Raw genomic sequence first — 144,179 nt, 5'->3', positions numbered from 1 at the left:
TGTTAATTTTGTATTCAATCACGATGCAGTTTCTGTGTTTCATCCTCAATGTGAACATCCAAGGGTTACAGTAACCCTACAGTGGTGAATCGGAATCTACTACTGGACTCCCAGGTATGGCTCAAAGCACAGACTGTTTGAAGCGTTACTCCCCCTGGACAAAAGTTGCCATTGTGCCTTTTGTATTCAATCCGGATGCAGTTTGTGTCTTTCATCGTCAATGTGAGTGTCCAAGGGTAACAGTAAAACTGCAGTGGTGCATCGAAATCTACTATTGTACTCCGAGGAAACGGCGAAGTCTTTTTCAAACGATACTCCCCCTGGACACATGTGTGCGTTGTGCCTTTTGTATTCAATCCAGATCCAATTTCTGTGTTTCATCGTCAGTGTGAACGTCCAAGGGTTACAGTAAACCTGCGGTGGTGCCCCGGAATCCCCTATTGTACTCCCAGGAAAAAACACAGACTTTTTGAAGCGTTACTTCCCCTGGACATAAGTCGGCATTGTGCATTTTGTATTCAATCTCGATGCATTTTCGGTGTTTCAAACTCATTGTGAAGGCCCAAGGTTTACAGTAAACATGTCGTGGTTAATCATAATCTAATACTGGCCTACCAGGATAGTTTTTAACACAGACTGTTTGATGCGTTACTCCCCCTGGACACAAGTGTGTTTTGTGCCTTTTGTATTCAATCCTAATGTTATTTCTTTGTTTCATCGTCAATGTAAAGGTCCAAGGGTTACAGTAAAGTTGCAGAGGTGCATCAAAATCTAATACTCGACTCCCAGGAAAGGTTCAATGCACAGACTGTTTGAGTTGTCACTCCCTCTGGACAGTTGTCGACATTGTGCTTTTTTATTCAATCCTGATGCAATTTCTGTGTTTCGTCGTCAATCTGAAGGTCCAAGGGTTACAATAAGCCTGCAGTGGTGCATCGGAATCTAATACTGGACTCCCAGGAATGTTTAAAATTACACACTGTTTGAAGCGTTACTCCTCCTGGACAGAAGTCGGCATTGTGCCTTTCGTATTCAATCCCGATGTAATTTCTGTGTTACATCGTGAGTGTGAACGTCCAAGGGACACAACAAGCGTGCTATGGAGCACGGAATCTAACACTGGTCTCCCACGAAAGATCATGTCACTGACTGTATGAATCGTTACTCCACCTGGACAGAAGTCGTCATTGTGCATTTTGTATTCAGTCCCGTTGCAATTTCGGTGCTTCAAAGTCAACGTGAAGGCCCAAGGGTTACAGTAAACATTTCGTGGCTGATCATAATCTAATACTGGTCTCCCAGGAATGTTTTTAACACAGACTGTTTGAAGGGTTACCCCCCTGAACACAAGTGTGTACTGCGCTTTTGTATTCAATCCTAATGCAATTTTTGTGTTTCATCGTCATTATGAAGGTCCAAGGGCTACAGTAAAGCGGCAGAGCTGCATCAGAATGTAATACTGGACACACAGGAAAGGTTCAAAGCACAGACAGTTTGAAGCGTCAATCCCCCTGGACAGAAGTCGTCAATGTGCCTTTTGTATACAATCACGATGCAATCTCTGTCATTTATCGTCGATAAGAAAGTCCATGGTTTACAGTAAACCTGCAGTGGTGAATCGGAATCTGCTACTAGACTCCCAAGAAAGGTTCAATGCACAAACAGTTTGATGCGTTACTCCCCCTGGACACAAGTCGGCATTGTGCCTTTTGTATTCAGACCCGATGCAATTTCTGTGTTTCATCGTCAATGCCAATTTCCAAGCGTTACAGTATGCCTGCAGTGGTGCATCGGAATGTGCTACTGGACTCCCAATTAATGTTCAAATACAGACTGGTTAAGCGTTAGGTAATCCCCCCGGATGGAAGTGTTACATCGTCAGTGTGAGTGTCCAAAGGACACAGTAAGACTGCTCTGGTGCATCGGAATCTAATACTTGTCTCCCAGCAGAATTTCATATCACAGACTGTATGAAGCGTTACTCCCCCTGGACAAAAGTCGTCATTGTGCATTTTGTATTCAATCCCGATGCAATTTCTGTGTTTCATTGTCAATGTGAAGGCCCAAGGGTTACAATAAACTAGTCGTGGTGAATCACAATCTAATACTGGTCTTCCAGGATAGTTTTTAACACAGACTATTTGAAGCGTTACCCGCCCTGGACACAAGTGTGTATTGTGCATTTTGTATTCAATCATGATGCAATTTCTGTGTTTCGTCGTCAATGTGAAGGACCAAGAGTTACAGTAATGCTGCAATGGTGCATCGGAATCTATTACTGGACTACCAGGGAAGTTTCAAGCGCATACTGTTTGTAGCGTTACTCACTCTGGACGGAAGTCGGCATTGTGCCTTTTGTATTCAATCTCGATACAATTTCTGTGTTTCATCGTCAATGTTAAGGTCCAAGGGTTACAGTAAGCCTACAGTGGTGCATCGGAATCTACTACTGGGCTCCCAGAAAAGGTTCAAATCACGGACTGTTTGAAATGTGACTCCTCCTGGAATAAAGTTTTCAATGTGCCTTTTGTATTCATTCCCGATGCAATTTCTGTGTTTCATCGTCAATGTGAAGGTCCAAGGGTTCCGGTGAGCGTCCAGTGGTGCATCGGAATGTACTGCTGGACTCCCAGGAAAGGTTCAAAGCACAGACTGTTTGAAGCATTACTCACTCTGGACGGAAGTCAGCATTGTGCATTTTGTATCGAATCCTGATACAATATCTATGATTCATCGTCAATGTGAAGGGACAAGGGTTACATTAGTGCAGCAATGGTACATCGTAGTCTAATACAGGACTCCTAGGAAAGGTCCAAAGCACATACTGTTTGAAGCGTTACTCACTCTGGATGGAATTCGGGATTGTTCTTTTTGTATTCAATCTCGATGCAATTTATGTGTTTCATCATCAATGTGAAGGTCCCAGGGTAACAGTAACCATGCAGTGGTGCATCGAAATCTACTATTGTACTCCCAGGAAAAAGCACATTATGTTCGAAGCATTACTCCACCTGGACAGAAGTCGACAGAGTGATATTTTGTATTCAGTTCCGATGGAATTTCTGTGTTTCATCGTCAGTATGAACGTAGAAGGATTACAGTAAAGCTGCAGTGGCGCATCGGAAACTAATACTGGAACCCTTAGGAAAGTTTCAAAGGACACTCTGTTAGAAGCGTTACTCCCCCTGGACAGAAGTCGTCATTGTGCCTTTTGCATTCAATCCCGATATAATTTCTGTGTTACATCGTCAGTGTGAACGTCCAAGGGTTACAGTAAGTCTGCAGTGGTGCGTCACAATACACTACTGGAATCCCAATAAAGGTTCCACGCTCAGACAGTTTAAAGCCTTACTCCCCCTGGACAGAAGTCGGCATTGTGCTTTTTTTTGCACTCAATCCTGGTGATATTTCTGTGTTTCATTGTCAATGTGAAGGTCCAAGGGTTACAGTAAGCCTGCAATTGTGCATCGGAAACTGCTACTGGACTCCCAGGTAAGGTTCAAGCAGAGACTGTTTGAAGCGTTACACCCCCCACACATAAGTTGGCATTGTAATTTTTGTGTATTCAATCCCGATGCAATTTCTGTGTTTCATCGTCAATGTGAAGGTCCAAGGGTTACAGTAAGCCTGCAGTGGTGCATCGGAGTATAACTGTGTATCACAAGACTGTAGCATTCGTTGTCATTGGCAGTCCTCTCGAGAAGATCAACGAACACATTTCTTCGACAGTTCTTCTGCTCAGTTGTGAGGTTTTTCGGGACCATTTTGGCACAAACCTGTCTCACGTGCCGAACTTTGGTCAAAAATTTATGTATGGTGAAAGAATTTGAATTTAACAGGTCACCTATCATCCTTATTGTTAAAAGTCGGTCTGATCTCATAAGAGTATGCACAAGCTCGACGTTTTTGTCGGTTTTAGGAGTTGAAGACCTTCCTGAGCGAAGTTCATTTTCAATGCATTCTCAGCCTTCCAAAATGATTTGTGCCAGCGAAAATCATGAACTCTTTATAAGGAATGTTCCCCATAGGGCTGTTTCAACTTTCCAAAGCTCACACTCAAGGATTCTCCAAGTTTAACACAAAATTTCATCGTATAATGTTGCTCTAAAGTCCGCTGTTCCATTTTTGTAACAAAAAATAAAAACGCTGTTTCACTGATAGCGCTCTCAAAAATCACATGAAGGCTGTATGGAGCTGAAACCGGGACTGAGCATCTGGAAGGGTCGTCTACACCGATCTACAGAAGCAGAACAACACAGCATTGCCAGATCGCTCACCGCATTATCAGTCTCATTACTTTTCTCACACATCTCTTATGTGCCAGTATGAATCTTGTTAAAAATAAATGGATGAGCGTGTGAAAAACATACCGGTAATGTAATCTTACAATGTGTCATATAGACTACATAGATGAATTACTTATTGGAAAGTAACCATTTTAAGAAGTCTGGGAACTACATCTTTGCTTCTATCCTCAAGTCAGGTAAAGCTGGGGTTGTTTCCAGTTTATTTCCTTTTTGAAAAACATAAAGTTGGGGAAATACGTACCAGTAGATGAAATTCAGAGTTGCAAATTCGTTAAGCAAAAAAATAATTGTGCTATCTAGAAAAGCAATCAAATGAAAACGGAACAGATGGAATAACAGTAAGAAAACTATTTGTTATTTCAGAAGTAGCTGTTAATACATTTATCTCACCATGAGACAAGGTGGTAAGTGCTCTTATGGAGAAATGTTTTTGGTTGCCGACAGAACCATGACAGTATCCGTCCGCGCACCTCTTCATCCAAAGAAAATTGAAGGGCAGAAATGTGTTTGTTCAGGCCTTCAAAAATATGCAAACCACATGCGGAGAGATTTGGACTGAATGGAGGATGTGTAAGACCATCCCAGTGAAACTTCTGTAGTGTAGTCAAAACAACTTTGGTAACTTGTGGCCTGCCTATCCTCCATTCAGTCCCAATCTCTCCCCATGTGATTTCTGTATTTTTGTAGCACTGAAGAAAGACATTCATGGCTGTTGATTTGCTTCAGATGAATAAGTGCGCCGACCGGAGTGGCCGAGCGGTTCTAGGCGCTTCAGTCTGGAACCCCTATGGTCGCAGGTTCAATTCCTGCCTCGGGCATGGATGTGTGTGATGTCCTTAGGTTAGTTAGGTTTAAGTAGTTCTAAGTTCTAGGGGACTGATGACCTCAGAAGTTAAGTCCCATAGTGCTCAGAGCCGTTTGTTTGAAGAGGTGCATGCCTGGGTACAATCACAGTTCTATAGACATCGAAAAATATTTTACCAGGAAGGCGTTGACCATCTCGCCTCCCACTGGGGTAAATGTATTAATGGTTATTGCAATTACATTTGAAATATGACGATAAACAGTTTACTTACTGTTTACCATTTGTCTTGATTTCATTTGACTGCCCCTAATTTATTACAACCATTCAGAGAGGAAACCAGTCTTCTTTGGAAGCAGGAGAAATTTGCGTTCACTCACCTCAGAGTCATGACTGAGGTTTAGTATTGTGATGACCTGTTGTTCTGTGCTCCATTAATTTCGTAAAAATGTTGTAATTTGCTGTGCTCAAATAATTAGTGGTTTGGAAACTGATAGGATCTGTTGTAAATGACGTTTCCGAAGTTTCTGGATTTTTGCAAAAACTGTGACTTTCTTCCGATGGGCCTCAGAATTCCACATGGCATGCGTGATATGTAGTCACATTTCAGAAACTTCAGATTACTGAGTTTTGGGTAACTGTTCATTATCGTGTGAGAATAGTAAACTGATGGGCATAGTGTCAAGTTTCTTACTGTTTACTGACTCATAATATTTATGAATCTTTGGACAGTGGGTCACCAGTTCTACACTAGAGAGAGAATGAACAGAATAGTACAAAATATGAGCAAGTATACGCTTTCACATCAGGAACTGTGTGTTATGGCTGACTTTGTAGTAGAATGCATATTACTAAAGTAACACTACATCAGAAGCAATTTAACCAAGAACATCTTTTATTTAATTGCTTCACTCAGACCTGACAGAATGAACCCTTTTTTAACAAATGTTACAGGAAAATTTATGGTACTTTTCCTTTAAACAGCTTCTCCAGAATGAGCCACCCTATGCATCAGTTCAGGGAATATCCTGGCTATAAGGAACTCACTGATGTCCATGAGTAAATTCCAGAAAAAGAATTATCCTTTGCCACCTCATGTGTTCCAAGGAATACACCATAGGATGCTGGAAATTGAGGTCATTAGGGTGTGTGCATTGCCACTGGTCAGTTACATGATAGATAGAGAATGTGACTGCCTCATTGTGTAAGGAATGTATTAGAAGCTGAGCAAAATACAATAAGTATGGGAACACAAGGGATCCAGGGAGTCAACGTGCCAACCTCCACATAAGCCAATGTAGACAATTGGAAAAGAGCACAGGTAGTTCCTGTTTTCAAGAAGCGTCGTCAAGCAGATTGCCAAAACTATAGGCCTATATCTCTGCCATAGATCTGTTGTAGAACTTTAGAATATCTTTTTTGCTCGCGTATCATGTCATTTCTGGAAACCCAGAATCTACTCCATAGGAATGAACATTGATTCCGGAAACAGCGATCGTGTGAGACCCAACTGGCTTTATTTGTTCATGAGACTCAGAAAATATTAGATACAGGCTCCCAGGTAGATGCTATTTTCCTTGACTTCTGGGAGGCATTCGATATAGTTCCACACTGTCACCTGATAAACAAAGTAAGAGCCTACGGAATATCAGACTAGCTGTGAGGCTGGATTGAAGAGTTTTTAGCAAATAGAACACAGCATGTTGTTCTCAATGGAGAGACATCTACAGATATCAAAGTAACCTTCGTCATGCCACAGGGGAGTGCTGTGGGACTATTGCTTTTCACAATATATATAAATGACCTAGTACATAGTACCAGCAGTTCCATGTGGCTTTTTGTGGATGATGCTGTAGTATACATAGAAGTTGCAGCATTAGAAAATTGCAGCGAAATGCAGGAAGCTCTGCAGCAGATAGGCACTTGGTGCAGGGAGTGGCAACTGACCCTTAACGTAGACAAATGTAATGTATTGCGAATACATAGAAAGAAGGATCCTTTAATGTATGATTATATGAGATCAGAACAAACATTGGTAGCAGTCACTTCTGTAAAATATGTGGGAGTATGCGCGTGGAACGATTTGAAGTGGAATGACCATATAAAATTAATTGTAGGTAAGGCGGGTACCGGGTTGAGATTCATTGGGAGAGTCCTTAGAAAATGTAGTCCATCAACAAAGGAGGTGGCTTACAAAACACTCGTTCAACCTATACTTGAGTATTGCTCATCAGTGTGGGATCCGTACCAGATCGGGTTGATGGAGGAGATAGAGGAGATCCAAAGAAGACCAGCGCATTTCGTCACAGGGCTATTTGGTAACCGTAATAGCATTACGGAGATGTTTACAAACTCAAGTGGCAGACTCTGCAAGAGAGGCGCTCTGCATCACGGTGTAGCTTGCTCGCCAGGTTTTGAGAGGGTGTGTTGCTGGATGAGGTATCGAATATATTGCTTCCCCCTACGTATACCTCCCGAGGAGATCACAAATGTAAAATTAGAGAGATTTGAGCATGCACAAAGGCTTTCAGACAGTCGTTCTTCCCGCGAACCATATGCGACTGGAGCAGAAAAGGGACGTAATGACAGTGGCACATAAAGTGCCCTCCGCCACACACCGTTGGGTGGCTTGCGGAGTATAAATGTAGATGTAGATGTACTTATTTCTAAACATAGTTACCCCGGGGATGAACACATTTCTTCCAACAAGAGACCAATTTGTTGATATTATCACTGAAGAATGTTTCACTCTGTTGACAGAGCCACAACCTGTCCTCTGCTTGCACCACTTTGTTAGTATCAAAGTGAAGTCCTTGAAACTGTTCTTTTCAGTTTTGGAAACATGACTACAGTAATCAGATTTAGTGACATGTATGTTGCAGTAGTTATTTGGAGATAATGAGGCATGCACAGGATGGAGTAGCATGGACAGCTGCTTCAAACCAGTCTTTGGACTGAGGACCACAACAACAACAACATGAAAATTGGATGGAGCAAGTCAGAACTGTATGGAGAATGATCAATGACAGTGAACCCAAGATGTCAGGCTGTTGGAGATATCACAGTGCTCATGTATAGTGTGGCATTGTTCTGCTGAAGGACAGGGTGCTCCAAGTGTGGACAAAGTCGTCAAATTCTAAACACAATTACAGCATGCAGTTACCATGTACTGACATAGTTATGGTACACACCATGATGTTACATGCTACAATTCAGAGCCCACTTCTGGCAGAGGGCTTCAAATATGTAGCCATGTAGAATAAAGATGTACAATGTTAATAACATTTGTTTTATTTAAAAATCTTTAGCTGTTGTCACATAAAAAATCTGGAGGCATTAATTTCAGCATGCTCTATTACAGTCAATTGCATAACATCTGCTATCCTAAATGGCATTGCTTCAGCCTTAACAAACTCACCCAGACACTTAAATGGTCAATTTCAGCTGCATCATTTTCATTATCACTAACAGCAGTGTCTGTACCAAGTGACTATCACAACAACAATAGTCATCTATATGTTCCCATGTTGCACTCCATATATCCTTCATCCCATACACATTATCCCTGTCTTTTTTTCACATTTTTTCTTCTGACTCCCTTCTTACAGTGACTTCTTCAATTGTAACACCCAAACATTTTGTTTGTATTAACTGGACTCCTGCCTTGTATTCACCAACTGCAACAATAAAACTGCACCAGGGCACAGCATAAAAAGTCACATAGTAACAGTCTAATCAGTATCAAACATAACTGAACTAACATCATCAGCATCTTATGACACTGACCACACTTCACATGAGATAACCCACTGCAGCAAAACCCATGCAACAGCCCAGTCAACAACCACACAAAACCTAATCCCAAATATAACATCATGAAGGACATTTCTCTAATTCTCTAAACTGCCATGTAAAATGCATGTATATAAATACATGAAATTTCATTGTAGTAGCTCACAAACCACTCCCCACACACACCTTTATATGATTCTGACCTGATACTTTACTCCTAACCTCAAAATCCCATATTCTGAAATAAAAAAATATGCCCCTAACCTAAACACATCCAACCCTATGCTCCTAAAAGATGCATTATCATGAACTCCCTTAAGTCCTTATTTCCACTTTCTCCTATCATAAAATATCTGCCAAAACATTTCATCCTCTCTCTTAATCCTCCACATCCCAGACAAGCTCTAACCTCAAATTATACTAACCCTCACCACATAAATTAAACAGGTTTATGCAGATATCAGAGCAGATTAAGCTAAAGAGGACCTAGAATCCACCCCTGACACATATACAGCAAAAGCTCTATGCATCTCTAAGAACTGTGTACCACATTGTTGTCCACATTTTCTTAGTATCTTCAGCACCCATTTATCATAATATCACCAATGACATAATGATTACTCATTCCAAATGCCAGTACAAAGTTCAGCCTTTCCAAATCCGAGCACAAATGTTCTGTACCTTATACGGCCTTGTATATGCACAAACAAGCCTGAATTGCTTTGGAAATCAGTCATCACTCTGAGCAGTGAGGCAAACAGGCAAGGGCACTACACCAGTGGCTACATTGGAAATTTGGATCTGTCAGTGATATTGTCTGGATGGCAGAGGGGTTCAAGGAGACTGTGTGTAAGAAACTGAAAAATTCGGGTTTGAGTCCCAGTCTTGCACAAATTTTCAACTTTGCACATTGCTTTATATCATAGCCCTCTGGTAGCTAATGTTGTTATTCCTCTGAGTAATTATGTTAGAATGAAGTAATATATTCGAAAACTGGATGTGATATACGTCGCTGTCCAGGCTAAATTATTTTACAGTTCACACAGTTATACATATCTATATGCTTAAGTGCCATTATCGATTGTGTGTTTTGGTATGGCTTAAACGTAATCCATATGAAGCTATGTTGTTAAATTTATTTAAGATGTGGAATAGCATTCTGGATTTTATGGATATGTCATCACGTTCTTGATTTGTCACTTCTTTGTTGTTATTGGATAGACTATATTATGTGAGAGTGAGTGGAGATATAATGCCATTAAGATTTTAAAGGTAGCTCAAATAGGAGTCATGGTTGTTGAAATAAGTGTACTACTCAACTGTAAGGGGTCATCCAATTTAAAATAGTCTCCAAACCATTTTGCAAGTTGATATTAACAAATCATTGCCAAGGTGAAAGAAATTATAAGTGACAAAAGTTGTAGGACTGACTGGATATAGATCACCAGACTTTCGAGTTACCGTGAAGCACTTACTCCCTTATGTCATTATATGTTCATGTAATACAGTCATGTGATTCGAAACATCCCTTATTACAGTATTCTGCACAAGGAAATTAAACTGTATGCTACAGATAAACTAATTTTCTTAAAATATTATTCATAAATAAAGTACACCATACTATGTGTTAGCTTGTGAGTCGACAATAAATATTGTACTCAAATTTTATCTCAGTCTTCATTGTCCTTCAGGTTCTCAAGCATGGGTGGTAGGGGTTGGGTTGTCACTGGGAGCAGAAATAATGTTCCTCTTTCACCAAACAGAGCCATCCAGTATAAGTAATTTTTTAAAAATCATAGAAGAAATATGACAGTGGTGTCACAGAGATTAAGTTACACTTCTGTGATCACTGTGGCAATGATGTTAGATAACTGGAGTCGATGTTGGGGCTTCTGTGGGTCAATATGAGGCAATTGGATGAGGCTTGATGAACATCTCCATGTTAAATGTGTATGTGGAATGGGATCAAGAGGAGAATGGTGCTTGTGGGATGTAGATGGAAAGGTGAATATTAGGTTATGATTTGCAGAAATTCTAATATTCGTTCTAACACTAGTAACAGAACTTTAATAATACAGAACAAGCAGAACAATTGTATTTTTATCCAAAGTGACAATAACTTTTAATTGGAACATAAAACATGTAAGAACATTTAAGCCAAAAATTCAAGGAACAATTCCACATTATCTTACAGCAAGTAAGAAAAAAAGCGGTTTAAAAATCTTCCAAATCGCAGTCTTCAACACTTCATTAACTCACACAAATGTCCCACACCGAGTTTTAGGGAAAACTAAGGGTTTATCCAGTGAGGAACATAGGAGGGCAGCTTCCTTTCCCCTCACCCAGAAAAAAGGCCTTCACAAAATGAATTCATATCCTGCCATGCCAAACATACAAACGTATCAACTCAGTATCAGTTTGAATAAAGGCAGAAGGTGTAATGTGTACTGACTAGTAACGATTGTAACTCAAGCCATTTTTAAATTGGTTTATTGATGGGTGGGACTGACGTGGTCAATTCCACATTAGTTGGAGTTACAGAGCGGACCCAAGATCTTCTGAATTCTCGGGTGGGGAACCACTTGTTGTACATATGGTAAACGACCCACTAGTTTTCATATACCATTAAAAAGGCTTGCGTTACATATGTTACAAGGCAGTACACTTTACACTTTCTGGACTTCTTCAAACTAATATTGTATTAATATATTTGTCTATCTGGCACTGATTAGATTATTCAAAATCACAATGGCTTCTTGTAAAGGGAATGAAGGAAACATATTGTAAAGGAAGATCACATGGCAAAATTCAAGAAACACACGATAAATATCTTGAAGTTAGACAGCTGTACTACTAAATGACAAGGATAATTTTAGATGCAACTTTGTCAGAATTTATATATGTTGTGTCTGCTCTTTTGGACATGTGTGAAAGAACAGATGCCATATTTCATGCTGCAGCTTTATATTACAATTAATAAAAGGAGTACCAACATTAACTGCTAGTGGGCATTTATATAAATCAATGGAGAAAGTTGACAATTTGAGCCAGACTGAGACTTGAAGCCACTTTTCTCTGGTTCATGCGAAAAATTGCCCGGCTTACCTCAGCCATCTGGACACAATCCCTAACTGACACAGATTTCCAACTTCGTCACACACTGCTGATGTAGTGCCTGTAGTGCCCCTGCCAATTACCTTCACTACTCACAGTGATCCCTGATACCCATAGTTGTTGAGGGTTGTTTGTGCATCTGCACTGAAAGTATCATCGGTCTGTCTTATGCTAGTTGTATACAGTGAGTTTCAAAATATTCGGGGATATGACAGGAATGATCATTCGAAAAAAAAAGTCAACAAAACATGGTGTCTAAAATGCATACCTTAAGAGCTACAAGCAATTCTTGATCTTCGATACTGTGAAACAAATCTCAATTACTGCTAGCCCTTTGCTTTCCTTGCCTTGGGAAGTGGTAGTATGGACCAAAACAAGAAAAAATGCATATGTGACCTAAAATGTGCACCTTAAATGTTATGAGTTCTTGTTCATTAGAAGAGATGTGTTTCAAAGAGCAAAAATGAACAAGTGATCATAGCTCTTAAGGTATGCATTTTAGGTCACATATTTACTGGCCTTTTTTCTTTTTTTGATCCATACTATCACAGAAAGCAAAGAGATTGCACTAGAAGAGATTTGTTTCAATGTGACAAAGATCAAGAATTGCTCATAGCCCTTAAGGTATGCACTTTGAGCCCATGTTTACTTGACTTTTTTTTGTTACAAATGATCATTCCTGTCATGTCTCTGAATATTGGCCATCACTTTTTAAACACCCTGAACATGAGGTGTCTTTTCTTCTGGACACGTAAAAAATCCGATTTTGTTTGTGTACCCACACTGAAAGGATCATTGGGCTGTCTTGCCCTGGATAAAGAAATGTGGTATCTGTTCTTTTACACACGCCTGAATGAACAGACACCAGATACACAACCAAATGAGGTGGCGCAGTGGTTAGCACACTCAACTCGCATTCGGTAGGACTATGGTTCAAACCCGTGTCGGGCCATCCTGATTTAGGTTTTCCGTGATTTCCCTAAATCGCTACAGCCAAATGCCGGAATGGTTACTTTGAAAGGGCACCGCCAACTTCCTTCCCCATCCATCCCTAATCTGATGAGACCGATTACCTCGCAGTTTGGTCTCCTCCCCCCAAATCAATCAACTAACCAAATACACAACTAGGATGAGATGGCCCAATGATCTTTCCAGAGCAGATGCACAAACAAGCCTGAATTGCTATGGAAATCAGTCATCACTCTGAGCAGTGAGGTAAATAGGCAGGGGCACTACATCAGTGGCTACATTGGAAATTTGGATCTGTCAGTGACATTGTCTGGATGGCAGAGGGGTTCAAGGAGACTGTGTGTAAGAAACTGAAAAATTCAGGTTTGAGTCCCAGTCTTGCACAAATTTTCAACTTTGCACATTGCTTTATATCATAGCCCTCTGGTAGCTAATGTTATTATTCCTCTGAGTAATTATGTTAGAATGAAGTAATATAATCGAAAACTGGATGTGATATATGTCGCTGTCTGGGCTGAATTATTTTATAGTTCACACAGTTATACATATCTATATGCTTAAGTGCCATTATCGATTGTGTGTTTTGGTATGGCTTAAAGGTAATCCATATGAAGCTATGTTGTTAAATTTATTTAAGATGTGCAATAGCATTCTGGATTTTTGTGGATATGTCATCACGTTCTTGATAGTCACTTCTTTGTTGTTATTGGATAGACTATATTATGTGAGAGTGAGTGGAGATATAATGCCATTAAGATTTTAAAGCTAGCTCAAATAGGAGTCATGGTTGTTGAAATAAGTGTACTACTCAACTATAAGGGGCCATACAATTTAAAATAGTCTCCAAACCATTATGCATTGCCAAGCTGAAAGAAATTATAAGTGACAAAAGTTATAGGACTGACTGGATATAGATCACCAGACTTCCGAGTTACCGTGAAGCACTTACTCCCTTATGTCATTATATGTTCATGTAATACAGTCATGTTATTCGAAACATCCTTTATTACAGTATTCTGCACAAGGAAATTAAACTGTATGCTACAGATAAACTAATTTTCTTAAAATATTATTCATAAATAAAGTACACAATACTGTGTGTTAGCTTGTGAGTCGACAATAAATATTGTACTCAAATTTTATCTCAGTCTTCATTGTGCTTCAGGTTCTCAAGCATGGGTGGTAGGGGTTGGGTTGTCACTGGGAGCAGAAATAATGTTCCTCTTTCACCAAACAGAGCCATCCACTACAAGTAATTTATAAAAAATCAAAGAAGAAATATGACAGTGGTGTCACAGAGATTAAGTTACACTTCTGTGATCACTGTGGCAATGATGTTAGATTACTGAAGTTGATGTTAGGGTTTCTGTGGGTCAATATGAGTCAATTGGATGAGGCTTGATGAACATCTCCATGTTAAATGTGTATGTGGAATGGGATCAAGAGGAGAAAGATGCATGTGGAATGTAGATTTAAAGGTGAATATTAGGTTATGATTTGGAGAAAGTCTAATATTCGTTCTAACACTAGTAACAGAACTTTAATAATACAGAACAAGCAGAACAATTGTATTTTTATCCAAAGTGACAATAACTTTTAATTGGAACATAAAACATGTAGGAACATTTTTCGTAAAACATAACACCAATATTAAACTACATAATTATAACTAACTGCAAAATATGCTATTTGTAATTTAAATTATTTTCTAATTTATAACCTATTTCACAATGAACATGTAATTTAATATCCATTTTTGTTTCTAATATTTTATAAATTTATGGAAATACACATTATATTTTCTTGAAGTTCAATGCAGGATCATCTCTTCACCATGTTGAGTATAGGCTCTATTTATTAATTAATCAGGAGTCTTGTATCTTCAAAGAACTGTCTACATAGTTTCTTGTTTTTTGAAATCACGTTCAGTGTTTCTCTGAAAAATTGTATTAGATTTGAGAATTCTCTTAACAAAAAATTATGTACACAGCACATCTTCCTATCATCAGAGACAATAGTTGCAGTGTAAATAATAATTAACATACAAATCATTGGCAGAGAATATTTCTGGTGTATTATCTCATTTGGATTCTTTAGTTAAGGAACCTTTACCCCCTAGGTTAGTCACCAATCTTTTGCAGAGGAATAGGTCTGCAGTGCAGAGTTGATTGATAATGAGATTAGACAAGAGCACCTTCAAGTGAAGAAGGGAAATTTAACTTGTTTTTGTAATACAAAGTAGGAGTATTAAGATGAAATTTGTTACAGGAATAGAGTATCATTAGTTGGAAAATGTGTGCATTCAAAGTGGTGAACATTTCACAGTACAAGCAGATGAAATGGCCATAAAAATTTGCTAGGATAAACTCATTTATTTGATGGGTGGAATGGACACAGTCAATTCCAGGTTAATGGGAGGTAGGTTTTGCCAAAGAGCATACCCAGGACCTGAGTCCTGGGATGGAGAATCGTATGTTGTACATATAACTAATGGCAGAACAGTTTTCAGATATCATTAAAATGGCTTGGGTTAAGCTTGTTACTAGTCAGTAAACAGTACACATTCTGGGCTGCTTCAAACTGATATTGACTTGATCCATTTGTGTTTTTGCCAATGATGATTAAACTGTAAAATTATTTAAAACTATAATGGCCTCTTGTAAAGGGAATGAAAATATTGTAAATAGTGTTATATAACTTTCATTAGCTTCCATGGACTATCATAAATATGTATAGAGTATGGTAGTTTTCCTAGTAGCTTTGGTCAATTAATATAATAGATATGTTACCTGTATGTTAGATGTGTTGTATATGCATTGGGCCTCATTTGATTTTGATCACTTTGTTTACATATATGATCAATCCATTGCTAGGTTCCCCTAGAAACTGAAAGCAGTGAACATCTAGAAACTGAGTAAGGATATATAAAGGACCACATAACCTATGCAACATTTTTGTTCTCCATAGTTATCCTCCTGTCTACTTACAAACAAACAGTATTTATAGAAAAACTGAAATTGTCAATGTTTAATTCTGGTTTTATTCAAAAACTCTTGATATGTAGTGATAAACAGAGAGATGTCATTGTAAAAATTTTAAAAAATACAGATTTATCATATAATGATAGTAAATGCAATTTCTGAAAAAAATATAAACTTAAAAAAAGAAAGAGAAAAGAGAACCATATTAAACATTTTTCCAACACTTGATCAAGCTGATATCCATCAACATTCACACTTCTCAGTAATAACAGAAAACTCTTGCCTTTGATCATGGTGAAGAACATTCTATTGAGTACAATATAACTACAATAATCATATCATCCCTTTATGTTTATACATGTAAACTGTACTTGCATCAAAAGTGATTGCTTTGGTTACATAAAAGCAAAGAAGTTATCTGATCACCTAATTTTTATTACCTATAAAACACAATTTATATTTTCTGAGGATATAAAATACTCAGAGGACTAACACTGAATGATATGCAATTCTGATTATGTGCAAAAAGAGAAGTCATCAACTCCCAGTTTCTCTTCCACACATTCATTTATGTTTCTTTCCCTACCAATGCTACCAATACTGTTAGTAATCCTAACCTTTATTATGTCATTTATGTACTGTACCAAAACTACAAAACTGTAGTTTTTATAGAGTGCAATTCTAATTGTAAAGTAAGAAAATTTGGCAAAATTCAAAATAATCCTTGTAAATTTGTTTTACTTAGACACCTGTACTAGGAAATTACAAGTATAATTTTAGATGCAACTGTGTTAGAATGTAGTAATATAATCAAAACCTGGATACATCCGACACACCATAGAGTCACTAAATAAGCAATCATTAATCATAAGTTTGGTTTGAAATGAACAGTAATTCTTTAGATGTGGGATCTACTGGATGTGAAATGTCTCTGAGCTTTCTGACCTGTGAATCAGTTTGTCGAGTTTGCTCAGATACAAATTTCGAAATGGAATCTACACTGCTGTACATCATGCCACTTTGAATATGACAAAGAATACTGTCAGAGATAATGGTTTTATTAAGAATATGAAAAAGCCCTGGATCAGACCACTAAGTTATTAAAAAACAAATGAGCCTTACCCAATACCCCTTTCACATTTCATATAGCAATAATCTCTTGTGACAGTGGAGTTATAAGTCTGAATCTGTAACTGACTGGGCAGTGTGAGCATGTGTGTGTATATATATATATATATATATATATATATATATATATATATATATATATGTGTGTGTGTGTGTGTGTGTGTGTGTGTGTGTGTGTGTGTGTGTGTGTGTTTGTGTCATGTGAAGGACTCAGGTTCCATTCTGGGTATTGCTGAGGAACATTCCTTGGTGAGGGGACTAGAACAGGTCCACTCACCTTTGTGATAGCAACTGAGTAGCCTCTTGAATAATAAGTAGTAGATTCAAGGTGTGGAAAGCTGACAACGGTGAAGAGAGCAGTATTCCAACACCAAGACACTCCATACCTAAAGTTCCCATTGCCTTTTCTGTAAAAGTGCAGCACTGCTGTATGACACAATTGGTGTCTGGTTGAGTAGCCCAACATCTCTCAGAGTGCAGTAGATAGGTGTTAGAGTTAAGTTGGTGGGACTATTATTGATGTATTGGATAGTCTGTATTTCCACAATGTTTCATCTGATAATACATACTTGTTACTGAACCCAGAGTGCATCTTGATTATCACAATTATATTGGTCTCCATGGCTGTCATTCATATGCTATTTCTTTATATTTTCAGTATCTATATAAATAAGATGTTCTCCAAAATATCTCTATTACTGCAGCCATTTGTGAGATTATAGTATTAGTACTACAGGAAATATTAATCTGTGATAATCAAATAAAATTATTCTGTTTACCCATTTTATTCTTAACTGACAAACCAACATGTAGTCCATTTGAGCACAGGGCTATGTTTACAACATGGTGAGACATCCTCACTAAGATAGGGCACAAAAAAGACACATTGCTTACTTTGTGGACTGTTTTAACTATTAACAAAACCACTGTAGCTCTATTTGTCACACTTGTGTGGTATACAGTAAAAATCCATGCAGGTATTCCACTTTTGACTAGCGGTTATTTGTTGGTTTCTTGAATCTAAAACAATCATTGAAAGATATAAGGGGCAATAAAAAATTTTCCATTTGACGGCATTGCTCTAGGGTATATGCAACATAGCTAGACTCTGATGCAGATATATGGGTACCAATATGTACGCAAGGGATTAGTGTGTTTTTCTGATGTGCATGCAGTAAATGCAGAAACATGAACTGTGGTTCCATTATTACCAAATGCGTCCAAATATTACCAATGTGTTGTTATTCTTTTCTTAGCTGCCAAAGGACAAACAACAGAAGCCATCCATCAGAGGATAAAGGATGTGTATGGGGCAGCATGTCTGTGGAAAACCACTATTGTGGAATGCTGCACCAAATTGCATGATGCTGCTTCATTTAACACACATCCCTATATATAAAATGTCATAATGTAGAAGTTACTCCTACTCAAGTGTGGAACACGTGCACCTGCCCTATAGGCCTGTCCTCACCCCATGTGATTATAATACCCGTGGTCCCTTAAAAAAGGCCTAGAAGGGTTCAGTGGTTCCTGCCTGACGAGGACGCGTAGCAGGCAGTTACACACTTCTCCACTCAGCAGGACATGGTGTTTTACGAAACAGGTATCTCCAACATGGTGCACTGGTAGGATGATTGCCTCAGTCCTCATGGTGGTTTCTCCTGAATGGCATATCAATTCCACACTGCATGGCATTAGAACAGAAACTTCCTGATCACCCCTTATTTCATAATATCACAAGAAACATATAAGGTATGTATGCAGCTCTGGATATGAAATATACTACAAGTTTTCTGATTTCTGAAATTTATTGAGTTTGCATAGTCTGGACACAATGAAAACATGTGTAAAAGATATGAAAACTGTATGAGAATAATTGTAATGTATCATATGAGGTATACAAAGCACTGATAGTATTTTCTGCCTATTAAGGTCATTTTCACCGTTTTGAATGATCTGTGTAAGTGAAATGATACAGTAATAATTTTATCCTGTTTTCACAATAAACTTTTAGTTCTCGCATTTCAGCTGCTGATCAAGTCAAAACGAGGCAAGGACCTAGAACTTAAAACCGTATCATCATACATGAAGTTGTGTGGTTTCAAACTGACTTTTCGGTTACTGTTCACATTGAATACATAAATGGTATATTGAAACCATCTATATCCCACATGTCCAAACCAAGAGTCATGATTAATGTCATCAATATGGATGAAATATTACTGCATACTAAACAATTTTTCACATCACATTAGTGGCTCATTCTCTACTGCAGTGGCAGTAAACTAGGTAGAATATACTATGTTGTGTATAGTACTCATTCCCAACTGTATCAGCATAGCAAAACTGTTGAAATGAATCTTATGTCACTTGCAAAATTATATAATGCCCACATTCATAAATAAACAGTACTGATAATTGTAAAAGTCACTATAGACCTATAACTACAATAGTGAACAGAAATCTGAGAGCAACACATTCCCATTTATAAATGATAAGAAAATGCATATTAGCCTAACTCCACAAGCCAAGTGAGTCAATGAACATGAGAAAATTAAAACTAACTTCTAAGTGTAGGGGACAGGATCATTTCACAAAGCTGTAAACATATGTACACAGTCTCATATAAAGCTTTGACTGAAAGAACAGACAAAACTTACCATTTAAGATCACATACTGATTGGCATAAGGAACACAGTCAACAGATGTGACTGGTCATGTTTTTTTTTAATATTGGTATCCAGAGGAACATAAATCTTTTGCGATCATTTAGTGCGATTGCATTCAAATTCGGTATTTATTTCCAAATGAAACTAAGTGCAACATAATTTCAAACTGACTCCAAATCTGTGTTTATAGTGCTGTATGACACTCAAACTTTGTAATTAGCCATGTCTTTGTAAACTATCTATTTCATATTTGTGTGTGCAAGCACACTATCAAGCAGTGAACAAATCCTAGAAAATAAATAAATAACTCTGTTGTGTCACGGCACCCAATAATTTTTATACTGTCTTAATATTATATACTTATGATTGTAAGAAATAGCTTTAATGAACTATAAAACTGATGGAGAGTAGGTAGAAGTTAAGAGATTAATCAGGACTCATTCTGGGCAGAAATGGGATACTAAAGTGGTGATAAATGATGAGACGTGTTTGAAGTTCGATATAGATGTAGATTCTGCAATAAGAAATACCAGAGTAGGTAATTCAGTTAAAGATGAGTGGGTATGTCTAAAAAGAACAAACATTTGTACAAGGGAGGTAAGTGGGTAGAAACCTAGGGTAAAAAAAAAAGAAACACTGCAGAACTTCTGTAAAGTTTGGAAGGTAGGAGACGAGGTACTGGCAGAAGTAAAGCTGTGAGTACCGGGCGTGAGTCGTGCTTCGGTAGCTCAGTTGGTGGAGCACTTGCCCGCGAAAGGCAAAGGTCCCGAGTTCGAGTCTCGTTCGGGCACACAGTTTTAATCTGCCAGGAAGTTTCAACACTGCAGTTGATCGACAAAAGGATGAAGTAAAAAAATGTTCGGTGAAAGACAGAAGGAATTAAATAAATAGGAAGTGCATGGAAGACAAGGCGAATGGCGGTAGGAAACATGTGAAAAAATTGAAAAAGAAATGCCCGTCGGGTGGATTAATTCAGCGTATGGAAAAGTCAAAACAGCCATCGGTGAAATTAAAAGCAAGGGCAGTAACTAGTAAAGGTTTCTCAGGCTTCCAGCTGTGTCAAGTGGATATATAATGCCAAGAGGATAAATTATGAAGTGGAAGGTAGGACAGTGAGCAACTGTGAACAGTTCAGTAACAGGCTTGTTCTCATCAGAACTGACCAGACAAACATGTGGTTCCAGAAGAGGGGCAGCAGCCTTTCCAGTAGTTGCAGGGGAAACAGTCTGGATAATTGAATGACGTGGCCTTGTAATACTAACCAAAACGGCCTTGCTGTGCTGGTACTGCAAACGGCTGAAAGCAAGGGGAAACTACAGCCGTAATTTTTCACGAGGGCATGCAGCTTCACTATATGGTTAAATGATGATGGCATCCTCTTGGGTAAAATATTCTGGAGGTAAAACTGTCCCCAATTCAGATCTCTGGGTGGAGACTACTCAAGAGGACGTCGTTATCAGGAGAAAGAAAACTGGTGTTCTACGGATCGGAGCATGGAATGTCAGATCCCTTAATTGGAATGGTAGGTCAGAAAATTTAAAAAGGGAAATAGATAGGTTAAAGTTAGATATACAGGGAATTAGCGAAGTTTGGTGGCAGGAGGAACAAGACTTTTTGTCAGGTGAATACATACAAAATCAAACAGGGGTAATGTGGGAGTAGGTTTAATAACGAATAAAAAAATAGGAGTCGAGGTAAGCTACTACAAACAGCATAGTGAACGCATTATTGTGGCCAAGATAGACACAAAACCCACACCTACTACAGTAGTACAAGTTTATATGCCAACTATCTCTGCAGATGAAGAAGAAATTCAGGAAATGTATGATGACATAAAAGATATTATTCAGATAGTGAAGGGAGGCGAAAATTTAATAGTCATGGGTGACTGGAATTCGATAGCAGGAAAAGGAAGAGAAGGAAACGTAGTAGGTAAACATGGATTGGAGGGAAAAAATGAAAGAGGAAGCTGCCTGGTAGAATTTTGCCCAGAGCATAACTTAATCATAGCTAACACTTGGTTCAAGAATCATAAAAGAAGAGTGTATAAATGGAGACACTGACATGTTTCAGATAGAGTATATAATGGTAAGAGAGATATTTAGGAGCCATGTTTAAACTGTAAGACATTTCCAGGGGCAGATGTGGACTCTGACCACAATCTATTGCTTATGAACTGTAGATTAAAACTGAAGAAACTGCAAAAAGGTGGGATTTTAAGGAGATGGGACCTGGATAAACTGACTAAAACAGAGGTTGTAGCGAGTTTCAGGGAGAACATAAGGGAACAATTGACAAGAATGGGGGAAAGAATTACAGTAGAAGAAGAATGGGTAGATTTGAGGGATGAAGTAGTGAAAGCAGCAGAGAATCAAGTAGGTAAGAAGACGAAGGCTAATAGAAATATTGAATTTAATTGATGAAAGAGGAAAATATAAAAATGCAGTAAATGTAGCAAGTAAAAAGGAATACAAACGTCTCAAAAATAAGATCGAAAGGAAGTGCAAAATGGCTAACAAGGCATGGCTAAAGGACAAATGTAAGGATGTAGAGGCTTATCTCACTAGGGGTGCAACAGATACTGCCTACAGGAAAATTAAAGAGACCTTTGGAGAAAAGAGAACCACTTGCATGAATATCAAGAGCTCAGATTGAAACCCAGTTCTAAGCAAAGGAGGGAAAGCAGAAAGGGGGAAGGAGTATATCGAGGGTCTATACAAGGGCGATGTACTTGAGGACAATATTATAGAAATGGAAGAGGATATAGATGAAGATGAAATAGGAGATACAATACTGCGTGAATAGTTTGACAGAGTGCTGAAAGACCAGAGTCGAAACAAGGCCCCGGGAGTAGACAACATTCCATTGGAACTACTGACAGCCTTGGGAGAGCCAGTCCTGACAAAACTCTACCATCTGGTGAGCAAAATGTATGAGACAGGTGAAATACCCTCAGACTTCAAGAAGAATATAATTATTCCAATCCCAAAGAAAGCAGGTGTTGACAGAAGTGAAAATTACCGAATTATCAGTTTAATAAGTCACAGCTGCAAAATACTAACGCAAATTCTTCACAGATGAATGGAAGAACTGGTAGAAGCTGACCTCGGGGAAGATCAGTTTGGATTCAGTAGAAATATTGGAACATGTGAGGCAATACTGACCCTATGACTTATCTTAGAAGCTAGATTAAGAAAAGGCAAACCTACATTTCTAGCATTTGTAGACTTAGAGAAATTTTTGACAATGTTGACTGGAATACTCTCTTTCAAATTCTGAAGGTGGCAGGGGTAAAACACAGGGAGCAAAAGGCTGTTTACAATTTGCACAGAAACCAGATGGCAGTTATAAGAGTCGAGGGACATTAAAGAGAAGAAGTGGTTGGGAAGGGAGTGAGGCAGTGTTGTAGCCTCTCCCCAATGTTATTCAATCTGTATATTGAGCAAGCAGTAAAGGAAACAAAAGAAAAATTCGGAGTAGGTAATAAAATCCATGGAGAAGAAATAAAACCTTTGAGGTTTGCCGATGACATTGTAATTATGTCAGAGACAGTAAAGGACTTGGAAGAGCAATTGAACGGAATGGACAGTGTCTTGAAAGGAGGGTATAAGATTAACATCAACAAAAGCTAAACGAATATAATGGAATGTTGTCGAATTAAATCGGGTGATGCTGAGGGAATTAGATTAGGAAATGAGACACTTAAAGTAGTAAAGGAGTTTTGCTATTTGGGGAGCAAAATAACTGATGATGGTCAAAGTAGAGAGGATATAAAATGTAGACTGCCAATGGCAAGGAAAGCGTTTCTGAAGAAGAGAAATTTGTTAACATCGAGTATAGATTTCAGTGTCAGGAAGTCGTTTCTGAAAGTATTTGTATGGAGTGTAACCATGTATGGAAGTGAAACATGGACGGTAAATAGTTTGGACAAGAAGAGAATAGAAGCTGTTGAAATGTGGTGCTACAGAAGAGTGCTGAAGATTAGATGGGTAGATCACATAACTAATGAGGAGGTATTGAACAGAATTGGGGAGAAGGGGAGTTTGTGGCACAATTTGACTAGAAGAAGGGATCGGTTGGTAGGACACGTTCTAAGGCATCAAGGGATCACCAATTTTGTATCGGAGGGCAGTGTGGAGGTTAAAAATCGTAGAGGGAGACCTAGAGATGAATACACTAAGCAGATTCAGAAGGATGTAGGCTCCAGTACGTACTGGGAGATGAAGCAGCCTGCACAGAATAGAGTAGCACGGAGAGCTGCATCAAACCAGTCTCAGGACTGAAGACCACAAAAACAACAAAACTGATGTATGATTAATATTGTTCATTTCTTAGTCACTGGATATATAAAATTATAAATGTCAACTGTAATGAGTTATCCTTTTCTATTAAAATACTACTGACAAACTCAGTATACAGTTTTACAGAGTTACTGAAAGAAGATAACATTCAGCGTATCATAAAATAAAGACTAGAACTACGGTGGACTAGGAATACAAATTGGTATATTTAAATATTAAAATATAAAGCACTTATTGGAAGAAAGTAGATATCTAAATCATACTAAAATACATTAAAAAGCCACTTACATTTGAGTTTGCCTGTCAAAAGGTATTCTATTGTTGATGCTGCACACCTCTGATATTTGTTTTTATTGTGAAATTCATTATTTTTATATATGCTTTCCTACTTTTCTTTATAAATACTGTACTTCATTCCATATACATTTAGTGAAAAATGGCATCAAGTAAAATGTGAGAGTAATGCATACAAATTGTCTAACAATTAATAGGCCAGTTGTGACAATTAATAAAGAATAAACTTCGGTAACTTGTGCAGTGATGTGTGAGCATGATGAAAGCTACTGCTGTGCCATAAGAAGTGCTGTAAAATTTTCATTGCCATGTGAAATGTATGTGAAGAATACAGATACAATTAAATGCTGCATGACACATCATCACAGTATAATTCTGTGTAACAAAACATAGCTTAAGAACATATATCATTACTCAAAGTAGATCACAACCAAATGGATTTTACTAGGTTTCAAATTTTTCACATCTGAGTCTTATGTGAAAGATCTTAAAATGTGCTACAGTCATTTCATCCATCTCACTTAGGAAAATTGAGACTACAGACATTAGCATATCTGCATTCTTCATATTGAATAGTACCATGATTAAAGAATGAGCACCAAGTGATTCGAAGTCCCAACATTATAAAAGACATAGCCATCATCTGATTGCAGAAGCTGGCCTAAGCAAGAAGCAGATCCAGTACTGCACAGCGGAATTCCTTATCTGACAGACAATTAATACATGGTGACACAAGGATAACTGCATCTGATGAACTAATATAAAGTTCTTTGGCTTTCAAAAAAGTGAGTTCTGCATCTATGTTTATGTCCAGTTTCACACTGTGCAAACTGTTATGAAACACATCTAAAAATACTAGAGCCACAATACATTTATGTACAGAGCACAACAAGAATGACTGCCTAAATACCCTGTGGGCATTGTCATTATTGTAATCTTATATTTTCAGTCCCTATCAGAGAAATATGTAGTGGGATGAGGTATGTTCCTATGTTTATCATCGTTTTTGTACAATTTGAAACTAGGTTTTAGGGTGATAGTTGACATCTGTCATCAAGAGTCTTCCAGGTTTTTCAAAGTTTCTGTGATACTCTCCCTTGAATCAAACAAACCAGTGACAATAAGTGTTGTTTTTGTTTGTATGCATAATTCCTTCTTAGTCCTATTTGTTATGTCACACACACTTCAATAATATTCTAGGATATGATGCACAAGTGTAAGTAATCTACATTACATATTGATAGTATTTTACCAGTACCCACCAAAAAACTAAAATTTCCCACCTGCTTTAACTACAGTTGAGTCTCTGTTATCATTATACTTTATATTATCACAAATTCATCAAGTAATTTACATCTTTCAGTGAGATTCGCTCTCATAGACATTTATACCTGGTAGAGTTAAAAATTCTTCTAATCTTTTAGACTCCTTAGTGAAACAGTTCCCACAGGTGTTGGACACTAATAGTCGTACAGGTATTAATGCTTGTACTGTAAATGTAATACTACAATCTAAATTGAAAAAATGAACAAAATATTGAAATAGTTTATTCGTCTCCTTATAGCTGTAATGACACATGTATCAGTAGGATAAAATTATTTTTGCCTCAGGAAGTATCCCAAATGAAAATATCACCAAATAAAATTTTATACACAAAAGGGAATGTTGATTATTTACCTTGGTGTCCTGCTCAGCATTTCATATGAATGGTTACATATAAGATGCGTCTTAACATGATGTCACAATTTATTGCAAAGAGCTGCTACATTTCACAGCTACACCTTTTCTAATGTGGTTATGCTGCTGGCGAGGATGCTTACTGTGTGTATGCAGTAAACATAGTAGGCCTACAAAGAACACTTGATTAAATTTCTTGGTATTTTGGAGGACTACAGGTCACAATTTATTATACAGAGCTGCTACATCTCACAGCTACAGTGTTTCTAATGTCGCAGGACATCAGGTTGAACTGATCCTGGATGACAGGTAAGGGCATGCTGATCCATGCAGCTTCAGGTCTGTATCACAATTTATTAACTGTAATGGCTGGTAAGTGGTGTCATGCTCTTGGCAACTGGTAACCAGATGTTTTTAATGGGTGAGAAATCTAAGGGAATATCCTGGCCATGGCAACAGTCAACCACCTTACATATTGAGGTAGTATGGACAATATGCAGTTTTGCTTTACTTACAAGGGAACCTCCCCATTGCACCCCCCTCAGATTTAGTTATAAGTTGGCACAGTGGATAGGCCTTGAAAAACTGAACACAGATCAATCGAGAAAACAGGAAGAAGTTGTGTGGAAATATGAAAAAAATAAGCAAAATATACAAACTGAGTAGCCTATGTGCAAGAAAGGCAACATCTAGGAGAGTGTGAGCTGAGGAGCGCCGTGGTCCCGTGGTTTGCGTGAGCAGCTGTGGAACGAGAGGTCCTTGGTTCAAGTCCTCCCTCAAGTGAAGAGTTTAATTTTTTATTTTCAGACAATTATCAAAGTTCAGGCACTCACACATAATCAACTTCACTCTCCAAAATTCCAGGACATGTTCAGATTTGCTTGGACATATGCAGGATTTGACGGTCTACGCACGGAAACATTTGAAAACGTTAAAAACATATGTTTTGCAGAGCACAGGGAAAACTGTGCGACTGTGAAGCTGTTGCATTCATTTGTTGCAGTTTATGTGACAAACTCTTATGTTTTCATCACTTTTTTTGGGAATGATTATTACATACACAAGAAAACCTAAATTGGGCAAGGTCGAAGACTCTTTTTACCCATTCACCAAGTGTACAAGTTAGGTGGGTCGACAACATATTCCTGTCATGTGACACACATGCCGTCACCAGTGTCGTATAGAATATATCAGACGTGTTTTCCTGTGGAGGAATCGGTTGACCTATGACCTTGGGATCAAATGTTTTAGGTTCCCAATGGAGAGGCACGTCCTTTCGTCCACTAATCGCACGGTTTTGTGGTGCGGTCGCAAAACATGGACACTAAACTTATTACACTGAACAGAGACATCAATGAACAAATGGACAGATCATAACTTTGTGAAAATAAAGAAAGTAAACGTTTCACTCGAGGGAAGACCCGAACGAAGGACCTCTCGTTCCTCAGTTGCTCACGCTAACCACGGGACCACAGTGCTCTTTAGCTGACACTTTCCCTGATGTTGCCTATCTTGCCGATGGACTACTCAGTTTGTATATTTTGCTTATTTTTTTATAGTTCCACACTTCTTCCTGTTTTCTCGCTTGATCTGTGTTAAGTTTTTCAAGGCCTATCCACTGTGCCATCTTATAACTAAATCTGAGGGGGGTACGATGGGGAGGTTCCCTCGTTATTTGAAAAATAATGTCATGGAAGTATCAAAAATAGATCACACTGACAAGTCTTAACAAGTCAAAAATTTAATGACTGCTGTCAAAATTACCAGCTGCAGGAACTAGAGGTGATAATGTTTGTGCCCAATGGCAACCACTACCATCACACAACTTTCTGAGTCCATGTGATGATGATGAATGCAGTCTGGGAATGTCTCCTCAGAGTCTTCACTCACAGAAACATCTATCATAATGTTGTATGCAGAGCCATGTGGTTACACTCTTATGTACAGTGTTGTCACTGCATGCACATCTCTTTGTTATGACACTGAGGAAAGCTGCAACAATGCTTGCCATTTTGACTGTCTGTGATGAGAGGATGACATCAGACTGCCTGCATAGATAGTTGTTTTGCTGGAAACAGACCATTTCCTGACTCATTGTGTGTGATGTGGCTGGACAGTCATATACAGCTGAGCAAACTTCTGTGTGAAGTGCTAAATGATGTGTAAATATTGCAGAACCTTGGAACAGCTAGAGTTAAAACATTAAGATGACAGTGATCTGTGGGTAATACTATGATAAACATTTCTCTACTTTTCAAGTTACATGAGGAAAAGGGAAGACTTTAGAAATAAACTTGGTAAAAGATAATACAAAGGACTATGAAAAATTGTTCTGAAAAAATACTGGTATCTAAAAAATACTTATAGCTATGATCTCATGAGGCATACACAAGAACGGTTACAGAGTTAGTAACATATACAACTGGCATTTGAGAAGAGTTGAGTTAAAATCCCTCTCCAGCCATAGTGATTTAAATTTTCAGAGTATTCCTTACATCACCTAAGACATATACTAAGATGATTCCTTTGTATTGTACAGTGACAATTTCCCTTCCAAATCTTGCCCAATCAGAGGCTCTTGAACATCATCTGCAATCTGGGATGTTAAGGTCTACCTAACATTTCATGCTTCCTCTGGTCAAATGGGTACCGAAAAGTGGTTTATTATCTCTGTGATTTCTTGAAGTATTAACATTGATTCATCTTCAGTACGGTACTGCCATTCTTCTAGTAGATATCAGCAGTGCTAAACTCTGCTTTCTGGCAATACGTGGGATTGTTGCATCGTCTTCACAACTGAATGATTGCAAATTATTGTTGTTAAAAGTTCCACTAATGGAGAATCACTGACACAAGGCAGCACATAACTGTATCTGCTGTATATTACTAAGGCTGCAGTGTCTGTCTAAAACATAACCTTTACCTTAAGAGGTGACATCTGTCAAGATAATACAGTTCAACAGCGAGCAAGCTTACCAAGATAATTTTGTGTGCTAAAGATGACCACTAATTGTACACATGGACAGACAAAAAGAGGAAGTAAAATAAGCTGTGGAAATTTGCTGTCCTATAAATGATGCAACTGTTTTCACTGGGGAGGAGAGCATTGGTGTATCTAGCAGAGTGGGGTGAGGGCAGGAATGGCAGCTGAACACTCTTCTCCACCAAGGAAAAGAATTTCGGTATCTTCACAAAACGGGATCGAACCCTACCCGGACGCACAGGCGGACGTATCAATACAGTATCGGTTGGAAGAAATATATATAATGGTTACTTACTAACAGCAAGTGTAACCACAATCATTTGTAAAATCCCAAAATCATTTCGCCTTTCTACGTTGAAACTAGTATGGGTTGCCCCATTCCTGTGACTCACATCCTGGGTACGCTTTTAAGGATTATATTAAAACATAAACCTTGCCAGTTCTTCATTGTAGCGTATTTCTTAAAAATTCGGTTTATTCCGCTGCACTGTGATACCTTGACGGATGGAGAGTGACGAGTCCCAAGTAAATAAAAACATTACCACAGTGAAATTACAAGAGGAAATAATAATTTGGTGAAATTCATCCTTATTACTGTGTCAAAAACAACTAACACACGACAAATACAGATTTAAAAGGAAGACTGGAAAACCACCAAAGAGATGTGTTTTTTCAAAATTTCTAATTTCCATATGAATAAGAAGTTTATTAAATGCGATAAATACGCTGTAATAATGCTTTCACACTGTAACCTAAACACTAGAGCGTTATGCAGGGGGTATTCCTATACATAAAACCCGAAAAATTAAGTTGGTATATATAACAGCCGGACATTCCACTTATAACGTGTCTACACATCGTTAAATAGGAGACAGCAGTGGGCGAAAGCAATGGACTAAAACCTCCCTTACATTCAGTTTTCATCACATTTACGCAATTTCGTAATAATTACCAGGAACTTGAACTGTACATTTGGGAGATGGCGGTAGACACAAATTTTCATCAGTAGTGGGAGCGTCGTTGAAGTGGCTGACCTTAGAAGTCGAATGAATATAAAGATGCAATAGACATTTCATTTGATTATTTCGACTGAATTATCAGCAAATGTTTCATTGTCAGATCTGTAAGTGACGAGGAAAACCCAAACTGTAGCATAATGGAACGAACTCTCATATGGATCATCATTTTTAATGAGCCAAATTTCCTACAGCCTTCAGTATTTTCTAATGATGCATCTGTGCTTCGATGGCAGCAGTGCGTCAGCTCATGCAATTTTTATTACGTACCTGTCACTTTCTGTTTCTTCTCGGCCCAGGGTCCATAAGAAATTCGTATACATTCTGAAGAATTTTTAATAGGAGCCACATTTTCAATATGAATCGAAGAAGAGCTAGAGTTGCTTCTATTACAGTAGAATATTCCATCTCAGGCCCTCTTCCTTATTCGACTGCTAACGCAGTGAGATATGGCGACGGGTTGAAACAATTGGTAGCCGGCTGTGCTAGTGTTGGACATCGCATCTCAGAGATGTTAACTCTGCTGTGTGATTGGAAGGCCCGCAGTGGAACGTCAGCTCGCTTACTGGCGCTGCACCGTTCCTTTCGATACGAGATCTTTAATTGTCGGTTTGATCGTGAAACGCTGAAAACTTGGCGCCGTCAGCTAGTTGTAAACGAAAGATATCTTTGGCGATGGTATCGCTACTGAAAAATAAAACAAAAACAATGATAATGGAGGTAATTCTGTCAGCTTTAGAAGTTAGAGTATCCATAATATATTTGAAGTGGATGTGCTAGATTGGTCACACAGCCTCACTGCTACGGCGGTCTCGTCTTTATGTTAGCGACATCTTCACACTATGTCAATATCTTAATCTGCACAGTATTTGAACTATATTAGCACCGCATGTTTCAAAACTAGTCATCATAAATTGCGAATTAGATGTTCGTAGAGCAAGGAGAGAAATGATAATCTCTCTCTCACACAAACACACACACACACACACACACACACACACACACTTGTTTGTATTATGCTTCTGGTCTTACATGAGGACTCGAACTTAGACGAATAATCCGCTACGTCACATCTTATTATATGTGTGGGCATACTGCAGTCACTAATATTTCGTGGCTTTCTAGTAATATAATGTAAGGAAAGTTGTTCCTTTCCCTCATAGACTTTCCCTCATAGACAAAACGAATTGACCTTCATTGAACATTGTCCAAGTGCTGCTTCGTCAATTCTATCTGGTGCGGATCCCATACTGCACAGCAGTACTCCAGAGGAGATTGGACAGGCGTAGTGTGTTCTGCCAGTAAGTCGCAGTGTTTGCTTCGCTTTTTCCACAACATGATATATGTGATCGCCCCAGCGTAAGTCATTCGTAATTGTAATTCTTAACTACTATATTTAGTTGAATATGCAGCTTTTGTCCGCAGCTCGTGGTTGTGTGGTAGCGTTCTCGCTTCTCGCGACCGGGTTTTCGGCTTCGATTCCCGGCGGGGTCAGGGATTTTCTCTGCCTCGTGATGACTGGGTGTTGTGTGATGTCCTTAGGTTTAAGTAGTTCTAAGTTCTAGTGGACTGATGACCACAGATGTTAAGTCCCATAGTGCTCAGAGCCATTGGAACCATCTTTTATACAGCCTTTAGAGTATTGTGATTTATCGTGTAACAGAATTTTAGCGGATTGCTTTTAGTACTTACGTGGATGGCTTCACACTTCCGATATGTAGAGTCAATTGCTACTTTTCAAACCATACAGATACACTATGAGATCAAAAGCATCCGGACATACGTTTTTCATATTAGATGCACCGTGCTGCCACCTACTGCCAGGTACTCCATATCAGCGACCTCAGTAGTCATTAGACATCGTGAGAGAGCAGAATGCGAAACTCACGGACTTCGAACGTGGTCAGGTGATTGGGTGTCACTTGTGTCATACGTAGCCGGCCGGGGTGGTCGAGCTGCTCAAGGCGCTACAGTGTGGAACCGTACGACCGCTACGGTCGCAGGTTCTAATCCTAGGGCATGGATGTGTGTGATGTCCTTAGGTTACTAAGGTTTAAGTAGTTCTGAGTTCTAGGGGACTGATGACCTCAGATGTTAAGTCCCATAGTGCTCAGAGCCATTTGAACCATTTTTTTTTGTGTGTGTGTGTGTCATACGTCTGTACGCAAGATTTCCACACCCCTAAATATCTTTAGGTCCACTGTGTCTGATGTGATAGTGAAGTGCAAATGTGAAGGGACACGTACAGTACAAAAGTCTACACGCTGACCTCGTCTGTTGTCTGACAGAGACCGCTGACAGTTGAAGAGGGTCGTAGTGTGTAATAGGCAAATATCTGTCCAGACCATCACACAAGAATTCCAAACTGCATCAGAATCCACTGCAAGTACTATAACAGTTAGGCGGGAGGTGAGACAACTCGGATTTCATGGTCGAGCGGCTGCTCATAAGCTGCACATCACGCCAGTAAATGCAAAACGACGCCCCGCTTGGTTTAAGGAGCGTATACATTGGACGACTGGATAGTGGAAAAACGTTGTGTGGAGTGACGAATCATGGTACATAATGTGACTGTCCGATGGCAGGGTGTGGGTACCGCGAATGCCTAGTGAACGTCATCTGCCAGCGTGTGTAGAGCCAACAGAAAAATACGGAGGCGGTGGTGTTACGGTGTGATCGTGTTTTTCATGGAGGGGGCTTGCACCCCTCCTTGTTTTGCTTGGCACTATCCAGCACGGGCCTTTAAGCACCTTCTTGCTTCCCACTGTTGAAGAGCAATTCGGGGATGGCGATTGCATCTTTCAACACGGATCGAGCCCCTGTTCATAATGCACGGCCCGTGGCGGAGCGGTTACACGACAATAACATCCCTGTAATGGACTGGCCTCCACAGAGTCCTGATATGAATCCTATAGAAGGATGTTTTGGAACGTCGACAACGTGCCAGGCCTCACCGACCGACATCGATACCTCTCCTCAGTGCAGCACTCCGTGAAGAATGTCATTCCTCAAGCAACCTTCCAGCACCCGACTGAACGTATGCTGTCATCAAGGGTAAGGGGGACCAACACCATATTGAATTCCAGCAGCCGGCCGCGGTGGCCGTGCGGTTCTGGGGCTGCAGTCCGGAACCGCGGGACTGCTACGGTCGCGGGTTCGAATCCTGCCTCGGGCATGGGTGTGTGTGATGTCCTTAGGTTAGTTAGGTTTAAGTAGTTCTAAGTTCTAGGGGACTTATGACCTAAGATGTTGAGTCCCATAGTGCTCAGAGACATTTGAACCATTTTTTTGAATTCCAGCATTACCGACGGAGGGCGCCACGAACTTGGAAGTCATTTTCAGCCAGGTGTCCAGATGCTTTTGATCACATAGTGTATCTTGTCTAAACCATCTTACGATTATTGAAGGGTCCATAAAATGAAAGAGCTAAGGCCATTTTAACTGAATGGACGCAGTATTTTACTATTTTCTACGATAGTAAGTGAGAAAAACAAGGTCAGTCATACTGCCGATGAGCTTTTAAAAAAAACTGTACAGGGAAAGACAGAGCTCAGTCCATATCAAACACAGAAAAAAAAAACGCTTCATACATTAAGTGCCGGTCTTTAAAGTAAGTATTGATATAGGTTGCAGCCCTGACAAAGAGTTGTGGTCAAACATTGTATATATTCTGTGCACTGTTGGCAGACTAAGCTTTGTGTGCAGGTCCTTATTAACGCATTAACGTTTCGGGAATTTTGTGAAAAAACTGGTATGGAAGGTGAGCCACTGACTGGCGCCTGTAGTGAAAGTATGGAAGGAGGTCATCACCTAACGAGGAATAGAAAAAAAATGGTCGCTTATGTCAGGTAAACAGAAGGATTAACTGATGTCTCATGAGATGCGAGAAAACTGCTTCGTACGTTACAATGTTTTGAAAACGTATCTGAAGAGACAAGACGAAGTATTTTAAAAGAATTCAACTTACAGGAGTCTGTAAATTTGCAGCATCCTTATCTATGTGGCCTCATTTCTGTACTTCCAACACAGCGTAGATTGTCTATGAAAGGTGACTGTGAAGCAAGGTTTAAGAGTACAGCCTCCAAGTACAGAGTTAGAGGATAAATATGGGAGGGAGTGAAAGAAGCCAGAGTTTGTCGTAAGACCTTTATGGCAGTGCATGGCGTATTAAAAAATAAGATCCAATATTTAGTCACATCACTTTTGTTCTCCGAATAACCGGGAATGCTCCTATTTATAACAGGAAAAAACGGGAACAAGCACTGGAAATCAAGTGGTTAAACGGTATATCGCTTCCTTTCTGAATAGAAGTAGTCATTATGAGTTAAATGATGCAACTTAAGTACACCTTCCTCAGGAACTAGACATAAGCAAAACACTAGATTTGTTTAAAGAGGTTTACCCAAACTTAAGGCGTCTTATAAACCACGCAGAGACATATCTAATACGAACTTCAGTATTTAATTTGGCTGTCATGCACAGATACATATGGTGACGAATACAGGGTGTTACAAAAAGGTACGGCCAAACATTCAGGAAACATTCCTCACACACAAATAAAGAAAAGATGTTATGTGGACATGTGTCCGGAAAGGCTTAATTTCCATGTTAGAGCTCATTTTAGTTTCGTCATTATGTACTGTACTTCCTCGATTCACCGCCAGTTGGCTCAATTGAAGGAAGGTAATGTTGACTTCGGTGCTTGTGTTGACATGCGACTCATTGCTCTACAGTACTGTGAACGTTTGGGCAGGCATTGTTGGTGATGTCTTGATTGGGCCCCATGTTCTTCCACCTACGCTCAATGGAGCACGTTATCATGATTTCATATGGGATACTCTACCTGTGCTGCTAGAACATGTGTCTTTACAAGTAAGACACAACATGTGGTTCATGCACGATGGAGCTCCTGCACATTTCAGTCGAAGTGTTCGTACGCTCCTCAACAACAGATCGGTGACCGATGGATTGGTAGAGGCGAACCAATTCCATGGTCTCCACGCTCTCCTGACCTCAACCCTCTTGACTTTCATTTATGGGGGCATTTGAAAGCTCTTGTCTACGCAACCCCGGTACCAAGTGTAGAGACTCTTCGTGCTCGTATTGTGGACGGCTGTGATACAATACGAAATTCTCCAGGGCTGCATCAGCGCATCAGGGATTCCATGCGACGGAGGGTGGATGCATATACCCTTGCTAACGGAGGACGTTTGAACATTTCCTGTAACAAAGTGTTTGAAGTCACGCTGGTACGTTCTGTTGCTGTGTGTTTCCATTCCATGATTAATGTGATTTGAAGAGAAGTAATAAAATGAACCCTAACATGGAAAGTAAGCGTTTCCCGACACATGTACACATAACATATTTTCTTTCTTCGTGTGTGAGGAATGTTTCCTGAAAGTTTGGCCGTACCTTTTTGTAACACCCTGTGTACAGCCAAAGTGAAATTCCTGGAAATCGAAAAAAAGTGCAGTGAACTAGCAAAAATAAAAAAGGTGCTTAGTCTCAATAGAAGAATTTGAAAACTTGAAACAATTTTCACACATTACAAGCCACCACGTTTTATAAGAGGAAGAATAAACCTATGAAGGAAAGCCGTTACAGCATGGTTAATGAAGCCATATATATGGATTTTCACAAGAATCTGCCCTTGCCTAACACTACAACTAACGCAGTATACTACGAGAGCGTGCTGAAAAGTAATGCCTCCGAATTTTTTATGCGAAAACTCTTAAAGTTTTTTAAATAAAACAAACGTTATTAACGTTCTACATCTCTAGTATTCATGTCTACATCTTGCAGCCCTCTGCCGCTAGATGAGTGATAGCGCGTAACAGGTGGTGTGCAGCGTAACAATATCGGTGTGCGAGAAGCAGCATGCTGTAATCGAGTTTCGAATTCGAAGAATTCGTCCTGGTATATAGAGCACCCTCTCCATCAGCATGGCAATGCTAGACCACAAACTAGAGCTGCGACATCTGTAGCAATCCGACGCCTTGGGTTCACTGTCTTCGATCGTCCTCCACACAGTCCCGACTTGGCCCCATCCGATTTTCATCTGTTCCCAAAACTTAAAGAACACCTTCGAAGACCTCACTTTGATTGGAAAAGAGCACAGGTAGTTGCAGTTTTCAAGAAAGGTCGTCGAGCATATGCGCAAAACTATAGGCCTCTGTCGCTGACATCGTTCTGTTTTAGAATTTTAGAATATGTTTTTTGCTCGCGTATCATGCCATTTCTGGAATCCCAGAATCTTCAATGTAGGAATCAACATGAATTCCGTAATCAGCGATCGTGTGACACCCAACTGGCTTTATTTGTTCATGAGACCCAGAAAATATTACATACAGGCTCCCATGTACATGCCATTTTCCTTGACTTCCGGAAGGTTTTCGATACAGTTCAGCGCTGTCGCCTGATAAACAAAGTAGGAGCCTAGGGAATATCAGACCAGCTGTGTGGCTGGATTGATGACTTTTTAGCAAACAGAACACAGCATGTTGTTCTCAATGGAGAGACGTATACAGACGTTAAAGTAACCTCCGGCGTGCCACAGGGGAGTGTTATGGGACCATTGCTTTTCACGATATTTAAAAATGACCTAGTAGACAGTGTCGGAAGTTCCATGCGGCTTTTCGCAGATGATGCTGTAGTATACAGAGAAGCTGCAGCGTTAGAAAATTGCTGCGAAATGAAGGAAAATTTGCAGCAGATAGGCACTTGGTGCAGGGAGTGGCAACTGACCCTTAACATAGACAAATGTAATGTATTGCGAATACATAGAAAGAAGGATCCTTTATTGTATGATTATATGATTGCGGAACAAACACTGGTAGCAGTTGCTTCTGTAAAATATCTTGGAGTATGCATACGGAACGATTTGAAGTGGAATGATCACATAAAATTAGTTGTTGGTAAGGCAGGTGCCAGGCTTATATTAATTGGGAGAGTCCTTAGAAAATGTAGTCCATCAACAAAGGAGGTGGCTTACAAAATACTCGTTCGACCTATACTTGAGTATTGCTCATCAGTGTGGGATCCGTCCCAGGTCGGGTTGACAGAGGAGATAGAGAAGATCCAAAGAAGAGCGGCGCGTTTCGTCACAGGGTTATTTGGTAAGCATGATAGCGTTACGGAGATGTTTAGCAAACTCAAGTGGCAGACTCTGCAAGAGAGGCGCTCTGCATCGCGGTGTAGCTTGCTGTCCAGGTTTCGAGAGGGTGCGTTTCTGGATGAGGTATCGAATATATTGCTTCCCCCTACTTATACCTCCCGAGGAGATCACGCATATAAAATTAGAGAGATTCTAGCGCGCACAGAGGCTTTCCGGCAGTCGTTCTTCCCGCGAACCATACGCAACTGGAACAGGTGAGGCTGTGGCTCCGTCAAGAAAGTCAAACATTCTATAGTGACAGTATCTGCAAACCTGCATCTGATTGGGAGAAATGTGTTCGCCGTTGGGTGACCATGTTCAGAAGTAAATAAGTAAACATGAATAATGATGTAGTAGAATGTTAATAACGTTTGTTTTAGGTAACAGGCTTTAAGACTTTTCACATAAAAAATTCAGAGGCATTATTTTTCAGTGCATCCTCGTACTTCCAACTGATGATAACCACTTGTACATTCGTAGTAGAAAAGTAATTACATTGATTTAAGTGGCACGATGTCCCTCAGGAGGACTTGCAACAAACTCTGTCAATGGATGCCAAGCACATTAACTGCTTGCATAAGGGACTGAGTTGGAAGAACGAGTTTCTTGAGTAAATCATCCAATTTTTCTTGAATTGTAATTTTTTGTTTCTATGTATCTGTATACAGCGTCTACCGATTACTGTCCGCCGGCCGGGGTGGCCGAGCGGTTCTAGGCGCTACGATCTGGAACCACGCGACCGCTACCGTCGTAGGTTCGAATCCAGCCTCGGGCATGGATGTGTGTGATGTCCTTAGGTTAGTGAGGTTTAAGTCCCATAGGGTTCAGAGCCATTTGAACAATTTTTTTATTCCTCTCCCATTCGGACAATTCCTTCGGGATACGTACTTTTTTACTTTTTTTTCTTAGGGTGCGAATATCAGGTATTATAAAATACTCAAGCAATACTTCTTACTTCTTTAGTCTGGACTACTTTAGTAAATTACTTCTGTAGCAATATTCTCTTTTAGTAACTGTTGGAGGTAGCCACGAAAAGTTCAAAAAACATACCAGAAAATGAAAAAGAGCGGTTTGCTGAAACTCGGCCGGCATTTCAGCATCGATATTAATTTATGCTAATACCATATTCTAATATTTATCTGAATTTACAATATTATAAAATATGTCTTTTTCTTTAGAAATAATCGAAACATTGTATGACTATGTATACTCAATTAAGAAATAAAATGAGAATGTTAATCCCCTAGCAAAAAAAAGAAAGAATGAAAGAAAGAACATAATTAAAAAATTACACATAAATGTAATGAGACACTTTTCACTGCAATAGTGACAATTGGGTGGCTTATTTATTCATTTAAGAAGGAAAAGTCTTTACATTAACTTCTTATTTTACTAGCAAACTGGGTACAATTTTAATTAAAGTATTTAAGCATATGAGACGTTCTGACAGCTTGGCCTGCAGCATCTGCTTCTGGCTCAAATGTATGTTATTCGATGTCATTCACCTCCACAGCATCAGGGTGAAACACATCTCTAACTTCTATTCCAAAGTTGCGTAGAACTGGAGCAACCACAATAACACTCCCACACTTGTTTGGTTTAAATCGCATTGTTTTCGTGAGAATTTGGAAATGTTTCTTCCAAACACCGAACATTTACTCTATTACACATCTGGTTACAATATGGGCTCCACCGTAGCGCCGTTCGGGTCCAGTGTGGGCTCAGAACACAGGCGCCATAAGATGTTTGGAGAGAGCATATCCACTACCTCCAACAAGCAACCCATCATACTGTCCATCTTCAAAATCTGCAGCAACTCTACTATTGTCCCAAATGCATGCATCATGCGTGGAACCCGGCCAACGGCTTACCACATTCAAAACCTTCATATTGGTATCACAGATGATTTTTGTAATGATAGGAAAGATATTCTTGAGATTTCTGTATAGTTGTGCTAGTGCTCCAGAAGGGTAAAGTGTGGGTATATGTGCACAATCTATGGCCCCTGTGACATTTGTGAATCCACCAGCGCGATAGAATTCCCCTTCTTCTTTGATATATTTTCTTGTCTCTGTGGCATGGGCACGTACAGTGGCTTTAAGGCAATTAAACTGTTAAAAGCTCTTCCAGCAGTAGTACGATGGATATTAATGACATCCTCCGCTACGATTTCATAAGTACCTGTGTCAAAGATTCGCAGTCCACAAATAAGTTGCAGCCTAGGAGACAAAGCACGGTCCCTGTCAGATTTATGCTGCAGTAACGGCTCCAGCATATCGAGTAGCGACTCAAAAGATTCCATACGAAACCCAAACCGCACTTTGAAATCCCTGTCGCCATAAATCACAAGTGGGCCCCTTCACTCCATTACCAACCTCATTCTTGGGGTGTTTACTTCTTCCTCCATCTCATATATTCTTCGTAGTCCAGGTAATCCAAAGAATTTGACACTTAAAACACAGAACTCAAAGACCGCACCTTACTCTCTTACATACTCCTACTACTACCTAGGAGTAAATTTTGGCCTTGTTTCCTCCGTAAGTTACTAACGTAGTAGCGTACTCTTCAATGGTGCTCTACACCAGCAATGGAGAAAATAAATTTACTTCGGAAGTAAATGAAAAATTTACTCCTAGAGTAGTTTACTCCTTTAGTTCAGTACTATCGACTGGAAGTCGCCGATTTCCTTCTCTCTTAGTAGCTTGCTACTTTAATTTCGCTAACTCCCGGTTGGTGCGCGCCACTCGGTGTACGTCGTTTGGCAGGTCAGTACCCACATTCCGCCAGACTACCTTTGCTGTACCTTTCCGTACTTTATCAAGTAAAATGACCTTTAGTGTAAGCATATGCAGTTTATTTGGTACCATCTTCATGACTGGTGAACCTATTAGCAATGTATCACATGCAATAGTCGTGCACAGTGGAAAAAATGCCGCACTGAGTTTGATTGTATACTGCAAAAGACTATTTTTGCGTTATGCTTATCTAGAAAGAAAAGTCCTAGGATCGCACGGCACCCCTCCTCCAACATGTGGCATCACTTCCATATGCTGCTGAAATCATGTTCCAACGCTGAAACTGAGCAGTGTTGTTCCTAATGATGTCGCATCATTGTCACCAACCCCACGTAACCTATAATGTAGAGACTTCGGTCTCTTTCTACGTGAAAGAGCCAGACTAACGACCGGTTCAAAAGCCCCTGTGTCTACCAAAAATTTATATTCAGTTACATTCACTGTACCCAACAACCAGCATTCCGCCCCTGCGTACGTTTGTTCTGTATTTCAATTTGCTGGGAATGGCATGCGATGACTGAGACAATCCCTTCGTCCTTTAACGAAAGCTGACCCAACGCTGTCTATCGTGTTTCCTGCTTCGACTATCACCCGAGCGGTGCCCTACTTCCCTACATTCGTAACATTAAAATATGCGGCATTGCTTCTTAACGTGGTTCATACGTCCACACCTGTAACTTTTTATCTGCTGAGGAAATATACACCAGTCGTTTAGGCCTCAGGTAGAAATGTCATTCTCCTCAAGCTGCGTGGTAACTCTAATTCCAGTGGCTAACTCTAGGGGTTTTCCATTCTCACCATTCTCGACTTGTCACCTGTAAGTCCGTGCAGAAACACATCGAATGCCTTGTTTTCTGCCTCCTGCTGAACCGAAGTGATGAGATCCTCCAGGACCTAGAATATGTTAGAAAAATAAGAATGCAAAATAAGTATTTACAATAAAAAACAAATATTTTAATGTACTTTCCCCAGATCCCATGTGAAATAATCGTCCTGGATGTATAATGAGTCAAAAAATTTAACCATATTTTCATTTAAAAGGTAATAAATATTAAATACAAAAATGATTTTACAACACTTATAAACAATGGTCGCATTACTGCACTGAATTTTTATAGAAGTCAGATTATTCTAATACTCATATTGTTCTGCTGGCACGTTACTGAAATGTGTGTTTCTGAATAATGGACGCCATTTCGGACCAAAGGGAGTGACTTTAAATCTTTCGGAAGATTATTCTTGTTTCTAGTACTGATTCCATGAACACAGTTGTTGGTTTGAGAAATATATATTTTAATGACAAATTTCATTAAAAAATAAATATATTGGGAAGCAGTAGTTAACCCTAGGACGCCCAAGCCTTTTTTTCTAACTTGGATGCCCAAGGGGGGGTTCGACGAGCCCACAGGTATTAAATAAGTTTACTGACGAAAAATTACTACTTTCAAAATGGTTTATGTATTTTAACAAAGACATCGGTTTATAAATGTTGTTAATTGTTATAAATACTGAATTGTGTGAATAAAAAAATTGACATATTACAATACAAAAAACAGATGTGTTCATATAAAATTTTTTCTGAATGTGTGTTACACACATGTTAATGACACTGTCCACAATACTGTTTTGGTTACTTATATTGTTGTACGTCTGCTTCTTTGTTTTAGCTTCTCTTACACAGATATGGCACCGACCTTTCCCTGCAGGAGGCTGACGTGCTTCTGTTGTCACTTCTTTGATTTTCTTTTGTAGATTAGTCTCCATTTATTGAACAATTTGGTTCTGTTGTCACTTCTTTGATTTTCTTTTGTAGAATAGTCTCCATTGATTGAACAATTTGGTTAGATAATCCTCCTGCATTGACACTTCTGTCTTCTACCTGCAATTTCACTAGTTCTATCCCAGTTTGCAGAAGATAAAGTTTCCGTTTGTTGTGTTTCTTTTTATTCCATCTTGGATGTTGCTGGATGAATATGGTGGTTGCATTAATAGCACAAATGTCGACGAGAGAGTAAAATACAGATAGAGTCCATCTCTTTGTTCCCCTCTTGCAGATGTACATAAGCGCCATTTGATCAATGGTATCAATTCCACGCTTAGTAGCATTGTAATATGCATTTATCTCGGATTTATTCTTCTCTCCTCCAACAGTGACTTTATCTTGGTGCATTGTTGACAACATCAGTAAGTTTTTACTTGGTTTCGTTTTTGCTATGTAGGACACCAAAGTTGCTGGAGGCCTTTCTGTTGATGGGTCTGTGAACAAGAACATTGATGAATATAGCTCTCGATTTGACGTGTTCTTCATTATTTCTGGAATATGCTTCCTGTTTGACGGGAGAGTTCCTGCTGTAGTAATTTTGTAGTATTGGTATAACTCTTCCGCCAAATCCACCGATGTGTAGTACTGGTCTGTAGTAATACTTCTACCAGTATTTTTCACAGGTGCTACCAGATATTTGACGACAGCTGCAGAACCCTGTTCTTCTTTCGACAAATTCTGAACATTACCTGCATAGTATACCATTTTCAAGACGTATCTGTCAACTACATCGGACATCATGCGTATAAGGATGCCATACTTGCCCGGTTTATCCTTCATAAATACCTTGAAGGGGCAGCGTCCTCTAAACAAGCTAAGCATCTCATCAATGGTGAGGTGGACCCCTGGTTTATACAGTAGTGGAAATCCATCATTCACTGTGTTGAAAACATCACGGATTGGTGTGAACTTGTCTGCTTCCCTTCTTAGCTGGCGGCTACTTTTGTTATCAAACCTTATGATTGCAATAAGCTCCTTGAAATGCTCTCTTGCCATAATACCCTTGTAAACTGGCCGACCTATTAGGTCTGACCAAAGATCGCGCACACTGACAAAATTGTCCTTATTTGCCCCCCTAAGTATCAGGATTCCTACAAAGGCATACAATTCTTTCTCATTAAAGTAACATTTCGCCTAACTGCCTCTTCATTTGAATGTTTTACTATAACATCCATGATGTCATGCGATAGAAGTAACTTCCAGGCTACTCTAGGTGAATGACAAACACCAGCTGGAGTTACTCCTGCCTGCTCTCTTACTATATTAGCAACAGACCTCCGAGGAATTCTAGGCTGTGTGGTTACGTACCTTCTTCCAGCCAACAAACAATGATTCAAAGTGAATATGTAGTATGAAAGTTACTTGGGCAAAAGCAGGGGACATAAAGAAATTATGGGTTCAACTAACCCCCCTCCCCCTTAGGCGTCTTAGGGTTAATATCATTATTTCCCTAAACCAGCCTCTGAGGATGTTCTTGACATCACACCACAAATAATTCTTATTCCACGTTTTTGGATCTGGAAACCTGTTGCATGGCCTATCACATTACCTAAGAAAATAATACTATATGACATTATGGAATGAAAGTAAGCATAGTATGCCAACTTTTTTATTTTTAATGTTCCAAATATCTGACAAAATTCGCATCGCAAATGAAGACTTCTTTAGTCGCTTCAGCAGTTCTGCGGTTTGCTGCTCCCAATTGAATTTATTATCAAGCTATAATCCCAAGAATTTAAAGCTGTCCACTTCTTCTATCTGTTTGTCATTGTATTTTAGTCATTCCCTAGTGGGAAACCTCTTACAATTCCTGAACTGCATGTAGTTTGTTTTTTCAAAGTTAATTGAGAAAGAATTGGCTGGTAACCATTTATTAATGTCCCTGAGAATCTCATTAACCGATCTTACTAAGATTACAGTTGATTTTCTATTTATTGCAATGTCTGTATCATCTGCAAACAAAACAGACTTGATGTCTGGTACTGTTATTGATGAAAAGTAACTGATAAACACAAGAAAAAGTAAGGGCCCTAAGGCGGAACCTTGCAGGACACTACATGTAATTAGTTCCCAGATGAATGATGCCTTATAGCTTAATACATGTCTCTCTCCTAACGACACCCAATGTTTGCTGTCATAGATACAGGATTTGAAACATTTAGCAGAATTCCACGTTAAACTTTAATATTCGATTACACTTTAAAGAATATAATGATTTACATAGTTAAATGCCTTTGGCAGTTCACAAAATATACCACTGTAATTTATTGTCTAATGAATAAAGTACATTTTCGCTGTACGTGTAGATAGTGTCAACATTAAAAGAAAAATGAAATGTAATATCTGTGTGACGCCAGTTTTTCATATCTTTGTTATATGTGTACAATTTAATCTTTGGACAGTAGAACGGAATGTGCTAGTCTTTGTTGCCGGCCGGAGTGGCCGAGCGGTATTAGGTGCTACAGTCTGGAGCCGCGCGACCACTACGGTCGCAGGTTCGACCCTGCCTCGGGCATGGATGTGTGTGATGTCCTTAGGTTAGTTAGGTTTAAGTGGTTCTAAGTTCTAGGGGATTGATGACCTCAGAAGTTAAGTCCCAAAGTGCTCAGAGCCAGTTTTTGCTCGTCTTTGTCATAAAACTAAACCTCTGTGTGTGTGATGGTTGGGGGGGGGGGGGGGGGGAGTATAACGGTTATCTGTAAGGAACCACGTTCGTGGAAATCAGAAGCTTTTCGTAGTCTGTTTTAAATAATCTTAACAGGTTATGGACGCAGACCGCATGTGAACAGCAGCGAAGCAATTGTTTTCGCTCGTGACTAAAATAACGTGAATTTGCCCGTTGTTTGTGTGTTTGACGAAAATTGGCAGCCGGTGGCGTTGATTACAAAACACAAGTGGTAAAACTCGAAGCACCTGAAGACTGGGCCAAGTGGTAGCGGCACGTGTCGATGCTGTTGAGAGCATACGCACTTGAAGACGTCGTAAACGGTGCATACAAATGTCCTGAATTACCGCACGATGCGACCGCGGAGAAAAAGGCGGCACATCGGCAGTGGTTGAAGGACGATGCGAAAGCAGCAAGTTCACTAGCAAGTGCGTAATGAAAATCCGTTGCCGAGCTCGTATTAACATGCATCCTCACAAGTGAAATTTGGGACAAGTTACATTCACGACTCGGACGAAGCAGTACACAACGTCTCAACATGTTGATAGAAGCATTTTTTCGTGTTCAACGTGACGCCAAAGAGGACATTAGCACACACGTCGCGAAACTGCAGAAACTTTTCTTGGATTTGAATGACGAAATGCAGAGGCACAATGAAAATGTTTTGTGTGAAAGAATTTTAAATGTCCGAATTCTCTCCATATTAGGCAAAGAACATAAAAATTTCAAAAAAATTGTGGGATACGATTCCATCTGAAAATCAAAGTGTGAACCTTTCGATTGAAAAACTGAGCACAACTGAATTGCTTGATCAAAGTATGATCGAATCATCTGCGTTTGTTACACGTAGTTGCCCTAAAAAGCAAATTCAGCGAAACAAAATGACGATGTCGTTAGTGACAAATCGAAAAAGAATACAGAACGCGCGAAACGAAGATTTCCTTGTCACAAATGTGGGTAGGTAGGCCACTGGGCAGCAGAGTGTTCAACAAAAAAGACAGATAACATACTCAACAATCATTCCGAAAAGAACATGGAAAAGAATGTTGCATTTTTGTCACAGGCTTTTAGTGCTTCAGTCGAAAACTGCGTTGGAATCGACAGTTGGTACTGTGGCAGTGGTGACACAAATCACAGCGCTGCAAATGAACAATATTTCGAATCATATACGAAATTTGCCATCCCTGGAAAGGTTTCTATTGGGAAGAGAGGTGTGAGCATGTTGGCTTATGAACAGGGAACTGTGAAAATTAAAATGCAGTTGAATAATGTATGAAAAATCGGTGAATTGAAAGATGTACGTTATGTTCCTGAAGCGAGTGCTCACTTGTTCTCTGTCAAAGCAGCTGCACGAAGAGGTTTTTGCACCAGACTTGATGACAAAAGTGTCGAAATTGAAGACAAAGTGACTGGGAAACAATGATGACTTGACATTTCAGCCATGGTCTATATGATCTTGACATGCGTGTCGTTAAACCAGTAGAGCCAGCTCAAGTGAATTTGCTGACATCGTCAGATATGCTGAAAGTTTACCATGAGAGATTTGGACATCAACATAAACAACACGTGAAATGAATCTTGAAGTAGATGAAGAACAATGTGGATGGGTGCAAAGAAGAATTCAGTGATGGATGTGCACTCGGAAAAATGCATAGACTGTCATTCAAGAATCGACAGGTGAACAAATCCATGCTGAAGTAAATGGACCTATGTCTATAGAGTCTCTCGGAAAAGCTCGCTACTACGAATGTTTCGAAGATGATTTGAGCAAGTTCCGTAAAATTTTCTTTCTTAAGCAGAAAAGTGAAGTCAGTACAGTCCTGGAACAGTTCTTGAAGGAAGCCAAGACAAATGGTCATGCTGTGAAACAGTTCAGGAGTGATGGAAGAAGAGAGTTCAATACCAAAAAAGTCTCAGAATTGCTGGAAAGCGGAGGCATACAGCATTACATCACTCCACCTTACACACCACAGCGAAATGGTGCTGCAGAAAGAGAAAACCGCACTATTGTGGAGTGTGCACGTTCTATGTTGAACCCCAGTAAATTGCCTAAGGAACTGTGGTCGGAAGCATGCAATACTGCTGCATATATTTTAAATCGCACTGCGAAGTCCTCTACTGAAAACCAACCTCCATATGAACTGTGGTATGGACGACCAGTAGGCAACCTGGCTCATCTGAGAATCTTTGGAACAGAATGTTATGTGCAAGTGAATAAGAATTTTCTAGTCGCTTCAGTCCCGAAGTGCGCTGCTGCTACGGTCACAGGTTCGAATCCTGCCTCGGGCATGGATGTGTATGATGTCCTTCGGTTAGTTAGGTTTAAGTGGTTGTAAGTCTAGGGGACTGATGACCTCCGATGTTAAGTCCCATAGTGCTTAGAGCCATTTGAACCATTTTCTTCGAGAAAGACACTTTCCAAACACCGTCAGTAAAACAACACTGGCGTGTAAGGAGATGCCTTATATGCAGCAAGAATTAAAAAGGAAAGGTGTTGCGTTACTGCTGTAAACTATTTTCCGTGGGACTCTATGTTGCGCCTATTTCGAAATATGCCTATAATACACAAAAAAATTTTCTGGTATGTCTTTCGTTCTAGTGTTGTCCAGTATTAGGAACATCGACGGTAAGGAATTTTCAGATCACAATTTGTTTTAAGAACTTATAGATGCGAATAAATACGGAACAACCTGCGATGATAACGACTAAGCGCAGCAGTGCTCAGCGCCGTATAGTGCCCAAGCGGGCGCTGCCGTTGGGAGCTTCCCTACCGCACACGGATGCGCTCACTGTTATGACGCACTCAGCGGTGAAAGGGCTAATAAACACGAAAATCCGCCATTTTCTCCTACTGTCTTCTCTGTTGTTCATCTTCTGTTGCCCATTCCTGTTTCAGTAATTGCTGTATGGAGCGTCCAGATCCAAAAATCTATTTTGCCAGTAATTCACTGGCTGGCAGTAATAAAGCCACTGACTTAAATTGTGGTACTGTAGAAGCGTATAGAGCAAAAGAGAAAACTATTAGTCAGGATCGTATCATAAAACTTCATGTTGCAACGGACCTTCAGCTGTTATCTTTAAAGGTCAAAGTGCTATTTGACGACAATAATATGCTCCTAATCTGTGCCAACGTCGATCTGTTGATAATATTCTTATACCCACTCGCACCGCCTCCACGAAGAGTGCTAGTGACTGCCGTGAGTTGTTTTCTGAGAAATCATACCACATGTCCTCTTCTGAACCGTAAGTGAACAGTTAAGTGTCGATTCACTTTGCGTCAATTACTGCGCGTCGTTCGTAGTTCCCGCGTTAGCGCGCGCCAACAAACTTCGGCAACCTTCGGCCCAGTTCGACCCAAACCGGCACTCTAGCGCCGTCTGCCGCGTGGTGGGTAGCAATGTGGAACTTCAATAGCTGCATCGGTGCTATGGACTGCCAATTTTTTTAAGTAGGTTTGACGTATCGGTATCAAAACTTGATGTTATGAGGTATAGTTGCCCTCGTAATAGAACTAAAACCTTTGTTGTTTGCTTTAATTTCGATTTCGTATATTCGACTACATTGGCGATGTCACATATGTTTCTTTGTGTATTGAATTCACAACGATCCTAATTTTTCTAATGCGTTGACGCCATAGTGTGTACCACACACCAGTCGCTACTGTCGTAACCATAAAATATATTTCGTCCATAGTTGTTTGATTCCAAATAGTGAAAGACCGAATCTGTGACAACTGAATCTATGAAGCAACACAATTTAAACGCACCTGTCCGTGTACCGCCAACATAAATTGTTATATATTTATTGAACTTCTGAGATTGGTTTCATTCACAGAATCGATAACCCACTGTTTTTTACATTAAATCTTAAAAGAATTCTCTTATGACCGTGTTCAATGTATGAACAACATAGACACGAAATACTTTATTTAATTCTGTAACTGGCTCAGTTTCTTTTGTGAATCTCACACAGTGGGGAAGATGCTACAATTTGGAGTCTGTGACGCGTCTTTAAGACGTCTCTCAGTTCCCCTGTTTTATAGCACGAATGTAACTTTCTTTACTGGCGGGTTACTCAGCTCGTTTGAAGTCACGTCGAATTAATACCTTCAGAATAAAATAATGTAAGAAAGTAAAACTAGCCCGACGTGACTTCGTTATTCAGCTATGTATGTGAGCAGTTTTACAGGGTGCAGCAGCAACAATGACCTCTTCTAAATTGCACACCATTGTTGAACACGGCTTCCTACAGAGCTGATGTTGGTACCAATGCGTATTGCGGTTCATAGCATTACCAGTCTCTATGAGTCCTTCTGTCTCGTCGTACCACACATATGGGAAGCGCAAAGGTACATTGTGTCTTCGGATACCATAGGCGGTTTCGGCTACTACGGACTGCTGGTTTTCTTGTCACCAGTTGCTACGTCTGAAGTTGCAGAACGATCGCTCTTAGCCATAAATGTCAACATCCAAAGAACAATGAATCCGTTCTCGATGTACAACAGACTCCAAATCTCCCCTAATTTGTCCGTTGTACTGACATGTCATTGACTAGAAACGTGAGAGATCATGTCTCTTTACGAATGTACTATATGTGTATCCTGAAATCATATTCAAGGAACATCAAAATATTGAGGCAAACAGGATCCGAAAACACGTAAGATACCTATAGGATTCGACGCTTTAACTTTAGGGCTTTCTTCAGCATTGGGTAGTGCCATGAAATATCCGTTGTTTCATGAGTGACGTATCGGTAGCTGTAGTATAACCGAACTTACATCGTTAATTTTTTCGCCATTGCCTGCTATCCCAGAAACAACGGTATTGTAATTCGAAGAACGCAGGGCAGATTTTTTTGCCTAGCGTATAGTGTTATACTTTATTTAATTGATTTAATAATACTCCAGCATTAAGTTCTAAAGAAAAATAAATATTTCAAAGTTCTCAAAAACGAAGCTATTAAATTACTTAGAAGTAACATTTTCGTAATTGAGAACTCAACAACTAGCTCCATATTCCATCGACAGATACAATATACCTTAGTTCGAATACTGTAATCAAACCATCGTTCAATTAAAAAACGCCGATCACACATCTTTCATTTTCGTATCTCTGATTGCAATGATTGATACTGTTAGTTGCCGCTATCAGTTGTTCCGGTATTCAAATTAAAACGACCGCACGTTTACCGCTAAAGTTCGGAGGCCTCACAGAGGTCCAAAAACTCGTAGAAATGCCTTATCTGAGAGAGTTTTGTGCTACTTTGTTCACTACGCTGCTTATTTTTGGGACAATATACTGCTATTTTGTATTATTCAGGAACTACAAGATAGCGAGGAAAATTCAATACAAAATGCTCCGAATTAAGTATTTGTGAGAGGCAAAGAGGAATTAATACGTTGCTTGTTTATTTCCGAGGTACGTATAAGAAGCTACTATATAAATTGGAGTGCATCTGGCTATGAAGCGTACTATGTGGAATAGCATCTCTTACTCAAGATCGAAAGCTGCAAGCATTTTGTGTGATTACAAGAGAGAAGCTACATGAGCGACGTTTCAGTTGGCTACCTTTTCGCCTTTCCTCGTGACTTAGGCCTCATCCGCGATGTGATTTGTATAGTAATTACTCAAAATTATTGCTCTTAAGTTTTTTGTGTATCCATTTCATTATTACTCGGCCTTTTAAATCTTACCGTTATCTATGTACAGAAGTATTGTTCGTAAGTGTCTGAGCCGTTTGTTTGAGCCGCCAGCTCCCAGTGAACAGTTGGGTTCATAGATACACAGGAAGACCCAAAAGTCCGTTACCTTTCGAAAATGCAGTAATTCACTGAATAATGTAGGCAGAGAGGTAAGAATTGACACACATTACTGAAATGAGACAATGTTCCATGCATCTACGTTTTATAGTGCATGTCATATAATAAAGGAACATTTATTGATAGAGTTACATTCTTGAGTACTTTACACATTTTTCTGTGAATAATTCAATAGAATTTGGTTCTAGTCACTTTCTAATGTTTTATTTTTCTTCGTGCAATATGCATATTGGATGAAGGGTGATGACAGTACTGTGATATGGTCAGCAAATGTGAGGCTGATGTCTCAGTTTATCACTCATGTCTGCTGCATGTTTTGCATTCAAACCAAGGCTTCTTTCACTAGATGATAAAAACATCAGATAAATATCGAAGGTGTACATAATTAAATCAGGAGGGAAAATATGTAATGACTAAAAGAAAGCATCAGCTAACAAAACTCTTCCTGAGGCGTCTAGGAATAGTCAATTTTATTATGGAGTGAAGTAAAGGAGGTAAAAATTATAGAAGAAGACCAAGGCTTGACTACAATTAACTGATTCAAGTGGACATAGGTTGCAATAGCTATGCAAAGATGAAAATACTTGCGCTAGATAGAAGCTGCATCAAACCAGTCTTCAAAGTGAAGACCATGATGAAAAAACCGTATTTGAGAATAATATATAGTCTCTGATAATATTTTAGGTACATAATCACTTTACTTCTTGCCTGCACAGCCAATTACAAATGACTGAATTTGATCTCTGTCTGCATAACCATAAAATGGGTGACAAAAAATGTAAACCACTCAAAAGACATGGTCAGACGTCAGTGTAACTCTGTACATGTTCATGCCGTCACCAGGTATGTAAATTATTAGCACAGCAATACTCTCTGATAGGTGGAATGGCCTCTGGAGTGAATTAATGTTCTCGTGTTTAATGTTGTTAATATGACTGTTAGGGTATATAGGGAGTATCAACACCATAAATAGTTGATTGATCACTGTGAAGGATTCAGAGATGCTGCATACTCATCTGAGACAGCATTATCAGCACTTCACACAGTTTGAAAAGGACCTTCCTGTGGATGTCCATTTGGCCAGTTAGTTGAATTGTGCAATCATCAAAGGTTTGTGGGGCATTTGAATGTGACAATGGCCCAATGTTGGACTGTATGAAAATGTGAGGGCAGACACACTCATCAGTGAGGTTTCAGTTGACCATATCTAACAACCACAAAGGAGGATAGCTGTATAGTGCACCAAGCACATCATAATCCTTTCACATCTGTACCTACCACCTGACAATAGGTAATAGACTGCGTGTAACTTCCTTTGTCATCCCACACCATTGTTTGGAGATTTTCAGCAGCCACACTAGGGAATTATTGTGCCATAAGCAGCTGTTAATACCACAAAAAACTGCTGTGTAGATTGTCACTGTATTCAGGGAGCACAGACTACTGACAAATGGTGTCACATTGTGTTCAGCAATGAATTGCGTTTCTGCATTATCCTGGATTCCCATTGTTGGTGAGTATTGTAATGATGTGGGGAGGGATATCATTCTTCCATGCCTTGGAAAGGCACAACAGTGTTACTCTTGGTGTCATTATGTGGGAAGCCATTGTTATGACTTCAGGTCATAGCTGTTAGTGATCGAGGGAACTCTGTCAGTACGGTATTTTGTGGACATCCTGTGAGATCAAGTCTTACGTCTCACGTGACAGTATCACAACACCAATTCTTTCGCAGAATAATGCTTATCTGCAAATGACACAGGCCTCTATGTACTGTCTGTGTGATGCTGAGGTACTCGCATGGACAGCAGGAACCCCTGTGTGGGCCATTAATCTTTCCCCATGCCAGTATTCAGGATATCAATGACCACTTAGAACAGTTGTGAGCCAGCTTGCCATTGAAAAGGTAGAATGGTTTTATGACAACTTCCCAAATGAATCAGTGCATGCAGCCAGGCCAGAGGAGCTGAACTGTCACACTGATAAGGGGGCTCATTCTGCCTAGTTCTTTGTAAATTTGACTCATTTTCATAATCACTAAAATAACATCACATTCCCTCATAACTCACAAAGTTTCATTTTGTATTCTCCTCCCATTTTTTTCTCAGGCAATACTCATTACTTCAGACTAAGTGTTTAGACTGTATTAATTCCAGTGTGTAATGAATTAAATGATTCTTCAAACTGCCATAAATAATTTCCTACACTGGGGAGAAAAATACTCAGATGATTTCTGTTTTGAGCTGAATATGTTAATCAATAATTTTATTTCCTGGTAAGTGTTATTTTACAAAAATATTATTTTGTTCTTTGAAATAGCCTTTAAAAATAAAATGTGGTGACATCCTTCCTTGTTTCAGAAAACCTGTGCTACAAAATGTCTGTATGGCTGATAATTGTAGCCAGAAGGATCTCTAGGTTAATGAAGAGAATACAACAGTTTACTACAAGCAAAGGAAGTTGTTTCTTAAAATACCATGTAGCTTAAACATTTAACTGCTGGATGCACTATAAAAATTTTTTCTGCTTAATCAAGCACATGTTTCTTATGAAATGCTGACTGTGTTTCCATTTAGTGTCTATTTATGTGTTTACATATAAACAAAATGTTATTATGAAGTACCACATTGCAGTTTTTATTAATGCATGTGTCACAAATAGATCAAATTAGCACTTCTAACACCACTTTCATATAAAATGCAAAATATAGTGGCTATGTATATATTAATATGTTAAGGAAATGTTGATATAAAGTAAACTAAAGACGTAGTTAACAAATTTAACAATTACATAGAGTGCAAAAAGATTCACTTCTGAATATAGCATGTATTTCCTTTACAATGGTCATTGCATTTGCATTCAGCTCATATTTATATGTTTATGTATAAACGCAATGTTCATATGAAATAGAATTTTATTCATTTAACTATTCTGTGTAATAAAAATAAATTATATTACTGTAGTTAATAGATATTTCTTATAAATTAAAGACAGATAAAAGTCACTCATAATTTAATCTTCACTCAGTGGGAGCTGTAAGCACATCATGTTGTTATTCATCATGTATGGTGTTTATGGAACTTCACTATGACTTTCTCCAGAGAAAGATGACTGAGGGGTACATCGTAAGCTGAAGAGAGATTTACATTGTAAGATACACAGAATTTCTTGGATTATTCTTTGCAGCTTCAACTGTTGTTGCCTCCCCCCCGCCTTATGTCTTACGTTTCCAAGGAAGACTGCATTTAGTGTACATATTCTCCCCTGTGGAATATGGTAAAAGATATTCTTGAGACTGTAAGAACACCCCCCCCCCCTTCCTCCCAAAACAAACAAACACACACACACACACATAGTGAATCCATGTAAAGTAACTATGAATAGTCACTAATTCTGTGTAGATAATTAATACACAGGAGAGATAAAAGAGAATTATGATGGTATTATGCACAACATCCCATACTCCATACAATATCTTGCAGGGTATAGAACTGAAAGCCATATAAACCTAAAAAACTATGTTCCAGTTCCTAAACATGAGTCCCGTAACCTGGTTATTGCACCACCTCTCCCACTGCCAGTGGCTGAGGGTGTATCAGGAGTGTGCCAAGGAGATAGATGTAGTACAGGATTTTGTAACTTAATACGTTCAAACAGCATTTACAAGGGAGGTGTGTGGGACATTATGTCAGAAGGCAGTTTCATAGCTTTCACATAGAGAGCCAACATTACTTTTACATTCACTGTGATACAACAGGTAATTTTGTTTTCAAAAGACAGTTTTCTGAGATTATGAGGTAGCTTTCATTACTAGCAGTTTTGAAGCTGTGAGACTTTCTTACTGTGCTAAACTGCAGTTAGATGAAAGTCTCACCTGTGATCGATTCTTACTTACTTCCTTTCAGGGATTAAGAATTCTGCAAAGTGGTAAAACACATATTACTAGGTTGCTTCTCAATATCTCTGTCAGTGGTTGTTAATTTGGCCGTCTTCATACTATGAATTGGTTTTATTATCAATGTGGTTGTGTCATTGCAATTGTAAGCTTTAAAGGTATTTGTGTATGCTGCAAAATTTCATATATTTCTGTGGAGTTAATCCTGTACTACTCAATTAGCTACATAACTCTCATTATTCATGCATCTGACTGTTGTATATCTCATCTGCAGGAAGAAATTACTGCAACCCAATCAGTTTTCCTCATGGGACTGATTCTTTGTTGTGTGAACACTGCATGAGAGAAAAGTAGTCATTCCATATTTAGTGAGGATTCTTGGAACTCAGTAATCCTATACTCTGCTGAGGAGTTATGAAACAAACTTTTGCGATACAACTGTTTATTACAGTAACTAAACAAGATACTCATCTGAGAGAGAATATCTTCTCATCTTGATGACTGAAAACTGTCTATCCTGGACAGTATCTCAAGGAGCAGTGTAAGGAATTCCACATGGCCCTCCAAGGTGAAGCAATGTCTCGTGAGTGGATGATGTGAGTGCAGCAGCAGATGTGGATCAAAATGTGCAGGTGGAGTGGCAGCAGTCATGGCAGACAGGGTCTGTTGTGGCGACATGAAGTGGTCCTTAATCTGTCAGAGACTAGGGCACATCTGGCTTCGTCTGGGTGGAGCATGGACCTATGTAGCTACCTGGGGAAGGATACAGCATGTTATAGCATGAGCATATGAACATGCAGATGTAAGATAGTGCCCACTGATTGCAGCACTGTCTGTTCCAACTGACATGTCATATAGTGGTAAAACTGGCACCCCTGGATGCCGTGGCAGTTGCTGGCAGCTGGACTGCATACAATACCTTTCCTCTTCCATTTACTAACAACCTCGTAAGTGAGGCAGGGGCCACACTTGACCCCTAAATATGGACAGAAGTGTGGTGGTCAAACTATGCAAGGGGAAACCCTGCTTACACAACATCTGTGAATCACTTAAATATGCGTGCCTGAATTAGGTGGATATGGTATGTTCTTTCCACTTCATTTATATTTACTTAAACATAGGGACTTACGGCCTCAGCATTTTGATCCCATAAGGTCTTACCACAAATTTTGAAATTTTACTTAAACAAATTTTACCTGCTCTAATTTATTCTCTTTAATGCCATTGAAGTAGTATGTGAAGAACAGCAGGTTGTTCTAAGATACCAAAGTGAATTTTTTGTTAAATACTTTAGGGGATTTTAGTTGGATAACTGGTGGTCTATTGTAACCATTCATCACTCCAGCTTCTTCTTTTACATTTAAATAAAAACTTTACAACTTCTTATTTGTATTAATATTATGAAAAGGAAAGTTGCTTCTCACCATATAGCAGAGATGCTGAGTTGCAGATAGGCATAACAAAAGTCTCTTACAATTAAAGCTTTTGGCCGTTAAGGTCTTCGTAAACAATAGATGTCACACACACACACTCCACACACACACACACACACACACACACACACACACACACACACACACACACACACACACACTCAGTGTGGCTTCAATTGCCTGAGACTGCAGTTGTGTGTGTGAGTTGTATCTGCATGTGTGTGTGTGTGTGTGTGTGTGTGTGTGTGTGTGTGTGTGTATGTATGTGTGTGTGTGTGTGTGTGTGTGTGTTTCTGTCATCTACTGTTGGCAAAGGGCTTAATGGCTAAAAGCGTTAATTGTAAGAATCTTTTCGTTGTGCCTATCTGCGACTCAGCGTCCCCACTCTATGGTGAGTAGCAACTTTCCTAATCATAATATTGTTACATTCCATCCTGGATTTTCAGTTGTTTGATTATGATCTGTATTATATATTTCTGTCAGTACATATATATGTTTGGACATTTTAATGTCTTTCCTTAAAATACTGCAGTATTTTTTGTAGTATGCAAGTAATATCTGATCTTGACATACTCTGACCTTTGCATAAATTTTCCTCTTTCTCTTACATGAGATTATAGTTCCCTTAACTATCCACGGCTTGCTTGTTTTTTTTTTTTATTTATCTTTTGGATAATTTTTAGGGAAGAAACTTTCAAATATTGACACAAATTTACTACGGAATACGTTGAATTTGTCATTAGCATCTCTTTCTACATATACCTCATACCACACCACTCCTTTTAGCTTACTAACATTGTACCCTATTCTCAGTAATAAGCATCACTGCTTTGTTGTTTGATTTGGGGGAAGGGACCAAACAGCAACATCATTGGCCCCAACACCACTATGTATGAATGTGCCTCTGGATTCTGATGTGCCATACAGTATATTTGCCTTAATTGTACATCATGATCAGATAGATCATTAACAACTGGGTAAACATTAGTTGTTTCATCCTGAGATCTGTTTATAAAAATTTTATCAATCAGTGTTCCAATATATTACTGTGCACAAACTGGAAAATTGACTACTGAAATTATATTGAAACAGTCAAATAATAACACCCTTTAAGAAATCTACATTGAAATCTCCAGAAACTACTAACTGTTTCTTCTTGTTTGACAAGTAGCTCAATAATGCATCTAGACTTCTCATAAATAGCTGTAACTTTCCTAGAGTGGATCTGTAGATTGTTTCAATTATCAGAGAAGTATTCTGTGGTAGCAACTGACAAGTATATGTTTCTAGTTTCTGATCAACACAAAAACTATTTGTTTCAATATTTTTGAATTTGTGTCCAGCTTCTACATATGTTGTGGCATATTACATGGTAGATCATTTGCATATGTGAGGAATAATGGGAGACCTGACTAAGCCATGGGAAACCCCATATATTATTTATCTCTTATCAGAAGAATCTCCCATAATTACATTGATTGAAATACTAAGTACAACTTTCTGCTTTCCTTTGGTTGGATATGACTTTATCTGAGGGTTGGCTATTCCAGAAATTTCATAAAACTTCAGTTTATGTAGGAGAATATTGTAATTCACACTGTCAAATGTCTTAGACAGATCAGGGTAAATACCAGTTGGTGCTATTTTGTTATCTGGTGCCTGTAAGATTTGAGTGAATGTGTAAATGGCATCCTCTGAATGTCAACCCTTATGACATCCAAACTGTGATTTACTGAGGTATTATTGTTGCTTGGGTGAGATACTATTCTGGAACAATTCACCTTCTCAAAAATTTTGTAAAATTATGTCAGTATTAAAAGGGGTCAGTAGTCCTTGACATCTCCCCTAATACCTTTCTATAGGGGATTTTAACATGACTATGTGGACTCTAGTGAAACAAGAGACAAGACAACTGGTCAAGGAAAAGGATAAATATGGTTGCTAATACAGGGACAAACAGTTCAAGAGAACAATTACAGCAGTGTGTTGAAAAAGCAACACTGATAAAATTGAGTCATCTGAAGTTATCACCAACTTCTCCTCCGAAATCAGGAAAATTATATATTCCATCAAAAAATAAAAGTTTATCAGGATTTGGTGGTGTATCTGATGTGCTAAAGATTTGTTTCCATGTGGTGACCTTAGCACAACAACTAGGTGACTTAAATAGCTGTTATTGAAAGAAAAGTGTTTTAAAATTTATTGGCTTTTTAAAGCTTGACTGTATTCAATGTGTTTAAAATAATTCTGATCTGATGTGCTTATTTCATTTGAAAATGTCACTAGTTTTAGGCTTGTTCTGATTTTCCTTCCATAACTGATTTTCTTTTACTAAAAAAGGACACATCTACTTGTAGCACTCAACCTGATGACAAGTTTCCTATTTGTGATTTCCAAAATAAACCAACTGCTAACTAACTTAACACCATATTTATTTACAATTAAATACATAGTAATGTTGAAATATGCCAAAATTATTTTAATAATACACTGCAATGTTGAGTCTTCAGAAATACACTCTTGTTTATTCAATTTTCATTTTCTGATTACCACAAAATTTAAGAAAAAACTGTTGTTTTTGAAGCCATTCACTGTCTCTTGTGATGAAAATATTTCTGGTCTTCTTGATGTGGTAGGTTTAGTAAAATGGCTGATATTCCAGTCTTAGTGTGGGGCAGATTTAACTTTAGTAGGGACATTAAATCACTCTGTGGTACTTTTCATTTGTAACATGTCAGACATACACGCACAAAGATTTGGTGTGTGACAATGAGATCTTCTTGACAGTCCAGAGCTCTAAATTTCCCATCACTGTGTTCTTTAAACTGCATAACAAATGGATGCTATTTTGTATATTTAAGCCAATGATCCTCCATCATCTTACTGCCTTCCCATTCACATGGATTCAGATGATGCTTCCAATCAGTAGTCACCTCCTGGGTAGTTTCATGAAAAGCATAAGGATTGTCACTCTTCTCTTCTTTGTAGCAAGCAGGTGAAAATAGTGAAACTTCTTTTTGAATTCACTCGTGTACTAGTCTTTTAGAAGATTGGGTCTGTGGTGCAGTGCATAAGGTCTCTTTTTCTCACATACATCTCAAATTTAACTTTAAAAAATGTTCAGACTTTCTGCTTATGTAAACTTTTTATAACACTTCTTTCTTCAGTTGTCTTGGCATAGATCTTTCATGCATATTCCTGAAGTGTGCACTTTCCAGGATGAAACATAAGATGCTCCACACTTCCATTTGACTTAGGTAATATTTCTTGCTCAGTGTTCTAGATGTTTTAACTTTTTTATAGCACTAGTTGATCTTGAAAGTGTTTCTTCCCTGCCTTCAAACTTGTGTTCTTTAAAGAGATGCATCTCAGAATTAACACTCATTCTTCTGTGTGATTCTTCATCTGATTCATCACCAGATGATTTGTCGGTGTCCCTAAGCATCAGGAGAGACATCAGATAGTGAATCTGAATTACAATTGCCACCACTGCAAGCAAAGAACGAGGGTCACTCCAAAAGAAATGCACTCTATTTTTGTAAAAATACAGTTTCCATTCTGCATGAGTGAATGTTTTACAGTGTGTGGATACACCCTTCCCAATTGTTTCCAAACTTAGTTCAACCTGTTCCCGTGAGTGGCACCATCACATCATGTCTTCAAGATGGCTGCTTATTTTATTTATTTATTTATTTATTTATTGTTCCGTGGGACCAAATTAAGGAGAAGTCTCCATGGTCACGGAACGAGTCAATACATGAAATTATAACACGATATTAGAAACAGATAAAATGAAATATAAAAAAACATATTCAGGTAACAAGTCGTAAGTTAAAATAAAGAAAATCAACAATGTAACACTGGAATTTGCCTAATTTTTTAGCTCTTCCAGGAGCTCCTTGACAGAATAGAAGGAGTGAGCCACGAGGAAATGCTTCAGTTTAGACTTAGAAGAGTTTGGGCTACTGCTAAGGTTTTTGAGTTCTTGTGGTACCTTATTGAAAATGGATGCAGCAGAATAGTGCACTCCTTTCTGCACAAGAGTCAAGGAAGTGCATTCCACATGCAGATTTTATTTCTGCCTAGTATTAACTGAGTGAAAGCTGCTAACTCTTGGGAATAGAATAACATTGCTAACAACAAACAACATTAAAGAAAATATATACTGTGAGGGCAATGTCAGAATTCCCAGACTATTGAATAGGGGTCGACAAGAGGTCCTCGAACTTACACCACATATAGCTCAAACAGCCCGTTTTTGAGCCAAAAATACCTTCTTTGAATCAGAAGAATTAACCCCAAAAAATAATACCATATGACATAAGCATATGAAAATATGTGAAGTAGACTACTTTTCGTGTTGAAGTGTCACTTATTTCAGATACTGTTATAATGGTAAATAAAGCAGCATTTAGTTTCTGAACAAGATCCTGGACATGGGCTTTCCACAACAGCTTACTATCTATCCGGATGCCTAGGAACTTGAACTGTTCTGTCTCGCTTATAATATGCCCATTCTGTCTGATCAAAATATCGGTTCTTGTTGAATTGTGAGTTAGAAACTGTGAAAACTGAGTCTTACTGTGATTTAGCATCAAATTATTTTCCACAAGCCACGAACTTATTTCATGAACTACATTATTCGATAATGTTTCAATATTACACACAAGATCCTTCACTACCAAGCTGGTGTCATCAGCAAACAGAAATATTTTTGAATCACCTGTAATACTAGAAGGCATATCATTTATATAAATAAGAAACAGCAGTGGCCCCAGCACCGACCCTTGGGAAATGCCCCACTTAACAGTGCCCAATTGGGACTTAACATCACTACCACTCTCAATATTGCAGAGAATTACCTTCTGCTTTCTGTTCTTAAAGTAAGAGTCGAACCAATTGTAAGCTACTCTCCTTACTCCATAATGGTCCAATTTCTGCAGTAATATTTTGTGGCCAACACAGTCAAAAGCCTTCGTTAAATCAAAGAAAACACGTAGTGTTCGCAACCTTTTATTTAATCCATTCAAAATCTCACAGAGAAAAGAGAATATAGCATTTTCAGTTGTTAAACCATTTCTAAAACCAAACTGAACATTTGACAGCACATTATGTGAATTTAAATGCTCCAGTAACCTTGTATATACAACCTTCTCGATAACTTCAGCAAACACCGATGGCATAGAAATAGGTCTAAAATTGTCAACATTATCAATGTCTCCCTTTTTATAAAGTGGCTTCACTACCGAGTACTTTAATCGCTCAGGAAACCGACCACTCCTAAAGGAAAAGTTACAGATATGGCTAAGTACTGGGCTAACATACACAGAACAATACTTCAGAATTCTGCTAGATACCCCATCATATCCATGAGAGTTCTTGGTCTTTAGTGATTTAATTATTAACTCAACCTCCCTCTTGTCAGTATCATGGAGGAGCATTTCAGGTAACAGTCTCGGAACACTTTTTTCTAAGAGCGCTATATGATTTCCTGTTGGGACTAGGTTTCTATTTAGTTGCATCGGAAACTACTACTGGACTCTCAGGAAAGGTTCAAAGCGCAGAGTGTTTGAAGCGTTACTCTTCCTGGAAAAAGTTTGCATTGTGTCTTTCGTGTTCTATCCCGATGCAATTTCTGAGTTTCATCGTCAATGTGAAGGTCCAAGGGTTACAGTAAGCTTGCAGTGGTGCATTGGAATCTACTACTGGACTCCCAAGGAAAGGTTCAAAGAAATTATAGTTTGAAGTGTTACTCCCTCTGGACAGATGTCGGCATTGTGCTTTTTGTATTCAATCCCGATGCAATTTCTGTGTTTCATCGTCAATGTGAAGGTCCAAGGGTTACAGTAAGCCAGCAGTGGTGCGTTCGAATCTACTCCTGGAGTACCAGGTCAGGTTCAAAGCACAGACTGTTGAAAGCGTTACTCCCCCTTGACAGAAGTAGGCACTGTGCCTTTTGTATTCAATCCGGATGCAATTTAAGGGTTTCATCGTCAACGTGAGGGTCCAAGGATAACTGTAAAGCTGCAGTGGTGCATCGGAGTCTGCTACTGCACTACAGTGTGTTAACTGTAAGACGGCACAGTTGTTAGGGGAGTGCGTGGAGCGGAGGAAGCAAGCATTGAAAGGCGTTGGGTGAGGAGCCGTTGGGGGGGAGGACAAGGCACGCCTAGCAGTTGCAGTGCTGCCACTACAAATTGCGCGTCATGCTTACACGAAAGCAGACGAACGGCTTGGAAGTAAAACTCGCTTTAAATGTTGTAAACGAAACTGAAATCGTCATGTACATTAAAATCTATTTATATAAAAATGAATGTATGTGTGTTTGTCTACTATGCGCTCACAAACCATTTGGAGATGTACTGTAATATGAATGAGTTTCGAAATAATACAGTAGCCAGTGGTGTTTCCATACAAAGCAATACGGTAGCAAGGAAAAATGAAATATAAGGTAATTCGGACGAAATAGGGGGCTCCTTCAAAGTGATCGCGAACGAAATATCTGAAATGGAAACTCACCTTTTCTTGCCAGGCGTTTGTGGTGATACGCCAGGATGATTCTTGGAAAACTGTTTGAATCTTCCAATGCCACGCATGCTTTGACCTGTGTATGTAGCAGCTCTCACTGAAGATTTATAAATGGGGTGAAGCAATTTTTTCTGCTCTCTTTCCCTTTCGCAGCATTCAATCACACGCAATATAATTTGGGAGCATCGCTACGTAATACTGGTTTCCTTCTAACCGTAGGCCTACCGGTAGGGGTTGTTGGTGACTCCCGAGATGGGCCAGCAACTGCCTCTTCACTCATTTTGATAATGTTTAGCACAACTGCACAATAAAAACACGCAGAACAGTACAGCGCAAAACAATTACGAAGCAGACGACAATGGCTACCTTGTACAACACGGTCAGCTACGTAATGTTGGCAGCAGTCGAAACTGTGTGCTTACCGAAGCCTCCCGTCGTTTACCGACTTCTACCGATTCAGGACTAGAGAGGTCTGCCATCTAAAAGTTTACACACTGTACAAGGAAGGTTTCAAAGCACAGAATGTTAGGCCGGCCGGTATGGCCATTCGGTTCTAGGGGCTTCAGATTGGATACGCGCGACAGCTACTGTCGCAGGTTAAATCCTACCTCGGGCATGCATCTGTGTGACGTCCTTATGTTAGTTAAGTATAAGTAGTTCAGAGTTGTAGGGGAAAGATGACTTCAGATGTTATGTCCCATAGTGCTCAGAGTCATTTGAACCATTTTTTGAAAAGTCTGTTGCAAGCTTTACTCCCCCTTGACACAAATCGGCGTTGTGCAAGTTGTATTCCATCCCGATGCAACTTATGTGTTTCAAGGTCAATGTGAAAGTCCAAGGGTCACAGTAAGCCTACAGTGGTACATCGGAATATACTAATGGACTCCCAATAGAGGTTCAAAGCACAGACTGTTGGAAGCGTTACTCCCCTACACAAGTCGGCATTGTGCCTTTTGTATTCAATCCCGAAGCAATTTCTGTGCTACATCGTCAGTGTGAACCTCCAAGGGATAAGGTAAGCCTGCCATGCAGCATCGGAATCTAATACAGGTCTCCCAGGAAAGTTTCGTACCACAGACAGTTTGAAACTTTACTGCCCCTGGACAGAAGTCGTCATTGTGCCTGTTGCATTCAATCCCAATACCATTTCTGTATTTCATCGTCAATGTGAACGTCCAAGGGTTACAGTAAACCTGCCCTTGGACAGAAGCCGACATTAAGCCTCTTGTATTCAATCCAGATGGAATTTCTGTGTTTCGTCGTCAATGTTAAGGTCCAAGGGCTACAGTTAACCTGCAGTGGCATCTGTCTTAAGTAATCCATCGCTGTTTGAAATGAATATTAAAACTGACATCTTTATCACCGCAAGAAACAGTATAACTTTATTACTGGCAGTTACAGCTTCAGCAGCTCAGAAACGTTTGAAATATGCTGCCATAAAACTATTTCACCATTTACTTCGTAACAACAGGTATATCAAGTGTCAATATAAACTTAAATTGTTTCTTCTCCTTCTATTCTAGAAATGAATACCTATTTACAGACTAGAGGTTCTAAGTTCTAGGGGACTGATGACCTCAGAAGTTAAGTCCCGTAGTGCTCAGAGCCATTTGAACCATTTGATATAAGCCAAATGCTTGTTGATATGATCCCACAAGTTTTCGAGGGGATAGCTGGAGTTAACAATGACACATCTGAAGATAATGTGACACTTTGAAGCAACTTGGATGATGCTAACTGCTTTGGAGGTAGCAATGAAATTGCTGAAGGTGGAATTTTATCCCATAGTCATGAAGCTCGGCCTGCATTCTCTTGCCGGAGCTTATCAGAAGACGCGCCCAGCAAGAGAGGGAGAGAACATGGGGTTATAGTGAAGAACCGAGAGTTGGTGAAAGAAGCAGACGAGCTTCATTGTTCATTCCTTGAAAAAGTGCTTAATACAAGAGGAATACAATACAAAAATGTTATTAATAGAAAGACAAAGAGAAATCATGGAAGAAGAGCGTAACCTTAAACTGGAAATTTGAATAAATTCAAGAGCAAACTTCAGGTTCCTGTTCTTCAGCCAATGTGCTCGATAAATTTGAGTTTTTGTGAATGAATAAGAAAATAATCATATGTATATATCACCTTTTATTTCCTTGATATTTATTCAAATGGTTAATGTGCTACTGTTTCTTGTATGGCATAATATTCATGCTTATCATTTCAGCATCAAAAATGGTTCAAATGGCTCTGAGCAAAATGGGACGTAACTTCTGAGGTCATCAGTCCCCTAGAACTTAGATCTACTTAAACCTAACTAACCTAATGACGTCACACACATTCATGCCCGAGGCAGGATCCGAACCTGCGACCGTAGCCGTCGCGCGGTTCCGGACTGATGCGCCTAGAACCGCTTGGCCACCGGGGCCGGCGAAGAAAAGTGAGGCTTACACGAAGTAATAAATACGCGCCAAAATTGAATTCGAAAAACTGTGAAAAGAAACCCATCCGAAAGATTTACTGTCCAGTGTGGCCACAAAGCCCCGTGAACCCCCCATAAGCAATATAAATCCCTAAAGTTGAATAAATAACTTGAACAGCATTTCCTTAGAAGAGTTATCTTGAAATACGAACCATGTAGGGTTGCTCGTCACCCAAGGAGATCTATGAGACAGGGCCCTCCGAATCGTAATTGAGATGAACATTGCTCATTTCAGGTCTTCTTCGATCTGTTTAAGCAGAATTAAGAAATCATATAGTATAGGAAGCCACAAGACCACGAAGCTTACTACAAGTAAAAGTATAGAGGACATGCCATTAATTCGTAGGTGACGTGAAGACGAAGCTTGCCGTTACCCCAACATCTGCTGTGTCTAACGATGACAGTCACGTTTCGTGAAAGAAATGTGAACTAGTAGGACTTTATCATTTCGAAGCGAAAAAGACAGTGTCTGTTGTGCAGTCGATTAATGCTACGACAGATTTATATACGACAATGACAGTGATAAGTATGAGTCGATTAACTTTTGTGCTACTTTAAATCTGTCTTCAGAGACCTCAATGCATATTAGTATGCGGTAGTACAAAGTATGCTAGGTATACAATACAATAAGTAGAACAACGGCCAGGACTGTTGCTTACTCCGCCTCAGTTCTGTCTAAATAAAATTAATAATTACTGTGACGTGTCTGAAAGCAATAATTTTTCTTTTGCAGTTTCGCCTGGAGCAAGGAAAATGTTTGTTGTCGTCTTTCAAAAAACACTTCGCTTTACTATGGCGAGTACGGGGAATAAACAAGGAACTGTTTCCTTGATACTACAATAAACATTATTCAAAAATTATCATTAGAACAGTCCTACAGAGATTACAATAAGATGTTGTATGTGTAAGGAATATGTCATTTCAATAAATTAATTTCCTTCATTATTCAGTCGGAGATTCCTAAACTATGAGTTCCTTTTTCCATCCAGCTAGCCTTCTCCTTTCGCCTCTAACAGGCAGAACTCGTGCCTCTTGTGCATTGCGTCTAAACCGCTAGTTGGACTCGAGAACAGTTCTGCGCTGAGTATATTAATATATTTTACCAGTAATTTGTTTAACTCAGTTGAGTTGTCCAAGAAGACTGCCCAGGCTTAGCAGTTCGGATCAAGGAAAATTGCAGACCTTGCAATCAACAAGCTTGGCTTAACCCCAAGCGTGTTTACTGTGGTTGTCCCGAATGTTTCCGAGAGGTTATCAGAACGCTCGCCTAAGCAGTGCTGTTGCTGAATTGCAACAAGTCTATGGGTGTAGTGGACAAATATGACATACTACTTAACTCAACGGAATTTGCTCGCAAAACACTCAAATAGTAGAAAAAACTCTTTTTTCACTCCTGCAAGTGCTAAATTTGGCTTTATTTAGAAGATTCATGGCGGAAAACATACTTCAGTCAGCGAATTTCAACTCAGCCGCTTTCTTGAGATTTTAGAGACATACCACCAAGAAAAGAAACCATCAGGAGTTCTAAGATCAGTCGAAGAAAATTTACTGGGGCTTCGAGAAAGGCCGGCTGTTGTGGCCGAGTGGTTCTAGGCGCTTCAGTCCCGAGCTGCGCTGCTGCTAGGTTCGAATCCTGCCTCGGGCATGGATGTGTATGATGTCCTTAGGTTAGTTAGGTTTAATTGGTTGTAAGTCTAGGGCACTGATGACCTCAGATGTTCAGTTCCATGGTGCTTAGAGCCATTTGAACCATTTTCTTCGAGAAAGACATTTTCCAAACACCGTCAGTAAAAAAACTCTGACTTGTAAGGAGATGCGTTATATGCAGCAAGAACTAAACAGGAAAGGAATTGCGTTACTGCTGTAAACAATTTGCCGAGGGACTCTATGTTGCGCCTATTTCGAAATATGCCTATATTACACAAAAAAACTTTTTGGTATGTGTTTCGTTGTAGTGTTATTCAGTATTAGGAACATCGACGATAAGGAATATTCAGATCACAATTTGTTTTAAGAACTTATAGATGCGAATAAATACGGAAGAACCTGCGATGATAACGACTAAGCGCAGCACTGCTCAGCGCCGTATAGTGCCCAAGCGGGCGCTGCCGTTGGGAGCATCACTACCACACACGGATGCGCTCACTGACGACGCACTCAGCGGTGAAAGGGCTAATAAACACGAAAATCCACCATTTTCTCCTACTGTTTTCTCTATTGTTCATCCTCTGTCGTCCATTCCTGTTTCAGTAATTGCTGTATGGAACGTCCAAATCCAAAAATCTATTTTGCCAGTAATTCACTAGCTGGCAGTAATAAAGCCACTGACTTAAATTGTGATACTGTAGAAGCGTATAGAGCAAAAGAGAAAACTATTAGTCAGGATCGTATCATAAAACTTCATTTCTGTTGCAACGGACCTTCAGCTGTTATCTTTAAAGGTCAAAGTGCTATTTAACGACACTAATATGCTCCTAATCTGTATCAATGTCGATCTGTTGATAATATTCTTATACCCACTCGCACCGCTTCCACGAAGAGTGCTAGTGACTGCCGTGAGTTGTTTTCTGAGAAATCATACCACATGTCCTCTTCTGAACCGTAAGTGAACAGTTAAGTGTCGATTCACTTTGCGTCAATTACTGCGCGTCGTTCGTAGTTCCCGCGTTAGCGCGCGCCAACAAACTTCGGCAACCTTCGTCCCAGTTCGACCCAAACCGGCACTCTAGCGCCGTCTGCCGGTTGGCGGGTAGCAAGAGCCATTCAATCGCTTGGAGCCACGGCGCGGATTGCTTCCTTTACATTCCAGTAACGAACACACGCGCCAAGGAGTCTTCATCGTTATCCAAACGACGCATACACATTTGACGATTTGTTACAGTTCGGAACGAAGTAATACCAAACCATCAACACTAAGATCTTATTTAGAAAAGTAAAGACAAATTTCTTTTTTCGTGATTCAGGCTGGTATGACAGAGAATGGTCCACTGATACACACTAAACAGTTCAAAGCAATGTGGAACTTCAATAGCTGCGTCGGTGCTATGGACTGCCAATTTTGTTAAGTAGGTTTGACGTATCGGTATCAAAACTTGATGTTATGGGGTATAGTTGCCCTCTTAATAGAACTAAAACCTTTGCTGTTTGCTTTAATTCCGATTTCGTATGCTCGACTACATTGGCGATGTCACATATGTTTCTTTGTGTATTGAATTCACAACTACTCTAATCTTTCTAATGTGTTGACACCATAGTGTGTACCACACACCAGTCGCTACTGTCGTAACCATAAAATAAATTTCGTCCATAGTTGTTTGATTCCAAATTGTGAAAGACCGATTCTGTGACAACTGAATCTATGAAGCAACACAATTTAACTGCACCTGTTCGTGTACTGCCAACATAAATCGTTATATATTTATTGAAATTCTGAGGTTGGTTTCATTCACAGAATCGATAACCCAGTGTCTTTTACATTAAATCTTAAAAGAATTCCCTTATGACGGTGTTCAATGTATGAACAACATAGACACCAAATGCTTTATTAAATTCTGTAACTGGCTTAGTTTCATTTGTGTATCTCGCATAGTGGGGAAGCTGCGACAATGGTTCAAATGGCTCTGAGCACTATGGGACTCAACTGCTGAGGTCATTAGTCCCCTAGAACTTAGAACTAGTTAAACCTAACTAACCTAAGGACATCACAAACATCCATGCCCGAGGCAGGATTCGAACCTGCGACCGTAGCGGTCTTGCGGTTCCAGACTGCAGCGCCTTTAACCGCACGGCCACTTCGGCCGGCGAAGCTGCGACAATTTGGAGTTTGTGACGCGTCTGTAAGACATCTCTCAGTTCCCCTGTTTTATAGCTCGAATGTAACTTTCTTTACTGGCGGGTTACTCAGCTCGTTTGAAGTCACGTCGAATTAATACCCTCAGAATGATACTGTAAGCAAGTAAAACTAGCCCGACGTGACTTCGTTATTCAGCTATGTATGTGATCAATTTTACAGGGTGCAGCAGAAACAATGACCTCTTCTAAACTGCTCACCATTGTTGAACACGGCTTCCTACAGAGCTGATGTTGGTACCAATGCGTATTGCGGTTCATAGCATTACCAGTCTCTATGAGTCCTTCTATATCGTCGTACCATACATATGGGAAGCGCAAAGGTGCATTGTGTCTTCGGATATCATAGGCGGTTTCGGCTGCTACGGACTGCTGGTTTTCTTGTCAGCAGTTGCTACGTCTGAAGTTGCAGAACGATCGCTCTTAGCCATAAATGTCAACATCCAAAGAACAATGAATCCTTTCTCGGTGTACAACAGACTCCATTTCTCCCGTAATTTGTCCATTGGACTGACATGTCATTGACTAGAAACGTGGGAGATCATGTCTCTTTACGAATGTACTATATGTGTTTCCTGAAATTATATTCAAGGGACATCCAAATATTGAGGCAAACAGGATCCGAAAACACGTAAGATACCTATAGGATTCGACGCTTTAACTTTAGGGCTTTCTTTAGCATTGGGTAGTGCTGTGAAATATCCGTTGTTTCATGAGTGACATATCAGTAGTTGTAATATAACTGAACTTATATCGTTAATTTTTTCGCCGTTGCCTTCTATCCCAGAAACAACGGGATTGTAATTCGAAGAACGCAGGGCAGATTTTTTTGCCTAGGGTATAGTGTTATACTGTAATTAATTGATTTAATAATACTCCAGCATTAAGTTCTAAACAAAAATTAATATTTCAAATTTCTCAAAAACGAAGCTATTAAATTACTGAGAAGTAACATTTTCGTAATTGATTTGATGTGACGTTAATCGTGCACACAGCGCTTAGACAAAAGCAAAATACCATAAAGCCATAGTAGCAACATAGGATTAGGAGACAACGAAAGTAATTTCAAATCTACTAGAATGTTCTCAGCTATCTGAGTTCCAATATTGTTTAAAACAACAATACAATTGCAAAAAATAGTCCTCATTTACAGACGACTGCGTAAATTTTTCGTCGTTTCGCATTCAACAACTAGCTCCATTATTAAATCGAAAGATACAATATACCTTAGTCCCAATACTGTCATCAATCTATCGTTCAATTAAAAAACTCCGATCATACATCTTTCATTTTCGTATCTCTGATTGCAATGATTGATACTGTTAGTTGCCGCTATCAGTTGTTCCGCTATTCAAATTAAAACGCCTGCACGTTTACCGCTAAAGTTCGGAGGCCTCACAGAGGTCCAAAAACTCGTAGAAATGCCTTATCTGAGAGAGTTTAGTGCTACTTTGTTCATTACGCTGCTTATTTTTGGAACAATATACTGCTATTTAGTATAATTCAGGAACTACAAGATAGCGAGGAAAATTCAATACAAAATGCTCCGAATTAAGTATTTGTGAGAGGCAAAGAGGAATTAATACGTTGCTTGTTTATTTCCGAGGTACGTATAAGAAGCTACTATATAAATTGGAGTGCATCTGGCTATGAAGCGTACTATGTGGAATAGCATCTCATCCTCAAGATCGAAAGCTGCAAGCATTTTGAGTGATTACAAGAGAAAAGCTACATGTGCGACGTTTCAGTTGGCTACCTTTTCGCCTTTCCTCGTGACTTAGGCCTCATCCGTGATGTGATTTGTATAACAATTACTCAAAATCATTGCTCTTAAGTTTTTTGTGTATCCATTTCATTATTACTCGTCCTTTTAAATCTTACCGTTTGCTATGTCATCATGGATGAACAGAAGTATTGTTCTTAAGTGTCTGAGCCGCTTGTATGAGCCGCCAGCTCCCAGTGAACAGTTGGGTTCATAGATATACAGGGAGACCAAAAAGTCCGTTACCTTTCGAAAATGCAGTAATTCACTGAATAATGTAGGCAGAGAGGTAAAAATTTACACACATGCCTGAAATGAGACAATGTTGTATGCATCTACATTTTATAGTGCATGGCATATAATAAAGGAACATGTATTGATACAGTTACATTCTTGAGTACTTTACACATTTTTGTGTGAATAATACAATTGAATTTGGTTCTAGTCACTTTCTTATGTTTTATTTTTCTTCGTGCAATATGCATATTGGATGAAGGGTGAGGACAGTACTGTGAAATGGTCAGCAAAATGTGAGGCCGATACCTCAGTTTATCACTGCTGTCTGCTGTATGTTTTGCATTCAGTCCAAGGCTTCTGTCACTAGATGATAAAAACATCAGATAAATATTGAAGGTGTACATCATTAAATCAGGAGGGAAAATATGTAATGACTAAAAGAAAGCATCAGTTATCAAAACTCTTCATGAGGCATCAAGAAATAGTCAATTTAATTATGGAGGGAAGTGTAGGAGGTAAAAATTATAGAAGAAGATCAAGGCTTGACTACAATTAACTGATACAAGTGGACATAGGTTGCAATAGCTATGCAAGATGAAAATACTTGTGCTAGATAGGTGGGTGTGGCGAGCTGCATCAAACCAGTCTTCAAACTGAAGACCATGATGAAAAAAATCGTATTTGAGAATAATATATAGTCTTTGATGACATTTTAAGTACATAATCACTTTACTTCCTGCCTGCGCAGCACATTACAATTTAATGAATTTGATCTCTGTCTGCATAACCATAAATTGGGTGACAAAAAAAGTAAAGCACTCAAAAGACATGGTCAGAGGTCAGTATAACTTTGTACATGTTCATGCCATCACCAGGTATGTAAATTATTAGCACAGCAATACTCTCTGATAGGTGGAATGTCCTCTGGAGTGCATTAATGTTCTCATGTTTAATGTTGTTAGTATGACTGTTAGGGTATATAGGGAGTATGAACACCATAAATAGTTCATTGAACACTGCGAAGGATACAGAGATGCTGCATACTCATCTGAGACAGCATTATCAGCACTTCACACAGTATGGATGTCTATTTGGCCAGCTGGTTGAATTGTGCAATCATCAAAGGTTTGTGGGGCATTTGAATGTGACAATGGCCCAATTATAGACTGTATGAAAATGTGGGGGCAGGCACACTCATCAGTGAGGTTTCAGTTGACCATATCTAAGAGCCACAGAAGAGGATAGCTGCATAGTGCACCAAGCGCGTCATAAGCCTTTCACATCTGTACCTACCACCTGACAATAGGTAATAGACTGCGTGTAACTTCCTTTGTCAACCAACACCACTGTTTGGAGAATTGCAGCAGCCACACTAGGGAATTATTGTGCCATAAGCAGCTGTTAATACCACAAAAAACTGCTGTGTAGATTGTCACTGTGTTCAGGGAGCACAGACTACTGACAAATGGTGTCGCATTGTGTTCAGCGATGAATTGTGGTTCTACATTATCCTGGATTCCCATTGTCGGTGAGTATTGTAATGATGTGGGGAGAGATATCATTCTTCCATGCCTTGGAGAGGCGCAACAGTGTTACTCCTGGTGTTATTATGTGGGAGGCCATTGTTACGACTTCAGGTCATAGCTGTTAGTGATCGAGGGAACTCTGTCAGTACGGCATGTCGTGGACATCCTGTGAGATCATGTGTTACGTCTCATGTGACAGTATCACAATACCATTTCTTTGGCAGAATAATTCTTATCTGCAAATGACACAGGCCTCTATGTACTGTCTGTGTGAAGCTGAGGTACTCGCATGGACAGTAGGAACCCCTGTGTGGGACCAGCTTGGCCATTAATCTTTCCCCGTGCCAGTATTCAGGATATCAATGACTACTTAGAACAGTTGTGAGCCAGCTTGCCATTGAAGAGGTAGAATGGTTTTATGACACCTTCCCAACTGAATCAGTGCATGCAGCCAGGCCAGAGGAGCTGAACTGTCATACTGATAAGGGGGCTCATACAGCGAAGTTCTTTGTAAATTTGAATCATTTTCATAATTACTAAAATAACATCACTTGCTCTCGTAACCCACAAAGTTTCATTTTGTATCCTCCTCCTATTTTTTTCTCAGGCAATACTCATTACTTCAGATTAAGTGTTTGGACTGTATTCATTCCAGTATGTAATGAACTAAATGATTCTTCAAACTGCCATCATAAATAATTTTCTACACTGAGAAGATAAATGTTCTGATCCATTTTCTGTTTTGAGCTGAATATGTCAATCAAAACTTTTATTTCCTGGTAAGTGTTATTTTATTAAAAACATATTATTTTGTTCTTTGCAATAGCTTTTAAAAATAAAATGTGGTGACATCCTTCCTCATTTCAGAAAACCTGTGCTACAGAATGTCTGTATGGGGGATTAATGTAGCCAGAAGGGACTCTAGGCTAATGAAGAGAATACAACAGTTTACTAGAAGCAAAGGAAGTTGTTTCTTAAAATACCATACGGGTTAAAAATTTAACTGTTGGATGCACTATAAATATATTTTTCTGCTGAATCAAGCACATTTCTTATGATATGTTGACTGTATTTCCATTTAGTGTCTATTTATGTGTTTACATATAAACAAAATGTTATTATGAAGTACAGAATTGCAGTTTTTACTAATGCATATGCTACAAATAGATCAAATCAGCACTTCTAACATCACTTTCGTATAAAATGCAAAATATAGTGGCTATGTATATATTCATATATAAAAGAAATGTTCATATAAAATAAACTTGAGATATAGTTAACACATTTAACAACTACATAGAGTGCAAAAAGTTTCACTGCTGAATGTACAATATATTTCCTTTACAATGGTCATTGCATTTGCATTCAGCGCATATTTACATGTTTATGTATAAATGAAATGTTCATATGAAATACTATGTTATTCATTTAACTACGCTATCTAGTAGAAATAAATTATATTAGTGTATTTAATGCATTTTTCTCATAAATTGTTAAACTATATTTGCATTCAGTACATGTGCATGTGTCCGTATATGAATTTAGTGTTCATGTAAAGTAAAACGTGAGGTATGTTTTGCACTTCTAACTCTTGAACACTCTACAATTAATTTTCATTCCTCGGTCTAGCATGTATTTCCTTCAAAATGGTTGTTGTGTTTGGATTTAGTGCATATTTATGTGGTTATATATAGAGGAAATATGCATATGAATTACAGAATTAGCCTACATAATATACAACATATATTAAATTAGTACATATAGTCCATATTTCTTAGAATCCACCACTGTATTTGCATCATTGTATATGCAGGTGTTCATATATAAAGGATATGTCCATATGAAGTTAAATGTCACTAGTAAATAAAATACATTTAAATTTCTGTTAAGAAACTGCTGTATAAATATCTTTGACATTATTAACTCTTTATTTTCAATGTATGTATGAGTCTTTAATGTTATGTGGTGAGAATGTAAATCAGTTTATCATATGAACAATCCCATTTCCTTAAATTATGATTGTTATATCACTGTGTGTAGGACTGATTGATGGTTATGATTTCCTCTGAAACTTTCAGGATTTAAAGTTATGCTACTTTAAAATTACTGTGTGTGAAATGACTGACATGACCAGCTCAGTTAATATAAATTGATTTTTTTTACCAGATATAGCATAGCAATGAGTGTTGTGAAAGACATCAAAGACAGATAAAAGTCACTCATAATTTAGTCATTACTCAGTGAGAGCTGTAAGCAATGTGTTGTTATTCAACATGTATAGTGTTTATGGAACTTCACTATGACTTTCTCCACAGGACTCTGGCTGAGGGGTACATTGTAAGCTGAACAGAGATGTACATTGTAAGATAAAAATAATTTCTTGGATTATTCTTAGCAGCTTCACCTGTTGTTGCCTCTCCCCCCCCCCCCCCCCCCCCCCCCCGCCCCCCTCTCTTATGTTTCCAAGCGGACTTCATTTAGTGTACATATTCTCCATGGAATATGGTAAGAGACATTCTTGAGACTGTAAGAACACCCACCCCCCCTTCCTCCCAAAACATACAAACACACACACAAAAGTCCATTATGCGTTAGGCAAGCTACACTGAAATCCTAAACAATAGTGAATCTATGTAATGTTACTATGAATAGTCACTAATTATGCATATAAAGTTAATATGCAGGAGACATAAAAGAGAATTATGATAGTATCATGCACAACAACTCATACTCTAAACAATATCTTGCAGGGTATAGAACTGAAAGCCATATAAACCTAAGGCACTATGACCCAGTTCCTATACATGAGTCCCATAACCTGGTTATTGCACCACCTCTCCCACTAGTAGTGGCTGAATGTGCATCAGGAGTGTGCCAAGAAGATAGATGTAGAACACAATTTTGTAACTTAGTACATTGGAACAGCATTTACAAGGGAGGTGTGTGGGACATTACGTCAGAAGGCAGTTTCATAGTTTTCACATAAAGAGCCAACATTACTTTTACATTCACTGTGATCCAGCAGGTAACTTTGAGTTTGTTTTCAAATGACAGTTTTGGGAGATTATGATGTAGCTTTTATTACTAGCAGTTCTGATGCTGTGAGACTTTCCTTACTATGTTTAGCTGCAGTTAGCTGAAAGTCTCACTGTGATCCATTCTTACTTACTTCCTTTCAGGCATTAGTAATTCTGCAAATTGGTAAAACACATACTACTGGGTGCTTTTCAATATCTCTGTCAGTGGTTGTTAATTTGGCCATCTTTATACTATTAATTGGTTTTATTATCAATGTGGTTGTGTCGCTGTGATTGTAAGCTTTAAAGGTATGTGTGTATGCTGCAAAATTCTATATATTTCTGAGGAGTTAATCCTATATTACTTAATTAGCTACATACCTCTCATTGTTCATGCATCTGACTGTTGTGTATCTCATCTGCAGGAAGATATTACTGCATTCTCATTCAGTTTTCCTCATGGGAGTGATTCTTTGCTGTGTGCACACTGCATGAGAGAAAAGTAGTCATTCTATATTTAGTGAGGATTCTTGGAACTTAGTAATCTTACACTCTACTGAGGAGTTATGAAAAAACTTTTATGATACAACTGTTCATCACAGTATCTAAACAAGCTAAGAGAGAATATCTTCTCATCTTGATGACTGAAAACCGTCTATCCTGGAGCAGTGTAGGGAATTCCACATGGTCCTTGTCAAGGTGAAGCAATGTCTTGTAAGTGGATGATGGAAGTGCAGCAGTGGATGTGGATCAAAATGTGCAGGTAGAGTGGGAGCAGTCATAGCAGACAGGTGGTTCTTAATCTGTCAGACTCTAGGACACATCTGGCTTTCTCTGGGTGGAGCACAGACCTACGTAGCTACATGGGGAAGGATACAGCATGGTATCACATGAGAATATGAACATGCAGATGTGAGATAGTGTCCACAGATTGCAGCACTGTCTGTTACAACTGACATGTGATATAGTGGTGGAACTGGTGCCCCTGGATGCTGTGGCAGTTGCTGGCAGCTGGACTGTATACAATACCTTTCCTCTTCCATTTACTAACAACCTCGTAGGTGAGGCAGGGGCCACACCTGACCCCCTAAACATAGTCAGAAGTGTGGTGGTCAAACTATGCAAACCTACCTCCACCACATCTGTGAATCACTTAAATATGCATGCCTGAATTAGGTTGACAAGATATGTTCTATCCACTTCATTTATGGGTGGAAGATGCATATATGCTCCTGCTTAAACTTTACTTAAACATAGGGACTGATGACCTCAGCATTTTGATTCCATAAGGTCTTACCACAAATTTGGAAATTATAACTTAACAAATTTTATCCTCTCTAATTTATTCTCTTTAATGCCATGGAAGTAGTATGTGAAGAACAACAGGTTGTTCTAAGATACCAAAGTGAAATTTTTGTTAAAATACTTTAGGGGATTTTAGTTGGATAACTGGTGCTCTATTGTAACCATTCAACACTCCAGCTTTTTCTTTTACATTTAAAGAAAAACTTTACAATGGACCAGCTATGTCAACATAGATGTATAATACAGTTTTGATCTGAAATTTAAATGCAGCATAAAAAAGTACTGCAAAACAAGGTTGAAGCCCTTCAAGAATTACACAGTTCTATAGACAAGAAAGGTGGCTGGAATGAATAAGACATACATGCACTGTCCTTATTAGATAATTGTAACTGCAGTAAAGATTGACTTATAATTGAAGTTGTTGCTAATGAATCACAGTTTCTGAAAGCTTTCCAGGATAAATAAAACACAAACGGCAAAGTATTTTTCCTTCATAATATTCTACAGGATAAATTTTCCTTATAATGCAGTATTAATTAATTAAATGTAATCTATGGTAAGTAGTAGTTTTGTGGTGAGACATTTGGGATATTGTGGTTATTCATATCAGAATACCTTTCACTAATATGGTCACTTGTATCTGATTAAAACCATTACTTCTAGAGCAAACATAGCATACAGAATGACAGTGCAAAATGCAGAAATAGTACCTACACAGAATTTGCACCGTTTTCTAACATTCGTCACTTAAAACTGCAACAATATACTTAAATAGTTAAATGCTATTTACAGAAATAAGTTGACAAGTTCATTCTGGAAGACTGAATGTCATAAATTATTGTCCAGTCAATGAACTTCTATAATTTTCTAAACAACTTGGACCTACGTTAAGGATTTCTCTCAGTACCGTCATAAGATAAAAATTTTGCTCTAGCAAACACATATTTTTCATTTATCAGGTAATTATGTGCTTATTCATTAATAGTGATCATATACCAGTGTACCAGTACCACTTTTGCATGTTGTACAATAATGACTTTTGTCAGAATGGATCTATACGTCTCATGACTTACTTATGTGTAACACTCATCATGCAGTGAAACATTTAACTCCTCCACCATTGATTGAGTACATAATTAGTACTCTGTCTGTCCTTCAAAGCTGTGCATAGCTCCTCCATAACGTCTGCTTTTAAACAGATTTGGAGCAGTGCATTAAGATAATGTTATCTTGGTGAAAGACAAATTTGTTAGGCAAGAACAATATATTGTAGGATTGACTTTCTTACTTTGAAGTGTTCACATAATTCTTGGTCATAATTTAGATTCTAAGAGTAATTGTGTAAGTGATGGAGTTTGATTAATTTCCAGCCTACAGAACCTATTTCATAATTAACCTTTTAAAGTCTTTAATACAACAACTAAACCCAATGACAAGCCATAATGTACAAATACAAGTTGCTTTTCATGAAAGGTGAAGAATCACACAGCAGTTAATAATAATAATAATAATAATAATAATAATAATAATAATAATTCCCAATCATTTACAATAGTTTGTTTTGATATCTCTTGTGCCACTGTAGGTTTAATTTCTTTGTGACAACTCACATTAGATATCAGAAACTACACTCACTGCAGATTTTCTCTCTACATATTGTTAGTGTAATATGGCCACAATTACTTATGCTACTATTAGCTCTTTGAATCTTATTCCTCTCGGCACTTGTTTTACAGGCACTTTTCCCTGCATTTGTTCCATCTAAACTTATTTTGACAATCGTTCCATGTTTGAAACCGAGTGAGATGGTGCAGTGGTTAGCCCACTGTACTCACATTTGTGAGAATAATGCTTCAAATCTGCATCCAACTATTGTAATTTAGCTTTCCAGTGATTTCCCTAATTGCTCAAGGCAAATGTTAGGATAGTTCCTTTGAAAGGGCATGGCCGATTTCCTTCCCAACCCTTGCAACAATCTGAGCTTGTGCTGTATCTTCAATGACCTCAATTCCTATGGTACATTGAACACTCATCTTCCTTCCTTTCTCTCCCTTGTTTGAAGGTAGGGGTGTATTGCAATTCTTCTCATAAAATCTAAAATTGTAGTCTTTGGATTGCCCAAGGTTTTTCCATTCTTCTGTAAATAAACTGAGTGAGGTGGTACAGTGGTTAGCACACTCAGGCCATACAGATTTAGGTCTTCCATGATTTCTCAAAGTTGCTAGGGGAAAATACTTGGTTGGTTCATTTGTAAAGGGCACAGCTGATTTCCTTCCACATACTTTCATAAACTGAGACTCTGCTCCTCTCTAATGACCATGCATTAATCTCTAATCTTCCTTCCTTCTATTTCTTGTAAATATTTCATGTCTGAATTTTCTAACCATTTCCCATTAAGCTGGTAGTTCTGTAATATTCATCATAGTACCAGCTTTCAATGGAATTCAAATTTCATCATTCTCATACATGTGACATACCATGTGTAATAGATTTGTCATGGTGTGTTCTCCAAAGGAAATCAATAATTGTGAAGGAATATCATCTATTCAGTTATCTTATGTTGACTGCTGGCTTTCAACGTTCTGTCAGATTCTCTTTGCAGTATCATATATCATATTTTATATCCCTCTACTTCCTTTTTCCTCTTCATAACACTGCCTTCAAGTTTGTTTCCTTTGTATAGCACTTCTGTATATTCTTTCCACATTCCAGCCATCCCTTCTTTGGTTAGTAATGGCTTTCCATCTGAGCCCTTGATTGCTTAGTAGCTGCACCAGCTGTGGTAATGGAACATTTGAAGTTATCAGTGTCTGTAACATCATACAAATCAAGTGAGGGCACATGCCATGAAATGGCTGCTGATATTGCATGGCAACCATGTGAACTTCCATATCAATATAAGGACACCTAATGGCATGATTTCCCTCAGAACTGTTTGGTTTATTAGACTAACAGACCATTTTAATTTGTGTTATCAAAGTTTACTTGTGTTCAATAAATGTGATTAGAGATAAACTGAAGGTTACGATAATCATACAGTGTATCTTTTTTTCTACAAGGGTTTCTTTAATTTTCCAGTATTCATAATCTATCCATCCCATTGTAATGCTTCCTTCTAAACCTTTGCTTTTCTCATATAGGTATTTTGCACTGTCTGTAATCTAATTTTTAGATGTCTATATTGCTGCTTTGTTTTCTGCAGTTAATATTTTCCCATTTCATCAGTTTAATTCAAAATCTTCTATGTCATCCAAGGTTCTCTACTGGACTTTGTCTTTTGACCTGTTTAGTCCTTTGCTGCTTGTACTATTTCACCCCTTGTAGTTACCTGTTTCTCTTTTATTGTGTTCCTTACTCCCATTTCACCGAATTCTTACCTAATGTTCCAGTTGAAACTCTCAAAACCTCTGGTTTTTTAAATTATCTGTGTTCCTTCTCCTGCCTGCGATAGGCTACATGACTTGTGCACACAGCAGTGGCATCCACCATGTTATCTACCAGATACCTCCTCTTTATAAGCGTAGTGCAGCAGGCATTTACTCTCATACAGTGTTCATACTTACCATCAGCAGGTACCTGGATTGTTTCTCTGTTTGTGTACATGTTCTCAAATGTTGTTTGCTTGTATATGGATGAAGAATAAATTTGTGGCGTTCACCTCCATGTGCTCAGTCTATTTGGTTCTTCGTTCAATTCTTGTACCCATGGGGAAGTGCTCCAACCTCTTCTTGATCAACAACAGGCTCTTACAGTTGTTATCAAAAACTTGTTGGCCCCATTGATTATGCAGACTTTTTTATTTTATTTATTTATTTATATATTTATTTATGCATCTTTAAGCATTTACATGCAATCGATTCATCAGTGCACCTGCTACCCTTTCCCCCATACAAAGATGTGGCCAAAGACTGGGAGGATTATGAGGAGGGTCCTCAGCAACACTTTGTCGCTTTTGGTGTCATTGATGCAAACATGTGTAAGACATGATTCCTTTCTTAGATCTCTGCTTCTATCAGTTGTTGGGCCCATTAACCCAGCTCTCGCAGACTGTCTCACTTTTATTCAATGAAATGTGTAAGCTGTTGTCAATTTATCACTGTAAATACACGTGTGTTGTTGCAGCATGTGCAGGGTTCTACTGTTACCATAAACAGCCTCACTAGTCTTACTGGGACTGGGCTGCTGAACTCCATGGCTTCAGTGCCAACCGTATATGGTTGAACTGTTAAATTTTGCTTAATTATTTGAAGTATCTCCTGTTGTTGGTGATCAGATTTAGTTCAGTGTGACATTGCTGCAGTGGCTCCTGTTCCTGGTCATTGGGCATCAATCAGTGATTGGGAGTGGTGGTTGGGTCGGGCGCGGTGGGAGGGGGTGGGGTGGGGGGGAGGATGAGGCTGCAGCCGTGCAGCTGTACGAATGCGGCGGGCAGTTCATTGGTGGAGCTGTCATTTGTACACAAGTGATTCATGGGAAAAGGCTTCATGTGATTATGGCTATATGATGGGAAATAACATACTTTGAACATGGAGCGGTAGTTGGAGCAGAATGAATTTCAGAAAACATTAGGGAATTTAATATTCTGAGAGCCACAGTGTCAAGAATGTTCTGAGAATACCAAGAACAATGCAGTGGCCGACGGCCTTCACTTAATGACTGAGAGCAGTGGCACTTGCATAGAGTTGTCAGTGCTAACAGACAAATAAAAGTGCATCAAATAACCACATAAATAAATATAGGACATATGGCAATCATATTCATTAGGGCAGTGCAGCAAAATTTGGTGTTAATCAGCTGTGGCAGCAGACGACTGTCACGAGTGCCTTTGCTAACAGCATGACATCACCTGCAGTGCCTCTCTTGGCCTTGTAACACATCAATTAGATCCTAGATGACTGGAAAACTGTGGTCTAATCAGATGAGTCCTGATTTCAGTTGGTAAGAGCTGATGGTAAAGTTTGGGTATGGTGCATACCCCACGAGGTCATGGACCCAGGTTGTCAACAAGATACTGTGCCGGCTGGTGGTGGCTCCATATGGTGTGGGCTGTGTTTGTATGGAATGGGCTGGGTACTCTGTCCAACCTAGACCAGTTGCAGCCATGCATGGAGTTCATGTTCCCAAACGACAATGTGATTTTTATGGTTGACAGTGTGCCATGTCATCAGGTCACAACTGTTTGTGACTGGTTTTAAAAACATTCTGGACAATTCGAGCAAATGATTTGGCCACCCATATTGCCCCACATAAATCCCATCAGACATTTCTGGGACATATTCAGGAGGTCAGTTCATGCACAAAACCATTCACTGGTAACACTTTCACAATTATGGATGGCTTTACAGCCAGCATGGTGCAATACTTCTGCAGGGGACTTACAACGACTTGTTGAGTCCATGCCACATTGAGCTGCTGCACTACGCAGGGCAAAAGGAAGTCCAACATGATATTAGGAGATATCTCATGACTTTTTCACTATAGAGTAATTTTTTGGCCCACATTTCCCTGAAATCTATATAGCAGCCACAATTTTCCCATACCCGCTAGTACAGTGGCTTTGCATGATTGAGTGAAATTCAAATTAGGTGGGCTGACATCATTGGAGGTTGTACAGACTATTACATATTGTGAATGGTCTGTTCACCTTGTGATTGTTCAAAAACAGATTGGTGAGGTTTACCTCTGTGGTGAACTTAAAGTTTAAGTTATTGTTCAGTCTGTCACTGACATCATCTCTTTGTCCCATGCAGAGAACTTATTGGTTAAACTTGCTGGGGGCCAGTTTTCCTCCAGAACTAATTTATCTAAAGCCTATTTACATGTTACATTGGATGAAGATTCTAAATGGCTTCTTGTAGTTAACACAACCTTCAGGTTGTATCAATATCAGCACCTCTGATTCTGTACGGCTAATACTCAGGCAATTTTTCAGCATTTTTTGGAACAATTGAGGATGTCCAATATGGGAGCATCAACTATCTTGATGACATTGTCCTCAAGGGTGCATCCACTGAAGAGCATTTACATAGCTTGTGCACTTTATTCATTGTCTTAAATACTGCGGGGTTGAAATGCAACTTGGAAAAGTCACACATTTTCCACCCATCAATCGTATATTTCGGGTCTGAGGTTTCTCATGATGTTGTTAAGGTTTAGAGTCATCATGTTGCTGCTGTCATTGATCTACCTCACACTACAGACATCAAAGAACCCCAAGCATTTTTAGGTTAAATTGCTTACCATCACAAATTTATTTTGGGTGCAGCTGCATTGTTCCATCCCCTCCATGAGTTGCTCCACAAAAACTTTTTTTTGCACTGGGCCCCAGCCACTGAACATCTGTTCATACTTTTGAAATCTAAATTACTTTCTGCTCCTTGTTTGGCTAATTTCCATCCTTTACCATCACCTGTTTTTGTTATGGACACCTCTCAGTGTGGACTTGGGGCACATTCTTACGTATCAATATAAGGATGGTTCTGAATGGCCGATAGCTTTCACACAAAACCACTCAACTCCAAACAGTTGAAAAGGAAGGTAGGAAAGTTTAAAAGGAAGGTCCCCAATCTAACAGTGAGGTGTAATGTATCATGTACATGTTCAATGTTCAAATGAGGAAGTATGTCACAGACCATTCCATAACAAATTCCTACGCCTATTTTCATTCACTGCTTTCATATGGCATCATATTTTGGGGCAATTTGTCATTAAGAGGGAAAGTAATCATTGCACAAAAGCATGTAATCAGAATAATAGCTGGAGCCCACACAAGATCACCTTGCAGGCATTTATTTAAGGAACTCAGGATATTCACAGTACCTTCGCAATTTACTTATGAAATTTGTCATTAATAACCCATCCCAGTTCAAAAATAACATCAAAATGCATAGCTACAGCACTAGAAGAAAGGATGATATTCATTATTCTGGATTAAATCTCACTTTGGCACAGAAAGGGGTGAATTATGCTAACATAAAAATCGTTGGTCATTTGCCAAATAGTATTAAAAGTCTGACAGATAGCCAACCAATATTTAAAAGCAAATTAAAAGAATTTCTAAATGACAACATCTTCTACTCAATAGATGAATTCTTAGATATGAAGTAGTAACTGTAAAAAAATTCATTAATTAATTAAGTATTTTGTGCAAAGAAAACTAATGTTAAAGAGACATGTTCCACATCATTACGAAATGTCGTATTCATGATCTATGGAACAAGGATTAATGTATGTATGTATGTATGCTCTGGTGGGATAAGCAAGGATATGAAGAAACTCTAACATGTGTGCTTTTAAGAGTACATAGTTTCAAATAATATTGTAATGGTAATAACAGCAAAATTAAAGGTAATTTAAAAGAAGTTTGTGACAAGGTGGATCTAGACAGGTGGGAGGAAATGTAAGTTAACTTAGAGAAGGGGGATTTGTTATGCCTGTGAGTAATATGCAAACTGAAAAAGAAGCACTCATGGTGAAGGATGAAATGAAACAAATAGGTTTCAGTGAAATTCAAGGAGGTCAATTAATGAAGAAGTTACAGGATGTCCTTACATTTTTATACAAACCGACAACTGGGACAGTATCTTTTTGAGTGACACAAGCAGTGCATTTTGAGAGATTTCAGATAAATTAAGAGACAAAATTAAACAAGTCCACACTTCTCTGAGATACTTATAATAGGGTTACATTAAGGGTAATTACTGGAATACAGGAGTTACTTCAGTTTTTGGGGAGGACAGAATTCACTAAGTGATGATCTGTAGTTGAGATTGGAGTTATAATGAGATTTTATGTATGAATGGATTGCAAAAGTAAGAGTAGAATTTTTTGGAGAATTTTTTTTTTGTACTAATGCCATAAGGGATATTCCATCTCAAACCAAATTAATTGCGATAAATTGTGCAAACAGTAATAATCAAATTGAGGAGAGTAAGCTATGAAAATGAATGGAGATATTTGAAAAAATGATAATTACAGCATGTTGAGGAGAGACCAGCTGATGAACAGTATCATAGTTTGGTAGAGCAAAATTAGTGTAAGCAGAAAAGTTAAATCACAGACAGAAACAAATTCTTACAGAATATTTGTGGGCATGTTATGACTAAAACCATATAGGCCATTTTGTATTAAACCATATGCTGGGTCATCATTTAAAAGGGAAGCTGCAGAAAAGGAATTACAGAAAATGGAATTTTGTGAATAATTGAGAGAAAATTATAGTGAATATAACAAGCTACTTGTTGTGGTTTCAAGATAAAATGTTGTGGTGGGAAGAGGGGTGGGGGCGGTGGATAAATGTAATTCTGGAACTGACATGTTTAAACAAATTTTTAGAAAGGGAAAGGAACCATCCTGAATATACAGGGTTTCTCTCCTAAGAGCCATCAGGCATATTTGCAATTTCGTTTTTGCACTGTATAGCTAGAGTCAGCCCAAATAATTACTGCTTCCAACGTCTTTCATGCAACACCCATTGTCAGCAGAAAGTGGCAGTTTGTTTCCCATTTTAGGCAAAATCATTTTTAAATCAATATTTTGCATTCCCATTCAATAGAGCACTCATAAATTAGCCTAGTCTGATATTTGTTTTATCAATATGTATTGACAGGGACAGTAAAATGTGAAGAACAAATAGAAATCCAGCAGCAACTCAGTAGCACTGCATTCTTGGAGGTAGTGGTCAGAGCAATGTTGTCGCTGTTGGAGTACTGGTTATTCTAGGAATTGTACTGTGCCTGTTAATTCATATCAATAAAACAAATCTGGTACTAGATTAATCTTGACCTCTCTAACAAATGGGCACATAAAATTCCAATTCAAAAATAATTTTCATTGTAATGGGAGACAAACAGATGCTTTCCATTGCATGAAAGATGTGGTAAGCAGTATTTGTTTGGACTGACTCCAACTTCACAATACAAGAATGAAATTGCAAATATCTTTTGTATAGATGAGTAACTGCATAAATCTGAACATATTAAATTCATGACCAGTTGGGATCTCACTTCTAGATTTCATTAGATTCTTCTTGAACAAAACTTTAGAAAATATACTGTATTTCTTTATGGGGGCAGGTGCTGTCAGTACTTGGTTCTCCCTTTTACTTTTAATGTTTTGGTTTCCAAAGTGGCTAGGATAAATAACAGGTGACTCCAGTATATGAGAAGAGTAAAAGAATGGAGCTTCAAAATTACATACCAATAGTCATAATGTCAGTTTGCTGCAGAATCCTTTAATATATACCAAGTTGAAATATAATAAACTTTCTTGAGACTTAGTAGCTTACATCTATGAATCAGCATGGTTTTAGAAAGAATTGCTTGCAAGAAACTGAACTAGAGCTTTTCTCACATGATATACTGTCAACAATGGATGAAGGGCAACAGGCAGATTCCATATTTCTTGATTTCTGGAAAGCATTTGACACAGTTCCCCACTACAGACTGTGAACAAAGGTATGACCATATGAAATAAGTTAACTGGTATGTGAGTGACTTGAAGACTTGTTAAGTAATAGAAACCAGCATGTTGTGCTCGATGGCAGGTGTCCATTACAGACAAGGTATCATCAGGAGTGCCCCAGGGAAGAGTGATAGGTCCACTGATGTTTTCTATATGCATAAACGATTTGACAGACAGGGTGGGCAGTAATCTGTGGTTGTTTGCTGATGATGCTGTGGTGCAGGTAATCTGTTGAAGTTGAGTGACTGTAGAAAGATATAAGATGACTCAAGATGACTTAGAAACAATTTGCAGTTGGTGTGATGAATGGCAGCTAGCCTTAAATGTGGAAAAATGTAACTTAATGCAGATGAGTAGGAAGATCAAACCTGTAATGTTCAGATACAGTATTACTAGTGTCGTCCTGCTTGACACACTCAACTTGTTTAAATATCTGAGCATAACACTGGAAAGTAATATGAAATGGAGTGAGCATGTTTGAGAACCATGGGAGGGAAGCCAAATGGTCAACTTCGGTTTATTGGGAGAATTTTGTGAAAGAGTGGTTCACCTGTAAAGGAAACTACATATAGGATGCTGGTGAAATCTATTCTTGAATACTGCTCTAGTGTTAGGGATCCATACCAGGTCAGAATGATGGAAGACTTCAAAGCAATTCAAAGAGGTGGACTCCTAGATTTTGTTACCAGTAGGTTCAAACAACAGGTAAGTATTACTGAAATGCCTCAGGAACTCAAATGGGAATCCGTGGAGGGAGGGCAATGTTCTTTTTGAGAAACATTTGTGAGAAAATTTAGAGAACTGGCATTTGAAGCTGGACTGTGAAATCATTCTACTGCCGCCAACATACATTGAGCGTAAGGACCACAAAGATATGAGAAATTAGGACTCATATGGGGTCATATAGAGAGTCATTTCTCCCTCACTCTACTTGCAAGTGGAACAGGAAGGAAATGACTAGCAGTGCTACAGGGTACCATCTACCATGCATCGTATAGTGCGTTGCTGAGTATCTATGTAGATGCAAATACATACACTGGATTTTGTTTTGAAGAAAGAACTGTTCGTGGAACTTACCATTTATTTTGATGACATGCTAGTTAAAAGGAGATTGGGAAGAGCATTTAAAATCATTAAGAGAAGTCGTTGATAAATTAAGAGAGGGAGGATTGTCACTGAAATCAGAAAAATGCAAATTTCCTGTGAGATAACTTAAATTCCTTGGCCACAGCATTGCTGAAGAGTGAATTTTGACTGTTACTACCAAAATCATAGCCATTGAGAAATTCATAATTCCCAAAACAAAGAAACAATTGAAGTCATCTTGTGGGCTATGCAGATTCAATTGCAAATTATTTAGTTCACAGGCATTAAATGCTCCTTGTTCAAACAACCTCTTGAAAAGTAACACCATGTGGGTTTGGGATGATGCTTGTCAGGAAGGTTTCAATCAAATAAATAAACTACTTTTCTTGATGCAGTCACATCAAATAAAAATGTCTAGGGGTAATGTTACAGAGCAATAGAAAATGCAATGGCCATGTAAGAACAGTAGTAGGGAAGGCAATGATTGACGACAGTATGTTGGGATAGTTTTAGAACAGTATAGCTCATTTATAACGGAGACAACCCTTAGAATACCAATGTGACCCATTTTTGAGTACCCCTTGAGCATGAGGGAACCCCCCCCCCCCCCCAGGACGGATTAAAGGAAGATGTAGAAGCAATTCAAATGTGTGCTGCTAGGTTTGATCAGCACACAAGTAGCACAGAGATGCTTTGTGAAATCAAATGGGAATTTCTAGAGGGAAGATGACACTTCCTTTGTGATGCAATTCTGCAAGGACCACAAAAATAAGACAACAGAAATTAGGGCTGATATGGTGGCATATAAACAATCATTTTCCCTTCACTACATTTTTGAGTGGAACAAGAAAGGAAATAACTAGTAGTGGTAGTACAATGTTCCTATCGCCATTCACTGTACAGTGGCTTGCAATGTATGTATGTAGATGGAGATGTAGAACTGGCTAGTTTAACAGCACGAAGACATCCTGAGCAATGAGGTAAGTTGAGCTAAAATGAAAGTCAAAGAGGCAAATTATGTTAAATGTTCTATACTTCAGAAAGCATTCGGAATGGTGCATATGTCCATATAAAGCTTTTTGCTTAAAATGAGCTTTCCTGTCACATCTTTGATTATTGAGCATTCCTCCTGGGACACCCTATATACATTGCTATTGCAAATGATTGAAGCGATTTCATAAATTCACTGTAGCTCCATTCATTGACATATGGTCACGACACACTACAGATGCGTAGAAAAACTCATAAAGTTTTGTTCGGCTGAAGCCGCACTTCAGGTTTCTGCCACCAGAGCGCTCGAGAACGCAGTGAGACAAAATGGCGACAGGAGCCGAGAAAGTGTATGTCGTGTTTGAAATGCACTCACATCAGTCAGTCATAACAGTGCAACGACACTTCAGGACGAAGTTCAACAAAGATCCACCAACTGCTAACTCGATTTGGCGATGGTATGCGCAGTTTAAAGGTTCTATTAGAGGAAATCAACGGGTCGGCCTGCAGTGAGCGAAGAAACGGTTGAACGCGTGCGGGCAAGTTTCACGCGTAACCCACGGAAGTCGACAAATAAAGCAAGCAGGGAGCTAAACGTACCACAGCCGACGGTTTGGAAAATCTTACAGAAAAGGCTAAAGCAGAAGCCTTACCGTTTACAATTGCTACAAGCCCTGACACCCGATGACAAAGTCAAATGCTTTGAATTTTCGGCGCGGTTGCAACAGCTCATGGAAGAGGATGCGTTCAGTGCGAAACTTGTTTTCAGTGATGAAGCAACATTTTCTCTTAACGGTGAAGTGAACAGACACAATGTGCAAATCTGGGCGGTAGAGAATCCTCACGCATTCGTGCAGCAAATTCGCAATTCACCAAAAGTTAACGTGTTTTGTGCAATCTCACGGTTTAAAGTTTACGGCCCCTTTTTCTTCTGCAAAAAAAACGTTACAGGACAAGTGTATATGGACATGCTGGAAAATTGGCTCATGCCACAACTGGAGACCGACAGCGCCAACTTTATCTTTCAACAGGATGGTGCTCCACCGCACTTCCATCATGATGTTCGGCTTTTCTTAAACAGGAGATTGGAAAACCGATGGATCGTTCGTGGTGGAGATCATGATCAACAATTCATGTCATGGCCTCCACGCTCTCCCGACTTAAACCCATGCGATTTCTTTCTGTGGGGTTGTGTGAAAGATTCAATGTTTAAACCTCCTCTACCAAGAAACGTGCCAGAACTGCGAGCTCGCATCAACGATGCTTTCGAACTCATTGATGGGGACATGCTGCGCCGAGTGTGGGAGGAACTTGATTATCGGCTTGATGTCTGCCGAATCACTAAAGGGGCACATATCGAACATTTGTGAATGCCTAAAAAAATTTTTGAGTTTTTCTGTGTGTGTGCAAAGCATTGTGAAAATATCTCAAATAATAAAGTTATTGTAGAGCTGTGAAATCGCTTCAATCATTTGTAATAACCCTGTATATATAGAAGCTTTGATAGCTGCACCCTGGTTAAATGGGTAAACAGCCAATATACAGTTGTCAGCATTCTATGATTTGACAATTACAGCATTGCAACGAATACACTATTACTCTGAAGTGGTACTGGTCAAGAGGCCACTCATTTCAGGTATAACAAATGTATATAGCACTACTGTCATTCTTCAGTAATAAGGAAACACAATAGTTGGCAGGTGTAGAGGTATGTCTTCCAGACAATAATAACTGATGAATCTGTTGGCCGACAGTTCTCAATTATTTGCATGTAATCTATGTGGGAGTCTCAGTTATCCCTCGAATTCCGTTGCTCTGCTGGACTATTGGCTATCCTTCATAAGCAAATTGCATTTCAAAATTGGGATGGGTTATATATTCTGTAGTTCTAATGGAATATTTTTAATGGCAGAAGGCAATACCACACACAGCAATCTCTGCTTAAAAACAGTGACTGACAGTGGTACATAACACACCTTGGAGGATACTCTGCTAAAGAAATTGGCGCTTACAGACATCAAGTAGATGACCATTGTTAACACAAATGACATATGTATTACATTAAAACTGGAGACACATATTTTTTTCTGAATCCAGGACTTTGTTAAACTAAATACACTAATGAGTTGAGTAGACTTAAACCATTTCCTATTAAATATTTTGAGTATGAAGCATATATATGTAGTACTACTATCATTCCGTGGTAAAGAGAATACACATTTAAATTGACTCATGTAGAAATACACATTATAGACATTCATGACCAGGGGAAGAATATAAGCTGTGCTGTGTCTTACTGCTGATATTCGTTTTATGGTAATTAGGCCATGGTGTAATGTATAAATTTCTGCTTAAGATTTTGTCTTGGAATGTCAGAGACATCTTTACATGATTTCCAAGCCATTAAAGTCTCTGAAGATGTCTCCAACACTGGAAGATGAAATTTTATACAGAGTCCTAATGCCAATAAAAGAAATATCAGCAATAATGCAAATACCAGTGTGAAATTCAGCATTCTATGAATTTGCTCTGTCTATCTACAACTTCATTTATTTGCAAGTGAACTATGTAGAAATCTATGTTGTGACTCTGATTTCATTGCTCTCGTGGATTACTGGCTATCTTTTGTGAGCAAATCAGGATGGTGTGTACATGCTGTAGAAGTCTATAACTTTAATGGAACATTAGATAATAGCAGGAGACAGTGACACAGACACAGAAATATTTCACTTAAAAAAAAAAAAAAAAAAGTTACTGACACATGTAGTGCATCATAGAGGTAACTGAAAGTCACGGTATGGGGCATACGACCACAGTAGCCACAAAAATGAAAATGGCTTGAAAATAGCTAGTTAGTCATGGATTAATAGTCACAGGACGTTTCTGGAACTTTTTTTTATTCATTATGCGTTTTGGGCTCTGCCCATCTTCAGATGACCTGGTGACAAATATATTTTGTTATAATCTTGAAAAATTACAGGCATTGTCAAATGGAGCCCCTATACTAAACCCCCATATAGCAACAAGACATACCCTTTGATACAAAGTGAACATACAACTTTGACAAAGTCGTCAAGTAATTTCTAAAGCCTCATAAGTTTTACAGTTCCACACAGCAAAATGATATTTCAACTGATCTTGTGTGCTACTAACCGATGTGTGATGCGGCTGGTGGCCATTCCTGCGTAGGAGAACTAGACGACACTAGGTGGTGTACGCCATGTGGTGTTAATGTCGTGTCTAATATATCATTACAAATACAATAACATTAGCAGTTACAAAATAATTTAGGCAAAGACAAACTTCAGTCATAAACAGTTTTATTTTAAAATCTATTGTTCAATCTAACATGTTTGTAAATTGATGATTGTAATTATGTGTGCATCATGCATGATAGCACCTGAGCACTTACACTAGCCAGCATTAACAAGCAAACTCTGTGAAATAAAACTGTATATGCTTCAGTTTGTCTTTGCCTAAGATATTTTGTAATTAATAATATTATTGTATTTGTAATGACATATCAGCCATGACAGCAGTGCCACAGGGTGTAGCCACCTAGCAGCAACTAGTTCTGTTAAGTGGGAAGGTTCACCAGCCACATCCTTAGCTTGTAGTAGCACATATGTTTAGTTGAAATCTCAGTTTGCTGTGTGGAATTGTAAAATTTGTCACTTTTGACATTACATGACAACTTTATCAAAGTTTTGTATGTTCTCTTTGTATCAATGAGTATGTATGTACTACATCTTAAATGTCTTGTTGCTATATGGTGGTTTACTACAGGAACTCTACTTGCACATGTGTGTAATTTTGGAAGATTGTAACAAAATTTAAAGATGGGCAGAGCCCAAAACACACAATGATTAAAGAGAAAATGGTCCAGAAACATCCTGTGACTATTATTTTGTGACCAACCAGCTATTTTAAAAACATTTTTATTTTTTTGACATGTAGTGCAAACAATCTTTGTTTGTACATACTTCAACAAAGATGACTTGGATAATTAAAGCTGGTAAAACATATTTTTTCTCAATACAGTACATTCTTCTCCACATTACCCAAAGTGCAGGATGACCAGTTAAACTGCAGGCAGTGTTACTAAGGCTCAGTTCACATTGTACAGTACTGCAAGGCACCTGAGGGGGTAATTTTGGTGCTGATAAAATAAGTTTGTTTAGAAGGTTGTTAGTTGCTAATTTAGCTGTGCTAGGACTGTAATCTCTGACCTTTAATTTTTCAAACAAAAAATTTAATAACTTGTATTCTTCGTTAGAAAGCATTTGTTTATGCTACATGGAACAAAAATAATTTTTTACATGCATGCAATTCCAAATTATACAGATTACTATGAACAGCATATCAGTTTCAAAATTGAGACATTAGTTACACATAAGCAGACCTTCTTCTATTGTCTAATTTTTTTCAGCACTGTATCCACACAGCCAATGGTCCTGCCACAGTGGTAACACCAGTTCCCATCAGATCACCAAAGTTAACTGCTGCTGGGCTTGGCTAAGACTTGGATGAGGCACTCTCCAGTCTACTGAGTGCTGCTTGCAAGCAGGGTGCGATCCTCCCTTGTGAGGCAAATTGAGGAGCTACTAGACAGAAGTAGCGACTCTGGTCTCATTAACTGACTGTGGCTGGGAGAGTGACAAGCTGACCACACGCTCCTCCATATTTGCATCCTGTGATGCCCATAGGCTGAGGATGACACAGTGGTTGGTCAGCACCATTAGACCTTCTGAGACCTTTTCAGATGGAGTTTAGTTTAGTTTTACTGTATCCACACAAGAAAGTCTTTGTCAACTGTCATTATCAATAATCATGATACAATATGGAAATTATTTACATTATCACTAAATCCATTCCTTGCTCAGGTAATGAGCCTATTGATTGTGAGAGGATTTGAAGCAGTTGTTATGTTTCATCAAACATAAGTGAATATTGCACTTTTCATGCTTCAGTTTTGGCTTCTGGGCACACATTTCTTTCTAGGCCATGTTTCACTGCCCACTATTTTTAAGCTGGGTCCCACATTGTTGTATCAAACATCATCCAGTAGTCTTCCTTCCTTATTCACTTTTGTCTTCTAAGAAAAGGTGCCAGGGCACTTGATGCTTGGTCTCCCTCTCTTTATTTTCAAAACTGGAACACCTACTTTAGAAAATGCTTCAGAAGTATGAAAAGAAATTCTAACACAGCTCTGATCTCTTTATGGTACTTGTTTCACCTATTCACTTTTTTCCAGATCATACTAAATTATGCACACTGCAAAATGTGGATACCTGGAGAATGAATTGCATTAAGGGAAGCCAGGGAAGATGTGAATATAGGTAAAATTACAGTGCGAACTAACAGAAACCAGGGAGCCAAACAACCAGTCTTCAGCAATAAAGAAAACGAGTTGTAATGAAAGTATGGCGATGTCTTTCAAAGGAAAGGCGAGTCACAGGAGACACACAGAACCCAAAGCAGTAGCAGTGCAGCTGCCAACACGTAACGCTACATGTTGAGTCTTAGTTAAGAGCAAGCGAGTCCCGTAACTAAACAAACACAGAAGTTGCTATCACTTGGCGTCTCATGTGAGCTGAGAACAGGGAGCTACCAATGGGCTATGCACTCTGGAAGCGACGAGAAATTATCAAAACAGGAGGAGCTGAGCACTAATGGCCCTGGAATGACCAGAATCAACCCGAAATATTAGTAGTCATCGAAGCATGGGAAGAACATATTCTAAAGTCCGGGTGACGTGCCGTCTAGGCTCAGAGGTAATAATTCCATGCAAGAAATTAGACCAGATGTCTACATACCGGAAGCACCAGTAACAGTCAAGGACAGGATGTGTATCAGAAGTATAGTGAACACCAGAGAACAGGATGTATGGTTTCCCACACCTGATGTGTTTGCAGAGAAGGTTCCATCTCTGGGCAGTTATAAAGTCCGACACACCCTGCCCTCACAGAAAGAGGAAGTAAAATCATGGCAGAGTTTGCTAAAAGAAAATGTGTGCACCATACAATTGAATAGCGAAGAATCAAGGGCAACAAAAGAGTTATGTGCCGCAAGAGAAGAGTTATGTGCCGCTCCACTTACCAGGAGACATGCTCATGCACATCACACTGGTAACACACAAGATCCCACTAATCCCAGAAGCAGAAGGAACCAAAATAGAGGGGATATTAGCCAAGGACATAATATCGGCCAGCATCAGTGCTTGGAATTTTGCTTTCATCGTTTTACCATAAAAACCACATGCGAGCGGCAAACAGAATTGTGGGTAGTGGCAGGTCACAGGACACTAAATGATATATCAAGATTTATGGTGTATCCATTGTCCAGAATAGATGAGATACTCAGCAGCATAGGAAAGGTGAAGTACCTCGCCACACTAGACCTTACCAAAGGATACTATCAAGTACTGATAGACAAAAAAGACCAGGAGAAGACTATGTTCAGTACACCATCAGGCCATTACAAATATAACATGATGGCGATGGGCCTGAAGACTTCTCCATCTACGTTCCAGCGACTGATGAACACAGAGGTGATGGATGTACATGGAAACAAGGTACACTATGTGATCAAAATAATCCGGACACCCCCAAAAACAACCATTTTTCATATTAGGTGCATTAAGCTGCCACCTATTGCCAGGTACTCCATACCAGCGACCTCAGTAGTTATTAGACATCATGAGACAGCAAAATGGGGTGCTCCGCAGAACTCACAGACTTCAAACGTGGTCAGGTGATTTGCCGTCACTTATATCATACATCTGTACACAAGATTTCCACATTCCTAAACATCCCTAGGTCCAGTGTTTCTGATACGATAGAGAAGTGTAAATGTGAAGGGACATGTACAGCACAAAAGTGTACAGGCCGACCTTGTCTGTTGACTGACAGAAACTGCTGATAGTTGAAGATGATCATAATGTGTAATAGGCAGACATCTAACCAGACCAAACTGCATCAGGATCCACTGCAAGTATGCCTATTATAACAGTTAGGCCAAAGGTGAGAAAATTTGGATTTCACAGTCAAGGGGCTGCTCATAAGCCACACATCATGCCGGTAGATGCCAAACAATGCTTCACTTGGTGAAAGGAGTGAAAACATTGGACAATTGAACACTGGAAAAACGTTGTGTGGAGTGACAAATCGCAGTACACAATGTGGCGATCCAATGGCAGGGTGTGGGTTTGGAGAATGTCCGGCAAACGTCATCTGCCAGCGTGTGTAGTTCCAACATTAAAGTTCGGAGGCAATGGTGTTAAGGTGTGGTCACGTTTTTCATAGACGGGGATTGCACCCTTTGTTGTTTTGCGTGGCACTATCACAGCACAGGCCTACATTGATGTTTTAAGCTCCTTCTGGTTTCCCACTGTTGAAGAGCAATTCGAGGATGGTGATTGCATCTTTCAACATGATCGAGCATTTGTTCATATTGCAAAGCCTGTGGTGGAGTGGTTACATGACAATAATACCCCTGTAATGGACTGGCCTGCACAGAGCCCTGACCTGAATCCAATAGAACACCTTTTGGATGTTTTGGTACGCCGACTTCTTCCCAGGTCTCACTGACTGACATCGATACCTCTCCTTAGTACAGCACTCTATGAAGAAGGGACTGCCAATCCCCAAGAAACCTTACAGCACCTGACTGAAAGTAATCGGAATCACCAAATGAGGTAAGTTACTCTGTCTCTCGCAGTGAGTGTCGGTCTTACTCCCTCTCATTACATGACAAAATATTGTTCTCCCTGTGAAATTTGGTTTTGCTAAAAGTTTTTTTACACCTTATTTGCATCAGTAATTAATTTTATATCCATCCTGTTTCTAATATTTTCAATGATTTTCCAAATACTGAGTTATTCATTAAGTCAAAAAAAATTTTATCTTTTTAGTATCATTTGTTCCTTAATTTCTCATTTCTGTATTGAGGTATACCGCCTCTGATACCTTTTTCAAACCATTTGTGTCATGTCATAATCAGCTAATAATTGTAATTAACTTTTGTCATTATAAATTCGAATTCCAACCTAAACCTAAAGCTGTAAAACATCAAGATGGGTTTAAATCATAAGTTTCATACAAATTTTCATAAAATTTTCAAAAATCTATAGTCAAAAACAAAACAATAGTTTTAGTATATATATCATGATATTCAGGAAGATTTTTTTGTATTAAATTTTTCCCAAACTAATTCTGCAAATTCGTAATCTTCATCAGTAATAACTTATAATAGAATGTTTGTCTTCATGGAAGAAGTCCTCCTTTAAATTTTTTGAACTATCCATACAGTCATGAGGATAAACACTATTTTAATTACAAAATTTAGTAGATCTTTTGTAAAGGTTTTCTAACTTTTGTCGCATGATCCTTTCCTAAATTTGATGATAATTTATCAGCTGAAGAAGCCTTAAATTTAAATAATGAACAACCTCATTTTCAAATTTGCTCTCTTTTATCAAAACTAATGTATCTATCTTCATTGTTATGTATCAAATCTACTTCTTCTTCCTCACAACTGAGTTCCTTTATGGACAAATCAGTACCATCTCCCAAGAGGTTATGTAAATAAGCTGGTGCAAAACATGGATGTTTCAGTTGTTAATTACAATTATTAGATAACAGATATATATTTTCCAATATAAATGATGATGAGGATTTACTTTTTGTTTTCTTGTGAATAATGACTTCTACATAACGAACATATCTTTTTAATTTTTTTCATTTCTTCAGTTTCAGAATATGAACTTCCAATTTCTTCAATTTCTTTTTACTTACGTTAGATAAATTTTGATGACCATTTGGCCCTCTCTATGGATTTATATTATATCAATTCATATGTTTAATGTAATAACAGAAACCTCTTGGTTTACGTTTTTGATATTTGACTGTATATGACTTTTCTGGATCAGGCTCACAGTTATCCATTTTTAAAAAGTAAACTTACAAAATCAGCATAAGAACAAAAGAAACATTCATTGTATATTGATAATTTTTTAAACTTATATATGAGTTTTTCTCTGGTAATTCCACTTTTAGAGGCATATTTACTAAACAGTTTGGAATATGGCTATCTAATTTTTCTTTACCGTTAAAATGTAATGAACACATATCACAAATAAATTTCATTTCTTTATGTTTTGAGATCTGATCAATAACGAGTTCAACATATTTATATTTTGTAACTGCCTCTACATTTTTATCTACAGGATATAATACTGGTTTTATTGGCAACAGAAAATATTTTTGATCATAATTTTGAGCATTAACAGAATGCCTTTTTATATTTATCTGGTGATTCGATGTAAGATGAACCTCTTAATTCAATATATTTATTAATCGCTAACTGTAATACAATAACATGATCTAGACTCCAACCAGATCCTTGAGTCTGAAATTCAAACATTCATTATGTAAATTCTTTTTTCCAATTTCATAACATTTAATCAAATCTCTTTCATTCATTGTTCTATAATTATGTGTTGCAATTTAATATCCATTGTCTCTTCAGAATCTGATTATTTCATCATATAATTAAAAAAATTACAAAATTGACTTTCAAACCATTATGTAATTTTAAATTTTCCTTCACTGTTTCCATAATTTCTCATTAGGATACGTTAAAAAAATTTGGACCAAACAAGTTTGGATTGTTCTCCTGTTTCCAAATGCTTTATTAACTAGATGTTAATTAACTTTTTCTTTATTTTTTGTTTCTCTAATAAATTAGTACAAAATAGAAATATTTCTTTCAAATGTTTATTTTCATCGTTCTTAACAAATTACCATCATTCCAAGTTCAAAATCAGGCAAATGTTTCAACATAATTAACTTTATATTAAGGTGTTTAATAATAAAAGCAATTAAAAATTCTTTGCTAAAATTACTGTACCTAGTAAATTTACAATCTTACAATAATCATGAACATTAATGATATTCATCTGTCACAGTTTTGTCTCCATTCATAAGGAAAATAAGTTTAATAAAGTATGACAGGAAATTAAGGTAAAATGTATAATGTAGCGCAAAGTTAGCATAATTTAAAAAATACAAAATAAAAAGAATTAAGAAATTATTAAAAAGTAAATGAATATACGATAAATTTAGAGAGTTCAAATTGAAGATAAATTTAACTGTGTTCAAGATAAATGCAGTTTATTTAAAGTTAAGAAAACGGACTGAGTTCAAGATAAAGATAGATTTTTAGTTGGGTTTAAGCAGATTTTTTTATCAACAGAATTTTTATTTCGGACAAAATATTCTGTACATTTTTTACATTTGGCTCAATGTTTATCTTCGCATGACGTTTTGATAAAAACGACTTCAGTTTTTAATTATTGTACAGTTAATACATTTTTGCATCCAGGTTGTTTTCATCATTGTCATATATTTCAACAACAGTAATATTTTCAAATATATCTTTGAATGTTCATCAATTTAATTCCGTTTTAAATTATTCTTATAAAAATATGCAGAAATGTTTTTTCTCGTACACAAACAATAAATTCTTGAAAAAGAGATGAAAATGCACTATAAAACAGTAAAAATATTAAGAAAAATGGTTAAAATGCACTGAAACAATGGCGATTGTTATTCGTTCATGTTGATTTCACATTTTTTGTTACCAGAATCTGACATTAGACAAATGCGTGTTTTTTGATGAATTTTTTGATCTTTTTCGTGAAATTTACCAGAAATTTGGTGCGTTTTCAAAATTAGTGATGAGAGAGCCAAAATAGACCAGAAACCCCAAAGATATCTACTGATACACCTTCACAAATGTTTAATAAATGTTTCGGACGTCATTTTTCTTCTGCAGATGGCTTTCTACTACAGTATCTTTCCCCCAGATTTCGTTGATTCTTTTCTCTGTACTAATACTGTCTTCTTTGTGGCACGGAGGGGGTGGGGGGGAGGATGGGACAAGGGTGTCATCTCACAGCACAGAAATGCTGTGCAGCTGGTGGCAGGATACCCATTGGCAGTAATGATTTCAGGAAGCTCCTTTTCCAGCACTGCTCAACAAGTATGAAGGAAAGTAGCCAAATCAATGTGCATAAATAGCTGCCATGTTGTGGACCTAGGTTAAATTTCTTGTACTAGCAAGAATTTTTCCTCAGTAGGGGAACTAGTATGTGGTATACTCTGCCTTGTGATGCCATTTCCTCAATGGGAATTTACGGCTATAAGGTCTGGAAAGTCAGAAAACCAGCAGGGAGAGTAGTACTGCTGAATGCATGATCATCTGTACTGCATCCACATGACACTGCATTACAGAGACTGTTACAGAAGCTGGTCAATTTCCATTGGCTTCCAGGGCTTGGATGGAGAGCTGTTTTTTTATCATGTTCTTGACACACAGCAAAAACGTGATTGATAGTCTTGTAATTCCGAATAAGACAATCAGAGTAACAACAAGGGCTGATAATAATATAAAGTGAACGGTTTTGTTCATTAATATGAAATCTTAATAGTAATCAGTTTATACATTTTGGCAGTGTTAATTACATATGTCCTAAAGTACCTAACATAATTGTAATAATTCAAATACATGAGTACAGTGACAGATCATGTACATCTCTATTCTTACCACAGAAAATATTAGCAAGACCTAACAACAACACAGTTCATATGACAACTGAAATAGTGCATAAAACACTTTTTCTTAGAACAAAGACTGCCAAAATAACTGTTAAAGAAAATGCTGCAGTGTTTCTCATTTGAGACCCCATTCTATTCATTAGAAGAATTCTAAGAAATGCCAAATACAACAAAGCCACATCAAACTATTTACATAAAATTTCGTATTAAAGAGAATCAATATTTCAAGCATTTAGATGAAATCGTACTTCTTCCAAATGACTAATCTGAAATCTGAGTAGTAGGATAAAAGTATCAGTTATCACATTACTGTCCTCTTAAATGTTTTGAGAGTAACAGCAAGGGCATATAACAGAACATACTGTAAGTTTTCGTTCACTAAATTCAGTTGGAATCCCAAAGGAACCTACTGGTCTTCTCATACTGCGCCCATATGTTCAGATAAAATAATACAGAGGAAACAAAATTTGATTAAGTAGAGTTTCGGAACAAGTATACTTCATCCAGGTGTCCTTTTGTAAGACAAGCAGCAAGAGTACTTCATTTAAATCTTACTCTGGCATGCACAGTGACAGAGTTAGATGTTACAAGTGTTATATCTAGGAATCCTGCTTACTCGGTTCGGTAGACAAACAATCAAACACCTCATATCAATGACTTTTATTTACAACAAGACAAGTACACATACTTAACTTTGATCTGAGAATTCTTGTAGTGACTGCTGATCTCTAACTGTGCTACACAGAGTTTGCCGATGAAGAGGTCACAATGTGATGGCTAACAAAGTGGCTAATGTTGAAGCTGCTATCAAAGTAGTAGCCATCAGTCGGGTGCAGTGATTATGTTGTCTTCACCTAGCAGCCGCTGCTGTCACATTGTCATCCTGGAGGGAGGTCAGTCAGCATGACATTGGCTGACCTCTTCTCACAGCCTATCTTCTCTGTCGTTTCCGACTGGAATGCCATCAGTCTTTATGCCATAACAATGAGCATCTTCTCTAAATGTAGAATGACTTATTTTCATCTCATCTAGTGCACATATAACAGTGAATCACAGTGCCATCCAGATAATGAATTGTACCAATTATACAGTGAGATGCACAACAGAGCTGGATTCGTTACTGGTGACAATGCTGTGACTAAATGAGTAGTATGGAATTGTCAACAGTTCCTCTTACTCCACTTAAATATACAAGACATTATAGCACACATACAAACTGTTGCTTCTCTTTGACTGGAAAAGCGTATAGTGAAACAGACACATTGACATAATATAACTAATTACTTGCATAATGATCAAATTAACAATCACTAAGAGAGATGCTCAAAATTGCTCTGTATTATCTTATTACTCACTTTGCAGGATTACCAATGTCTGAAAGACTATAAACTAAAGTGACTTTGTGGGGCCCTCAGCTACCCACAGAAAAGCATGATGAGGAAAGTCTCACAGCATCAGAATTTCTAGTAATCAAGGCTGCATTCATCACTATCTTTGAAAAAAATGGTCATTTGAAAATAGCTGACATATTATTCATTGAGTATAACACAATACTGAACTCATATTCAGCAGAGGGGACAAAATCTAAGACCAGCCTTCACAGTTTATGGTAACATGGTTTTCCACTCAGCACTCGGCAGTGTACTGTATCGAATGTGGGATATGGTACACAGTATCATTACAATTCTCTTCTGGAACTCGTGTTTTAATTATACACAGAATTAGCAGGTGTTCCTTGTAGCTTTACAAGGATTCACTAATGTTGGTAAATTCTGTGTAGCATTTCTTATACATTACGGATTATGTATGTGTATGTGTGAGTGTGTGTGTGTGTGTGTGTGTGTGTGTGTGTGTGTGTGTGTGTGTGTGTGTGTGAATGTGTGCACCAGGGGAGGGTGGGCTGTTCATTGTATATTATGATATCCTCTCATAGAAAATAATTAGCAATCTTAACAGTATCATGAACTCACCTATCTTTTACCATTGCTTATCAGACCCTGTGAAGAAAATGTATATTATACACAGCTCTCTTTTAAATTTTACAAGGGAATGACGGGTAACAACAAGTGAAGAAGATATGAATAGCTGAAGGAATGTTGTTTTGATTGCAACGTAAACCTTAATCAGCTTTCTGACAATGAAGCCATAGAGAAATTTAATAAGCACATGTTGAACAACTATATATCACATAATTATATTTAAGAGTTACAATTTGAAATGTTGAGTGTTCTGATTATAGCAAATACCAATACTCCACCCAGTGATACAATAATCAGTATTCAATGAATTGACATTGTCCTAATGAAAAACTCATTTATTTAATTGATACATTTTCATTACATAAGTATAAACTAGCTTTCAACACATATTGCAAAAGAAATGATGTCAAGGGGAAACTCTTTTCCATGGAACTGATTTGTCTGTACTAATCCACCAGTAGTTGCAGATAGGTTCCTGTGTACCTGAAACAATATTGGAGCTTTCTCATACACTAAGCAGTGGTTCTATATTTTATTTTTAAAAACACATTCTATACACAGTATTTGTAATACGTGCCAGTTAGAAATTTGGATGTATCAAATAGGCGCTTATAATTCCAATCCACACATTAAATTTAAACTACTATTGGTATCTAGTGTCACTGTACCATGCAGATTTTATCTATCCAAAAGAATGAGTTTTCAAAATTTGCTGCTTTACACCTTTAGAAATTTTCCTAGTCTGTAATCAAGAGTATATAAACAATGGATTTGTAGTCTGTGTAGCACACCTTTGGCAAACATTCTCCTATTGTCTAGTAGCTGCAGATCCAAGTGAGACAATATACTAAGATCATGAACCCCCCCCCCCCCCCCCCCCGTCAACAAAAAATAGTTTGGTAAAAGCATTTATATTTTTACATATTTCTAAATTTCTCAGTTAACTTTCAGAGAAGACAGTAGAATGACAACTAAGCATCATGAAAATGACAAATAAGCCTAGGGAATGACAAGCTACATTTAACACAGGCTGCTCTTTTGTTGCTAGCCTATAGAGATGGGATGGGTGTCTGACCAGATGCAAAAAACATTCCAGCTGAATAAAGAGGCCCACTCACTAACTGACTGTACCTGGTGCCAACATCAAACCCAACATGGTTCATTAGCACACAAGCAGAGCCAGCAAACTGCAGGAAAGTAAGGTAGGCAAGACAGAATGGGAAAGGTGCTCCTCTGAGTGATAGATGAGAGGGAGAGGGGAGGAGGGGAGAGGGGAGAAGGGAGAGGGGAGAGAAAGAGAGAGCGAGAGAGAGAGAGAGAGAGAGAGAGAGAGAGAGAGAACACCCTGGAAACAAATGAAAGAAGCAGCATTCCAATTATTTACATGCCTGTATAGCTATTGTCACCAGAGTTTTGTTCAAAGTCAAGGTGCAAAGTGAAATAATGTTAACAGTGGGTGCAGGCTATATTTCCATAGAACATAAGCTATCACACTGTCAAAGGCGTGAGATTTTGAAATTGTATAATCACTGGCATGTAGTGACCACAATATTGATATTAATTAAAAAGGTACATATCACTTGTTTCAATAATTAAAGCACCATCCTCTGACATAAAATACTTGACTATCAGTACTCTGTTGATGTGAAATGTAACATCATAAGCATATCGTACTATAATTCACACTGCTTTGCTACTGTCATTTGAAAGACATATGTCTTCTCCAGGAATCAATGTAATGCAAATTTCCTTTTCAGACCTACAAGCAAACTTTGGTCTACCTATGTTTTAAATTATACAGGATGTGTCAAAAAGAATCATCCAATTTATGTTATTTGAGATGTATGCATGAACAACGTACTGTTGAATGGAGCAAATTCTTGAGTTTTACATGATTCCTGGTGGGTACCAGCATGGTGCACCCTGTCTAGTTCTTGCAGAAACGGTGTCAGAACAACAGAAAGGGTTTCCTGTTCTATGTTTTATGCAGTGCAGTTCAATAATAACGATTCTGTGTGACTTTTCTACTAGGTATGTTGTGGATCCTCCTACAATACAGAGCATTAGATGATGGTATGAACAATTCCAAGGAACAAATTGTTTGTGTACTGGTAAATTCCTGGACCATCCTCAATTGTTTGAGACAGATGTCGAACACATCCCCCATAGTTTCAGCCCCCAATGTCCATCTGGCGTGTGTTGTGTTGATGTTTACACATGGAACCATACAAAATTCAGCAACTGAAAGCTCTTCTTGAAGGTAACAAGGCCTTTACTTAATAATCAAGAACAGCAGTGTTTTCTTATAGTTGTCAGTGCTAACAGACAGGCAACATTGTGTGAAATAACTGAAGAAATGTTTGTAGCATGTACAACAAACTTGTCTGTTAGGACAGTGCAGTGAAATTTGGCATTAATGGGTTATGGCAACAGACGACCAAAGCGAGTGCCTTTGCTAACAGCATGGAATCCCTTGCAGTGCCTCTCCTTGGCTCGTGACATCAGATTATTGAAAAACTACGACCAGGTCAGATGAGTCCTGGTTTAAGTTGGTAAGAGCTGATGGTAGGGTTGGAGTGTGGCACAGATCCCATGGAAGCCATGGATCCAAGTTGTCAATAAAGCACTGTGCAAGCTGGAGGCGACTACATAATTGTGTGAGCTGTGTTTACATGGAATGGACAGTGTCCTCTGGGACAGCTGAACTGATCATTCACTGGAAATGGTTATGTTTGGCTATTTGGAGGTCATTTGCTGCCATTTGTGGCTGAATTTTTATGGATAACGATGGACCATTCATTGGGCCACAGTTGCTCACAAATGGTTGGAAGAAAATTCTGGAGAATTTGAGGAGATGGTTTGGCCACTCCAATGCCTCAACATTAATCCTATCAAATACTTATGGGACACCATCAAGGGGGCAGACCATGCATTAGGTCCTCCACTGGCAGCATTATCATAATTATGGATGGCTATAGAGGCAGCATGGCTCAATATTACTGCAGGGGACTTCCTACGAGTTGTTGAGTTCAACGTCATGTTGAGTTGCTGCACTAAACGGGGCAAACAGAGGTCCAGCACAACATTAGGAGGTATCAAAAATGGTTGAAATGGCTCTGAGCACTATGGGACTTAACTTCTGAGGTCATCAGTCCACTAGAACTTAGAACTACTTAAACCTAACTAACCTAAGGACAAGACACACATCCATGTCTGAGGCAGGATTTGAACCTGCGACCGTAGCAGTCGCGCAGTTCCAGACTGCAGCGCCTAGAACCGCTTGGCCACTCCGGCCGGCTTAGGAGGTATCCCATGACTTTTTTCACCTTAGTATAGTTAGCTTCTCACAGTATGGGCTCAGGAATATCTTTTTGAAGCACAATGCAGCTGAAAGTATGAGACTAAAGGCATACAATTGTTTTTAATATAAAGAGATCTATGTCTACATCTATAATCTCACTCCCCAAAACACTGTGAAGTGCATACCAGAAGGTACTCCTATTATGCCCCGTACTAGGTTCTCCTACGATTCCATTCTCTTAAGTCTGTGTCTGCTCTGTAATAAGTCTCATTTGGGCTATAGAGCCCCACAGGAACAATACACAGGCCATGAACTATATCTCTACATTTTTCATTTAATACTGTTGCCTGAAACATGATAAGTAGGATTTTATAGGATAGTTGACGTCTATCTTCAGGTATCTGTCAGGTCAGGTATTACAGCATTTGTATTATGTAATTTTAGAAAGCATTTTAATGGAGAAGAGAATAGTGATCTTCATGCAGAATTTTAAAGTTAAAAGTAAAACTGTTTTGATCATAACCGAACATTTTGTAACAAATTTCAACCAGTTTCAGACATATAGCAATCACCTTCTGATACAATAAGATAAGTACAAGGTATATTTCCTTCTATATCAGAATTGTACTTACCTATCAGTGTATATGGTCTGAAGATGGTCATTTTTTGACTGAAATCAGTTGCAGTCTTTTAATAAATGTTCTAGTGGGATCAAAACTGTTTTAAGTTTAATTTTGAGACCTTTTTATGATTCCCTCTTGTAAGTCAAAAATACCTGTCCCAATTCATGCTGTCCTTCCCTGTATACAGTCTGCATTCCCTCATATATGTGAGTGATTTCAGAGAAGTTATGTTGTGTGATAACGGTGAGTATGGATTTTCAAGTATAGGATGAAGTACTGTACAATGTGTAGCCTGTAACTGTTTAGAACTACTTAGGTAGTCTGTAACACACACATATAATGGATAAATAATTATCTCATACAATTTATATTATCATTTCATGAAATAATGACAATAGTGTTTAATTAATGTTATGAATAAGATACCTGTAACATTCTGGTGTTAAATGATATTGCCCCTACGCCACTATCACCTACTTGTATTTTTAAACTGCTACTCATGTCATCTGTGAGTTTCTGTGATAACCTTGAATTTCTGCAATTTTGCTATGGCCAGTGTCAGTTGCAAGCTTCCTAACAGTGATGGAGGAAACAGTATGGCACCTGTAGTGTTTGAGGCTGTGTCCAACACTTTCACTGACTGCAATAAATCAAGGAAACTACTAGGTAAATGTTTACATTTCATTTAAACCATTGGAAAGTATATTAAATAAGGATTCCAGTCATATTACTAAAAATCAGGAAAGGTGTTTTGAAGAGCTTTCATGTGTATATTGGTGTTGAATGAACTGTGTTCCCAATATCACCCATCAAATGGATACTGATATTACCGCCAGGCGATATTAGGAGCAATTGTTTTAATTTGTTAACCAATAAATCTCATAGTTACTTCTGTCTGGCTGTTCAGAAAAAAAGAAATGGGAATGATGAGAGCATTGAAGATGTATGAAGTACCCAGATCAACAGTTTGAGAGTACAATGAAAGATGTGCAAAAGGACAAACTGAAAAGGAAACTACAGTTGTAACACAGAAACTTGGAAGGAAAAATGGAAATGAGCATAAAGCATTGAGGGCCAGGAGTCCCCCCTTCAGGGAAGCTCGGCAGCAGAGGGCAAGTACTTATTGCATTTGATGCCACATTGGGCAAATTGTGCGTCAGAGATGGAAATGAAATGATGATGAAGACAACACAACACCCAGTCCCTGAGCGCAATATTCACCAGTCATTTCGGCCTCAGGTAGAAATGTCATTGTCCTCAAGCTGCGTGGTAACCCTAAAGCCAGTGGCTAACTCTAGGGGTTTTCCATTCTCACCATTCTCGACTTGTCACCTGTAAGTCCGTGCAGAAACACATCGAATGCCTTGTTTTCTGCCTCCTGCTGAACCGAAGTGAATAGAGCCTCCAGGACCTAGAATATGTTAGAAAAATAAGAATGCAAAATAAATATTTACAATGAAAAACAAATATGTTAATGTACTTTCCCCAGATTCCATGTGAAATAATCGTCCTGGATGTAAAATGAGTCAAAAAATTTAACCATATTTTCATTTAAAAGGTAATAAATATTAAATAGAAAAATGATTTTACAACACTTATAAACAATGGTCGCATTACTGCACTGAATTTTTATAGAAGTCAGATTATTCTAATACTCATATTGTTCTGCTGGCACGTTACTGAAATGTGTGTTCCTGAATAATGGACGCCATTTCGGACCAAAGATAGTGACTTTAAATCTTTCGGAAGATTATTCTTGTTTCTAGTACTGATTCCATGAACACAGTTGTTGGTTTGAGAAATATATATTTTAATGACAAATTTCATTAAAAAATAAATCTATTGGGAAGCAGTAGTTAACCCTAGGACGCCCAAGCCTTTTTTTCTAACTTGGATGCCCAAGGGGGGGTTCGACGAGCCCACAGGTATTAAATAAGTTTACTGACGAAAAATTACTACTTTCAAAATGGTTTATGTATTTTAACTAAGACATCGGTTTATAAATGTTGTTAATTGTTATAAATACTGAATTGTGTGAATAAAAAAATTGACATATTGCAATACAAAAAACAGATGTGTTCATATAAAATGTTTTCTGAATGTGTGTTACACACATGTTAATGACACTGTCCACAATACTGTTTTGGTTACTTATATTGTTGTACGTCTGCTTCTTTGTTTTAGCTTCTGTTACACAAATATGGCACCGACCCTTCCCTGCAGGAAGCTGACGTGCTTCTGTTGTCACTTCTTTGATTTTCTTTTGTAGATTAGTCTCCATTTATTGAACAATTTGGTTCTGTTGTCACTTCTTTGATTTTCTTTTGTAGAATAGTCTCCATTGATTGAACAATTTGGTTAGATAATCCTCCTGCATTGATATTTCTTTGTTCTACCTGCAATTTCACTAGTTCTATCCCAGTTTGCAGAAGATAAAGTTTCCGTTTGTTGTGTTTCTTTTTATTCCATCTTGGATGTTGCTGGATGAATATGGTGGTTGCATTAATAGCACAAATGTCGACGAGAGAGTAAAATACAGATAGAGTCCATCTCTTTGTTCCCCTCTTGCAGGTGTACATAAGCGCCATTTGATCAATGGTATCAATTCCACCGTTAGTAGCATTATGATATGCATTTATCTCGGATTTATTCTTCTCTCCTCCAACAGTGACTTTATCTTGGTGCATTGTTGACAACATCAGCAAGTTTTTACTTGGTTTCGTTTTTGCTATGTAGGACACCAAAGTTGCTGGAGGCCTTTCTGTTGATGGGTCTGTGAACAAGAACATTGATGAATATAGCTCTCGATTTGACGTGTTCTTCATTATTTCTGGCATATGCTTCCTGTTTGACGGGAGAGTTCCTGCTGTAGTAATTTTGTAGTATTGGTATAACTCTTCCGCCAAATCCACCGATGTGTAGTACTGGTCTGTAGTAATACTTCTACCAGTATTTTTCACAGGTGCTACCAGATATTTGACGACAGCTGCAGAACCCTGTTCTTCTTTCGACAAATTCTGAACATTACCTGCATAGTATGCCATATTCAAGACGTATCTGTCAACTGCATCGGACATCATGTGTATAAGGATGCCATACTTGCCCGGTTTATCCTTCATAAATACCTTGAAGGGGCAGCGTCCTCTAAACAAGCTAAGCATCTCATCAATGGTGAGGTGGACCCCTGGTTTATACAGTAGTGGAAATCTATCATTCACTTTGTTGAAAACATCACGGATTGATGTGAACTTGTCTGCTTCCCTTCTTAGCTGGCGGGTACTTTTGTTATCAAACCTTATGATTGCAATAAGCTCCTTGAAATGTTCTCTTGCCATAATACCCTTGTAAACTGGCCGACCTATTAGGTCTGACCAAAGATCGCGCACACTGACAAAATTGTCCTTATTTGCCCCCCTAAGTATCAGGATTCCTACAAAGGCATACAATTCTTTCTCATTAAAGTAACATTTCGCCTAACTGCCTCTTCATTTGAATGTTTTACTATAACATCCATGATGTCATGCGATAGAAGTAACTTCCAGGCTTCTCTAGGTGAATGACAAACACCAGCTGGAGTTACTCCTGCCTGCTCTCTTACTATATTAGCAACAGACCTCCGAGGAATTCTAGGCTGTGTGGTTACGTACCTTCTTCCAGACTTGGCCACAATAACATCCTGATGGTCACTGCCTGAAGCTGCGCTATCTTCATCTTCTCTAACATTCACATTACTTTCCGATCTGAATCATACTCCATAACCCCGTCCTCATATTCACTTTCACTCCCCGAGTCAGAATCTTCATTTAAAATTTCATTCAGAACTCTTTCTAAAGACGAATCACGTATTATTTTAGTCATTTCTAAGTCTGGGTGTGAACAGTAGGGAACTGCACTAACTCACTGCAAGTTTATAAGATAAATAAAAGCTGACTGACATCAACAATCACTTCCTCTAAAAGTAAACCGATTGTTGTGTATACCAAGAATACCAACCAACAAGAAATTAACTTGCATTGTTGTAGATATATGAAATACGAACTCCTACTAAGGGAAATTTTCTATAGCATGGTAGCCTAAGGGGGGGGGGGGTTGTTGGACCCATAATAAGTTTATTTTTTTTTTTTTTTGAAAGCAGGAATTTTCTATAAAATATATTGGCACTAACGTTTCATAAAATAGCCAACAAACAATGATTCAAAGTGAATATGTAGTATGAAAGTTATTTGGGCAAAAGCAGGGGACATAAAGAAATTATGGGTTCAAATAACCCCCCTCCCCCTTAGGCGTCTTAGGGTTAATATCACTATTTCCCTAAACCAGCCTCTGAGGATGTTCTTGACATCACACCACAGATAATTCTTATCCCACGTTTTTGAATCTGGAAACCTGTTGCTTGGCCTATCACATTACCTAAGAAAATAATACTATATGGCATTATGGAATGAAAGTAAGCATACTATGCCAACTTTTTTATTTTTAATGTTCCAAATATCTGACAAAATTCGCATCGCAAATGAAGACTTGTTTAGTCGCTTCAGCAGTTCTGCGGTTTGCTGCTCCCAATTGAATTTATTATCAAGCTATAATCCCAAGAATTTAATGCTGTCCACTTCTTCTATCTGTTTGTCATTGTATTTTAGTCATTCCCTAGTGGGAAACCTCTTACAATTCCTGAACTGCATGTAGTTTGTTTTTTCAAAGTTAATTGAGAAAGAATTGGCTGGTAACCATTTATTAATGTCCCTGAGAATCTCATTAACCGATCTTCCTAAGATTACAGTTGATTTACTATTTATTGCAATGTCTGTATCATCTGCAAACAAAACAGACTTGATGTCTGGTAATGTTATTGATGAAAAGTAACTGATAAAGACAAGAAAAAGTAAGGGCCCTAAGGCGGAACCTTGCAGGACACTACATGTAATTAGTTCCCAGATGAATGATGCCTTATAGCTTAATGCATGTCTCTCTCCTAACGACACCCAATGTTTGCTGTCATAGATACAGGATTTGAAACATTTAGCAGAATTCCACGTTAAACTTTAATATTCGATTACACTTTAAAGAATATAATGATTTACATAGTTAAATGCCTTTGGCAGTTCACAAAATATACCACTATAATTTATTGTCTAATGAATAAAGTACATTTTCGCTGTACGTGTAGATAGTGTCAACATTAAAAGAAAAATGAAATGTAATATCTGTGTGACGTCAGTTTTTCATATCTTTGTTATATGTGTACAATTTAATCTTTGGACAGTAGAACGGAATGTGCTAGTCTTTGTTGCCGGCCGGAGTGGCCGAGCGGTACTAGGTGCTACAGTCTGGAGCCGCGCGACCACTACGGTCGCAGGTTCGACCCTGCCTCAAGCATGGATGTGTGTGATGTCCTTAGGTTAGTTAGGTTTAAGTGGTTCTAAGTTCTAGGGGATTGATGACCTCAGAAGTTAAGTCCCATAGCGCTCAGAGCCAGTTTTTGCTCGTCTTTGTCATAAAACTAAACCTCTGTGTGTGTGACGGCGGAGGGGGGGGGGAGGGGGGGGGGGAGTACAACGGTTATCTGTTAGGATCCACGTTCGTGTAAATCAGATGCTTTTCGTAGTCTGTTTTAAATAATCTTAACAGGTTATGGACGCAGACCGCATGTGAACAGCAGCGAAGCAATTGTTTTCGCTCGTGACTAAAATAACGTGAATTTGCCCGTTGTTTGTGTGTTTGACGAAAATTGGCAGCCGGTGGCGTTGGTTACAAAACACAAGTGGAAAAACTCGAAGCACCTGAAGACTGGGCCAAGTGGTAGTGGCACGTGTCGATGCTGTTGAGAGCATATGCGCTTGAAGATGTCGTAAGCGGTGCGTACAAATGTCCTGAATTGCCGCACGATGCGACCGCGGAGAAAAAGGCGGCACATCGGCAGTGGTTAAAGGACGATGCGAAAGCAGCAAGTTCACTAGCAAGTGCGTAATGAAAATCCGTTGCCGAGCTCGTATTAACATGCATCCTCACAAGTGAAATTTGGGACAAGTTACATTCACGACTCGGACGAAGCAGTACACAACGTCTCAACATGTTGATAGAAGCATTTTTTCGTGTTCAACGTGACGCCAAAGAGGACATTAGCACACACGTCGCGAAACTGCAGAAACTTTTCGTGGATTTGAATGACGAATTGCAGAAGCACAATGAAAATGTTTTGTGTGAAAGAATTTTAAATGTCCGAATTCTCTCCATATTAGGCAAAGAATATAAAAATTTCAAATAAATTGTGGGATACGATTCCATCTGAAAATCAAAGTGTGAACCTTTCGATTGAAAAACTGTGCAAAACTGAATTGCTTGATCGAAGTATGATCGAATCAGCTGCGTTTGTTACACGTAGTTGCCCTAAAAAGCAAATTCAGCGAAACAAAATGACGATGTCGTTAGTGACAAATCGAAAAAGAATACAGAATGAGCGAAACGAAGATTTCCTTGTCACAAATGTGGGTAGGTAGGCCACTGGGCAGCAGAGCGTTCAACAAAAACGACAGATAACATACTCAACAATCATTCCGAAAAGAACATGGAAAAGAATGTTGCATTTTTGTCACAGGCTTTTAGTGCTTCAGTCGAAAACTGCGTTGGAATCGACAGTTGGTACTGTGGCAGTGGTGACACAAATCACAGCGCTGCAAATAAACAATATTTCGAATCATATACGAAATTCGCCATCCCTGGAAAGATTTCTATTGGGAAGAGAGGTGTGAGCATGTTGGCTCATGAACAGGGAACTGTGAAAATTAAAATGCAGTTGAATAATGTCAGAAAAATCGGTGAATTGAAAGATGTACGTTATGTTCCTGAAGCGAGTGCTCACTTGTTCTCTGTCAAAGCAGCTGCACGAAGAGGATTTTGCACCAGACTTGACGACAAAAGTGTCGAAATTGAAGACAAAGTGTCTGGGCAAACAATGATGACTGGTCATTTCAGCCATGGTCTATATGATCTTGACATGCGTGTCGTTAAACCAGTATAGCCAGCTCAAGTGAATTTGGTGACATCGTCAGATATGCTGAAAGTTTACCGTGAGAGATTTGGACATCAACACAAACGACACGTGAAATGAATCTTGAAGTAGATGAAGAACAATGTGGATGGGTGCAAAGAAGAATTCAGTGATGGATGTGCACTCGGAAAAATGCATAGACTGTCATTCAGGAACAGAATGAATCGACAGGTGAACAAATCCATGCTGAAGTAAATGGACCCATGTCTACAGAGTCTCTCGGAAAAGCTCGCTACTACGAATGTTTCGAAGATGATTTGAGCAAGTTCCGTAAAATTTTCTTTCTTAAGCAGAAAAGTGAAGTCAGTACAGTCCTGGAAGAGTTCTTGAAGGAAGCCAAGACAAATGGTCATGCTGTGAAACAGTTCAGGAGTGATGGAGGAAGAGAGTTCAATACCAAGAAAGTCTCAGAATTGCTGGCAAGCGGACGCATACAGCATTACATCACTCCACCTTACACACCACAGCAAAATGGTGCTGCAGAAAGAGAAAACCGCACTATTGTGGAGTGTGCTTGTTCTGTGTTGAACCCCAGTAAATTGCCTAAGGAACTGTGGCCAGAAGCATGCAATACTGCTGCATATATTTTAAATCGCTCTGGGAAGTCCTCTACTGAAAACCAACCTCCATATGAACTGTGGTATGGACGACCAGTAGGCAACCTGGATCATCTGAGAATCTTGGGAACAGAATGTTATGTGCAAGTGAATAAGAATTTTCTAGTCGCTTCAGTCCCGAAGTGCGCTGCTGCTACGGTCACAGGTTCGAATCCTGCCTCGGGCATGGATGTGTATGATGTCCCTCGGTTAGTTAGCTTTAAGTGGTTGTAAGTCTAGAGGACTGATGACCTCCGATGTTAAGTCCCATAGTGCTTAGAGCCATTTGAACCATTTTCTTCGAGAAAGACACTTTCCAAACACCGTCAGTAAAACAACACTGGCGTGTAAGGAGATGCCTTATATGCAGCAAGAACTAAAAAGGAAAGGTATTGCGTTACTGCTGTAAACAATTTGCCGTGGGACTCTATGTTGCGCCTATTTCGAAATATGCCTATAATACACAAAAAAATTTTCTGGTATGTCTTTCGTTACAGTGTTGTCCAGTATTAGGAACATCGACGGTAAGGAATATTCAGATCACAATTTGTTTTAAGAACTTATAGATACGAATAAATACGGAACAACCTGCGATGATAACGACTGAGCGCAGCAGTGCTCAGCGCCGTATAGTGCCCAAGCGGGCGCTGCCGTTGGGGGCATCCCTACCGCACACGCATGCGCTCACTGTTATGACGCACTCAGCTGTGAAAGGGCTAATAAACACGAAAATCCGCCATTTTCTCCTACTGTCTTCTCTGTTGTTCATCTTCTGTTGCCCATTCCTGTTTCAGTAATTGCTGTATGGAACGTCCAGATCCAAAAATCTATTTTGCCAGTAATTCACTGGCTGGCAGTAATAAAGCCACTGACGTAAATTGTGATACTGTAGAAGCGTATAGAGCAAAAGAGAAAACTATTAGTCAGTATCGTATCATAAAACTTCATTTCTGTTGCAACGGACCTTCGGCTGTTATCTTTAAAGGTCAAAGTGCTATTTGACGACACTAATATGCTCCTAATCTGTGCCAATGTCGATCTGTTGATAATATTCTTATACCCACTCGCACCGCCTCCACGAAGAGTGCTAGTGACTGCCGTGAGTTGTTTTCTGAGAAATCATATCACATGTTCTCTTCTGAACCGTAAATAAACAGTTTGGTGTCGATTCACTTTGCGTCAATTACTGCGCATCGTTCGTAGTTCCCGCGTTAGCGCGCGCCAACAAACTTCGGTTACCGTCGGCCCAGTTCGACCCGAACCGGCACTCTAGCGGCGGCTGCCGCGTGGCGGGTAGCAAGAGCCATTCAATCGATTGAAGCCACGGCGCGTATTGCTTCCTTTACATTTCAGGAACGAACACATGCGCCAAGGAGTCTTCATCGTTATCCGAACGACGCATAAACATTTGGCGATTTGTTACAGTTCGGAACGAAGTAATAGCAAACCATCAACACTAAGATCTTATTTAGAAAAGTAAAGACAGATTTCTTTTTTCGTGCTTCAGGCTGGTATGACAGAGAATGGTCCAATGATACACACTAAACAGTTCAAAGCAATGTGGAACTTCAATAGCTGCGTCGGTGCTATGGACTGCCAATTTTGTTAAGTAGGTTTGACGTATCGGTATCAAAACTTGATGTTATGGGGTATAGTTGCCCTCGTAATAGAACTAAAACCTTTGTTGTTTGCTTTAATTTAGATTTCGTATATTCGACTACATTGGCGATGTCACATATGTTTCTTTGTGTATAGAATTCACAACTATCCTAATCTTTCTAATGCGTTGACGCCATAGTGTGTACCACACACCAGTCGCTACTGTCGTAACCATAAAATATATTTCGTCCATAGTTGTTTGATTCCAAATAGTGAAAGACCGAATCTGTGACAACTGAATCTATGAAGCAACACAATTTAAACGCACCTGTCCGTGTACCACCAACATAAATCGTTATATATTTATTGAACTTCTGTGATTGGTTTCATTCACAGAATCGATAACCCACTGTTTTTTACATTAAATCTTAAAAGAATTCTCTTATGACCGTGTTCAATGTAAGAACAACATAGACACCAAATACTTTATTTAATTCTGTAACTGGCTCAGTTTCTTTTGTGTATCTCACACAGTGGGGAAGATGCGACAATTTGGAGTCTGTGACGCGTCTTTAAGACGTCTCTCAGTTCCCCTGTTTTATAGCACGAATGTAACTTTCTTTACTGGCGGGTTACTCAGCTCGTTTGAAGTCACTTCGAATTAATACCTTCAGAATAAAATACTGTAAGAAAGTAAAACTAGCCCGACGTGACTTCGTTATTCAGCTACGTATGTGAGCAGTTTTACAGGGTGCAGCAGAAACAATGACCTCTTCTAAATTGCACACCATTGTTCAACACGGCTTCCTACAGAGCTGATGTTGGTACCAATGCGTATTGCGGTTCATAGCATTACCAGTCTCTATGAGTCCTTCTGTATCGTCGTACCACACATATGGGAAGCGCAAAGGTACATTGTGTCTTCGGATACCATAGGCGATTTCGGCTACTACGGACTGCTGGTTTTCTTGTCACCAGTTGCTACGTCTGAAGTTGCAGAACGATCGCTCTTAGCCATAAATGTCAACATCCAAAGAACAGTGAATCCGTTCTCGATGTACAACAGACTCCAATTCTCCCCTAATTTGTCCGTTGGACTGAAACGTCATTGACTAGAAACGTGGGAGATCATGTCTCTTTACGAATGTACTATATGTGTATCCTGAAATCATATTCAAGGAACATCAAAATATTGAGGCAAACAGGATCCGAAAACACGTAAGATACCTATAGGATTCGACGCTTTAACTTTAGGGCTTTCTTTAGCATAGGGTAGTGCCCCGAAATATCCGTTGTTTCATGAGTGACGTATCGGTAGCTGTAGTATAACCGACCTTACATCTTTAATTTTTTCGCCATTGCCTGCTATCCCAGAAACAACGATATTGTAATTCGAAGAACGCAGGGCAGATTTTTTTGCCTAGCGTATAGTGTTATACTTTATTTAATTGATTTAATAATACTCCAGCATTATGTTCTAAACAAAAATAAATATTTCAAAGTTCTCAAAAACGAAGCTATTAAATTGCTTAGAAGTAACATTTTCGTAATTGATTTGATGTGACGTTAATCGTGCATACAGCGCTTAGACAAAAGCAAAATACCAAAAAGCCATAGTAGCAACATAGGATTAGGAGACAACGAAAGTAATTTCAAATCTACTAGAATGTTATAAGCTATCTGAGTTCCAGTACTCTTTCAACCAACAATACGGTTGCAAAAAATAGTCTTCATTTACAGACGACTGCGTAAATTTTTCGTCGTTTCGCACTCAACAACTAGCTCCATATTCCATCGAAAGATACAATATACCTTAGTTCGAATACTGTAATCAAACCATCGTTCAATTAAAAAACGCCGATCACACATCTTTCATTTTCGTATCTCTGATTGCAATGATTGATACTGTTAGTTGCCGCTATCAGTTGTTCCGGTATTCAAATTAAAACGACCGCACGTTTACCGCTAAAGTTCGGAGGCCTCACAGAGGTCCAAAAACTCGTAGAAATGCCTTATCTGAGAGAGTTTTGTGCTACTTTGTTCACTACGCTGCTTATTTTTGGGACAATATACTGCTATTTTGTATTATTCAGAAACTACAAGATAGCGAGGAAAATTCAATACAAAATGCTCCGAATTAAGTATTTGTGAGAGGCAAAGAGGAATTAATACCTTGCTTGTTTATTTCCGAGGTACGTATAAGAAGCTACTATATAAATTGGAGTGCATCTGGGTATGAAGCGTACTATGTGGAATAGCATCTCATACTCAAAATCGAAAGCTGCAAGCATTTTGCGTGATTACAAGAGAAAAGCTACATGAGCGACGTTTCAGTTGGCTACCTTTTCGGCTTTCCTGGTGACTTAGGCCTCATCCGCGATGTGATTTGTATAATAATTACTCAAAATTATTGCTCTTAAGTTTTTTGTGTATCCATTTCATTATTATTCGGCCTTTTAAATCTTACCGTTTGCGATGTCATCATGGATGAACAGAAGTATTGTTCTTAAGTGTCTGAGCCGCTTGTATGAGCCGCCAGCTCCCAGTGAACAGTTGGGTTCATAGATACACAGGAAGACCCAAAAGTCCGTTACCTTTCGAAAATGCAGTAATTCACTGAATAATGTAGGCAGAGAGGTAAAATTTTACACACATTACTGAAATGAGACAATGTTCTATGCATCTACGTTTTATAGTGCATGTCATATAATAAAGGAACATTTATTGATAGAGTTACAGTCTTGAGTAATTTACACATTTTTCTGTGAATAATTCAATATAATTTGGTTCTAGTCACTTTCTAATGTTTTATTTTTCTTCGTGCAATATGCATATTGGATGAAGGGTGATGACAGTACTGTGATGTGGTCAGCAAATGTGAGGCAAATGTCTCAGTTTATCACTCATGTCTGCTGTATGTTTTGCATTCAAACCAAGGCTTCTTTCACTAGATGATAAAAACATCAGATAAATATCGAAGGTGTACATCATTAAATTAGGAGGGAAAATATGTAATGACTAAAAGAATGCATCAGCTAACAAAACTCTTCCTGAGGCGTCAAGGAATAGTCAATTTTATTATGGAGGGAAGTAAAGGAGGTAAAAATTATAGAAGACCAAGGCTTGACTACAATTAACTGATTCAAGTGGACATAGGTTACAATAGCTATGCAAAGATGAAAATATTTGCACTAGATAGAAGCTGCATCAAACCAGTCTTCAAAGTGAAGACCATGATGAAAAAAATCGTATTTGAGAATAATATATAGTCTCTGATAATATTTTAGGTATATAATCACTTCACTTCTTGCCTGCACACCCAATTACAAATGACTGAATTTGATCTCTGTCTGCATAACCATAAAATGGGTGACAAAAAAAGTAAAGCACTCAAAAGATATGGTCAGACGTCAGTGTAACTTTGTACATGTTCATGCCATCACCAGGTATGTAAATTATTAGCACAGCAATACTCTCTGATAGGTGGAATGGCACATTATTCCATCTCTGTGCAGTTCCAGTAACTGTGATATCAATAGCACCAAAAATTGAACAAACAATGTATCTTATTGTGTCATATTGGTTTTCCTCATCTTCTTCTCCATTAGAGATAGATTATTGGTCAGATACATCACCATTTAGCAATTGATGCAGCAGATTGCTAAGATGAGCCTCTGATAATGGTGTGTACTAGTCAACATGTGTTCTTCAGCCTGGATGCATTGAACAGCATGCAAACCACAAGAAGGGTGTAATCATAAATATAAAATGTAGTCAGTTTCCACAATACTTGAAAGTGGCAATTGAATTGACAGTAAAATCTTTGATGGTATCTACTTAGAAACACGACATGACCTTCATTTCCATTCCATAGTTAAAGAGAAATTACTTGATAAATGCATTATATTATTAATACAGACTAAATCTCAGGAAACATTCATCACAAATAATTTTTTATATTATGAGGAATTATCATACACTGTGTACATCACACATTCACAAATTGTAACTACTGAAACCTTTGTGCTGCATTCAATACATAAAGTTTGTTATCAACATAAATAATCTTATAGGGAGCTTTTGGCATAATTATTGTAGTAATTATGCATAACAGTTTCAACCCTGTTTAGGAATAGAAATATTGCCAATAAATGCTAAATATACTTCATTATAAAATAAAAATTACAATATTATCAGGAGGGACTGTGTTGCTGTTCACCATCTTGATTTCTGCTGTTGTTTTTGGGACAGACACTTGATGGTAGGCTATGTTACACACAGCTTGTCAAACGTAAGTGGTACTACGTCCAGAACACCAATGCTAAACTGTCTCAGGAGTGTTGCACAAAGAAATAACAGTGTGTTAAGTGACGTATTTTATTTTGTACATCAGGGCTGAAAGGGATAGGCATGTTAAGTATGGACCATATCTGGAAACAACCATCTTTTTAACTGCAACATGTTAGTTTCTCCAAGATACATCATGCAACATGGCCATGTGAGGAGGATCCTCGAAACTGGTGGTTATATGAAGCTTTACCAACAGTCACCATACAGGTTCATTTCGGAGTTATTTTTTAACTTGTGGAATAATTATATTTGACTAACACCTATTTTGATAGAGAGATAAACTACATCAAATCTCACTACACAGACTCTGACACTATTTTTCATTTGGCTCTCATGTTACTAATATTTTATAATGTATCCAGACTAAAGTTTCGATTTATAACTACAATGTTTAACCCTACACCCAAGGAAATATTAACAGAGTTAAAAGACATAACAGATATAAATCTGATGACTGAACAATGTGGCATCAAAACCACAGTGTAGCACAGGTGTCTGCACTGCTGTAGCTGAGAATTGTAAGTACCACATATCAGTACAATCTGCATTCAGGCACAGCAGAACTAAAGTAGACCTGTTCCATTGTTCCATGGATCTGCTTTCATGGTTCTGGATTGTGAATAATGTGTGAATTTCTGCATCATCCACTAACAAGAGTTTTGCCATTTGGGAATAGCATTCTGGATGCCACTTATACTTTGCTGAGTAACGCCTTCATTCTCCATTTCAATGTATAGCATGCAGAAAAATATCTGTTTCCACTACCACACAAACCCTGTGTAACATAACAGTTATAATTTTTTGCCTAGACCTGTAGAGAGCTCATCCATTGGAGAAGTGGAATATGTCATAAACTACAATCCTTGATGAAACTTCTACAATCTTTGATGCTCATAACATCTTTATTCTTCCACAAGCTGTGAGGGCAGGTGTGCTCCCTCTGAAGTAAGTTAGTCTGCTGCTGACTTCCATGTTGTACAAATGTGTTTCTGTTGCACTCGTGATATTAATAAAGCTCATATAACTGTACCCTGCAGTATTATGATTTCATTTAATGCACTTCCCTCATGGAAGAACCACAATGGAGACCCCACAAAGTGCAGCTAATTTTGTCTCCACTTTAGAATTTTGTTCCACAATACTGTACTGATAGTACTGCAGTAAGTGGGTATGCAAATTGAAGAAGGACAAGTGTGGAAATATCATAAGAAACAAGGTTAGACTTGTGACTAAAGGATTTACAAAGACAAAAGGATTAGCTATGAGGAAACATACACACCAACGGCTTGACTTACAACTGTCAGAATAATGCTAGTTATTGCAATCCAACAAGGATTGGTTCTGTAACAATTTGATGTTACCAACGCTTTTCTTTACGGTTTTCTCAAGAAGGAAATATACATAGTTATTCCTGAGGAACTGGCTATTGACTGAAGAATGGAAAGATGTGAATGGTTTGGTTTACAGGTTACAGAGGTCTTTATGTGGCCTAAATAAGCACCATTAGCATGGAATAACTATATTGATACGTTTCTTATCTCTATAAAGATTCAATCAGTCAGAAGCAGGTCAATGTCTTTACTATATGATTTTATAGGAAGTTGTCTATTACATTATCCTGTATGTTGTTGACATTTTGAGGGCAGGAAACAATAGAGAGGAAATGGACAGAGTGAAATTTAAGTTTAAAATAAAAGAACTAGGAGAGTCACAATCATACTTGGGAATCGAGATTCCAAGGAATGAAGAAGAAATGTTCCTGAGCCAAACATCATATTTGAAGAGTTTGCTACAATTCGACATGCAAGATTGTAATCCGGTCAATACACCTATGGAAGTTAAACTGGAAATGAAGGAAGGAAAAAGGCATGATACACCATGCAGAGAGTTGACTGGATGCTTGATGTATACAATGACAGCAACGAGGCCTGATTTCTGTGCTTCATTCAACTTCTTAAGCAGATACCAAAACAAACAATCAAAAGAACTCTGGGCATGGTTGAAAAGAGCCTTGAGATATATTAAAGGAGCCATTTATGTGAAACCATATTATCAAAAAGGGAATTAAAAAGCTCTTCAGGCCTATGTTGATGTAAACTGGAACAAAAAGGAAGATGAAAGATCTACCTCTGGTTATCTGTTACAATTCTTTTGAAATATTGTCTCTTGGGCATTAAAGAGACAGACTAGTGTTACTTTGTCTTCTACAGAGGCAGAATATGCAGCTCTGGTAACAGCTTCTGATGAGTTACTCTGGCTGAAATACTTGCTGGATGGCATTCAAATTCCACTTCAACTACCAGTTCACACATTGAAAGGTAATCAGTCCTGTATACAGTCATGAAGAAACAGGAACATCGTTGGATGAGGCACATCAACATTAAATATAATTTTATGTGCCAACTTCACCACCACAAAATAATCACTGCCAAGCATATACGTTCAGAAGACCAGATTGAGGACATCTTTACCAAATGCTTACCAGGTCCTAGATTCATTGCTTTGAGAAGCTTGTTGAGTTTATCTTAATTTTTGTTAACATTAAATGTAAAATCATTGAAGTGAGGAGTGGTGTTGAGAGTGCAGTTTCAATTAATGTATCTGTGATTTACATAAAATATCTTTAAAGTTAAAAAGCTTTGCTGTCGTCATTATTTTGTGGTCAGTTGTCTTCAGTTAGTTTTCAATTTAATAAAAACAACTAATAATACTCGCTAACATTTTGTGAGTATTATTTAAGGGTGACCGACTGAAAAGTTATCACAATGTCCAAAAAGTGAAATCAACACAAACGAAAAACACCTGATATTTTTGAAGCATTTAACCATTTTTTCGAACATTATCACTGTTATTTGTTCAAGCATTTTTTCTATTTTTCAAGCATTTTCATTATTAACATCTAATGTCTGCTTCATTTATCCAAATATTTTCCAAAGATCTCAAGGAAAAATCTTGAAAATTCAGGGAAAAATATTTCAAGCATAAAATCTAGATACAAAAGATTCAAATCATCTCCCCATGTTCAGCTATTCTTTTGTTCAAAATGTCGATAAGGAAACAGAAAAAACTCAGTAAAACAAGAACGTAATAGTTTTTTCACTTCTGTTACTCATTTAGTTCCTTAAGAAGTTTATTATTATATTTATTCAATATAAATGGGCCTCTTCAATGTTTTAGAAGAGTAAGAAAATTTTAACATTAAATATATTCAAAAAAAACATTAACATTGTTATTTTCTGAACATATAGAAATGCTAATAATCACATACTCATTCTATATTGAAAATTACGACACTAAAACTTTTTTCAAACCTTATTGGTGTTATAAGTTGGAAAGATGATTATGGTGGCTGGGAACATAGTTTAGGAATCAAGGGAAATAAAAATATATTAAATTTGGTTTTTATCAAGGTTAAAAAGTGTTAAATGTAAAATTTATCAAACAATCATTTTATAACTATAAATATATAGTTATGTATCTAAAAACAAATATGATGTGACTTACCGAACGAAAGCGCTGGCAGGTCGATAGACACACAAACAAACACAAACACACACACAAAATTCAAGCTTTCGCAACAAACTGTTGCCTCATCAGGAAAGAGGGAAGGAGAGGGAAAGACGAAAGGATGTGGGTTTTAGGGGAGAGGGTAAGGAGTCATTCCAATCCCGGGAGCGGAAAGACTTACCTTAGGGGGAAAAAAGGACGGGTATACACTTGCACACACACACATATCCATCCACACATATACAGACACAAGCAGACATCTCACCAAATATAGTATAATATATAGTTACGTAATTATGTAATGTCCATGGGGTAATGTCTCTATTTTACTGTCGGAAACATATCTTTTATCGCCATGATGACTTAATGGTTTGTTATTAGCATCGGCAGAATAAATTATCTGTTTAATACTTCATATTTATTCATAGTCCCCTACTGTCCCATGTCATTAAACAAACAACTTTTATAATCTTGTAAGGTTATTTTATTTTGAAGACATGTTTCTTAATTCCGCTAGATTTTTTTCTCCATAGTAGCACCAATAGTATAAGCATGCATTTTTTCTTAAACCCCAAAATTCCTCCATTATTTTTCCATTACATTCATCTTTCAATTTCCCTAATCCATTTTTATTTTGTTGAGGAATGTTGTATATATTATCTTTTGGATAATCACTTGTTTCTAATTTATCAAACATTTACTCATATCTTCATAAAAAATCTTGTGTTTGTATATTATAAATGTAATAGTCAGTGTCTTGATATTAGTTTTATTCATGTTAATTGCAAAATAATTCTCAGTAAATTGTCATATATAGTGAAATATTCAGTCCTAAGAATAGCAAAATGGATAAGTAGGAAGTATTCAGGTCTTGTCAGAAAGACACGTTAGAAACTGCTGCTGAACAAGAGGCCTGTGAAATATTTGTCTGATATGCTGGAAGCCATTATGCAAAGCTTGTTCTGCTAACAAGGAATGGACCCTGGACCACCATGAGGTTTGTAGCAAGCACAGCCACTTGACCCTTGGACGGCACAGGCACCAGCACAAGGGGAACACATACAGAAGACGTTGGACAATATTACGTGCTAGCAGCTAGACATAACGTGTTAGCTTCATTATGCTTATGAATGAAACAGCCTTCATGGAACATTACAGAAGGGTGGTGTCTGGTGTAACCACCCCTTATAAACAGGCGACCCAACGACTGGAGGAGGAGTGCAAGTGGGTAGACGTCAGGGACACTACCTCTGTGTTGATCAGGATCAGGAGCAGGACTTGTCACAATCCATAGAAGAAAGTACTTAGTAGAACTCCACTCACCCCTACGCAGCAGTCGTGATATTAACGTCGCATACTTATGATACTTGAACATAGTATCGTTATATAGTTATGGAATGTGCCAAGGGGGTACTTCCAGGAAGGGTAACTACTTGTCTATGAGTAAATGACCTGCATCTGCTAAATGACCAGATTCCTACCGAGTTCCACACTCTACACTAGTCAATAGTCTACTTTTCAGCTGAGATCGGGGCTACAATAGGCGGCCCACAAGCAGTGCCTCATCGGAATCACCAACTGAGGTAAGTTCCCCTGTCTCTTGCAGCGAGTATTGCTCTTACTCCCTCTCAGGACAAGATGAGATGTGAAAATTTTGGTGTCAGATGTGTGGAGACTAATTAATTGATCAATAATAGAGGCAATTCGGAATGGAGGAATAGGTATAACAGGGGTGCTGCAACACTCCATCACAGTATCGATTGCGAAGTCGCCGAGCATCCCTGAAGTACAGCTCCAAGGGGGCACCGCAACGAGCCATTGCTGAACCACGAGTGTCGCAGCACTCCAGCACAGCTGCGAGAGGGCACCAAACTGCGCCGCTGCTAGGGTACCGCTTCGCGCTGGCACCATCACACGACTGTGAGCAGGCGGCTAGCCACAACAGAGGGCACACATCGTGCCAGCAACATGATCACCGAGTCCATCGCACCAACCACAATCGAGAAGGTTAGTGACAATGGAAGAGAGTGCTTATCCCGGTAGCACAACTGGCAGGGAAGTGACAGGTGAAAATTATCTTGATAGTGATTCAACAACTAAGAAGGGTCAGGTGTACCTGAGGTACAGTGAAGCAGCTAAATTAGTTCTGTGAAAATTTGATGGAGATAGGGACCAATTATGCGAATTTATAGACAAAATATATCATTGGACATATAACAGGCTCTGCCCACAGTAAGCTCTTAGTAAGAGATCACACAGAAACTTGGTCCAAAGTGAGGGCTATGTTATTAGAGAATTATGAGAATAAACATACTATCGATTTCTTTGCACATCAAATGTTTAATAGTCAGCAATGGAAAGAGGAAAGCGTGGTTCAGTGGGGTTCTCACGTGGACACAATGTAATTCCATTTCAGGAAGACAGCAAAACGAGTATTGAAGGATGAGGAATGGTAGGCAGTAACGACTTAAATGGGAAACTAGGCAAGGCAGTCTTTGTTCAAGGATTTTATGATGACAAGATAAAGATGGTAATATGGCTCAAGGGATAAAATTGACTCTATAGGAGGCCATTGATTTGGAGGCATCAGAAGAATGTGCATTTCTGTCTGACAAGGAGTAGCACCAGGTGGTAGGCATGCCCTGGCTAAAACGAAAAGTAGCTGCTAAATGACTCAACTGTGGCAGGACTGGGCATATAAAGTGAGACTGTAGACAGAAGCATACTGTTCATAAGGCAGATACAGTAAAAGAAGCTCCCAAAAGACCTGACCATAGTTGGCTGCCAATTAAAGAGATAGATGTTTAAGAATTCAAGTGAAATGGGTCATGATCCCATTGTCCTTCGCTGGCACGATGGTCACAGTGTAGTCTAACGGGGCACTCTGCACTGTGCCTCAAGGCAAAGCCTGTGGAATCCTTCATGTGTCACCAGTTCAGACATTTCGCCTGGGAATGCCAGGAGAGTAAGTGGACAAATATACGTAGAAGGAACGAGTCAGAAACGCAAAACAGGCATAATGCAGCAGTCTCAATATGCTGCGTCAGGGATAGTACGAACCACTGACTGCACCGGAAAGAGTGATATGTGTGTTTGCAAAGTAGGGATGTAAATCGAACAGAAACAAAGCTATTAACTGATAGCCATGCTCATGTGAATCTCATAAAGGCGAGCGTCTTGGAAGAGCATGTACAATGAGACACCGGAACGGCAGTACCTATAAAAAGTATTCCGAACAAAGAAATCCGAGCAAATGGGCAAGTATCTATACGGCCGCAGACGAAGACGGGGCCAAATGGATTACCTCAATTCCAAGCAGTAGACGCTCAGAGTGATTTACTGTTTGACGGACTGTTGGGGTGAGAATTTCTAGAAAAGAACAAGATCATACTAAATTATGCACACTGCAAAATGTGGATACCTGGAGAACGAATTGCATTAAGGGAAGCCAGGGAAGATGTGAATATAGGTAAAATTACAGTGCAAACTAACAGGAACCAGGGAGCCAAACAACCAGTCTTCAGCGGTAACGAAAACGAGTTGTAATGAAAGTATGGCGATGTCTTTCAAAGGAAAGGCGAGTCACAGGAGACACACAGAACCCAAAGCAGTAGCAGTGCAGCTGCCAACAGGTAACGCTACATGTTGAGTCTTAGTTAAGAGCAAGCGAGTCCCGTAACTAAACAAACACAGAAGTTGCTATCACTTGGCGTCTCATGTGAGCTGAGAACAGGGAGCTACCAATGGGCTATGCACTCTGGAAGCGACGAGAAATTATCAAAACAGGAGGAGCTGAGCACTAATGGCCCTGGAATGACCAGAATCAACCCGAAATATTAGTAGTCATCGAAGCACAGGAAGAACATATTCTAAAGTCCGGGTGACATGCCGTCTAGGCTCAGAGGTAATAATTCCATGCAAGAAATTAGACCAGAAGTCTACATACCGGAAGCACCAGTAACAGTCAAGGACAGGATGTGTATCACAAGTATAGTGAACACCAGAGAACAGGATGTATGGTTTCCTACACCTGATGTGTTTGCAGAGAAGGTTCCATCTCTGAGCAGTTATAAAGTCCAACACACCCTGCCCTCACAGAAAGAGGAATTAAAATCACGGCAGAGTTTGCTAAAAGAAAATGTGTGCACCATACGATTGAATAGCGAAGAATCAAGGGCAACAGAAAAGTTATGTGCCACTCCACTTAACAGGAGACATGCTCATGCCCATCACACTGGTAACACACAAGATCCCACTAATCACAGAAGTGGAAGGAACCAAAATAGAGGGGATATTAGCCAAGGACATAATATCGGCCAGCATCAGTGCTTGGAATTTTGCTTTCATCGTTTTACTATAAAAACCACATGCGAGCGGCAAACAGAATTGGGGGTAGTGGCAGGTCACAGGACACTAAATGATATATCAAGATTTATGGTATATCCCTTGTCCAGAATAGATGAGATACTCATCAGCATAGGAAAGGTGAAGTACCTCCCCACACTAGACCTTACCAAAGGATACTATCAAGTACTGATAGACAAAAAAGACCGGGAGAAGACTATGTTCAGTACACCATCAGGCCATTACAAATATAACATGATGGCGATGGGCCTGAAGACTTCTCCATCTACGTTCCAGCGACTGATGAACACAGAGGTGATGGATGTACACGGAAACAAGGTACACTATGTGATCAAAACAATCCGGACACCCCCAAAAACAACCATTTTTCATATTAGGTGCATTAAGCTGCCACCTACTGCCAGGTACTCCATATCAGTGACCTCAGTAGTCATTAGACATCACGAGACAGCAAAATGGGGTGCTCCGCAGAACTCACGGACTTCAAACGTGGCCAGGTGATTAGCCGTCACTTATATCATACATCTGTACACAAGATTTCCACATTCCTAAACATCCCTAGGTCCAGTGTTTCTGATACGATAGAGAAGTGTAAATGTGAAGGGACATGTACAGCACAAAAGTGTACAGGCCGACCTTGTCTGTTGACTGACAGAAACTGCTGATTGAAGATGATCATAATGTGTAATAGGCAGACATCTAACCAGACCAAACTGCATCAGGATCCACTGGAAGTATGCCTATTATAACAGTTAGGCCAAAGGTGAGAAAATTTGGATTTCACAGTCGAGGGGCTGCTCATAAGCCACACATCATGCCGGTAGATGCCAAACAATGCTTCGCTTGGTGAAAGGAGTGAAAACATTGGACAATTGAACAGTGGAAAAACGTTGTGTGGAGTGACAAATCACAGTACACAATGTGGCAATCCAATGGCAGGGTGTGGGTTTGGCGAATGTCCGGCAAACGTCATCTGCCAGCGTGTGTAGTTCCAACAGTAAAGTTCGGAGGCAATGGTGTTAAGGTGTGGTCACGTTTTTCATAGACGGGTATTTCACCCTTTGTTGTTTTGCGTGGCACTGTTGAAGAGCAAATCAAGGATGGTGATTGCATCTTTCAACATGATCGAGCATTTGTTCATAATGCACAGCCTGTGGTGGAGTGGTTACATGACAATAATACCCCTGTAATGGACTGGCCTGCACAGAGGCCTTACCTGAATCCAATAGAACACCTTTTGGATGTTTTGGTACACCAACTTCTTGCCAGGTCTCACTGATCGACATCGATACCACTCCTTAGTGCAGCACTCTATGAAGAATGGGCTGCCATTCCCCAAGAAACCTTCCAGCACCTGATTGAACGTAATCGGAATCACCAAATGAGGTAAGTTACTCTGTCTCGCTCAGTGAGTGTCAGTCTTACTCCCTCTCATTACATGACAAAATATTGTTCTCCCTGTGAAATTTGGTTTTGCTAAAAGTTTTTTTACACTTTATTTGCATCAGTAATTAATTTTATATCCATCCTGTTTCTAATATTTTCAATGATTTTCCAAATACTGAGTTATTCATGAAGTCGAAAAAATTGTTATCTTTTTAGTATCATTTGTTGCTTAATTTCTCATTTCTGTATTGAGGTATACCGCCTCTGATACCTTTTTCAAACCATTAGTGTCATGTCATATTCAGCTAATAATTGTAATTAACTTTTGTCATTATAAATTCGAATTCCAACCTAAACCTAAAGCTGTAAAACATCAAGATGGGTTTAAATCATAAGTTTCATAGAAATTTCCATAAAATTTTCAAAAATCTATTGACAAAAACAAAACAATAGTTTTAGTATATATATCATGATATTCAGCAAAATTTTTTTGTATTAAATTTTTCCCAAACTAATTCTGCAAATTCGTAATCTTAATCAGTAATAACTTATAATAGAATGTTTGTCTTCATGGAAGAAGTCTTTCTTTAAATTTTTTGAACTATCCATACAGTCATGAGGATAAACACCATTTTAATTACAAAATTTAGTAGATCTTTTGTAAAGGTTTTCTAACTTTTGTCGCATGATCCTTTCCTAAATTTGATGATAATTTATCAGCTGAAGAAGCCTTAAATTTAAATAATGAACAACCTCATTTTCAAATTTGCTCTCTTTTAACAAAACTAATGTATCTATCTTCATTGTTATGTATCAAATCTACTTCTTCTTCCTCACAACTGAGTTCCTTTATGGACAAATCAGTACCATCTCCCAAGAGGTTATGTAAATAAGCTGGTGCAAAACATGGATGTTTCAGATGTTAATTACAATTATTAGATAACAGATATATATTTTCCAATTAAATGATGATGAGGATGTACTATTTGTTTTCTTGTGAATAATGACTTCTACATAATGAACATATCTTTTTAATTTTTTTCATTTCTTCAATTTCAGAATATGAACTTCCAATTTCTTCAACTTCTTTTTACTTACGTTTGATATATTTTTATGACAATTTGGCCCTCTCTATGGATTTATATTATATCAATTCATATGTTTAATGTAATAACAGAAACCTCTTGGTTTACGTTTTTGATATTTGACTGTATACGACTTTTCTGGATCAGGCTCACAGATATCCATTTTTAAAAAGTAAACTTCCAAAATCAGCATAAGAACAAAAGAAACTTTCATTGTATATTGATAATTTTTAAAACTTATATATGAGTCTTTCTCTGGTAATTCCATTCTTAGAGGCATATTTACTAGACAGTTTGGAATATGGCTATCTAATTTTTCTTTACCGTTAAAATGTAATGAACACATATCACAAATAAATTTCATTTCTTTATGTTTTGAGATCTGATCAATATCGAGTTCAACATTTTTATATTTTGTAACTGCCTCTACATTTTTATCTACAGGATATAATACTGGTTTTATTGGCAACAGAAAATATTTTTGATCATAATTTTGAACATTAACAGAATGCCTTTTTATATTTATCTCGTGATTCGATGTAAGATGAACCTCTTAATTCAATATATTTATTAATCGCTAACTGTAATGCAATAACATGATCTACACTCCAACCAGATCCTTGAGTCTGAAATTCAGACATTCATTATGTAAATTCTTTTTTCCAATTTCATAACATTTAATCAAATCTCTTTCATTCATTGTTCTATAATTATGTGTTGCAATTTAATATCCATTGTCTCTTCAGAATCTGATTATTTCATCATATAATTAAAAAAATTACAAAATTGACTTTCAAACCATTATGTAATTTTAAATTTTCCTTCACTGTTTCCATAATTTCTCATTTGGATACGTTAAAAAAATTTGGACCAAACAAGTTTGGTTTGTTCTCTTGTTTCCAAATGCTTTATTAACTAGATGTTAATTAACTGTTTCTTTATTTTTTGTTTCTCTAATATATTAGTACAAAATAGAAATATTTCTTTCAAATGTTTATTTTCATCGTTCTTAACAAATTACCATCATTCCAAGTTCAAAATCAGGCACATGTTTCAATATAATTAACTTTATATTAAGGTGTTTAATAATAAAAGCAATTAAAAATTCTTTGCTAAAATTACTGTACCTAGTAAATTTACAATCTTACAATAATCATGAACATTAATGATATTCATCTGTCACAGTTTTGTCTCCATTCATAAGGAATATAAGTTTAATAAAGTAAATGAAAATTAATTATGACAGGAAATTAAGGTAAAATGTATAATGTAGCGCAACGTTAGCAAAATTTAAAAAATACAAAATAAAAAGAATTAAGAAATTATTAAAACGTAAGTGAATATATGATAAATTTAGAGAGTTCAAATTGAAGATAAATTTAACTGTGTTCAAGATAAATGCAGTTTATTTAAAGTTAAAAAAATGGACTGAGTTCAAGATAAAGATAGATTTTTAGTTGGGTTTAAGCAGATTTTTTTATCAACAGAATTTTTATTTCGGACAAAATATTCTGTACATTTTTTACATTTGCCTCAATGTTTATCTTCGCATGACATTTTGATTGTTGTACAGTTAATACATTTTTACATCCAGTTTGTTTTCATCATTGTCATATATTTCAACAACAGTAATATTTTCAAATATATCTTTGAATGTTCATCAATTTAATTCCGTTTTAAATTTTTCTTATAAAAATATGCAGAAATGTCTTTATCACATGCACAAACAATAAATACTTGAAAAAGAGATGAAAATGCACTATAAAACAGTAAAAATATTAAGAAAAAAGGTTAAAATGCACTAAAACAATGGCGATTGTTATTCGTTCATGTTGATTTCACATTTTTTGTTACCAAAATCTGACATTAGACAAATTCTTGTTTTTTGATGAATTTTTAGATCTTTTTTGTGAAATTTATCTGAAATTGTGCGTTTTCAAAATTTGTGACGAGAGAGCCAAAATAGACCAGAAACCCCAAAGATATCTACTGATACACGTTCACAAATGTTTATTAAATGTTTTGGACGTCATTTTTCTTCTACAGATGACTTTCTACTACAGCATATTTCCCCCAGATTTTGTTAATTCTTTTCTCTGTACTAATAATGTCTTCTTTGTGGCAAGGATGGGGTGGGGGGGAGGATGGGACAAGGGTGTCATCTCACAGCACAGAACTGCTGTGCAGCTGGTGGCAGGATACCCATTGGCAGTAATGGTTTCAGGAAGCTCCTTTTCCAGCACTGCTCAACAAGTATGAAGGAAAGTAGCCAAATCAATGTGCATAAATAGCTGCCATGTTGTGGACCTAGGTTCAATTTCTTGTACTAGCAAGAATTTTTCCTCAGTAGGGGAACTAGTATGTGGTATACTCTGCCTTGTGATGCCAATTCCTCAATGGGAATTTACGACTATAAGGTCTGGAAAGTCAGAAAACCAGCAGGGAGAGCAGTACCACTGAATGCATGATCGTCTGTACTGCATCCACATGACACTGCATTACAGAGACTGTTACAGAAGATGGTCAATTTCCATTGGCTTCCAGGGCTTGGATGGTGAGCTGTTTTTTTATCATGTTCTTGACATACAGCAAAAACGTGATTGATAGTCTTGTAATTCCGAATAAGACAATCAGAGTAACAACAAGGGCTGATAATAATATAAAGTGAACGATTTTGTTCATTAATATGATATCTTAATAGTAATCAGTTTATACATTTTGGCAGTGTTAATTACATATGTCCTAAATTACCTAACATAATTGTAACAATTCAAAGACTTGAGTACAGTGGCAGATCATGTACATCTCTACTCTCACCGCAGAAAATATTAGCAAGACCTAACAACAGCAGAGTTTATACGGCAACTGAAATAGTGCATGAAACACTTTTTCTAAATACAAACAATGGCAATAAACCTGTTAAAGAAAATGCTGCACAGTCTCTCATATGAAATCCATTCTATTCACCAGAAGAATTCTAAGAAATGCCCAATAGAACATAACCACATCAAACTATTTACATAAAATTTCGTATTAAAGAGAATCAATATTTCAAGCATTTAGATGAAATCGTACTTCTTGCAAATGACTAATCTGAAATCTGAATAGTAGGAAAAAAGTATCAGTTATCACATTACTGTCCTCTTAAATGTTTTGAGAGTAACAGAAAGGGCATATAACAGAACATACTGTAAGTTTTCGTTCACTAAATTCAGTTGGAATCCCAAAGGAACCTACTGGTCTTCTCATACTGCGCCCATATGTTCAGACAGAATAATACAGAGGAAACAAAATTTGATTAAGTAGAGTTTGGGCAGAAGTATAGTTCATCCAGGTGTCCTTTTGTAAGACAAGCAGCAAGAGTACTTCATTTAAATCTTACTCTGGCATGCACAGTGACAGAGTTAGATGTTACGAGTGTTGTCTCTAGGAATCCTGCATACTCGGTTCGGTAGACAAACAATCAAACACCTCATATCAATGAGTTTTATTTACAACAAGACAAGTACACATACTTAACTTTGATCTGAGAATTCTTGTAGTGACTGCTGATCTCTAACTGTGCTACACAGAGTTTGCTGATGAAGAGGTCACAATGTGATGGCTAACAAAGTGGCTAATGTTGAAGCTTCTATCAAAGTAGTAGCCATCAGTCGGGTGCAGTGCTTATGTTGTCTTCACCTAGCAGCCGCTGCTGTCACATTGTCATCCTGGAGGGAGGTCAGTCAGCATGACATTGGCTGACCTCTTCTCACAGCCTTCTCTTCTCTGTCGTTTCCGACTGGAATGCCATCACTGTCTTTATGCCATAACAATGAGCATCTTCTCTAAATGTAGAATGACTTATTTTCATCTCATCTAGTGCACATATAACAGTGAATCACAGTGCCATCCAGATAATGAATTGTACCAATTATACAGTGAGATGCACAACAGAGCTGGATTCGTTACTGGTGACAATGCTGTGACTAAATGAGTGGTATGGAATTCTCAACAGTTCCTCTTACTCCACTTAAATATACAAGACATTATAGCACACATACAAACTGTTGCTTCTCTTTGACTGGGAAAGCGTATAGTGACACAGACAGATTGACATAATATAACTAATTACTTGCATAATGATCAAATTAACAATCACTAAGAGAGATGCTCAAAATTGCTCTGTATTATCTTATTACTCACTTTGCAGGATTACCAATGTCTGAAAGACTATAAACTAAAGTGACTTTGTGGGGCCCTCAGCTACCCACAGAAAAGCACGATGAGGAAAGTCTCACAGCATCAGAATTTCTAGTAATCAAGGCTGCATTCATCACTATCTTTGAAAAAATGGTCATTTTAAAATAGCTAACATATTATTCATTGAGTATAACACAATACTGAACTCATATTCAGCAGAGGGGACCAAATCTAAGACCAGCCTTCACAGTTTATGGTAACATGGTTTTCCACTCAGCACTCGGCAGGGTACAGTATCGAATGTGGGATATGGTACACAGTATCATTACAATTCTCTTCTGGAACTCGTGTGTTAATTATACACAGAATTAGCAGTTGTTCCTTGTAGCTTTACAAGGATTCACTAATGTTGGTAAATTCTGTGTAGCATTTCTTATACATTATGGATTATGTATGTATGTGTGTGTGTGTGTGTGTGTGTGTGTGTGTGTGTGTGTGTGTGTGTGTGTGTGAGTGTGAGTGTGTGTGTGAATGTGTGCACCAGGGGAGGGTGGGCTGTTCATTGTATATTATGATATCCTCTCATAGAAAATAATTAGCAATCTTAACAGTATCATGAACTCACCTTTCTTTTACCATTGCTTATCAGACCCTGTGAAGCAAATGTATATTATACACAGCTCTCTTTAAAATTTTACAAGGGAATGACATGTAATAACAAGTGAAGAAGATATGAATAGCTGAAGGAATGTTGTTTTGATTGCAACGTAAACCTTAATCAGCTTCCTGACAATGAAGCCATAGAGAAATTTAATAAGCACATGTTGAACAAGTATATATCACATAATTATATTTAAGAGTTACAATTTGAAATGTTGAGTGTTCTGATTATAGCAAACACCAATAATCCACTCAGTGATACAATAATCAGTATTCATTGAATTGACATTGTCCTTATGAAAAACTCATTTATTTAATTGATACATTTTCATTACATAAGTATAAACTAGCTTTCAACACATATTGCAAAAGAAATGATGTCAAGGGGAATCTCTTTTCCATGGAACTGATTTGTCTGTACTAATCCACCAGTAGTTGCAGATAGGTTCCTGTGTACCTGAAACAATATTGGAGCTTTCTCATACACTAAGCAGTGGTTCTATATTTTATTTTTAAAAACACATTCTATACACAGTATTTGTAATATGTGCCAGTTAGAAATTTGGATGTATCAAATAGGAGCTTATAATTCCAATCCACACATTAAATTTAAACTACTATTGGTATATGGTGTCACTGTACCATGCAGATTTTATCTATCCACAAGAATGAGTTTTGAAAATTTGCTGCTTTATACCTTTAGAAATTTTCCTAGTCTGTAATCAAGAGTATATAAACAATGGATTTGTGGTCTGTGTAGCACACCTTTGGCAAACATTCTCCTATTGTCTAGTAGCTGCAGATCCAAGTGAGACAATATACTAAGATCATGAACCCCCCCCCCCCCTCCATCAACAAAAAATAGTTTGGTAAAAGCATTTATATTTTTACATACACTAATTTCTAAGTTTCTCAGTGAACTTTCAGAGAAGACAGTAGAATGACAACTAAGCATCATGAAAATGACAAATAAGCCTAGGGAATGACAAGCTACATTTAACACAGGCTGCTCTTTTGTTGCTAGCCTATAGACATGGGATGGGTGTCTGACCAGATGCAAAAAACATTCCAGCTGAATAAAGAGGCCCATTCACTAACTGACTGTACTTGGTGCCAACATCAAACCCAACATGTTTCGATAGTACACAAGCAGAGCCAGCAAACTGCAGGAAAGTAAGGAAGGCAAGACAGAATGGGAAAGGTGCTCCTCTGAGTGATAGATGAGAGGGAGGGGGGAGGAGGGGAGAGGGGAGAAGGGAGAGGGGAGAGAAAGAGAGGGCGAGAGAGAGAGAGAGAGAGAGAGAGAGAGAGAGAGAGAGAGAGAGGGAGACGGGAGAGGGGAGAGAAAAAGAGAGAGAGAGAGAGAGAGAGAGAGAGAGAGAGAACACCCTGGAAACAAATGAAAGAAGCAGCATTCCAATTAATTACGTGCCTGTATAGCTACTGTCTCCAGAGTTTTGTTCAAAGTCAAGGTGCAAAGTGAAATAATGTTAACGGTGGGTGCAGGCTATATTTCCGTATAACTTAAGCTATCACACTGTCAAAGGTGTGAGATTTTGAAATTGTGTCATCACTGGCATATAGTGACCACAATATTGATATTAATTAAAAAGGTACATATGACTTGTTTTAATAATTAAACCACCATCCTCTGACATAAAATACTTGACTATCAGTAATCTGTTGATGTGAAATGTAACATCATAAGCATATCGTACTATAATTCACACTGCTTTGCTACTGTCATTTGAAAGACATATATCTTCTCCAGGAAGCAATGTAGTGGAAGTTTCCTTTCCAGATCTACAAGCAAACTTTGGTCTACCTATGTTTTAAATTATACACGATGTGTCAAAAAGAATCATCCAATTTATGTTATTTGAGATGTATGCGTGAACAACGTACTGTTGAATGGAGAAAATTCTTGAGTTTTACATGATTCCTGGTGGGTACCAGCATGGTGCACCCTGTCTAGTTCTTGCAGAAATGGTGTCAGAACAACAGAAAGGGTTTCCTGTTCTATGTTTTATGCAGTGCAGTTCAATAATAACAATTCTGTGTGACTTTTGTACTAGGTATGTTGTGGATCCTCCTACAATACAGAGCATTAGATGATGGTATGAACAATTCCAAGGAACAAATTGTTTGTGTACTGGTAAATTCCTGGACCATCCTCAATTGTTTGAGACAGATGTCGAACACATCCCCCATAGTTTCAGCCCCCAATGTCCATCTGGCGTGTGTTGTGTTGATGTTTACACATGAAACCATACAAAATTCAGCAACTGAAAGCTCTTCTTGAAGGTAACAAGGCCTTTACTTAATAATCAAGAACAGCAGTGTTTTCTTATAGTTGTCAGTGCTAACAGACAGGCAACATTGTGTGAAATAACTGCAGAAATGTTTGTGGCATGTACAACAAACTTATCTGTTAGGACAGTGCAGTGAAATTTGGCATTAATGGGTTATGGCAACAGACGACCAAAGCGAGTGCCTTTGCTAACAGCATGACATTCCTTGCAGTGCCTCTCCTTGGCTCGTGACATCAGATTATTGAAAAACTACGACCTGGTGAGATGAGTCCTGGTTTAAGTTGGTAAGAGCTGATGGAAGGGTTTGAGTGTGGCACAGATCCCATGGAAGCCATGGATCCAAGTTGTCAATAAAGCACTGCGCAAGCTGGAGGTGACTCCATAATTGTGTGTGCTGTGTTTACATGGAATGGACAGTGTCCTCTGGGACAGCTGAACTGATCATTCACTGGAAATGGTTATGTTTGGCTATTTGGAGGTCATTTGCTGCCATTTGTGGCTGAATTTTTATGGATAACAATGGACCATTCATCGGGCCACAGTTGCTCACATCTGGTTGGAAGAAAATTCTGGAGAATTTGAGGAAATGATTTGGCCACTCCAATGCCTCAACCTTAATCCCATCAAATACTTATGGGACATCATCAAGGGGGCAGACCATGCATTAGGTCCTCCACTGGCAACATTATCATAATTATGGATGGCTATAGAGGCAGCATGGCTCAATATTTCTGCAGGGGACTTCCTACGAGTTGTTGAGTTCAATGTCATGTTGAGTTGCTGCACTAAACAGGGCAAACAGAGGTCCGGCACAATATTAGGAGGTATCAAAAATGGTTGAAATGGCTCTGAGCACTATGGGACTTAACTTCTGAGGTCATCAGTCCACTAGAACTTAGAACTACTTAAACCTAACTAACCTAAGGACAACACACACATCCATGTCTGAGGCAGGCTTTGAACCTGCGACCGTAGCGGTCGCGCAGTTCCAGACTGCAGCGCCTAGAACCGCTTGGCCACTCCGGCCGGCTTAGGAGGTATCCCATGACTTTTTTCACTTTAGTGTAGTTATCTTCTCACAGTATGGGCTCAGGAATATCTTTTTGAAACACAATGCAGCTGAAAGCATGAGACTAAAGGCATACAATTGTTTTTAAAATAAAGAGATCTATGTCTACATCTATAATCTCACTCCCCAAAACACAGTGAAGTGCATACCAGAAGGTACTCCTATTATGCCCCGTACTAGGTTCTCCTACGATTCCATTCTCTTAAGTCTGTGTCTGCTCTGTAATAAGTCTCATTTGGGCTATAGAGCCCCACAGGAACAATACACAGGCCATGAACTATATCTCTACATTTTTCATTTAATACTGTTGCCTGAAACATAAGTAGGATTTTATAGGATAGTTGACGTCTATCTTCAGGTATCTGTCAGGTCAGGTTTTACAGCATTTGTATTATGTAATTTTAGAAAGCATTTTAATGGAGAAGAGAATAGTGATCTTCATGCAGAACTTTAAAATTAAAAGTAAAACTGTTTTGATCATAACCGAACATTTTGTAACAAATTTCAACCAGTTTCAGACATATAGCAATCACCTTCTGATACAATAAGATAAGTACAAGGTATATTTCCTACTATATCAGAATTGTACTTACCTATCAGTGTATATGGTCTGTAGATGGTTATTTTTTGACTGAAATCAGTTGCAGTCTTTTAATAAATGTTCTAGTGGGATCAAAACTGTTTTAAGTTTAATTTTAAGACCTTTTTATGATTCCCTCTTGTAAGTCAAAAATACCTGTCCCAATTCATGCTGTCCTTCACTGTATACAGTCTGCATTCCCTCATATATGTGAGTGATTTCAGAGAAGTTATGTTGTGTGATAACGGTGAGTATGGATTTTCAAGTATAGGATGAAGTACTGTACAATGTGTAGCCTGTAACTGTTTAGAACTACTTAGTTAGTCTGTAACACACACATATAATGGATAAATAATTATCTCATACAATTTATATTATCATTTCATGAAATAATGACAATAGTGTTTAATTAATGTTATGAATAAGATACCTGTAACATTCTGGTGTTAAATGATATTGCCCCTACGCCACTATCACCTACTTGTATTTTTAAACTGCTACTCATGTCATCTGTGAGTTTCTGTGATAACCTTGAATTTCTGCAATTTTGCTATGGCCAGTGTCAGTTGCAAGCTTCCTAACAGTGATGGAGGAAACAGTATGGCACCTGTAGTGTTTGAGGCTGTGTCCAACACTTTCACTGACTGCAATAAATCAAGGAAACTACTAGGTAAATGTTTACATTTCATTTAAACCATTGGAAAGTATATTAAATAAGGATTCCAGTCATATTACTAAAAATCAGGAAAGGTGTTTTGAAGAGCTTTCATGTGTATATTGGTGTTGAATGAACTGTGTTCCCAATATCACCCATCAAATGGATACTGATATTACCGCCAGGCGATATTAGGAGCAATTGTTTTAATTTGTTAACCAATAAATCTCATAGTTACTTCTGTCTGGCTGTTCAGAAAAAAAGAAATGGGAATGATGAGAGCATTGAAGATGTATGAAGTACCCAGATCAACAGTTTGAGAGTACAATGAAAGATGTGCAAAAGGACAAACTGAAAAGGAAACTACAGTTGTAACACAGAAACTTGGAAGGAAAAATGGAAATGAGCATAAAGTATTGAGGGCCAGGAGTCCCCCCTTCAGGGAAGCTCGGCAGCAGAGGGCAAGTACTTATTGCATTTGATGCCACATTGGGCAAATTGTGCGTCAGAGATGGAAATGAAATGATGATGAAGACAACACAACACCCAGTCCCTGAGAGGAGAAAAATCTCCTGCCCTAGCCGGGAATCAAACCCGGGCCCCTTGCCATGGCATTTCACCGCACTGACCACTCAGCTAATGGGGGTAGACACTTGGAAGGAAACATGTAATGACATGTGAAGTAGAGAAAGTACTGATCTAGTACTATACAGAAGGGGAAAAGATTATTTTTGGTTTGACATGTAAGGAGTTAAAGCAGATGGTATTTGAGCTTGCCTTAAAGAACAATCTGCCTCACCCCTCTTCTAAACCAGAAAATATGGCAGATTAAAAGTGGATTAACTTATTTTTAAATAGAAATTGTTCCCAGTTAACAACAGGAACACCACAATCATTGACAAGGGCTGGAAACTTAGTCATTTTTCTGTATTCTGATAGCAGAGCTGCTAAAATCAAGTTCAACCCTACCAGAACATTTAACATACACAAAAATGGAATCACAACTGTCCAAGTGAATGGCGTATTGTGACGAGTCGGTTCCTCAGCCACCATTGACCAGACTTCCTCAATTGGTGAGAGATCTGGAGAATGTACTGGCCAGGGCAGCAGTCAAACATTTTCTGTATCCAGAAAGGCCCGTACAGGACGTGCAACATGTGGTCATGCATTATCCTGCTGAAATGTAGGGTTTCGCAGGGATCGAATGAAGGGTAGATCCACGGGTCGTAACACATCTCAAATGTAACGTCCACTGTTCAAAGTGCCGTCAATTCAAACAAGAGGTGACTGAGACGTGTAACCAATGGCACCCCATACCATCATGTCGGGTGAAATGCCAGTAGGGCTATGACGAATACACACTTCCAATGTGCGTTCACTGTGATGTCGCCAAACACGTATACGAAAATCATGATGCTGTAAACAGAACCTGTATTCATCCGAAAAAATGACGTTTTGCCATTCGTGCATCCAGGTTCGTCATTGAGTACACCATTGCAGGCACTCCTGTCTGTGATGCAGCGTCAAGGCTAACTGCAGCCACAGGCTCCGAGATGATACTCCATGCCACTGCAAACGTCGTCAGACTGTTCGTGCAGATGGTTGATGTCTTGCAAACATCCCAATCTATTGACTCTGGGATCAAGACGTGGCTGCACGATCCATTACAGCCATGCGGATAAGATGCCCGTCATCTCGACTGCTAGTGATACAAGGCCATTGGGATCCAGCACGGCATTTTGTATTACCCTCCTGAACCAACCGATTCCATATTCCACTAACAGTCATTGGATCTCGACCAACACGAGCAGCAATGTCACAATATCATAAACTGCAATCGCGATAGGCTACAATTCGACCTTTATCAAAGTCAGAAACGTGATGGTATGCATTTCTCCTCCTTACGCGAGGCATCACAACAATGTTTCACCAGGCAGCGCTGGTCAACTGCTGTTTGTGTATGAGAAATCGGTAGGAAACTTGCCTCATGTCAACACATTGTAGGTGTTGCCACCGAAGCCAACATTGTGTGAATGCTCTGAAAAGCTAATCATTTGCATATCACAGCATCTTCTTCCTATCCGTTAAATTTCGCGTCTGTAGGACATCATCTTCGTGGTGTAGCAATTTTAATGGCCAGTAGTGTAGTATATCAAGTCTTTATCAAAACGGGCATGGTGAGGAAACATTCGGCATATCCCTCATCAAGGAAACCAACATTATATCCACAGCAAGAACCTCACTCCATCACTTAAAATCCGATCCCAAGCTTATCATCCTATCAGCCAACAAAAGCTCCACCACTCTGGTTATGAACTGCAGGTATTACCTAGTAGAGGGGTTCCACCAGCTGTCTGATATACCCACCTAAAGACACTGTCACAAAGAGTCTATTCCAGAAATCCAGCATGATCACTCGTCCCTTCTCATGTCCTTAAGTCCATCCCAGAGGCTCTCGCTTGAGTCTGTCTCTCTCCTCAACACCACCACTCCCCACACTGCTACCTTCTACATGCTTTCTGATGTCCATAAAACCAACTACTCAGGATGCCCTACTGCCACACCTCTCCTCTTGTGCAGCACTACATGCAGGCTATAACCTGTAACCTACCCTCTAATATAAAAGACACAAACCACATCCACTGCCGAGTCTGCAGAGTTCCTTTTCCTTTACCAATCAGAGCCCTGCTCATCTCCATCAATGCCACCTCCCTCTACACTAACATCCACAATGACAATGGCCCTGCTACCATTGAACATTAACTTTACCAATGCCAAATCAACTCCAAACCTACAATCTCCTTTCCAGTCACCGTGATCAATTTTATTCTCATCCACAATTATTACTCCTTTGAAGGGATCAACTACAAATAAACATATTGTATAGCAATGGGCAACCAAAATAACCATCCTATGCCAACCTATTCACAGGCTATGTAGGGGAGTGCTTCCTAACCACCCAGAATCTAAAAAAAAATCACCTGGTTCAGATTAACTGATGACATTTTTGTGATCTGGACCAAAGGTGAAAAAACCCTGTTCACATGCTTCCAGAATCTCATCACCACCTCTTGAGTCATTTCACCTGGTCCTCCTCAATGCAACATGCCAACTTCCTTGATGTCGACCATCACCTCAAGGATACATCAGTACCTCTGTCTCCATCAGATGTGTCAACCACAAACATTACCTCCATTCTGGCAGCTGATACCCATTTCATACCAAGAAGTCCCTTCTATACAGCTTCAGTACCAATGGTCATCACATCTTTAGTGTCATTCAGTCCCTTTCCAAATATGCCAAGAATCTCACTGAGGCCTTCACAGACCGAAATTAATCTCTCAACCTCACCCAGAAACAGAGCTACCATACGTCGTCTCTCCACTTACCTAACATCTCACATATCCACTGTATATGAGGATGGATTCCATAGCGGAAATAACCATCTACAACTTAAGCACATCAGTATAAATTAACTAACAGACAACAGATTCAGTAGGGTTTAAAGTAGTATTAGTTGTTGGGTAACTCATTAAGAGATTTTTTTTGTAGTTTTTGTGTTAGCAGACGTAGTTGTGGTACTAAAAGAATTAAGTACTAGAAATACATAGTTAATAAATATATTGCTATTGAAGGAAATGTGATATGTGTGCCCTATTTTAGTTTTTCAGGTAATAGACTGTAATAATGAAGAATAAAATATCCACTGTCTGGTCATAATGGAGAGCTAGCCTCGAGGCTCAATACCACTAAGAGCTGGAGCAAGTCAATCACATTCTCCACCAGTGTTCTGAATACCTCTAGCCATGACTGAAAAGTAGAAATATCCTACCTACTATACTCACCAGCCCTTCCTTCCACAGTGATATCCTGCTGCTCGCCAACCCTACGCAACATCTCTGCCCATCCCTGCTCCGTCCCTTGTCCCAAACCCTTGCATCAAGGATCATATCCCTGCAATAGACCTAAATGCAAAACCTATCCCATAAATCCTCCCACTAAACCTACTCCAGTCCTGTCACAGGCATCTTCTGCATCATAAAAGTAAGGACTACTTGTAAAAGCAGCAATGTCATCTACAAACTATGCTGCGACCACTCTGTGGCTATCTGCATGGGCGTATCTGCATGAATGGCCACCGACAATCTGTGGCTAAAGTGCAGCTGGATCACTTAGTTGCAGAATATTCTGCTCAGTATGATGTGCTTCCCTTTAATGACTACTTCACAGCTGGCACCATCTGAATTATTTCCACCTACTCCAGCTTTTTGGAAATGTGCGGGATAACCTCCCCCTAAAACATATCCCTTTCCCACGTAACCTCCCTGGCCTCAGTCTCCAGTAGTCCCTGTCCTGAAGCTAGCCATTAACTTCTCCGCTTCCACTCCAATACTGCGCATGCTTCCAAATCCACCAATGCAGCTTTCAGATTTTTCCCCTTCCCTATTTCTCTCCACACCCTTACCTCTCACTCTCCCCCACCCCTGACAAAGCACAGCCACAAAACACTACACCTAGCAGACCTGTCCTGTCCCCACCACATCCATGCACTCTCCTACAGGCTGAAAAGTGTCTTTTCCCAACCTTTCCTTGCAATCCCTCCTCCTCCCCAGTCTGTGCCTTCCACTAATCCTCACCATCCACCCCAGCAGCTTGCTACGCACATCAGACACAGTTGCAGTCATGTCCCTGCACCTGGAGACAGTGGCCATGGGTTTGTGAGTTGTGGTAGTGTGCCTGTTTTTTATTTCAGAAGGACTCAGTCTGAAAGCTTAATATTTTAGCAGTCTTTTCCATTGTGCTTGTGTGTCACTAAGTGACTCCTCTATGTACATACTTTGGGTTGTCAATATTTATTTTTATTTATTTATTTATTTATTTTTAATTTATTTATTGTTCCGTGGGACCAAATTAAGGAGAATTATCCATGGTCATGGAACGAGTCAATACATGAAATTTATAACACGATAGTAGAAACAGATAAAATGAAATATAAGAAACGTATTCAGACGACAATTTGTAAGTTTAAATTAAGAAAATCAACAATGTAACACTGGGATTAGCTTAATTTTTCAGCTCTTCCAGGAGCTCCTCGACAGAATAGAAGGAGTGAGCCATGAGGAAACTCTTCAGTTTAGACTTGAAAGTGTTTGGACTACTGCTAAGATTTTTGAGTTCTTGTGGTAGCTTATTGAAAATGGATGCAGCAGAATACTGCACTCCTTTCTGCACAAGAGTCAAGGAAGCGCATTACACATGCAGATTTGATTTCTGCCTAGTATTAACTGAGTGAAAGCTGCTAACTCTTGGGAATAAACTAATATTGCTAACAACAAATGACATTAAAGAAAATATATACTGTGAGCGCAATGTCAGAATTTCCAGACTATTGAGTAGGGGTCGACAAGAGGTTCTCAAACT

Source organism: Schistocerca nitens, chromosome 3 (assembly GCF_023898315.1).
Source record: "Schistocerca nitens isolate TAMUIC-IGC-003100 chromosome 3, iqSchNite1.1, whole genome shotgun sequence".
NCBI classification, from domain to species: domain Eukaryota; kingdom Metazoa; phylum Arthropoda; class Insecta; order Orthoptera; family Acrididae; genus Schistocerca; species Schistocerca nitens.
The sequence above is the reverse complement of the archived record's forward strand: the minus strand, read 5'-3'. Positions refer to the sequence as shown.